The 144179-nt window shown below is 41.0% G+C and overlaps 1 protein-coding gene across 1 annotated transcript; it reads left to right on the top strand.

Moving 5' to 3' along the window:
• Nucleotides 1-35433: 35433 nt before the first annotated feature.
• LOC124619769 (5'-3' exonuclease PLD3-like) lies at nt 35434-131818 on the top strand. The gene is made up of 12 exons (XM_047146351.1): nt 35434-35557; nt 56423-56577; nt 73940-74101; nt 75856-76036; nt 76866-77000; nt 90315-90437; nt 102334-102402; nt 113807-113938; nt 114180-114319; nt 126546-126711; nt 129292-129391; nt 131271-131818. Exons 1-12 carry the CDS (start codon nt 35489-35491, stop codon nt 131450-131452), a joined length of 1614 nt encoding a protein of 537 aa, XP_047002307.1. The 5' UTR covers nt 35434-35488; the 3' UTR covers nt 131453-131818.
• The last annotated feature ends 12361 nt before the right edge of the window (nt 131819-144179 follow it).

Genomic DNA, 144179 nt, shown 5'->3' with positions numbered 1-144179 from the left:
ACCTCAACAGCATAATACACATCGTTGTCGTAAAAATAACATCAAAACACCTCAGTCAAATCTCAAAAACGTCGTAGCTTTCTGCAATAATGCCAAAACCTAAAAAAAAAATACTCTGCTCATTTCAATAGTGTCATCTACCTCAAACGTACTTTCAAATCATGCTCCCTTACCAAAGACATCATTCAAAGCTTTCATAGTATCACAATGGTTCCGAAAAACTATGAACAGTTCACAAAGTACAGACAAAATACAAGTTCATAAGTGTGAAGTTCCCCAACTGTCTAATTGCGTAAACATGTGTCACTGATGTAGTAAAAAAAATGTTTATCTCTCATATAGCTGTGTAATTTGTGTGTTAGAGAAATATGGTACCGATGTGTAAAGTTGTATAAGCAAATACCATATTAGCTAGGGCTCCTTGTGCTTGCCAAACACATGGTACACAAAGTAAGCGTGTACTCCCTGAGGATTAATGTAATTATACCGTCAGGTGTTACAGATTACAGCAATGTAATGAAATGTATCATGGAAAACCTTTGTATCATTGTACTTCAAATATCTTTAAAAATAAATGTTTTAAGTACAAAATTAAGCACTCAAATACATGTCCTGTAGCGCTAAATGTGCGTCTTGCTGTAAGATAAAATCTGTGGAAGTGTCGTAGTTATTGTCCTCCGAAAGCTAAGTTCTGCAGAAGCCAATGTACTTACCTCATGATAAACAAAAGTGAAATGCTTTGCGTATAGATATCTTAGTTATTACACTTATTGCTGTGATGAAAAAACTACTGTGCTGTAACGTATTGTTGTGCTACGGAAAAGGCGACGTTTCAGGCGTCTCTCACAGCTGCATCCTACCCTTCGTTAAAGCATAGTTTCCACCTCTGACTTACACTGGCGCCAACTTATCACCACCACCTTACATTTCCATCTACAATTACCACAGACTGCGGTCGAAATTCCAGTCATGGAACTTCAATGTTGCATGAAATGAAACTCTTTTCCGACATCCTGATAGTTTCCTTATTGGGTTTGCATCCATGAGAATGATGAGGCAAACTGTTTTTGTTTTATATTGGGCTCCGTGGTCTCATTGTGAATAAACATCAAATTAGACGTCAGTGAAACGGGATGAAACACTTGGTGATGTCATTGCCAAATATTGTTGTGTTCACAGTAATGGAACGTCACACAAGGTCACTTTACTTAGCCCAGTACTGACAACACAAAAGTGAGGTTATGAGACACAATCTACAATGAAAAAACTCGGAATGTAGTATTAGTTCATTAATGACCAAAGCAAAATTCATAATGTATGTTCTTGGAAAAGTTTCTATGATAAACTGCCAGTCTCTTAATGGAAGATGGGCACTGGGGTCAGCTTTTTACATAATGTAAGCGATACTTCGGTTGTTTAGCCTGAAAGAATAGAGAATTTAAACAGTATTTTACAATTTTTGACTACAGTCCATCAAAATATTCATTTCGCTGTGGAGGTGTGTGTATGTCACGAGGAAGATTGATGTATGTTGGGATATACTGTTTACAGGAAGCCAACCTACACTTTTTGTATATTAAGGCAGATATTTGTCACTGTCTCGCTAAGCGAAAATGGGCGCCCTGTACCTTGGTTTATAGGACCCAGATCATCTCAAATTCTGACAGTTTGTTAAGTGAGTTGATCCACCTCAGAGTGACCTTCGTCCAGTGTCGTAGTGAAAGACAGATCAGACACACGTTGTGTAATCAACCAAACACGAATAGAGTGGAGAACGAAAATATCAAGGTGGCACACATGTTTGGCCTTTTTGCCGTACTAGGTAGTGTTTCCAACAGGACAGATCGCATTCTGTGGCAGCACGGTGTGAAGTGTGTCTTCCACCCGCCACATAAGATTAAGCCCGTTTTGTAGTTTGTAATCAATGATCTTGTTTTGCTTTAGGGAGGTGACTACTGTATCCCTTTGGGTTGTGACATTTCGAACATTGGTCATGCCATCAGGACTGTGGAGGACCGTCGCACAGAGGATAAGCGCCACACACGCTTACAGCAGCTGAACAAATCTGCTATCGCAGAATATTCCCTCGGCACCAGTCATCCAATGGAATACAACAATACGGAGATTCTGGCGAGCGCTTACAGCTATTGGAATGGTTTTGATGTTAAGAAGAATACCGCTGACAGCTGTAAAATTATTGTTTTATTGATACACACCTGGTTTTTCGGGCGAAAGCTGTATCATCACATGCAACGTACATGGTAAAGAGTAATATACTGTGTCTCAACTTTGTGGATTATTAAAGTTAATAAAGGTAATATCTAAAATATAATCAAAATGTTCAATCCTCAAAGATGTATCCATCCATTGCTCTTAGTCAACGCCAGCCGCTGTGGCCGAGTGGTTCTAGGCGCTTCAGTCCAGGTACCAAGCGCCTGCTACTGTCGCAGGTTCGAATCCTGCCTCGGGCATGGATGTGTGTGATGTCCTTAGATTAGTTAGCTTTAAGTAGTTCTAAGTCTAGGGGACTGATGACCTCAGATGTTAAGTCCCATAGTGCTTAGAGCCATTTGAACCATATTGGTCAACATATGTTATTCGGCAAATATTATCTAGATTATGTTGGTGAACAAAGGGTGACAAAGACATGATCCACTAGTTTTGTTAAAGCTGCTGGTGGGTGGTTCATTTAGTTATAGACTCTTGTTTAAGGATTTGCCTGCATCTAAAAGAAGAAAACATATTTAATATTGATATTATTCTAAAGAAATCTTTTTAGAAAGAAAATGCTCAGTTCACATTGAACAACTAATTACAATTAAAGCACCATTCTTGCTAATTTTGATTGTTTGTACAGTTATGTATGAGTATATAGTAAAATTCAATATTAAACTGGCTTGTATCACCATGGCATTCCAGCTAATTTTGATTGTTTATACAATTAAGTATCAGCACATAATAAAATTCAGTATTAATCTGGCGACCCTGCACTCCTAGTCTTGAGTGCATGTCACCACACCGTCCTCAAGCGAGGCCCATGAGAAAGAGAGGCTGTGGTGCATACGTCACAGCACTTGACATTACAAGTGTTACCGAGAGCCAGTGGGGAGCGAGTAATTATTTCAGACATGGTTATTAATTCTTAACTGCTAGACCAAATACATGCAAGCACTCGATAGCACACGACAAAGTCAAGGCTTCTAGGGAGTACCTACATCCACACTTGCATGGTTACTCTTCAGTTCACACTTAAGTGCCTGGCAGAGGGTTCACCGAACCATTTTCATACTACAGCTCTACCATTCCACTCTTGAATGGCGCGTGAGAAAAAAGACCACCTAAATCTTTCTGTTCGAGCTCTGATTTCTCTTATTTTATTATGATGATCATTTCTCCCTATGTAGGTGGGTGTCAACAAAGTATTTTCGCACTCGGAAGAGAAAGTTGGTGATTGAAATTTCGTAAATAGATCTCGCCGCAAGGAAAACCGCCTTTGTTTCAGTGACTGCCACCCCAGCTCGCATATCATATCAGTGACACTCTCACACCTATTGCGCGTTAACACGAAACGAGCTGCCCTTCTTTGCACTTTTTCGATGTCCTCCGTCAATCCTACCTGGTAAGGATCCCACACCGCACAGCAATATTCCTGCAGAGGACTAACAAGTGTAATGTAGGCTGTATCTTTTGTGGGTTTGTCGTATCTTCTAAGTGTTCTGCCAACAAAGCGTAGTCTTTGTTTCGCCTTTCTCACAAAATTATCTATGTGGTCTTTCCAATTTAAGTTGCTCGTAATTGTAATTCCTAGGTATTTAATCGAATTGACAGCCCTCCGATTTGTGCCGTTTATCATATAGCCAAAATTTATCGGATTTCTTTTAGTACCCAAGTGGATGACCTCGTACTTTTCTTTGTTTACTGCCAATTGCCACTTTTCGCACCATACAGAAATTCTCTCTAGGTCATTTTGTAATTGGAATTGATCGTCTGATGATTTTACTAGACTGTAAATTACAGCGTCGTCTGAAAACAATGTAAGGCGGCTGCTCAGATTATCACCTAGATCATTTATGTAAATCAGGAACAGCAGATGGCCTATGACACTACCTTGCAGAACGCCAGATATCACTTCTGTTCAACTCGATGATTTACCGTCTATCACTACGAACTGTGACCTCTCTGATAGGAAAACACGAATCCAATCACACAACTGAGACGTTACTCCATATGCACGCAATTTGATTAATAGTCGCTTGTGAGAAACGCTATCAAAAGCCTTCGGGAAATCTAGGAATGTGGAATTGATCTGAGATCCCTTGTCGACAGCACTCATTACTTCATGGGAATAAAGAGCTACCTGTGTTTCACAGAACAATATATTCTGAATCTGTGTTGGTTATGTATCAATAAGTCATTTTCTTCAAGGTGATTCATAACGTTCGAGTACAGTATAAGCTCTAAAATCCTACTGCAAACTGAGGTCAGTGATATGGGTCTGTAATTCAATGGGTTACTCCTATTTCCTTTCTTGAATATTGGTGCGACCTGTGCTACTTTCCAGTCTTTAGGAACAGACCTTTCGTCAAGTGAGTGGTTGCATATGATTTCTAAGAAAGGCGCTATTGTGTCTGCATACTCTGAAAGGAATGTGACTCGTATACCATCTGGACCGGAAGACTTGCCTTTCTAAAGTGATTTGAGTTGTTTCGCAACACCTAAGATATCTACTTTTATGTCACTCATGCTAACAGCTGTTCTGGTTTCAAATTCTGGAATATTTACTTCGTCTTCTTTCATGAAAAAATTACGGAAAACTGTATTTAGTAACTCCGCTTGAGTGGCACATCATCGGTAACATTTCCATCGCTATCGCGCAGTGACGGTATTAACGGTTTTTTTGCCACTAGTGTACTTTACATACGACCAGAATCTCTTTGGGTTTTCTACCATATTTCGAGACAGTGTTTCATTATGGAAACTGTTAAAAGCATCTCGCATTGACGTCCGCACAAAATTTTGAGCTTCCGTGAAACTTAGTCAGTCTTGGGGCTTTTGCGTTCTTCTGAATCTGGCATACTTTTTTCGTTGCTTCTGCAACAGTGTTCTGACGTGTTTTGTGTACGATGGTGGATCAGTCCCGCTGATTTCATATGGGCCCTGCATGAAACACAGCGTTCGCGAAGTTTGGCGGGCAAACCGACTAGTGTGATGTCACAAGTTAATTGCGAGGACCTTATTTCTCGTGGACTCCGATCCACAAGATAGTTCCCGATCCGCCATCCTGTTAGTCCGTCTTAGTCACTTGTACAGGCCTCTTCTACTCTTTCCAACGTAGAATTGCCCTGCCGTCACACGTGTAAGAAAGTGCCACCTTGTACCTTCCCACACAGTAATTTGCTTTGTGCCGCTACTAATCACGTTACTGGTGACTATTTTACAGCCAAATCGGTTTAAAAAAATTGTTTGGTATCCTCTCAATATAAAATATTTTTTCTTCCTTTAGATGGAGGCAAATCTTAAAAACAAGGGTCTGTAATTACATGATGCATTCACCAGTAATTTTAGCGAAATTCCCTCGTCGTTCGCCATTGTAATGTAGATAATCTTCACTGAATAATATGTCTTGACTAGGAGTGACTGGTCCACCTATGACGTTTCCACACTGTGAGTATATTTTATATATTGTCTTTATTAATTTTACTTTGCATTGGATAGCTTTATTAAGGAAGCAGCATAGATTAAATTTCAAGTGTACTTATAAACAGAGACGAAGGTCTTTCCTCAAATTCTACTTCGAATCCTGCCCCCTTCATGATCAAACAACAGAGGGACAGAGTTAATGCTATTTGCTCACCTGTTGTTGGTAATATTATCACTATCAATAACTGCTTATGTTTGTCATCTTTGGTTGCAAGATGGCTCTTTAAATTTCCTTGCACATCGCATTTGTGTCTTGAAAAAGACGGGTTGTTCAGTCCGCATCTCGTGGTCGTGCGGTAGCGTTCTCGCTTCCCACGCCCGGGTTCCCGGGTTCGATTCCCGGCGGGGTCAGGGATTTTCTCTGCCTCGTGATGACTGGGTGATGTGTGCTGTCCTTAGGTTAGTTAGGTTTATGTAGTTCTAAGTTCTAGGGACTGATGACCATAGATGTTAAGTCCCTTAGTGCTCAGAGCCATTTGAACCATTTGAACGGGTTGTTCACCCGTCAAAATAGCGACGGTTGTCAAAGACGTCAAACGGCTGCATTCCCATAAGTTGCTTGGACGTGGTCTTCTTCCGACCAAGCATGAGAACAAAATTATGACCGATTAGTTGTTTGAAATTAACCAACAGTTCAGGACAATTATATCACAAAAGACACTCCCACAACGATTGATTAAAATTAGAGTCAAAATGGAAAATTTATGTTGCTGTCCTGTTAGAGGTTCTATTGAAGTTATAAGTATTTGCCGTTGGTTCGCTCCCATATGTAATCAAGTGTCAGATGCGTTTACTGACATGTGAATGATAGTGATGAGTGTCTGTACATGGTTATATTTTTATGAAAAGAGGGGAGAGGGCGAGACCCCTTGCCTGTACATAAACTACTCCCTTTGGTACATAAACTACTTCCCTTGAATAGAACCAAAGGAGTTTCCAAGTTTAATGTACCATACTAATGGACGGATCGCCATCAACGGCCTGACATGCCCTCACTCCACAAGACATCTTACTCTCATCTGTTCCAGGAATGCCCCGGATTCTTAAACGTCCCTTCAGGTAATGATCTCTAATCTGTCTCTCATCAAGTTTGGGGCTATCCGCTGACCATGGACCCCATGTAAAACTAAGGAGGTAAGCCTGTCACTTCAGGGAAAAGAAAATGCCCTGACTATGTAAAATATACCATGACAATTGTCCGCCTGCTTATTTGAGTGGTAACATCCTTGCCTACCATGCAGCGGGACCGGGTTCGATTCCTGGTCGGGTTGGAGATTTTCTCCGCTCGTGGACTGGGTATTGTGTTGCCCTCATAATCATTTCATCTTCATCACCGGCACGCAAATCGCCCAATGTGGCGTCCACTGAAATAAGACTTGCACTCGGCGGCCGAACTTTCCCGGATGAGGCCTCCCTGCCAACAATGCCACGCGCTCAATTCATTTCATTTACCGTGACAACTTCCCAAATACAACTGATGTCGATGTCAACGAAAAGTCACGACCACCGATTTTGAATCAATATTTACATGCCGATACAGTAGAAGCAGATAAATAAGGAAATTATTTATATTTTTGAAGGGGCTGTTAATATTGGAATAAATTTCTGTTAGAAAAAAATAATATTGTGTAACTAGGAATGAAGTGTTATAGACCACATGAGGTCGAATATAAGATATGTTATACTTGTCAGGTATAATTAGGTAATGTCTCATATTTGCAACGACAGGCATTTGAGAAATTGAACAGTTACAACACTTCATTTCGTCAAGGATTTTTAGTTCACATTTTGACTATACATTGATAGGATTTAGATGACGAAAACTGAAAAATAAGTGGCGGCATACAGTTTAAATAATTATGTATATTACAATACAGCATCAACAGTGAAATGCTCGGAAACAGTTAATTCTCTTGTTTAGACGCAGAGGAACGTTACACTTACCACACATGAATACTGTCTGTCTTCTATAATCTGATGTTTTATATCATTGCCTTGTGTCTGTAACATGAGGCCAGACAGCTACTGCATCAGCTCGGGTAGATTTATCTGGAACCGATTTTGCTCGATCCTGATGTTTCTAGCATAGTAGTTCTGCATCTACACTGGCTAAAGGGCTACCTCGCTTTTTATTTTTCAACCCTTTTCCTTGCTTACAGAGTACCTCTGCTGTTATGGATCTGATTTCTACCAGATGATTTTGTTTATTCCGGGTAATTCCGAAACTGTCAGAGACCCCGTCCACAGATGCTACAGGAGCTTTCAGGAAGCATAAAACCTTGGCGATCTGTTGCTAATAAAGTAGAAGCTTCGAAATATTAACAGTTCATTAGAATTTCCACATCGCAATGAAAGTGAAATGTAATCAGTCAAAACACTGGTCGGATGTTCAAATGAACTACTAGAAACTTGTAGTAAATTAAAGTACAGGGTGATTAAAAAAGAATACCACAACTTTAGGAATTTAAAACTCTGCAACGACAAAAGGCAGAGCTAAGCACTATCTGTCGGCGAATTAAGGGAGCTATAAAGTTTCATTTAGTTGTACATTTGTTCGCTTGAGGCGCTGTTGACTAGGCGTCAGCGTCAGTTGATGCTAAGATGGCGACCGCTCAACAGAAAGCTTTTTGTGTTATTGAGTACGGCAGAAGTGAATCGACGACAGTTGTTCAGCGTGCATTTCGAACGAAGTATGGTGTTAAACCTCCTGATAGGTGGTGTATTAAACGTTGGTATAAACAGTTTACAGAGAATGGGTGTTTCTGCAAAGGGAAAAGTTCTGGACGGCCGAGAACGAGTGATGAAAATGTAGCACGCATCCAGCAAGCATTTGTTTGCAGCCCAGGAAAATCGACTCGCAGAGATAGCAGAGAGCTGCAAATTCCACAATCACAAAAATTCATATTTCAGCAGGATGGAGCGCCACCACATTGGCACTTATCTGTCCGTAACTACCTGAACGTCAACTACCTGAGGCGATGGATCGGCCGCCAGGCAGCCTGTGACAGAGCACTCCATCACTGGCCTCCAAGAAGCCCTGATCTTACCCCCTGCGATTTTTTCTTATTGGGGGTATGTTAAGGATATGGTGTTTCGGCCACGTCTCCCAGCCACCATTGATGATTTGAAACGAGAAATAACAGCAGCTATCCAAACTGTTACGCCTGATATGCCACAGAGAGTTTGGAACGAGTTGGAGTATCGGGTTGATATTGCTCGAGTGTCTGGAGGGGGCCATATTGAACATCTCTGAACTTGTTTTTGAGGGAAAAAAAACCTTTTTAAATACTCTTTGTGATGATGTATAACAGAAGGTTATATTATGTTTCTTTCATTAAATACACATTTTTAAAGTTGTGGTATTCTTTTTGAATCACCCTGTATATTTACGTAAATAATGAGCAGAGTTAGTCACCGAAGTATTTGGGCGCTACACATCAACGGAAATATTTGCTTCCACTTCACTTGATTTCATCTTTTGCATGCAGACACAAAGGTACACAAACGCATAATTATAGGCATTTTACACAAACGGTATTTTCGAATTCAGTTGCACGTGCAACTAGTTTGTTATATGTCAATGAAGTTTATGCCATGCCGCAGATACTACACTACTGGCCATTAAAATTGCTACACCAAGAAGAAATGGAGATGATAAACGGGTATTCATTGGACAAATACAATATACTAGAACTGACATATGATTACATTTTCACACAATTTGGGTGCATAGATCCTGAGAAATCAGAACCCAGAACAACCACCTCTGGCCGTAATAACGGCCTTGATACGCTTGGGCATTGAGTCAAACAGAGCTTGGATGGCGTGTACAGGTACAGCTGCCCATGCAGCTTCAACACGATACCACAGTTCATCGAGAATAGTGGGTGGTGTATTGTGAAGAGCCAGTTGCTCGGCCACCATTGACCAGACGTTTTCAATTGGTGAGAGATCTGGAGAATGTGCTGGCCAGGGCAGCAGTCGAACATTTTCGGTATCCAGAAAGGCCCGTACAGGACCTGCAACATGCGGTCGTGCATTATCCTGCTGAAATGTAGAGTTTTGCAGGGATCGAATGAAGGGTAGAGCCACGGGTCGTAACACATCTGAAATGTAACGTCCACTGTTCAAAGTGCCGTCAACGCGAACAAGAGGTGACCGAGACGTGTAACCAATGGCACCCCATACCATCACGCCGGGTGATACGCCAGTATGGCGATAACGAATGGACGCTTCCAATGTGCGTTCACCGCGATGTCGCCAAACACGGATGCGAACATCATGATGCTGTAAACAGAACCTGGATTCATCCGAAAAAACGACGTTTTGCCATTCGTGCACCAGGTTCGTCGTTGAGTACACGATCGCAGGCGCTCCTGTCTGTGATGCAGGAAAGGGTAACCGCAGCCATGGTCTCCGAGCTGATAGTCCATGCTGCTGCAAAGGTTGTCGAACTGTTCGTGCAGATGGTTGTTGTCTTGCAAACGTCCCCATCTGTTGACTCAGGGATCGAGACGTGGCTGCACGATCCGTTACATCCATGCGGATAAGGTGCCTGTCATCTCGACTGCTAGTGATACGAGGCCGTTGGGATCCAGCACGGCGTTCCTAGCAATGTCGCGATACGATAAATCGCAGTCGCGATAGGCTACAATCCGACCTTTATCAAAGTCGGAAAAGTGATGGTACGCGTTTCTCCTCCTTACACGAGGCATCACAACAACGTTTCACCAGGCAATGCCAGTCAACTGCTGTTTGTGTATGAGAAATCGGTTGGGAACTTTCCTCATGTCAGCACGTTGTAGGTGTCGCCACCGGCGCCAACCTTGTGTGAATGCTCTGGAAAGCTAATCATTTGCATATCACAGCATCTTCTTCCTGTCGGTTAAATTTTGCGTCTGTAGCACGTCATCTTCGTGGTGTAGCAATTTTAATGGCCAGTAGTGTATATAACAAGCAAATAATTTTCAGTGTTGTACTTAACTCTTGTTTCTAGCTTCTCTTGTGTATGTGTGTGTGTAGTTAAGAAAGGCCCGAAACGTAAATCGGCCTAGAAGTATCCTAAACACGCAGTACACGAAAGCGTATGTAAGAGGCATTCGTAGCTTCATGTAGAATCAGGACCTGTCGTCACTGGTGCTCAGAAACAGTTCACTACCGTCGCTTTGGTATGATGTATTCAGGGGTTATGAGCTATCGGTGTCTGAGAAAATATCAACACTTGTTGACGCAATGAAAGAAGTGACAAGGATAAACTAAATGATAAAACGGTCTGCCGTATGTGCGTGCCAGAGAGCTAATCGCTAGGAAGCGGGAAGTGGCAGAACTGGTTCAGACAGACGCGTGAACATCTCGGGAAGGGGAAATGATAAACAGCGCTAATGTGATACGCTTCTAGATTAAACGATTCATTGCTTCTACAAGCGAGTCGCAACTGCGGATGTAACTCGAGAGTCTTTTTCAAACACGGTGGACACAGCGAATATACAGGGTGATTCAAAAAGAATACCACAACTTTAGGAATTTAAAACTCTGCAACGACAAAAGGCAGAGCTAAGCACTATCTGTCGGTGAATTAAGGGAGCTATAAAGTTTCATTTAGTTGTACATTTGTTCGCTTGAGGCGCTGTTGACTAGGCGTGAGCGTCAGTTGATGCTAAGATGGCGACCGCTCAACAGAAAGCTTTTTGTGTTATTGAGCACGGCAGAAGTGAATCGACGACAGTTGTTCAGCGTGCATTTCGAACGAAGTATGGTATTAAACCTCCTGATAGGTGGTGTATTAAACGTTAGTATAAACAGTTTACAGAGAATGGGTGTTTGTGCAAAGGGAGAAGTTCTGGACGGCCGAGAACGAGTGATGAAAATGTAGTACGCGTTAGCAAGCATTTGTTCGCAGCCCAGGAAAATCGACTCGCAGATGCTAGCAGAGAGCTGCAAATTCCACAATCAACTGTATGGAGAGTCCTACGAAAAAGGTTAGTTATGAAACCTGAACGTCAGCTACCCGAGGCGATGGATCGGCCGCCAGGCAGCCCGTGACAGAGCACTTCATCACTGGCCTCCAAGAAGCCCTGATCTTACCCCCTGCGATTTTTTCTTATGGGGGTATGTTAAGGATATGGTGTTTCGGCCACCTCTCCCAGCCACCATTGATGATTTGAAACGAGAAATAACAGCAGCTATCCAAACTGTTACGCCTGATATGCTACAGAGAGTGTGGAATGAGTTGGAGTATCGGGTTGATATTGCTCGAGTGTCTGGAGGGGGCCATATTGAACGTCTCTAAACTTGTTTTTGAGGGAAAATAAAAACCTTTTTAAATACTCTGTGTGATGATGTATAACAGAAGGTTATATTATGTTTCTTTCATTAAATACACATTTTTAAAGTTGTGGTATTCTTTTCGAATCACCCTGTATTGTGAGAATACACTTACGTCATCTACATCTTCACAGGTACTCTGCAAACCACCACGAAGAGTGTGGTAGAGTGTAATTAGCATGGTACCAAATGTCAGAGTTACTTCCCATTCCCATCGCGTATGGAGCAGAAAAGGAATGATTGCATAAACGCCTCTATGCACGCTGAAATTAGACTAATTTTGTCTTCACGGTCCATACGGGAGAGGTATGTATGAGGTGGAATCCAAAATTTTCGGGAATGGTGCTGCCATCTGGAAAATAGGAGTAGTAGATCTTTGCACCGCTAGGTGGTGAGAGCTGCATATCTGATGAGTCAGTGTGCGGAGTGGCATTCAGCTGGGAGGACGTGTTGCCTGTCCACAGTGATTTCCGTAATACTCTGTGTTTGGTGTGTGGCGATTTTACGGTGGATCCGCGAACAGAACAACACGTGTGTATCAAATTCTGTGCGAATCTCGGGAAAAGTGCTACGGAGACCCTTTTAATGATTCAACAAGTGTTTGGGGGACAGAGCGAGAGCCGTACGCGTGTGTTTGAGTGGAAGAGACCATCAGTCCAAAGGTAAGGTTTTCAACAGATGGCAGCACCAATCCCAAAAATTTTGGATACCACCTCGTAGGAACTGAGGACTCTCTCTAGATTCTCCACTTAATACTCGTTCTTGGAATTTTGTAAACAGGCTTTTGGAGGGTAATTTGCTTCCATTTTCAAGGGTCTGTCAATTCAGATTTTTCAACATTTCAGTGACGCTCTCTCGCGAGTCAAACAAAATCTGCTCTTCTCTGTACGTTCAGTGTCACCTGTCAGTCCTATCCGGTTTAGGTCCCACACACTTGAGCAGTATTCTAACATGGAACGCACTAGTTATTTGTAAACAGTCTCATTTGTAGACTGACTGCATTTTCCCAGTATACTACCAGTGAAACGAAGTCTGCCACCTACCTTATGTAGGACTGAGTCTGTGTGATCATTCCAGGTCACATCTCTACAGATTGTTACACACAGATATTTGTATGAGTTGCCTGTTCTAAATGTGGATAACAATAGGTATTGGCGTCGTAAGATACTACGTTTTCTTCATTTTGTAAAATATGATATACAGTTTTACATTTCTGTACATATAATGAAAGTTTCCAGGTTTTACATCATTTTGAAATCTTATCAAGATCTGATTAAACATTTTTACAACTTTTTTTAGGCAGCCCTTCATTACAAATAAATGCGTCATCTGCAAAAAGTTTGAGATTGCTATTACATGGTCCAGTTACATTAACGTGGCCACCTGTGTTTGACGTGAACGTGCACTAATCACTCACAGATGACAGGGGACAGGACTAGCACGGAATATAAAGCGTGTCAGGGGGACGCAGAGAGCCGGCCGAAGTGGCCGTGCGGTTAAAGGCGCTGCAGTCTGGAACCGCAGGACCGCTACGGTCGCAGGTTCGAATCCTGCCTCGGGCATGGATGTTTGTGATGTCCTTAGGTTAGTTAGGTTTAACTAGTTCTAAGTTCTAGGGGACTGATGACCACAGCAGTTGAGTCCCATAGTGCTCAGAGCCATTTGAACCATTTTTTGGACGCAGAAAGCACCCTCATCATCTTAGTTACTTTCATGTATTAATAACATCACATCATGGCATCTTTCACATTTGTCATTGACAATATACAGAATGCGTTCCATAAGTAATGCGACCAATTTTTTTTCTGACGCAACGGTACACCACAGCGTGTTGTAACCAGCTGGGCTAAGTGGAGGGGAGTGTTAGCTTCAAAACGCTCTTTTTCTCATTCAACTGCGAGCTGCCGGAGAGTCAGAACGTGCGTTTCCACCAACCCCGTTTTGAGTTTATGTAACCCGACACAATGGATCATTCTGTAGAGCAACGGTACGCTATCAAATTTTGCGTTAAACTTGGGAAGTCCGCTACCGAAACGTTTCCATTACTTCGGCATGCCTTTGGGAATGATTGCTTGTCCAAATCACAAGTTTTCCGATATCACAAGTCGTTCATGGAGGGCCGAGAGGAGATCACCGACGAACCTCGCAGTGGACGGCCATCAACCGCACGAGTCGACGAAAATGTGACGCATGTGTGCGATTGTTTGAACTCTGACAGACGGCTGAGCCTTCAACTGATAGCACAAACTCTAAACATGTCAAAAACAACCGTTTTCCGCATTGTGACCGAAGATTTGAACACGAGAAAGGTGTGTGCCAAACTCGTCCCAAAAGTGTTGACCGACGAACACAAGCACATCCGAGTGCTTCGGTGCCGAGAAATGTTGGAAATGTGTGAAAATGATCATCATTTTTTAAACTCAGTTATCACTGGTGATGAGTCGTCGATTTTTGAGTACGACCCTGAGACAAAAAGGCAGAGTTCAGAGTGGCACACCCCATCGTCGCCCTGCCCCAAGAAGGCACGCATGAGCAAGTCCAGGATCAAAACCGTGCTCATTGTCTTCCTTGACGTCAGAGGCATTGTCCATCATGAATTCGTACCTACCAGGACTACAGTGAACTCAGGTTTCTCCTTGGAAGTGCTCAAAAGACTGAGAAGGAGGGTTTGCACTACCGAAGCGACATGAAGGACATGTGGAAAGTTCACCACGACAACGCGCCGAGTCACAGCGCCTTCATTTGTCAACAACTTCGTGGCCAGGAACAAGACCCCATTGGTTCCCCAGCCTCCCTACAGTCCTGACCTGGTTCCTGCTGACTTTTTTTGTTTCCTCAGGTAAAAGGAGTCATGAAAAGAAAACATTGGGACACGATTGCCTTCCAGGCATGGAAACACTGCCTCCAAAAGTGTATAGATGCGTATATCCCAGAACCTCTCTGTGACACTTTCCCACAGATTAAACAAACCTATGACCATTCGTGCTGCTCTTCCCTGTTCAATATCCCCTGGTAGTCCTATTTGATGTGGGTCCCACACACTTGGGCTATATCCTAGGAGTGGTCGAATGACTGATTTGTAAGCAATCTCTTTTGTAGACTGATTGGACTTCCCCAGTATCCTAACAATAAACTGAAGTCTACCACCTGCTCTGCCCACGACTGGACCTATGTGACCATTCCATTTAATATCCCTACAAAGTGTTGCACCCAGGTATTTGTATAAATTGGCTGATTCCAACAGTGACTCATTGATGTTATAGTCATAGGATACGACGTTTTTTCGTTTTGTGAAGTGCACGATTTTACATATCTGAACATTTAGAGCAAGTTGTCAATCTCTGCACCATGTTGAAATCTTATCAAAATTTGACTGAATATTTATACAGCTTCTCTCAAATAGTATTTCATTGTAGATAACTGCATCATTTGCAGAAGTCTTATTTTATTATTAATATTGTCTACAAAGTCATTAATACACAACATGAACAGCAAAGGTACCAACACACTTCCCTAGGGTACACCAAAAGTTACTTCTACATCTGACCAAGATTCTCCATCCCAGATAAAATGCTGTGTCCTCCCTGCAAAAAAGTCCTCAACCCAGTCACAAATTTCACTTGATATGCCATATAATTGTACTTTTGACGATAAGCGTAGGTGCGGTACTGAGCCAAATGCTTTTCGGAAATCAAGAACTACTGCATCTACCTGACTGCCTTGATCCAAAGGTTCCATATGCCATGTGAGAAAAGTGCCAACAGCTACGACAACACAAATTTCAGTTGGAAGTAACACGGAATCGGTACATATTTGTAGCTAGTTATATGAAACTAAATTAAGGCTTTTGTAATACAAAGCAACGAGTAGAATAACAAAAGCATTCAAAACATTCGGTAAATATTTGTGATTGTGTTACATGTCGATAGAGCATTTAAATATAGGCACAATAACTGTTATTAATCAATTAATCATCTGTTAATACAACACAGCAACACTCCATTAGGCAATTGCAGTGTCACAGTTTTGGGACCCTGAAGGTGGGAGCAATCTGAAGCAGAGAAAAGTCGACACAGACTCTTCTGAATGGTACCGACTTTTAACAATCAGGACTTGGGAGGTCGATAGCCTACTTATCGCGCCATTACTGTAGCTAGTCTATTGGGAGCTCTCAACGTATTAATTTATGTAAGTCACCAATCAATTAGCAATAAGATCGGCACTTACGCAGCCCGATATGTCACCCCAGAATGTCAGTTTTGGCTCTTGAACGAAAAGGTATGACAACCACTGCAATAGAGATAACGTCAACTACAGGTTACTTTATCTTCGCAGATCCAATGAAAATATGACAGCCACGGTGTGTGGAATGCTGCAACAGTAGCTTCATTCACCACTGGTATTTCCACTGATTGTGGCAAAAAATTGAAAATGCATTATTAAGCAGTGAGCAATTATAATTTTACTTTAATGAAAAAACTGAGCTACTACAGAGGCACTTCTTAAAGTATAGTTAGTAACACAAGGCAGAACCTAGAGGAACTCGGTACTGACAGATGAATTTTTGGAGGTTAATTCCTAGCGAATCATTCCGCTCTGTCATAAAGCTAACGATCTTCGCCTTAATCATAGACTTTTGGGATGTGGGAAGCTGGTTAACATCTCCACCTGATTCTCACTTGAACGCTAGATTGAGCTGGTCGTTCAGGTCTCATCTCCCTGTGCTGATGGTCTGCGTCTCTCTCACAAGTGTCAGTGAAATCTACACCAGTTAATCAATTGGTGATTCACAAACTAGGAGTAGATCCCCTACTTTCGTCAGTCATTGTGAGTAGTGGCGTTCGCTCACTTCACCGCACTAATTCGCAGTTACTGCAACAGCATTCCCAGACAAAGTCGTCGACTTTGTGTGACCATCTGTCTCAACTGTTCGGTGTTGACTACAATGTGAAGCCGAATTCCACCGACCACATTTTTGAACTTATATAGGGATGTTTTCTGAGTATCGTGGTATAAGGGACCTTTGGACTGCGAAGGCAATTGCCGTTCGTTATATTTCTTGCTCTCCGTTTACCTCTGTATGGGTAGTGCAATGAAAATATTCTCACAGTAAGAACAGAAAAGATCGAATCGCGGTCGGAGCAGTGCTATTCTCAGTGCACCTTTAACCTCGGCTGCACCTCTCAACGATGTGAAGATTCGCCAGGAGGGATATGTGGTTCGGATTCCACGTTAAGCTGTAAGTCACGTTTCCTAGGTAGAATTACTCGGGTAGGTTAGGGACACGCAAATCGTCGATATGGTCTCCAATTGAAAGACCTTCACCAGGCTATTGAGCGATTCGAAATTACACTCTAAGACAAAATAATGTACAGACAAGCAGATGACTACAATTTAAGAAAAACTGGATGATCTATTCTAGACAAAGAGCTTCAAACATTGGGCGTTGGTCCATTTCTGACTCTTATGCAAGCAGTTATTTGGCTTGACATTCATTTATAGAGCTTTTGGATGCCCTCCTGAGGGATATCGAGTCAAGTTCGTCCAATTGTCTCGTTAGATCGTCAAAATCCCGAGCTAGTTGGAGGGCGGTGCCCATAATGCTTCAGACGTTCTCGATTGAGTAGAGGTATGGTGACCCTGCTGGCCAAGGTAAGGCTTGAAAAACACAAAAAGAAGCAGTAGGAGCTCTCGCCCTATGCTGGCGGTCATTAGCTTGCTGAAATGTAAGCCCAGGATGGCTTGCCATGAAAGGCAACAAAATGGGGCGTAGAAAATCGTCGGCGTACCTCTGTACTGTAAGAGTGCCACGAATGATAACCGAAGTGGTCCTCCTATGAAAAGAAATGGTACGCCAGACCATCACTATAGGTTTTCGGCCCGAATGGCGGGGGACCATCTGGTTGGTACACTACTACTGTCCAGGGCGTCTCCAGACACGTCTTCAGCATAGACTCTCATTCACTGGAATAGAGCAGTCTTCAGTGATGAGTACCACTTCGAACTGAGCCCCGATGGCCAGTGAAGATGTGTCTGGGGACGCCCCAGACGGTGGTGGGTTACCACCCAGACTGCCGCCCAGCATACAGCCCAAAAAGAAGGAGTGATCGTATGGCGTGTCATTTCTTTTCATAGCAGGATCTATTAGGTTGTCATCCACGATACCCGAACAGCACAGCGGTACCTCGAAGTTATTCTACGCCCCGTTTGTTACCCTCCATGGCGAGCCATCTTGGGATTACATTTGAGCAAGATAATGACCGCCCGCACACGGCGAGAGATTCTACCTCTTGTGTTCGTGTTTGGCAAACCTTACCTTGGCCAGCAAGGTCGCCGGATCTCTCCCCAGTGTAGAAGTTTGGAGGATTATAGGCTGCCCTTCCAACCAGCTCGGGATTTTGACGATCTAACGCGCCAAATGGACGGAATTTGACACGATTTCCCTTAGGAGGACATCCAACTACTCTACCAATCAATTCCAAGCTGAATAACTTCTTTCATAAAGACCAGAGGTGGCCCACAGGTTACATACTTGCTCAATGCGTGAAGCTCTTTCTATTGAATAAATCGTCCAATTTCTCTGAAATTTTAGTCATTTCTTTGTCTGTTCATGTACAGTCGTGCTCAAAAGTATCCGAACGACCTGAATTGCATTTCGCCTAATTCTAATGCAACCCACATAGCGCAGCTGTCTAGCAGGTCCTCTAATTGCCCCTCGGTACAGTCGCTTGACTATTGAAAATGGTTCCAACAAGTCACCACTAGAAAACACTGATCTGTATCGCAATAACTCAAGATGTAAAGTAATACCAAGGTACTACAAATATCAGAGAACATCTTATCACAGTTAAGACGGTTCTTAAGGCTTGTAAGCTCACATTTATTACAAAAAAAGACATACATGAAATGTTACCACTCTCATTATTACGTCAGATGAGTAATTCACGTAGTAAGTTCGTCGTATTCATGATTTCCTCTTCAAAATAACATACCGTACTTATTATTAAACACAAAATGACATTAAAAATTTAAGTTACTCACGAACAGATAGTTGAGAATATGTATGAACTTCAAATGACACGACGAACCATCTCCTTCTGCATATGAATTCAAACCCAGGTCATGCAGACTAAGCAAAGACTTCGTGACTGACGGAAACTAACAGTCATTCCTGACTAGGCATACAGAGAGTGATATACCTCGATTTTAGGCAGTATCAGTTATCAAATATCAACTTTAAATTACATAACGTAAACATTTTTAACGGATGCGAATTTCTACCCAGCATCTATTGTCCTTGTTAACGAACTACGAGAGATGTTAAATATTGCTTCTTCACAAGCAATTTACTTGAAATGCCGTGAGGTAAAGCTTTGTGTTGGACAGGGATTCGAACCCAGAACCTAACTGGATTGTCATCGAAGGACAATCAACTGTGACATATCGGATTTTCTCGGCAGTAGTTAGATGTTTTAATTGAAATGACAAGACGAAACATTAATTTTTTCTTTCCCAGGACTCCAACCTGGCACCGATCGCTGTTATATTCTAGAGAAAACGAACGTCAAAAATGGGCTTGTTACACCAGCAGCGACACGTGAGCATGTTTGAACTAGAAATAATATGACGAAGATTTCAGTGCTGACTGGGAATCGAACCCCACACATATCGTTGTTGACTGCACACAAAGAGACGTCAGCTACCGAATTTTTCTCCGCCAGCAGCTCGGAATAACATCCTTTAATTTACAATGATTTCGCAAACAGTTCTGTGTCTCACTGGGACTCAAAAACGTCAGATATCGTTAGTATTGACAACGAATGAAAACACATTAAAGATCAAAATTATTACCCACCAGCAGATAGGTGTTCTCATGCTAGAGCTTGATAATACATAATGAAAGCTTTAGTGCCGGGCTAGGATTCGAACCCTTTCATGCGCAATATGTGGAGATGTTGAGGAATCTGCAGTTTTGAACAAACAACAAATTGCAGTCGAGCTGTATTGTCACGAAGGGATCAAATTCCGCGTTAAGGGCGGTCTGAGTTGCATTCCCAGTTCAGAACCAATTTTATCGACGTACAGAAGCTCAAATAAAAGATGGAATAAGTGTCCTGTGACCCTACATAGCGTTTGTTTCGTCACTAGAAATTAATAACTAGTATAAGAAAGGTTACTGTTGATGAGTTTCTACGTGTCACGACTCCTGATTTATTGTGGTTCAACCTAACATCTACTTGGTAGAGAAGGAATATCGTGTTTAACATGAATGTCAGACCACAATGCCATTATACCTTCTTCACTTGGCGTAGCGAGAAGAGAACAGAATCTGTCTCTCCTTATCAAAAATCATCAGCAGAAGTTGGAATCGAACCCAGACCATAAGTATATGAACCTAGCATCAATCCAAGAGACCACCAAGTTCTCTATCACACATTTTTCTATCATAACAATGTTGCGCCACACTGGATGAGAATTCTGACGCAGAGGCCCCCCTGTAGTGGTTTGCAGCATGTTCAGTACATTCATTTACTTGGTTGACCGAATCGCCATGGACTATCTGCCTCGGCTACCCAGTGCATACATTCGACTCGATTTTGTAATCACCAAAATAAAATCACGTAACTGACACCTACACAGAACTGCCAACAGTGTAGGATGCAGAAATTTAAATAGGAAGTGTTTCTTTCGACTTGAGCTACTCTATTGCGCTATCTGTTTGTTAAAAACGCCGTGCAGTGCAAAAGAAAAGCTGTAACTGTCTGTCTCTCAGAAGTCTAGATACGGCCATATGCATTATCTCATATTACTGTGCAATGCGGAAGTTATGGAGGAATTGTTACTGAGTTCTGGAGGTGTTGTGGCTATGTGTCAGCTACTAGCGTAACTGTAAGTGTCACGCACTGTTGATAAAACGTTGTGAGTTTGGGTACATTTTTTAAAACGCCTTACTGCTGTCTGCTGAAGTTATCTATCTAATGGATCTTTGAACATAATTCCCTTCACTTCTCAACCCCAAATAGTTGCATGTGGAAAAAGGGCTAACTTCTGCGACATTTTGTTCTTTTCAGGTTTAATAGATGGCCAGGCTGCAGATGCATCTCGAAACTTTTGTATTATGTATGGGGAGAGTGCATCGTGCCAAAATACGTCAGAAAAGTGTTTTCTACATTAGCTGTCGTGTGGCAGTGGCATTTTATTCTTCATCAAATCTTGTTTGACAGCTTTAACTCAGAACAAGTTTTCTACATGCATGTAATCAATAAACTGCATGTGCATTGTCAGACTGTTATAGATAACATCAGAGAATTCGCATATATCGTTGATGATTAATTTCTCTCTCATGTTAACTAATGTTTTAACAACACTAAAAGAAACCGTACGAAAATTGTGCACTGTATTATAAGAAATGAAATAAAACTACCCACGATAACCTTACGACGAAAGTCTGTTTCAATAAAACTGAGTATCTGTACACAAGCGTGCCTCTATCGGTACGAATTAGTAAAATACTAATGACTTAGATTTCGATTGGGTCTGTGTTTGATTCGTATGCTGTGTCATACTCAAGTGGCATGCAAGTGTGGCATTTCATAAATTAACTTATGTATTCCTAGAAACCCAAAATTTGATTGTCAGCAGTGGAAAGAGGCGTTACCTGTCGTGCAGCATTGTAAGTTTTTCACCATTGCACTATGAGCCGAAAACATTTTCTTGGGATTTCCTTATTGATGTGTGATCTGACTGCTTGTAGCTCTTTCACACAAGAGCTGTTTCTAAAATTTTATGTACATTTCTCCAGGAGGGGATCTGCGTGGGGTCACGTATGGACAGTAGCATAGAAGGAGAATAGTTGAATTCGATTGATTGGGAGACTTTTGAGTAAGTGTGTTTCATCTGCAAAGGTAACTGCTTATAGGACACTAGTGTGACCCATTTTTGAGTACTGCTCGAGTATTTGGGATTCCCACCAGGTCGTATTAAAGGTAGACATCGAAGCAGTTCAGAGGCGGTTGCTTGGTTTGTTACTGGTAGTTTCGATCAATATGCGAATATTACGGAGATGCTACGAGAACTCAAACGGGAATTACTGGAGGAAGGACGACGTTCTTTTCGTGGAACACTTTTCAGAAAATTTAGAGAACTGAAGCTGACTGCAGAACGATTTTACTGCCGCCGACGTACATTTCGGATAACAATCACGAAGACAAGATAAAACAAATTTGGGCTCATACGGACGAAAGCCGTTTTTTATTCTCTCTGTGTGCGTCTGGAACAAGAAAGGAAATGTCTAGCAATGGTACAGGGTACCCTCCGCCACGCACCACACGGAGTATGTATGTAGATGTAGATAAGCACAGGTCCATATCAGATGCCACTGATTATAGACTGTATACCCTTATACCGATCTGGCATTTATTTTTAAATGCATCTCCTGCTGTAAAGCGAGATCTCTTGTGAGGCGTACGGCGTCTTTCTTCAAGCGGCTACCAGTTAAGATTTTTCGGTATTTCTGTTAGCCTATCTCTTCACTAAAACAAAGCGCCGTCCAGGCACATCACTGTGCCTAGAATAAGCACACTGTTTCTCCCTGCTGGGTCGTACTAGCGCCATCCAGACGGCCACTTCTAAGCCACTGACTACGAAAACAGTTGTCTGCTGACGCAATGGCTTGGGCTGACCCGGTTTGAATGATCCTACTTTTCCTAGCTATTATCAAACTTCATGATTCAGAAACACAGAGAGGGAAGCTCGTGAATGTTTATCACCTGGTTCTTGGATCACAGATTTATTTCAAATGTCTTACACCTTCAATAGGCCAATAAAACAACAGAATGTACAATTAGTTAGGTACACTACTCTGGCAATTCCGAGAAAATCGCAAGAGAAGTTGTACGTATCTTTACGTAACTGATGCATCTGTGTGAAGGAGTATTTCGTTAGAAACCGTTGTGGTCAAGCGGTGAGTGTTCGCGCTTTGCAGGAAGTTCGTGAACTGGGCGACCGTGCAATTCCGTTAATACTTATTGTTTAATCTCTATTTATTTCATCACTGGTCACATTATTTATTTTATATGACATTTGAGAGGTGATATACCGAAAAAAGCCATGTGTATTTGAATGAAGTATTTGGATGAAGTTTCAATTTATGTTTTCCATGTGTGTATGACAAATACCGTCCTGCAACGTGTGATGCCGAGAGCACATCTGACGAGTTATTGTACATTACTCTTGTGGTCTGGGACATTGTGACTTACTATGTCACTGATTGCGAGTAACGTCATTTGCATCACTATTGAGGTTTGACTTGGGGTTTTCAATCCTGTCCCTCGTCCAGTAAGTAGTCAAATAACGTATGAAATTCACTACAATTTCGTGAAAATGCACGTGGTTTTTTCATTATATTATCTCTCAAATGTCATGTAAATTACATAATGTGACCAGTGATAAAAAAATATAGATTAAAACATTAAGTGTCAGAGGGACCCGAACCGTCGCCCCGTCCACGATTTTCTTGCAACGTACGAACGCTAACCGTTTGATCACAAAAACTTCATCCAGACGGCCCCTTCGAGACGCGTAAAACTTCTCTTGCGATGCTCTTGGAAGTGCCAGAACGGTGCGCCTTGCCGCTTGCACATTCTGTTGTTTTAACGGCCTACTAAAGCTGTATAAAGTTTGAAGTAAGTCGGTGTCTCAGTGTCGTGGCCTTCCCTTGTTACCGAGCATAGATATTACAGTATGAAGAATACCTCACTACATTTGTAGATGATTTGGCGGTATACAGGTTGCGAGATAAGTAGACAGAGTTGCCACGTCTGGCAGCATCAGTTGGAGATGGGGATTCGAGAGGAGAGAGTGGGGGGGGGGGGGGGGGGGGGGGAAATCGAGTATGACTGAGCTTGGATTAGAGATACGGGAACGAAATTCTGTACTTCTGCAACTCTACACCAGAGTTGATCGGTCCTAGTGGCTGGACAGGGCGTGGCGTGGCAGTCTATAGTCAGTGAGAGTCATAGATGTGCTGATCAGACTGACAACCTCTGTATCAAGGTGGCTCAGGACGGCATAGGCTAAATGTGGTCCTGCACTATCTTGTTGAAAGATAAGTTACAGAGGCCTGGAAGATAGGCGACAGCCTCATTGTATTAACACCTCAAGACTGTACCGGTTATGCGAATCAAGGGTGACTGTGTTGTGTTCCCAGTAGCACTTCATCCATCAAGCAAGATGCTGCTCCCTTATAACGATGCCAAATGTAATGTGGCAAAGTTTGTTCCTCTCAGCACTTCTTCGCACAGATATTCCCACTGTGACGCTTTACTCAGAACCGAGACTCAAGACGACATGGTGTTAATTTGTGTACAGTGTTGTTGTCGTTCTTGTTGTTCCTGTTGGGTGTACTAGTGTTTGAGCACTCAACTCTGCTGCCACTTCAAGGGAAGTCACAACCGTGGTAGCCATGTTGAGAGTCAGTGGTACTCCAGGCGTTATCATGTTGTCCGTCTCATGACTGACTGCTTGCTCCAATCGTAGGGTATCATTCTAGTCTATGGGCTCACAGACTGGCTCAGGTGAGCCCTACTAGGGTTGTGAGGAGGGTACAACGCAACATCCTAATAAGAAGTATTGGTGCTTTTAGAACATCATCCACTGATGCTCTCTTGGTAACCATGGGACTTTGTCCTCAAGATTTAATAATCCGACAAAATGAGCTCTATACTTCCACAAATAAACAAGAAGTAAGTAAAGCCGAAGAGATCTTCAGTTTACCTCCTGCAACAGTTAAACAAACAAGAGATTGGGTAACAGATACGTGGCGAGATGAATGGTATGGGTCTGAAACATGGAGGAGTGTACATGCCCTTCTCCCAAATATACTAGCAATTAAATTCTTTATTCCATCACAAGGCATGACTCTCTTCCTCACATGACATGGGACTTATCCAGTTCTCCTCCACCAGACAGGTAAAAGATACGAAGGAATTACAGACATTGACTGCGAGTGGGCATTTATTTACATCAATGGGGAAAGTTGAAAATTTGTACCAGAGTGAAATTCGAACCCGAGTCTTCTGCTTACTAGGCAGACGCACTGACCACAACCTGGAGAGAGTGGTCATGCAAGGACTACCCTGGTACGCCTCTTGTCAGACCTAAATTCTCAACTTATCCACACACTACTAACATAGTGCCCCCTGACCGTTATCTTCATTACTGGTAACATTTCAAGTATTCCCATAAGAGTTCGAGCGTGGGATGCATCGGCACTGAAGAGATCATTGCCCATCCTTACCTGAATTATATATATGTGGTGTCTGTTGTATCAGACATGTGCCCAGTTGGCGCAGAGGTCAGCGTCTCTGCTTAGTAAGCAGAAGACCAGGCTCGAAACATGATCTGGCACTAATTTTCAACTTTCACCAGTGGTTTAAATCAATACCCACTCGAAACCAATGTCTGTAATTCCTTTGTGTCTTAATTCATAGCGACTGCTGGATCAAAAACGTCTCTTCTTTCGGATATGCCCAAAAGAACAGTCACCATATATGTAAGATAGGTAGAAGGCCATCGGGAAAATGTGGCTGTGATGAGACACACAAACATGTCATGTCTGAATTCCCAACATTTGCACGCATTATATCTGGTGAGAGACGAGCATTAGCGACAAATCATAACAGACAGATACTGAAAACGAGCAACAGTTTCAAATCTTTTTCAAGATAGTCAGTAAAACATTGAAGCAGGCTCAGCTGGATTACCTCCAGCTAATGCAACCCAGGCAGAACATAGGACATTAATAAGGGGCCATCGACTCAGAACCTGAACCAGCATCGGCCAAGCTGAGTAACAGTTACAGACTGTGGTGGGAGGTGAGTCCATCTCCACTACTTGAGAGACTTATGGTCTGGTCTGCTGTGGGGAACAGGTTGCCTCCATTTCAGAACAGTGAAGGAGGCATGAAGAAGACCTGGGCTGCCTCCCCTGGCTAGATTAGCTAAGGGGAAGTCAGGTTCCATAGCCACTGATGTTTACCTCCCACCCATCCACCCACTGGCTTATGACAAAAGTAAACACTAACACAGTAGCACTATTTAAAAACACTAATGTGGTAAATAACACAATTCAAACAAACACTGTATGGGATGGTGGGAGTTAGAAGTAGCTGGCAACGGTACCTGGTAGTAGCGATCCCCTTCCTCTTGCCAGGGGCAATCAGCTCTCTGGGATTAGCCCTGAGAGGCTAAGTGGAAAAACAGGAACCAACAATTGTATCTCAATTAACTTTGTAATAATATGTAGACCAGCTGTGTAGAAGTGGATGTAGAAAACTAGTATTGTCTAGTCAGTATTGAGCTCACTCGTAATAGTCAGGCAGTGAGCTATCATTGACACACGAAAAAGGTCCCATGTAGATGCTTGTCTTACTGTAAACAACCCATTTCCAGACTAGGAAGTATGATCCTGCAAGGCCAAGCAAACAACAAGTGTGTCCCTCAGGGGCTAGTTATGTGGGGGTGTTGGATACTGGCTTCCTAAACTCTTCAGCTCCACGGTCACGTGACAGTTGCGGAATCCCGACCAGTACAAGCAGCAGTTATCATGGAATGACAAATCACAGTCTCAATACGCCTTGTTTCTGCCATTGTACAAGTCTGACATGCGGTGGTAGATGTATCTCTTTCTTATCCGAGGCGTAGCCATATCTCCTCCGAAACAAACAATATTCAAATGCAATTTCTGAATGAGAAACACGCTGTGTAATCTTCCCTTATACACAAATATGTAGGCACTATTGCTCCTACCTGCTTTTATATTTCGTGGCAATTTGACATTTTTGTTGCATCCCGTTTCAAAAATGGTTCAAATGGCTCTGAGCACTATGGGACTTAACTTCTGAGGTCATCAGTGGCCTAGAACTTTAAACTACTTAAGCCTAACTAACCTAAGGACATCACACACATCCATGCCCGAGGCAGGATTCGAACCTGCGACCGTAGCTGTCGCGCGGTTCCAGACTGTAGCGCCAAGAACCGCTCGGCCACCACGCCGTTTCCACGCTTATGCAGTTTTAATGGCGAGCAGTGTATTTGCCGAATTTTGTTACACCGTACACCGTCAACAGAAGTCTGAAAGGAATTATATGACCCCCAATATCACAAGCACAGTAAAAAACAAACAAAACAAAAAGAATACCGGCCGGCCGGAGTGGCCGAGCAGTTCTAGGCGCTACAGTCTGGAACCGCGATCGCTACGGTCGCAGGTTCGAATCCTGCCTCGGGCATGGATGTGTGTGTTGTCCTATGGATGTGTGTGTTGTTCTTAGGTTAGTTAGGTTTAAGTAGTTCTAGGTTCTAGGGGACTGATGACCTCAGAAGTTAAGTCCCATAGTGCTCAGAGCCATTTGAACCTACCAAAAAGAATACCGCTGCAAGGAAAATCGTTTATACGCTGATATCTTCAGCAGCTGACTGCCTGCATTGTACTCCTTATCCATAATGGAGCATACTAAACACGGGCGTCTTCAGAATTTTTTCCAGTGGGGGGCAAGATTCGAGACTTACCAGATTATGTATAACGAAGTTCACAAAATATATTGTTTATCAACAGTCTGAACGTTATCTACCGAATATTTTTAAAGTACATTACTTTCCTACCTACGTATTTCAATAGTACATGCAGAATACATCTTCTTGTCGTTGGTAGGCCCTATGAATATGGACTCTACCTGTTTTGTTCAACGCTCTGAAATTACAGCCTCATATGATCATATCCAGAATATCAAACCTAGAAAATACTCAGAAAATAACTTTTTCATGCTTCCATAATGTTAGGTTGAAAATTAAAAATCTGAACAAGGAATAAAATGACAGTGATTGAGAAAATCGTGCTCGATATCAACAAAAATGTTACATTAATACTCCTCGACGTGGAGAAAACAGGAAGAACTATAAAAAAAGCTTATTCAACTCTGATACTATCTATAACATATAACACTTCACCTCTGTTCATGGAAAAGGATTTTTCGCATTAGTTTCATGATTTTTATTTTTGGTATCGACAGAAGCAACTGAAGTTGAACAAAAGTGTTCTGAAAGCTGTCTTTTTTTAGTTTGGTTGGGTAAAATGAAGCCCAATGCCAGTATATAACTAAATGAACATGGAAAATCTTCCAAAGCATTATCAAATTGGCTCCTAGAATCAACATTAGCAACCTGGGAATTCACCAAGGCAAACCTCGCTACTCCACTTTGCCACATTATTGTTAAGCACGCCAACTGGAATGCGGAATTCGTAACTTTGTGAATGTATGTGGTGCTGTGTTGCATCCACAGACTTTGAAAAGGTCCCAATACTGAAGGGCTCATTTTTACGCGCTCTAAATTCAACAGTTTTCTCTCTCTTCTAGCGCAGAAAATAGTATTTTGTTTTTTCGATTGATGTGTTTTGTGTTAATTATAGATCTACACACCCACTATACAGTATGTTTGTGTTCTTCCGAGTGTACTACAACAGCTCTGTCCTGTACAGCTGAATGCAGAATTAGTGACCCAATATGGATTTTCTTTTTCCACGGATATACAGTAAATTATTGTTGTGATTCTGTTGTGCACCAAGGGGAAGGGGAACCCTTAAGGGGGGTAGGGCGTCAAAAGGGCCGACTTGGAGCAGGAGAGGCATCACAGGACATTTTAATTTACACTGTCTGTACTTTTACAAATAAATTCATAAAACTCTGTCAGCATCACCAGGAAGGATTCAGGATTCACACTCATTGCAGTGGAAGTTCGAAAACATAACAAAATAATTTTTTTACGTGTGAAATTTCATCATTTTTTCACTTACTAATGGCTGCATTTGTTGCTATAGGTACACTTTTCTTCATAAGTTACAGAGATTCTTTGATGAATTTTGCAAAGTATACATACCATACTTACAGGTGTATGAAACTATAGAATTTATTTAATTTATGAAAAAACGAATGATCTGTTGTATTTTAAACTTCATGTTTAGAAAAAACACAAATTTTGTAGTTAATTACCTCAATTTTTACCACAGTTTTTACTAGATTTGGAAAATTCTAGAGTTTTATACACCTTTAAGTATGGTTTGTATGCTGTGCAAAATTCATCGAACCATCTCTCTTACTTATGAAGAAATGCTGCCATCAGTAAGTGAAAAAAATGATGAAATTTTACATGTAAAAAAAATTACTTCTCTTTGTTTTCGAACTTCCACTGCTATGAGTGTGAATTCTGAATCCTTCCTGGTCATGCTGACAAAGTTTTATGAATTTATTTGTAAAAGTATAGACAGTGGAAATTAAAATGTCCTCTGGTGCCTCTCCTGCTCCAAGTCGGCCTGTTTGACGTCCTACTCCCCTTAAGAGGCTCTGGTGACTGGAGCGAATACAGCTGCAGTATTTATTGTGCTGAAAATCGACGACGGAATCCGTGCCGCGGGGTGTTAGAGGGGCTCCTTTCTGTACAGAGAGCTGAATGAGGAAGCGACAGAGAAAAGGTTGGTTGGTTGGTTGGTTTGTGGGAGGGGACCAAACAGGGAGGTCATCGGTCCCATCGGATTAGGGATGGATGGGGAAGGAAGCTGGCCGTGGCCTTTGAAAGGAAAAACCTAAATCGGGATGGTCGGCGCGAATTTCATCCGTCATCCTCCCGAATGCGAGTCGAGGGTGCTAACCACTGCGTCACCTCGCTCGGTACAGAGTAAAGATTGAACACATTATTTCGGCACAGTGCTGCAGATCAGCGCCGAAATCGCAGCCCCGCCGAAGAATCGACGTAATTTCCTTGAACAGAGTGACAACTAAGAAAATGCACATAATGATTGCTAAAATTCCAGCATCTCTCGCCATTCTCAGTAGTTCAGTGGAGCCGCAGAAAATGATTGCTAATTCTGTAATGAGTAAAGAGGCTGTACCCAGATACCAGGAGGGGGAAATTGCCCCCTCCCCTACCCCTTGAGGAGGCTTATGGCACTAAGTTAAATAAACCGACAAAACAAAACTATCTATAAAAGTATTTTCGAAGTTTTGTAACAACATAATGGAAAGAGCAAAGAGGTCGTTTCGAAAACTATCCAAAACGACTACAAACATCAGAGAAGAATTTTCGAGTGGGAGATAACCTGTAGTTAGACTAAAACGCGACACTGGCTAGGGGTGCAAGTCAGAATTAAACGCTCGTTATGTCAGAACATGGTCAAATAGGACCTGCATATTTATTCTTACAATTTTCTGTTGCGCATGAGTTAAGCCTCATGGACCAGCCTGCACATGCTTGTGGACCAGCCTGCACATGTTGAGTTGTATCAGTAGCTTATAAATGAAATGTTATACTGTAGCTCATTTTTCATCCTCAGTTTTTCATTTCTTTAGATGAGATCTCGGTCAGTCTCTCTAGATATGTAGACTCACAGAACAAGCACCATAATGCATCAGGAAAATGTCATCAATATGCTGAAAAGCTGAAGCAAAATATTAAGTTTGGTATTTGGTGTGCAATATTTGTTCGAGCTTTATTTTGGCCACATTGAATAAGACAAAATCAATGCCGATGAAATTCCTGACCTGATGTTGGCGACACACATTTCTATGACCTCTGGGTATGATGTTGGGGAAGGCCCCTGGTAACACTAGGCTAGAAGTAGGATTGCGATAGGACTGAACATGTTACATGAAATAGGGTGTGCGATATACAGGGTGGTCCATTGATAGTGACCGGGCCAAATATCTCACGAAATTAGCATCAAACGAAAAAACTAAAAAGAACGAAACTCGTCTAGCTTGAAGGGGGAAACCAGATGGCGCTATGGTTGGCCCGCTAGATAGCGCTGCCATAGGTCAAACGGATATCAACTGCGTTTTTTTAAAATAGGAACCCCCATTTTTTTATTACATATTCGTGTAGTACGTAAAGAAATATGAATGTTTTAGTTGGACCACTTTTTTCGCTTTGTGATAGATGGCGCTGTAATAGTCACAAACGTACGTGGTATCACGTAACATTCCGCCACTGCGGACCGTATTTGTTTCGTGATACATTACGCGTGTTAAAATGGACCGTTTACCATTTGCGGAAAAGGTCGATATCGTGTTCATGTATGGCTATTGTGATCAAAATGCCCAACGGGCGTGTGCTGTGTACGCTGCTCGGTATCCTGGACGACAACATCCAAGTGTCCGGACCGTTATTTAAGGAAACAGGAAGTGTTCATCCACATGTGAAACGTCCTCCACGACCTGCAACAAATGATGATGCCCAAGTAAGTGTTTTAACTGCTGTCGTGGCTAAATCCGCACATCACTAGCAGACAAATTGCGCGAGAATCGGCAATCTCAAAAACGTCGGTGTTGAGAATGCTACATCAACATCGATTGCACCCGTACCATATTTCTATGCACCAGGAATTGCATGGCGACGACTTCCAACGTCGTGTACAGTTCTGCCACTGGGCACAACAGAAATTACAGGACGATGACAGATTTTTTGCACGCGTTCTATTTAGCGACAAAGCGTCATTTACCAACAGCGGTAACGTAATCCGGCATAATATGCACTACTGGGCAACGGAAAATCCACGATGGCTGCGACAAGTGGAACTACGGCGACCTATGCGGGTTAATGTATGGTGCGGCATTATGGGAGGAAGGATAATTGGCCCCCATTTTATCGATGGCAATCTAAATGGTGCAATGTATGCTGATTTCCTACCTAATGTTCTACCGATGTTACTACAAGATGTTTCACTGCATGACAGAATGGCGATGTACTTCCAACATGATGGATCTCCGGCACATAGCTCACGTGCGGTTGAAGCGGTATTGAATAGCATATTTCATGACAGGTGGATTGGTCGTTGAACCACCATACCATGGCCCGCATGAGATAAGGATATGGTAGCTCAGACATAGGTGAACGAAACTGGGAGTCTGCATTTGGGATGAGGCATGAACTATAGGTTACATTTGATGAGTTGAGTAAATGCCAGGAGATCACTCACAGCATGAAAAATAAATGTGATTAAAATTACCATGGGAAAGATTTTGACGAGATGGAGGGCAGAGTGCGGTGATATATGTCCAGCAGCTGGTTACAGTGCCCTATGACTGAGGGATTAAAATTTTGAGTTACGTGGGGCGTAGCACTAGGATAAGTGTACTAGGCGTTTTGGATGCTGGATATGGAGTCAAGTGGTATGTTTGTGGCTAAGGGATTTGGGAGCAAGGAAAAACATTGAGATTAGGAGAGTTGTTTGCCACATTTGCTGAAATGGGGATAGGGCAGACGTAGATCTTGTATAATATTCGTGTCCTGAGTATCGCATGTGGTGTAGCCCTCCACCAATGTTCAGATTCTTCCTAATCACGTATCAGGGACGTTCTACATTAATCTCGAAATAGCTTTCTTTTAGCCAACCTTACACAATCAGGTTCCTTGTAAAGATGCTCTGTGTCCATTCCGTGAGGGACTCTCCATTTCCATGAGTAAGGAATCATCTCACTTCCTATGGAGTGTGCCTGAATTCTGGTATTAATATTGTTTCGCTTGATGTTACTCATGTTAGAATAGCTTCCATATTCTTGAAACTCTGATCTGTTTATGCTTTTACTCATCCAGTTCTAGATATAGTACACTCTGTTATTATCTATCACCTGTCAATCTCTTTCTCAAGTGCTCAAAATTATGCTGAAGAAGGCTAAACTTATAAGCTGTTATTTTATGAATAAAAATAAATTTAATAAATAAAATATGCATCTGTTCACTCCAGCACATGGGACACAAAAAAGGGTGGATTTAGCTTGAATAAAGGAGCTGAAGAAGTTATAGATTTTCTGAGAGTGCTTGTTCACAGTTTTCTTGTATGTGACGGCACTGACCTCTGTTTCATCTTATCAAAAGTAAAAATAGTTCTTTTAATCTAATTTGGTAATTTCCTTACTCACACACTCGTTGGCCACTCTTTGTTCTGGCCACGAACTATGGTAATTTTCCGAGAGATAGTCCGGTAGCGTTATATCATTGTAACATGCATCAGCGCAGGCGGTCGATCGATATTTCAGCAGACGAGAAGGTCTGTTTGGCTGCGTTGTTATACATAATTCCAGCGGACTCGTTCTTCTATCAGATGTCGCGCCGTGCCGCGTTGGAACGGATGTCATGACAGTGAGAGGCGGAAAGTAGACAACACCGGTAGTATTCTGGCCGTAAACAAAAAACAAACACAGTCCTTAATGCACTTGAGTTTCGATCTGTCAACAGCGGGTCTTTCGAGCGCTCGTTAGAACGCGGCGAGGTTTGTTGACAACCAAGTGAAAAAAAATCAGCAATCTGTGCATCTGTACGTGCGCTTTGCTGCTCGCGTCATGCCCAGGAAAGAAGGTATGTAGCTGCTTCGCTTATGAATGCTCTAACTTTGCGGCTGTCTACTATCATTAATCATAACATTTTGCATTTGAGTGTGTTAACGCACGATAATCTATCAATGCCGAAATGCGCCTCGGGTGTGAACTCAAGAGAGTAAATCGTTGTGTAACCTACCATGCCCAGGGTGAAATGCATATACGGAGAACAAAATAGGTGTTGTATGAGATCGGAAACAAAGAAAGTCTCTTTAAATCAGAAAATTCATGTATGTTTGAATTAGTACTAGCGAAAAATGTATCGCTTGGCGGATAACAAAGTCTGGCACTAGATTCTGTAACAATGTTGAAATTAAATCTGTTGTTGGTACGATTAATCTGCTTCAGGTTCCAGAAACACGGCAAAAAGTTGTTTTTATTTATGTTAATATTATTCCTACACTATGCAACAGACCCAGAAACGTATCCCCCACTAAGAGCTTTATTAATTGGAGAGTGCGGACGTCTTAGATATTCCCGGGCAAGAATTCCGTTAAAGAACCAAAGATTAATTCATCTCGAACGTGGCTTAAGAATAATTTAAGACTGGTGTTTCTGAGATCAGAAGTTAAAAAGAAATTCGTGAAACTGTCTCCAAATGAGAAAATTGGCACAACTGGATGAGAATGGCATCTAATTTCGAATTTAGGCTATCAAAATGTCTATCACTTGGCAGATAACCATGTCAGGTACTATACTGCGTAACACCGTTGAAATTAAATCTGCTGTTGGAGTAGACAATGCGTTTTAAAGTTTCCTCAGTTTAATAATTCGTATTCCAGATATATGACAAAAAAGTAGTTCTTAATTGAATTGATGTGTAAAGATTGATCCATCTCGAACAGAGATCATAAATAAATGGAAACCAGTGACCTATGAGATCACAGATTAAAACGCATTTCATGAAACGAAAGAAGAGTTTGTAAACCATATGAAGAAAAGACTTCGCAGCTGTATATGAATTGTATCTAGTTTGTAATTGTGAAGAGATATCTGAAAATGAGAGTAATAGATTTAGAAAACTTAATTCAAAGCGTTAAGAACGTGTTTGAGAATTTAAGTTTAACACTTTATCAATCTAAGTACTAAAACTGAAGTTACTCTGTTTTTGTCTTAAAATTCTCCGTAGAAATGGCAAATATAGCGACATGGATGAAGCTATACATAAGGTGAATTCAAACAACTGCGTATCATTTATGTAGGTCCTATAAGTATGCTAAACTTAAAAGCTCTATAGTCATATTTTCTGTTGTCGCTGTGGCTGTTATTCAGATTCATCGCTTTGTGTTTCATACTTAAGAAATAAATGAAATTATGTCTATCAGACCAGATTATCTGGGAATCACTGAGATTTTTACGAAGCGGAACATACAGAAAAAACTAACGAAAACGATCAATTTTTTCATCAATATTGATAAGACTGTAGCTACTAATCACAAAGATGTATCCTGTGGTACAAGTGCATAGTTGTACAAAAGGTAATTTCTGGAGTCAACAAAAATCACAATCAATCACTAGAGCAAACGACTCAGTAGTTTGCAATAAGGCAGTGTTTAATCACACGAAATTTTCGGTCTTTCGTCGTACAAAACTGATTCGTATTCAGGGCCAATGTATGAACAGAACGAAAACGGGTTCATAATGCAGTAAGATAAAAAGAACGTGACGTTATGTACTGTGAAATAAGGTCGGATCGAACTGCATTGCGTATAAGAAGAAAACAAAGTAAAAAACAAATCCAGCCCATGCTGTCAGTACAAAATGTACCTACTTTTTACGGAAATCTTTGTGTATACGAGACCGTTCATTCAACCTTCTTGATATTACATTCTACTTTCCGCGAGGACAATAGAAAATATGCACATTCATATACATCCGTAATGCGCTGTTTCCTGTCGCCAGTTATCGATTACAGTGTCTTTGGTGCGTGGTGGGGGTCGTGTCTCGTTGCTTTAGTTGTTCAAGGCCTGTAGAGATAAGGAACCAGCTGAGAGTTGACATTTGTTTGTTTATCAGTGCTGAAGTGTCAGTTTACCTGTAAACATGGTGCGTCCGGGAACGTATTCACCGCTGAAAGATAAAAATAACATTGCTCTCACGAAGAAAATGAAGGTAAGCGCAGTGTAGAACCGCGATTCTTTTGATTTTGTTGCATTTGCATGTTAACGTAAATCAGAAAATTATTTTCACAGATGTATCTTTATGTACTAAGTTAGCATCATATTTGTGTGTGAATTCTACCTGAAATAGTTACCTAACAGTACAGGTTTTGACTGTGTGCTTTTCGTTGCTAATTGAAAATGTTAAATTGTTTCGTATTTAAATAAAACTTGATTCACGCTGTATGGTCGTGTGGTTTTCAGTTTTTACATTTCTTGGCACCTATTGAATATGTTCAGATTTCATGTTGGAACCACAAATAAATCCTTTATTGTGTAAGAACAAGTGTGCATCTGATTTATGAACTTTCGCAGAGGAAGTAACTCATGGCTAATTATTGCAGTGCAATGCATTAGAGGAACGGTGGCGTTTGGTGTTTGTGCGACAAATGCACAAGTTTTTCATTTATAACAAAACGTATTGGACTAGGAAAATGCTGGCGAACATGACAATTTCAGTTCCTCTCTTAATGTTTTATCTGTTTTCTCCTGAATTTTGCATCGTAGCCCACACCAGTGTGTACAAACAGTTTTTAGCTATTTTGTCTATAAAGATATGAGGGTGAACACACATACGTCTTAGTCCCACAGCCAATAATTTTAAGAATTGTGTGCCGGTTTCCAACTCTTTCTTGATTACGAAGAATGAAGAGAAATGTAGAAAAAATTAGATCTCAACAAATTTTCAACATTTAAATGTTATAAACAATGTGCAAGCCATGTACTCCACTTCCTTAGAAGGAAAACATGAAGAAAAGGAAAACTGCAACAAGAAAGAGTGGGATCTTGGCTGGTTGGTGAGATTACTGTGAAAATCTTAACAGATTAAGTTAACCTTCATGCCTGGAGGGATTCACACTCTTTAGATGGTGTTTTTCCCTCCAGGTAAAGTTTCCCACTTTCATGTTGAGAATAGGATGAATGTCATTAATATTACTTGCAAAATACAGTTAAAGGTAAGTAAGGGTTTCTATGAGTTAACTATATGAAACAAAAATTGGAAGTTCCATTGTGAAAATTGTAACCATGAAAATGTTAAAAATATTGGGAAAGATGCCAGACCCCTACCTGTGTTATGGGGTTGCAGGCTATATATTAAGAGATTGTCACGGTGATGAGAGATGTACGTTGAGGGTGGGATTTTTTTCTAGTCTGTGACACCTACTACTCCCTACTCATTCCACTTGCCACACTTCTTCAGTTGACTGATTTGCAATTGAAATCAGTGTATTCATATACACTATATCTATAACTTCTTGTGTGCTGCTGAGGCCTACTAAATATTCTCCTTGGGCAATTGATGCATGTCACATCTCTCTTAAAATTTTTCTACGTGTAATATACTGCTACTAGCCCCAAGAATGGAGCTAAATAACTCATTATTCTAGCACATAACTTGGTTCATGATCAGAGGAACAATGGCAGACTGCAGCTCTGTGAAGTGTGCACATTTGATTATTTGTCATTTGTTGTTCAACTAGTGTCCAGTGCAAATTTAGCAGTCTTCTACTCCAGTCATTCATTTAGATTCCTTTACCAGATAGAGAAACTCCCAAAATGCATTGTTGAAGTGTAATCTATCCGTGGTTGACTGGCTGTGATACATCTGATCAGTGATGAACAAATAGATGTACGTAACAAAAAATACAAGGGTTGTGTAATCAACAGGACTCAGCTAACTGCAGGCATTTATTTCAAAGTCCTAAGATCAGTGAAGGGGATTGGGTGTTTCTTTGTGAAACAGAATTCTGCCCCACAACTAGAGGCAGTTCAGGAGCCAGACTTTCTTGTAGTGATGTGGCCACAAATGTAAATGTATGAAGGAATATGTGATCTCTGAGGTTGTGATGGTGAAACGTGTAGATAGTATCAGTGACACCAAATGAAATTCCTAGTGGTGTATCTGAACTTTATACATGGAATTACCAATGTCCTTTCAGCTAGAAAATTTTGCTGAACTCTTTTAAATTATAATTTCTTTATTAAAGCTGTTCATTAGTGTGCTACATTCTTCTGATTCCCATGGTAAGTTTTTGTCTGATGATAACATTGTTGGGAAGAAAAGTGTTTAGTAAGCCACCTTAGATAAATAAATTGCTATGGAACATTACCTTTTGCATTTTCATTTATACTATAGGCATAATCTGTATCACTTCAGGCTGGGGGGTTACCTTCATAGTCTTGGATGTTATTGAATTTAGCATATGTTAAAATTCAGGACTAAGTAAGAAACATGCCTTTTTTTTTTGTTTTCTCCAAAAACAATTCCTGTCCCCGAGATACAGGACTCCAAAGATGACACTGCGAACACCATTTTGAAGATGTGAATTTCGGAAAACTTTTAAAACTATAACAGTTCTAGATATTTTGTTAGAGGTTTTTATTTTATTTGAAAGATAATTGCTTTATGATTGCAATGTTATCCTTCATTTGGACATATCTGTCAGTTTTTTTACTGTCACATTTTGAATTTTTTTATAATTTGCAGAAAATTTTTTTTTCAAAAATGCCAATCCAGAAAAGTTAGATTTCTTTTCTTGTTGATTAGTACAATGTAGTACTGCATTCTCTGTAGAGGAGTGCTTCCATTTTTAAGTTTCATAGGTTATATTTTTAAAAATGTTTTTTTAACTTTCAAGGCTAATGTATCTTCGCTGAAGTTGTTTCGTGTTAATTTCTTTATTACAATACTTATTGTCTTTGTTGCAGTTATTTCTTGTCACTTTCTTTTTTGCAGTTATTTGTTGTCACTTTCTTTTTTGCAGTTATTTCTTGTCACTTTCTTTTTTGCAGTTATTTCTTGTCACTTTCTTTTTTGCAGTTATTTCTTGTCACTTTCTTTTTTGCAGTTATTTCTTGTCACTTTCCTTGTTGCATATAATTCGTACTTTGTCGTTGTTTCTTTGTCATGATTGTTCATTGCAGGTTTCTGTATTGTAGTTGTTCAGTGCTAATTTGTTTACTGAAGAGGCTTCTAAGAAACCTAAGACCATCTGGTGAGTTCTGTATTTTCGTGAGGAACTTGCCAGTTGACACGTTCACCATGTGTTTTGTGAAAAGGACTGTTTGAAATGTCTTCTGACTGGGGCCACATGAGAGTGAAGTGTGCTGACTATTTGCATGTCCATAAAAGAGTGATATATAAGACAAACCAAAAGAAAACAGTCTTTGTTCAGGTTGGGAAAAAGTGTTCTCATTTAAAGACTCTGTTTCAAAGTGAAGATGTTTCGAGTGACAACTTTTTGTGTTCTAAATGTTTTGACAGAATAACAACAATGATAATATGTGGACAAGGTGAGCCTCCCATGGTGCAGATGATGCAGATTTTGCTTCAATAGAGGAAGAATTACCTTGAATCAGTCAACTACAGAGGTAGGTGTTAGCCCTGTCATGAAACCATAGTCAGTGAAGTCGAGTCATAAACTCTACGCATCAAGAAAGCCCAGAGAAATTACTAAAGCTATGGATGAATACGCTACAGCAAAACTAACCACACTGTTCAACGTAGAAATTCTCTCTTCAGAAGAAAATGAACTAAAGCACTCCTGCACCTGTTGCCAGGATTTTTTCACAAATATCAATTCAGCTGTTGATTATTGTGCAGCCTATAGTGAAAAGGTGCAAGTTTCAACAGATGTTGCAGAGACATTTTCAAAGAATACAATTTTGAACCACATTCCATCAGTATCAAAGTACATGGTAGACAAATCAAGAAATGTGAGGTCTGTAAAAGGAGACCAGATCCCTATTATGGTCGTCTTGTAGAAGCAGCTCAAGTTCAAATAGTGCAGTCATTTTATGTGGAAGATAAATGGGGCTGTTCTCGCCAGAGTGCCAAACAGTTAAAGGTAAAAAAGTTGTGAAAGTGAAGACGTGCGTAACTCGCAGTATTAAAGAAGTTTTGTCAGTTTATGAGAGCGACTATACAACTCCACATATTGGAAGATCAAAATTTTATACACCCACCTAGAGATGTCTGTTTGTGTGTAGTGCGCGAATTGTGAACTTTGTGTGGTAACTTTGAAGAAATTACTGGAGCATGTGACATATGACACCTTGGTAGGGCATGTGAAGTCATTAGTAGTCTGTGACGTAAGGCGAGACGCTTGTTTGTTTCAAGAATGTGGTGACTACCCTGGAAAGGGAAGACTGTCTTTACAGACACTTGGCCTGGAAGACGTAGCAGATAACTCTGCAGAAATAACATGTGACCTTGGAGGAAGTTAAACTAATTAAGAAAACTATTGCCTTTGACAATTTCTTTGATGAATGTGGTAAATGGTCATTAAAAGCAGTAACACACAAGCCTCTGAAGAAATTGCAACAACATGTTGTAGAACTGAAAGGGTGTGTACAAGCTGAAGAACTATGTTTAGTGCTTCACTGTGATTTTGCTGAGAACTGGTCTGGAATTCACCTACAAGAAGTACAAGGGTATCATTGGAGTAATGACCAGGTTTCAAATTTTACAGGAGTGACATATTTTCAAAACAAGACCACTAGTGTTGCAGTTAAAAATTGATGACACAGGACATGATTCAGCACATGCTTTGCTAGTAGTGCGCAAAATTCTTCAACTGCAGACAGGGGCAGAGAAGATCATCATTACTTCTGATGGTGCGCCTAGTCATTTTAAAAATCTGACTGGGTATACAGTGCTACTGGTCATGGAAAGGGGCCTTGTGAAGGTGTAGGAGGCCTGCTGGACCACTATGCTACAAAACATAATCTTTCCAGCCCAAATACAGCTAAGATTCAGAATGCTGAGGATTTTAAGAGAGTCATGAAATCTTACACATCCACAGCCCTCATTCTTTTGTCCAAAGAGGAACTCTAAGAATTCCATGAGCAGAAAAAAGAAGAGTGGTCCAAACAAACTGCTCCTGTCAAAGGAATTCAGAAGACACATTTTTGGACTCAAAGTGAAGGGCAAACTCATATTGCATGCGTTCTAAAGAGCAAGAAAGAAGAAATTTTGTTCGTTTGGCCAACACCTCAGAAACAGGAGGATAATATTCAGATTCACAACCTGAGAAGGGGGATGTATGTGGCGTGTGTGTATGACTGTGACTGGTGTATTGCAGAGATTATATGTGTCAGTTATGAGTTAAACAAAATTGTAGTGAACTTTATGCTACCACGTGGACCAGCCGCTGGATATAGGTTTCCAGCTGAAGGACAGCAACAATGCCATCAGTGCTCACTTCCTGTTCACAATGTTTTGAAGATTGTAAGTGCTCCAGTTCCTATTGTTTCAACAGGGACGCATCACTCTACATCAAAGGAAGATACTGAAGCAGTGGAGCACATTTTTAGCTCATTGTCTGGTTAATTTCAGTACAAAACAGAGTGCACAGAAGTTGTATACATTGAAACCTTTAAGTCTTTGGACCTTTCACATACATTTTGCAACCATTTAAAATGCTTGAAAAAATGAGTCTCTTACTCATCTTTCAAAATTAAAATTATGTTAAATAAGGCTAGGTTTTGATTTTTTTTTTTTTTGAGCCTGTTATGTGATAATGTGGTAATAAAACAGGTTTTATGCATGGCAAAAAATTTCAGTTGTTTATAAAACCTGTTCAACTTAAAAGTGGAAGCTCTCCTTTTCATGGAATGTAGAACTATATGGTACTAATCAACAGATAAATATCAAAATTTTATGGATTGACATTTTTGAAAGAAAATTTTTTCCCATAAAGTATGAACATGTTCAGAATGCTATAGTAAAAGGACTTTGACAGATAGGTCCAAATTGAAGATTTCTTTCTAAGCATAAAGCAATTATATTTCAAATAAAAATACCAACAAAATAATTAGAACTGTTCCAGAGATACAGCATTTTAAAAAATATTTCCAAAATTTGCATCTTCAAAATGGTATGCACAGTGTCATCTTTGAATGACTGTATCTCAGAACAGAAATTCTTTTGGAAGAAACAAAAAAATGTGTTCCTTACTTAGTTCTTCATTTTAACACACGCTAAATTCAATAACAGTCGAGACTATGAAGGTAAGATTTTTCCTAGTTGTCTGAATTGATACGGACTACGCCTATATGCAACTGTTCTACCATGGAACGACAGGAGAATAAATTAATTTGTAGGCCCTACGTCATGATGGTAATGGTAAGGGGATGGGCAGGGGAGGTTTTGTGAGGTGCTGGATGCAGTAAACAGCAATGGAGATGTTGTTAAGTCAATAGCAGGCTGGTTAGAAACATACACAAGTCACAGATTTTTTTTTTTTTTTCCTTGTGAACTAGAGAGAAGCGGAATCTGCAAATTTCCCTATTAGGCGAAACTTCCTGGCAGATTAAAACTATGTGCCAGGCCAGGACTCGAACTTGGGACCTTTGCACAGGCAAGTGCTCTACCTACAGAACTACCAAAGCACAACACATGGCCCATCCTCACGGCTTTACTTTTGCCAGTACCTCAGGTCTTAGTTTTTTTCCCTGTGGTGTGTGAGCTAAATTATTATTCATTAACATTTATGTGTTGTATTATTGTCATCTTCTCAGTAGTGTTGTATTAGGAATATAAACTCAGGCCCTTTACATGCTCATTTGAACTTATGACGGAGTCCCACTAATTGTGCATATGCAGTTCATTTCATATACATTTGATTTATTAATGAGAAATATTTACAGAGAATAGGATCATGAATAATAAGTTTAATAATGACTATCCCTCTGTCACCCCTCCCCCTCCCAAGAATATTTACTTAATGGAACAACAATAAATTGAATTTATTTTATCACTGTTTGATGTTACACATTAGTTATGGAAGAAAAGGAAAGGAGACATAATAAAGTAGTAGATGAATTTCGCTATTTGGCCAGGAAAAAACTGATGACAATTGAAGTAGAGTGGATATAAACTTATACTGACAAGAAAAGTATTTCTGAAAAAGAGAACTATTTTGACTTCTTTCATGACTCTACAGTTAATTGCGATCCTATACCTCTTCAGTGGTTTTCTGCCAGATGCCCTATTCTGTTTTAGTGTTTTTAATTCCTGTATTCCATTCTCCATACCACTTCTTCGACACTGCCCACCCACATTGTTTGTCATTGGCTGCACCCTCTTTGCCATCTGGGATTTCTTGTTAGTACCTTTTTGGCACGTCTTTATCTCACACCTGTGCCACATGCCTGGCTCACCTCACTCTTGTTGACTGCTATTTCAAATAGTGGAAAGTTCAGGATGGAATAACAATAATTTGAAAAGGATAGGTCTAGATTGCTACTCACCACAAAGAGGAGATATTGTGTCACATAGAGGAATAATTAAAAATACTGCTAAACATTTAAGCTTTTGGATAAAAAAAATCCTTCAGAAATAGAAAACTACACTCATGCACACAAGAGCAACTCACACACACGGGTCTCCTGTCTCCAGGTGCTGGTGTCCGACTGTGTACATGTGGGTGCGCGAGCAAGCATGTTCACAAGCCTTTTATTTATTCTTAAACTCATTGATTGTTAGTCCCATGCGCTAAGCAATCTATTCTGTGGTGTAATCTAATATTTGCACCAACTTGAGGAAGATTGTACCGCTCACTAACAGGCTGCATCTCTTCACACATGTTTCAGTGCTACATTAAAAAGAAGACATGCCAGTGTGTGTCAATGGTGTACACCTTTGTGAATATCTGGTTGCTCCAAACAGTACTTTTCATACCATGACTACTTGTCACATGCCTCATTATCATCCCAACCAATCTATCCATCTTCCCAGGCATTCCCCTTTCTCTTAGGGCAGTATATAATTTCTCCCTATTCTCTCATTCAAATGTAACTTTAAAGGCAGCAAATTGGGGGTTCATGCCAATTCCAAATTCAATAATTATTTTTTCTCATTGTGGAAGTTGGATCTGCTGTTGCTTCCTGGGAGAAATCCATATTGGGATGGCCATATTTTATCATGAAATTCAAATTTAGGTAGTATTAGGTCATTTCTGAAAGCAGTTCATTGGAGTATACCCTTGTACAGAAGTGAAACGTAGACATGAAGTTGTATAGACAAGAATGTAGTAAAAGTATCTGAAATGGGGTGCTACAAAAGAGGGGTTTGTGTGTGTGTGTGAGATGGTACTCGCACCAATGTCAGTACTGCTCATGGCACCTTTTCAGATGGGCTTCATGATGATCTTCATGACAATGACCATTTTCCAGTGATTGTGTCACCTACTTGTCACTCCCTGATGGACTAACTACCATGCTGGGTTCTTTGAAGAACCACTGACAGTTGTATGTATCTGCTGTCACCTTCACCCCTTCTGTCAGACTGCATCAACAAGGCTGTGGAAGATATCTCCAATGTGATCATACACATTGCTGAAACTGCTATTCCCATTTTTAAAGGCCCCCCTGTGTCAACAGCCAAGGAGACCAAAGACCTCCCAACAGGTATTCAGGATTGCTGAAGAGCTCTGCAACATCATAAGCAACAGCCTTCACAGACCACCCTCTTCACATTTAAGGGACTTCACACTAAGGGTCACAATCTAATTAAACACAGTAAAAGGGAATGGTCGGAGCACTGATTTCCGCCCTCTGGACCACCAAAGATAAACAACTGGCCCAGGTTTCTTCTTTCAATGTGATCTTTGTACCGATGCGTTGGTTCTTGAAGAAGACCCATTTCACCACAGCGTCAACATCATCATCATCGTACCATGCTACCTTTGAAGTGCATAATTGACAGATTGAAGACCTCTTCTTACTATTCACCCTTCACCACGACAAATTATATAACGAACCTTTCTCTAACTGAGAATTGCTTCAGACTCGTGCCTCATTGCACGATACGGTTCCATGCTTCAATTAGATTCATAATTGCTTGACCCAGCATCGCCTCAGGTTCTTCAAAGTCTTTGGTCTACCCTTCACAATGACGAGGCAGTATTGTCATTGCAGTCCTCAAGCCATGCAAACACCCACCATTCATCAATAGCGGTTGAACAGTTGCTACACCAATATGCTCTGCAAACTGCTTGAAAGGATGGACACCTGCCAATTACAGTATGTTGGGTTCTTGAATCTTGGGGTCTTTTGTTCTATTATCAGTGTTGTTACTGGAAGGGACAATCCATGACCGACCCTCTGCTTAGGTTGAAAAAAGCAGTTGATCATCTTTTTCGACCAACATAAGGCATACGGCGCTGCTAGGTGCCATCAAATTTTACTGACTCTCCATGACAGGAGCTTCTGAGACACTTTACTATTTTTTTGTGAATTTTTGTAAAATTAGGTTAGATCCAGTTTTCATTCCATAGACCCAAAAAATGAGATTCTCATGGGTGTGGAACATGTCAGAAAGTATAATATAAAAACATAAAACACATGAATATAATACTTACTACCCTGATCATTTGTCAGTAGATTGTCAGATTAGGTGATTACAATGCGGTAAACTGGAACAGCTAATATTTACAGAATTAATTTGCTGTCAGAATGAAATATCGTTATGCACTATTAATAAATTTGTCATACAGAAAACACCTAATCTTGACTTTTGTGACCAAGTGCTGTCAAATCTGAAATCTAACAGAAATTTTTACTTAAGCTGGTTTAACAGTCTATGTTAAGGTACTCATCTATAGAGTAGAAAGAGTCACCTATCAAAAAGCCTTTCAAACTTTGTTTAAACCATGCTTTATCTGAAACCAAGTTTTTAATGGTTGCTGACAATTTATTAAAAATGTGTGTTCCTGAATATTGGACCCCTTTTTGGATCAAGGTAAGTGATTTTAGGTCTTTATGTAGATTGTTCTTATTCCTAGTATTGATGCTATGTATTGGGCTGTTGATTGTAAATAGAGATACATTACTTGCAACAAATTTCATTAACGAATAAATATACTGAGAAGCAGTGGTTATAATACAAAGTTCCTTGAACAGATTTCTACATGATCGTGAATTTACATCACAAATGATTCTTATCACATGCTTTCACACCCTAAAAACTTTTGCTCAGTTTGATGAGTTACCACAGAATATGATCCTGTGTGACATAATAGAATGAAAGATAACAAAGTATGCAAGTTTTTTATATTTATATCTCCTACATCTGACACCATTCTCATTGCAAATACAGACTTGTTAGGCGCTTAAGAAATTCTGTGGTTATGCCTTTCCCAACTGAATATATTATCGAGTTGTAATCCCAGAATTTTGACACTGTCAACCTCTTTGATATGCATGTCTTCGTATGTTATACACATGCTGGAAATAAATTTCTTACACATTGTGAACTGCATATAGTGGGTCTTTTCAAAGTTTAATGACAGTGAATTAGCTTTAAACCTTTTATTAATGTAAGTGAAAATTTGTTTAGCAACCATTTCTAAATCTGTACAAGTTTAGTATTCATTGCAATGTTTTTATCATCTGCAAACAAAACAAACTTAACATTGGCACTATAATAGACAAGAGGTTATTAATGTACACAAGAAAAAGGAACAGACCCAAAATGGAACCTAGAGGAACACCACATCTAATTATTTCCCAATCAGATGAAGACTGATTGCTTACTATACAGGTATTTTGCAGTGACACCCTTTGTTTCCTGTTAATTAGGTAAGATGCAAACCATTTTGGAGCACTGCTGGCGAAACCATAATATTATAATTTACTTAAGATAACGTTGTGATTAATGCAGTCAAAGGCTTTTGATAGGTCACAGAAAGTGCCGGTAGCCTCTAATTTGCTATCGGATGAATTAAATACATTCTCACTGTACTTGTAAATACCTTTCTCTATATTAGAACCCTTAAGGAAACCAAACTGTGACTTGGACTATATATTATTTGCAGTCAGATGCTTAAGAAGATACTTGAACATAACCTTTCAAATATTCTTGAAAAAGCCATCAAAAGTGAAATTGGTTGACAGGTTGATGGTATCTCTTTATCCCCTTCTTGTAAACAGGTTTAACTTCAGTATATTTTAACCAGTCCGGAAATGTTCCACTGATAAGAGATTATTACATGAACAACTTAAGATAAAACTCAATCACATGAGCTCTCTTTGATTAACTTTGTTGATAAGTTATCGTAACCACTAGAGTACCTTGATTTTTATGGATTTTATGAAGGATGCTACTGCTAAGGAAGACCTGAGTGTCATTTCCATTTTACTAAGTTACTTTTGTGAAGACTGTCCTCTGGTATTATGTTACACTGTTTACTGAACCTGATAACCCCAAGCTGCCAGTAACAGAAACAAAGAACTTGTTTAAGGGGTTTGCAACAGTGCATGTACTAGTTGTCAATTCCTCACTTATTTTTAGAACTATCTGTTCCTCTTCCTTTTGGGCCCACCTGTCTCTGTCATCACTATATCCCATATAGTTTTTATTTTGTTGCCTAATGTAATTATCTTTTTCTCATAATAAAGCTCCTTAGATTTCTGGATTACTTGCTCCAATATTTTGCATTCTTCTTTGTAAGGTATTACAATGCTAACATCAGAGCTGTTCCTAGAAAGCAGATACAGTCTCTTTTTTGTCCCATGCGATATCTTTATTCCTTGTGTAATCCATGGTTTATTTTTAGACAGCTGTTTGATTTGAGTTACCTTTACAGAAAACAATTTTCAAAAAGCTTTGTGTTTTTCATTTGAATCAGAAGTATTGTAAACTTCTAACCAATTCATGTCTTTAATCAGTCTCCTAAGAGTCTCAATTTTTGACTGATTTATTACCCTCCTGTGCTTGGACTTGATAGATTTTTTTATCCTGACAAGTTTCAACATTTAACACAAAAAGCTGCATGTCCTGATCAGATAGCCCATTTACTATTAGTTTTGTGATGTGACTTTTCCCTAGATTTCTTTGCAAAGAAATAATCAATAGCAGTCTCGGAGCATTTACATGCCCTAGTTACAAATTTCACTGTAGGAATTAAATTGAATGACTGTTGCTGATTGCAATAATTGTTCACTGACAGATCTTTTCAATTGATCACCAGCAACCAGCATTCCTGTGTGTGTGTGTGTGTGTGTGTGTGTGTGTGTGTGTGTGTGTGTGTGTTTCCATGAAATCAGACAACAGTGCTCCCAGATTTTTATGAAGAGGTAACAGTTTCCTGAAGGTGCTCTGTATATGCTTACTACTATAAAGAACTTATTATGAAATACTACTTCCATAGCACAAGCTTCTAAGTGCTATTCTGAGCAAAATTCGTTAATATCAATATTCTTGAAATTAAAACAGTTTCTGAGAATTGTAACAACTCCTCCTTTCTCCAAATTTTCTCTACAGAAGAACAAAACTAACCTGAATCCTGTAACATTTAACATATGTATACCAGTGATCACATGATGTTCAAAAGGGAGATTATATCAACTGGTTTGCTCAAATATAATGATTCAGTACAAATAAGCAACTCGTTAAGCTTACCCCTTAGTCCATATTCTGATGCACTAGGGATAACTGATTTTTTGCACTGTCTGAATTACAATTAGGTGAATCTAATTTTTCTCTCCTTTTTTTTTAATATCTTCAGTTTCAATCAATAGTTGTTTGCATGAATTGAATGTATTGTAATTTGCTTTCTGGCTGGCTGTTTTATCAGTGTGAATGTCATATGCGAATTTAGCCTTTCTCAGCGAATCTCGATGGTAGTTTTCTCAGGTTATCAGCCGAGTTAAGATGTCTTTCTGTGGCAACATTTCTAGAAGTTTCCTACTTGGCATCTTCAGGCGAAGTATTGGCTTCATGTCTTGTCTGGTTTTTTATAGCCATTCGACTGCAGGCTCTTCTGCCTCACCTGCATTGCCAGCGCCAGTCATCCCCCTCCGGAAGGGCTGTCGCGGCCGGTGGTCGTGTGGGCTCCCAACGTGCTGACGGGTACAGGTGTCCTGTCTTGCTGCGGTCTGTCCATTCCATCAGCTGCCTTCACTGGTTTCACATCAGAGCATCCTTGTCGTATTTTTGTTATCACTGCATCTTTTATGATGCCAAGTTGGAAACCGCTATCTTGGTTGTCAAGGTTATCATGGACTAGTATCGTCACTGCCTCTTTAAAGATTGAATCCCAGAACCCATTTGCCCTGCACAGTAGCTTTGTTTGTTCGAAATTGAACATATGATTTTCCTTGCGTTTCAGAATAACCAATCTCATGAAAGGTTTTTCTCAAGTGTTGCAGTTTGGCAGGTAGACCCTCCTTTGTGCATGTATCTCATGCTCTGCTCACCAAGATGGTGAGCACGAATTTGCGTTGACCAAATGTGCCATCAGTCTCCTTCTTTATTATGATGTCCAGGAAGGGCAGACATCCGCTTTCTTGCACCTCCATGATGAATTTAATATTGTCATGTATGCCGTTGAGGTGGTTAAGAAATTCTTGTAGATTTTCTTCGCCATGTGGCCAAATCATGAATATGTCATCCACGTAGCAGCAGAACATCTTCGGTTTCAGGCGTGCCATTTCAAGAGCCGTTTCTTTGGAGTGTTCCATGTATAGGTTTGTGATACATGGTGCAAGGGGGGGAAGCCCATGGCCACTCCATCTATCTGTAGGTAGAATTTACCGTCACATTGGAAGTATGTGGTAGTGAATGTGTGTGTGTGGCAGAACAATTCCATTGTGTTTTTGTTGAAGTGGCCCCTTAGTAATGTCACAGTCCTCGAGAGGTATCTGTATGAAGAGGGACGTGACATCCAAGCAAACCACAATGTCGCCTTTGTCCATGTGTGTTCTTTGAAGTTCCTTCACAAACTCTGTCAAGTTTTTGACATGGTGAGGATAATGACCCATGAGAGGCATCAATAACTGCACCAAGTGTTTGGCTATTGGATAAGTTGGTGAATTTATTGTGTCCAATATTGGATGTAGTGGAACTACCTTCTTGTGTATCTTTGGAAGTATGTGCAGTTGTGGTGGTATTGGTGCTCTGGGGTACAGCCTTGTAACCATATACTTATCCATTTCTGAGTCTTCCTAGTCACTACAGAGATAGGATCCTTGTTCACTTGTTTGTAAGCAAGATCTTTTAAAGGGATCTCAGTCTTATGCCAGTAGTTAACTAATTGTTGCTGTACCATCGCACTGCCTTTGTCTGCTGCTAGGATGATAGTATCTTAGTCATCTTGTAGGTCGCATATCACTCTGTGTTCAGCCGTGGAGATGTTGGTTTTTGGGTCTTTGCTTTTCCCAAGACCCTGCAAGTCTCGTTTCTGACCTCTTAGGCTGTGTCAAAGGAAAACACTCTGATGCTTGCTCGACACTGCTGGTGATCTGAAGTCCAAATTTGCATATATAGCACCTCTGTGGGGAGCTTCAAGGTGCTGCAGAAACTTCGTAACAAGAAGGCAAACCTGCTCAGCAGACTAACTTTCCTGCAATGATGTTGCGACAAGGAAGTATTGCTGCATTTCGCTCACCTGTGACACCCATCAATATGACAAGCACAAAAGACATTTTACAGCATGCTAGCTCAGTCTTGGTATGTGAGCACATACACATCACAAGGGTCAAACTTGACAAAACTGGTCACACTCTACTTGCATGCCACATGGAACTGGCATCCAAACTCCCACCTTGCTTGTGAGAGTGGTTTGACAGTAACACATTCACAACCAGTGAATTCTGCAATCGCAAAGCTACTGTGAAACAACAAGAAAAGTTCCTCTGCGACAAGGAAGTATTGCTGCATTTCGCTCACCTGTGACACCCATCAATATGACAAGCACAAAAGACATTTTACAGCATGCTAGCTCAGTCTTGGTATGTGAGCACATACACATCACAAGGGTCAAACTTGACAAAACTGGTCACACTCTACTTGCATGCCACATGGAACTGGCATCCAAACTCCCACCTTGCTTGTGAGAGTGGTTTGACAGTAACACATTCACAACCAGTGAATTCTGCAATCGCAAAGCTACTGTGAAACAACAAGAAAAGTTCCTCTGACTGCTGGAAGCTCAAGTGCAGAACATTGATACAATTATTTTGAGGACCATTCTCAGTGTAACTGGAAAGAGCTGGGCATGGCAACAACATCTGTGCTGTTGAAAGGATTAAATTTTGCAGTGGTTCCAGTCACAGTACCTGAAAGTGAGATCATCAGCAGACAGACAGAGCGCCCATGGGCTTCCCCATGGTACAATGTATCCCAAATCTATACATGGAACACTTTGAAGACATGGGTCTCAAAATGGCATGCCTGAAACCAAAGGTGTTGTACCACTACATGGACGACATGTTCTTGATTTGGTTGCATGGCAAAGAAAATAAACAAGAATTTCTTAACCACCTCTATCACCTGCATCCTCTATCACGTGACCCAGAGTTGCACTATGTTTAAGAAAACTTGTGACCTGGTAACCTGACGTTAGTTCATCCTGCAACTGTTGGCCAACACTCCTATCATGTGAACTACCTAACAACAAAACTTTCTTCTTCTTATTATTCTTCACAACTTTTCTTGACTACTTACTTCTCAAACACTTTTTGAAAGTTTGTTGTGTCCTGTCTCTACATTGACAAAGAAAATGTCTGAGAAAGTGCTATTCCTTTCTTTTTTCTTTTTTAACCTGTTGTCACTTCCTGCCTCTCATTTCCCTTCTCCTCCTTAACCTTTGCTTTGCAGATCTCGTTTTGCCCAGTGTAGTTCCACCTGAAGGGCAACCAATCTTCTCTTCCTGTTCCACTATCTTCTTACCTCTTCAGCAAATCTTGCACAACCCATGAGCTTTGTTTATTTCCTCAATTCCCAAACTGCTGCAGTCACCCACATGAAAGAGACTGCAACAACCTGCACACCACATCCTGGAACTAACAGTCCTATGGCAAGTCATACACTTCTGACTTGGGGCAAATGAATTTTTTCTTTAGTCTAAATTGAACAAGAATAACTTCCTATATTACTGAATTAATATATTAAATTTCTTGGTTAGTTTAGGCCTAAAGTTTGAATACTAATTAAAAACTCCTGGGGAGATAGAAACAATTAAATCTGTATTTTTTACTAGACCAAACAGAAGTAAACAAAAAACTGAGCCTGCACTATATGAACTTCTCAATTATTTCCTGACTTTTTACTTTGTCTACTTGCTAGAGAATCAGATGGATAGCATGAAAGAATACACTAACAACACAAACTGTACTTTATTGAAATAATCACATAAACAAAACTTGGCCAAAATTCGCACCTGTGAAATCTTTCCTTTTTTTGAAAGATACTCATGTGGAAGCTTAATGCTCGTGCTCACATCTCTTGGTGGTACAGATCGTGCTACTCTTATCCATATTTCCCAAGGCCTGATCTCATCTTGACTGGACTGTGGTTGCCAGGTTAGTGGCTTGGTGGAACCTTCAGCTTTGAAATTGTTGGAGCCAGTCCATCATCGTGGAGAAAGGCTGGCGACTGGTGCCTTTGAATTAATGCCTTAGTCTTCTTGCTAAGTGGGCATCTTAACTCTTCAGTCCCAATGATACCAACTCTTGCTCACTTATCCAATCATCATGTGATAGTTTTTTAATCATCCCATTTATCACATTCTTTTTACATAAAAGGGATATTGACCCGCAGACACCCATCCTTGGGTGTGATTACCAGTTGGATTGTGGCACAAGGCCTTCTGCTGGGACCTTCAGCTAGTGTCCTTAGGATATGCTCCCTGCGCTTTCCCACACATTCACCCCTTTTTAGTACCTACACCATAAATTAAGATTGGTCTGGTGCTGAATTTTGTCTCCCCGTGGCCTTTCAGCATCTGTTTCTATTAGTTCTTCAGGAGTATCAGGGTGCTACCTTTGTTTACACTGACAGTTCTAAAACCTTGAATAGGAGGGGATATGCTTTTACTTCTCCTGCTGGTCGGAAACATTTGTTCTCAGGAATGTTTAGTGTCATTATGGGGAGTTGATAGCCAGTAACAGAATCATACTTTTTATTAAATTGACCTCCCTCGGCAGTGTTTCAATTTGTAGTGACTCAGTGAGCAGTCTCCAGGCTGTTGATCAAATGTTACTCTTGTTACCTTGTGGTATCCATGACCTCACTGTCCTTAGTCATATTGCCTCCTCAATTGTCTTTTTGTGGGTCCAAGTCATGTGAGTATCCCAGGGAATGAACTGGCTGACTGTTTGGCTAAAGAAGCAATTACTCACTAACCATTCACTTCAACAATCCCAGGTGTGGATTTGCGGGTGGTAATGACATCTCCTCACTCAGAGATGAAATGACATATGATGGGTTACTGCTTCCCCTAATAAACTCTGCACTATGTAGGAGACAACTGCTGCATGTCACTTCTCCTCCTGTTCCTCCTAGAAGGAATCCACCCTCTTTATGTTGCCTCCACATCGGTCATATCTAACTAATCCATAGTTTTACTTTATGCAACAAGCCAATTTCTCATTGTGGCTGTGGAGCCTTACAGACAGTAGCTCAGATGCTGGTGGAATGCCTCCTTCCAGTTCTCTGTGCTAAGTATTGGCAGTTGAACTGGTTCTCCATTTTCTCTGTGAAAGTGCATTTTATTCCTAAATGTAACATTTGAAACTGCGTTCAGGATGAGGGAAGCTGGTTGGGGTTGCAGTGCCTTGTGCTGGGCCTTGGGGTTCCTTGACACAATGTTCCTTGGGGGCTACCTCTGTCATCCTTCTTTTACACATTTAAATTGCATTTATTTTAGATGTGGTTTGCTCATTTTCTGCCTCATCATATGTCCCATTTTAGGAATAGCACTCGGTTGAAGAGTAGGTGCTGTTCCCCTCTTTCAACTTTGTCTGGAGTGGAATGGGGAAGGAAAGGCTATGGGACGGATGGCTCCTGTTGCATGCAGAGCCGCAGGGATCACCCAACTCCTACCTTGATTATTTCTCTCACCTTCTTTGATTATTGATGAGCCAATTGATGTCCATTACATTTTTATTCTTGTCACTTTTACTGTTATGAATCTCCCAGCTAGGAAGCATTCTTTACCATGTAACTGTCTCCGCCCTTAATTGGGTTGACAAGAGATTGGAAGAGTGTGGCAATTCTGTTACCATAGATGAGCCCTAGGAGCCCACTGGTCTGTTCTGACCTATGTACCAGCATGAACCATATGGTTTTACCTCTCCATAAATTATTTCTCAGCTCTGGGATCATTATTGCCTTCAGTGCCTCAATTTTATCACGGCTATGTACTTTCATCAGATTACATTTCTGGAGGGTGTCACAAACTGCTGATAAACTACTTCTTGGCTGACGGTCTGATGGCCTTGCTTTTTAGTTCTTTAATCCCAAACCAGCCAACCAAAATTGCTGTGCTGGTATGCAACACCAAATTATAATAGAAAAGGTTCAGGACTCTTGCCCGATCACCAAAATTAAGCAACATTGTGTCCAGTTAGAACTTGGGTATGTGACCATTTGGGAAAAACTGGGTGCTGTTGGTTTTAAGGACATGCAAATTGCTGGGGTTGCATTCCATTCAAAGACTTACATTAGGCCATGGTCCCACACATTTTTACAGCAAGGCTATTGTGCACAATCTGTGCAAGCACCTTATATTGATGGCTAATGGGTTGTGTAATTAAATAAGTTGCCAAACACTTCATGAAGAAACTTTGACGCTACCATTAGTGATCTTCATTGTCACATGGGGCCAAAATTATGAAATTGCAGACACTGGCTCTTAATCTGGATCAGAAGTTATGATGAACACTGTGAAATGCCATACTCCCCCCCTCCCTCCTTCCCTCCCTCTCCCCCTCCCTCCCTCCTTCCCTCCCTCTGCCCCTCCCTCCCTCCTCTCTTCCCCTCCCTCCCTCCTCTCTTCCCCTCCCTCCCTCCTTCCCTCCCTCTCCCCCTCCCCCTCCCCCACCTCTCCCCCCTCCTGGTTTCACTCTTGTTTACAGGATTTACATTTGTGAAGCGAAGAAGACAGAAGCATAAAAACACACGAATTGTTTTGTAGGCTGCTGCCTGTGTGGACAATGCACAATGTAATTTATTGGCTTCACTCATTCTTTTTAGAGAGGTCGGTCGTGCACCAGCGCTTTAAAGCCTATACATTTAATACAAAATTATAATAAATAAACAAGTGAGCAAAAAATATTTATAAGCGAATTAACTGGGTAAATCCCGTAGGATTAATGATGTTGACAAAACCAGACAGTTATATTTTAAACCAAATAAATATTTATTAAATAATGGTCATGAATTTGTGAATAGTGGCCTCAAATCAGTTGCGGATCTCAAAGAAAAAATAGTTGAACGGTAATTAATATATGTAAGTAGTGTGAGCAGGACATCAAATAAAGAAATGCATGCAATCAGATTTTATGCAACTGCACAGTAATTCATGAAAGTGAATGGCAAACATTCAGAATCTGAAAGTGCAGTTGGCCACTGTCAGTCACAACATAAAATAAAGTTTATTATCCTAAATAACCATTGCAAGAAACATGTAACAAGTTTCACACTGAAATATAGTAATCAAGTGCAGCAAACAATTAGTTCACAGCTACCTCAAACTGTGTAAGCAGATTTAATGTTTGTATAGTAGCAGAAATTCAGTCATCAAAAACACAAATAACATAAGTGAAAAGTTAGCCTGTAATTTGTACTCAAAAAATGATTCAAAGTCCAGTGAGTGGTTAGAGTATGTAACTCGTGCAGCTGCTTGGCTACACAGTCACACGTCAGACTTAAAAGAAACAAAGACAAAAGACACAATGAAGACAGATGTCCTTGCACACCCTACAACTTGGCCTTCAATATTTTTAATGGTGTCACTCACTACTGAAGCCAAGTTGGACACTTAATTACCTCTATTAAGATTTAAAGCTGATAGCACATACATATAAGATACTGGAAAACAGAAAATTAGAGGATCATTTTGCCACCTGTTATTAAAAAGCAATGCAGCATTGAACAAATTATGAACAAAGCTCTGAAAGCATGCCTTTGTTAAATTTTGCAGTGTGACAAAAATTACATAAAATTAAAAATTTAGATACATATTGAATGGTTGATGAAGGTTTCTCGGGTCTCCAGCCGGGTGGTAGCGTTGATATCTCGCGACGTTTCGGGAAGTGTCATACTACCCATCTTCTGGCGACTTCGCTAGAAGATGGGTAGTATGACACTTCCTGAAACGTCGCGAGATATCAACGCTACCACCCGGCTGGAGACCTGAGAAACCTTCATCAATAGTTTACGCCGGGAAAGCCTACAGTCACATATTGAATGGTACCCATATATGGAGTATTCTCCAATTATGACGATTAGGTAAAGATCTAGGAAATTAATGTTGCTTCGTATTATGTGTAGTTATGGGGAAGTTGTAGTACTGCTGCACATGCATATAATTTTTTTTTTAAATCACCTCCTTTTGTAATTCCATATACATCTGGAAGATCTGAATTTGTTGCGGTGTTCACTAATACAATCGGCTTTCATTTTATACTTCATATGATTAGCTTGCTGTGGTGGTTCAGTTGTTATTAATTTTATAATCTATCATAAGTAAAACAATAGCAATTTTCATATTATTTATCCCACAATTATGTGTGAAATCACAATTGGCACATCTTGTCACCATGATTTTTCTGGTGTACGTAATTTTTCTGTACCATGTTTGTTGTGTCTGTAATGCTGTTCAATTGAAAATATAGTATTCATGTCTGCTCCACTTTCAGTGATAAACCATGCATTCGGCACACAGCCAACATCATTCCTCACATACCTTGCTTGGGCAGCTAGCTGCTGCAAGCTGTTGAAACACTCACTGCTGCCTGTCACCCCATAAGTAAACCTCTTGTCATTTCACAAGCAAAATACACTTTCTTTTTCTCTTTCTCTTATCAGCCAGTGATAGAAGATGCTTCGAGTGTGGATGCCAATGGCCTGGATGGAGGTTGCGACGATGCTGTCGCAGAGGAGGGGGACCTTGAGCTGTGGGACTCCCGGTACATGCTCCGCGGGGACCAGCACAGTGCGGACGGAGCCTTTGGTAACTCCAGGTAATGCAATTAGGACTGACAGTGCTGCATTGGGAATGGAACTGCAAAGAGTAGCTCACTTGACACAAGCAAAGTTTTCAGTAACAAAGTCAATTTTCAACTGTTTTCCATCTGGTAAGGGCACATATTGTTAATCAAAGAGACAATAGAAATGTTAAGTAAATATTCTCCAGGTAGCTTCAGAAATGGACAAAAATGTGGAAACACTGTGAGAAGTGCATGCTTGAACATAACTGCAGATGGTAGCCAAACCTGCTGACTGCAATGTTCTGTTTGACCACAAATGACACTTGTGCAGTGTCCATAATGCATTCATTGTGTCTGTCATTGTCAGAACAGTGTTCTGTGCAGTTGAGTGCATTATGTTGGACCTAAATTAAGTCAAACACGGGCAAATGGTGGTGCTCATATGGTAGATGCCTCTGTAACCAAGGTAACCAAAGTGTTTTGTGTTCCAAGAGGCATGGTGTCAAAGATATATATACCACTTGCAAGGAAAGCAGGAAGATATATACACTTAGTCAAAATGTAGATAAATATGTTTTTTGTGTGATTGTGACAGTCATCATACACGATTGTGACTTAACAACGTCATACTTGCAAACCCTGTCGGCACCAAAACAGTGTGAAGGGAGCTCATAAAAGCAGGAAACTGCTGGGCGAGCTGGGATTCCAAAACCACTCAGCAGTGATGCTAATGCCTGTAGTGCAAGAACATGGTGCCAAATCCACAAAACCTGGAGCAATGGAAGAATGTCATTTTCCCCCAGTGGCTCACATCTCTTTTAGAAGTATGTGCTTGGCCACCATGGGGCCCCATCCCTTGCAGCAATACTTTCCTTGTCATGCTGCAAGTTGCTCCATCTACTATTCTTTTTTCCTCTCTGGCTTTTCATTGGATGGACTTCTTAGTGCTGATTGCGCATGGTTCTGGTTTGTGATTTGGACACTTATTTTCTTCCCTTCTACAGGAAAATAATAAGACTTTTCATTCTTAACTATGTGGACCCCTTGTTGGATTTGACTTGTTATTCCTTTTCTAAGTTGTCCAGTGTGGCGTACATTCCACCTTTTGTGCCTCTCTCTCTTTTCACCCTTCCTTCCCTTTTTATTTCCTCTTCCGTTGCTTTCATTGCTCTCCAAGAAAAGTCCTTCAGTGATGGGCATTCCCAATACCCATGTCGTCATGCATTCTGTCAAGACTGTGCTGGTACTGAGAGGGCATCTGGAGGAGTCTGTACTTTGGTTCATAGGGATGTCATCAGTGAATGAATGGATCTCTTTGTACCTCACTGGAGGCGATAGTGGTGCAGGTGCAAATGACATCAGTATTTACTATCTCTGACTGTAAGAATGCAATCTTGCAGCATGTGACAGGATATCTTCCTCTGACATTACTTTTCCTCAAGAGTAGTTGTTGATATCGGTATTTTTTAAATTCTGGACAGGTCAATATTATCTCAGTTGCTATTCTGAAAACTTTGATATAATTTAATACACAGTATGTTATCTTTCAGGCTAAAATTTATGAAAAGGAATTACTGTATAAAATATTTTAGCTTCAATGTTATAATCGAAAAGTACTAGTTCTGAATATACAGTTAAAATTTTTATTATTATTATTATTTTTTTTTTTTTTAGAAACATTGGAAATTGCGAATTATTTGCACATTTCAAATTTCTATTATTAATTGGACAATCTTGTTCTGTTTACTATGTTTATTTCTGGAGTCATTTACAATGTAATAATTAAAATTAATAATGTAACAAAAACTAGTTGGAATTCATTTGTTAAGAAAAATTATAAACCCTTTGGAATATTATTTCCACAGAGTTTGTGTGTCATAAGCTTGCTTCTGATGTGATCAGACATATTTTTGTATAATAAGTGCAAACAATTTAATTTAGGCTTCATTATTGTGAAAAATCAAAATATTGTATGATAGACTAAAATGTGAGAAAATCAGTGGAAAATATATTTATCTCAGTCTTCCAATTCATTTAGTTCAAACTAACCATTAGGGCCTAATGTTAGATTTTCAGCTTCAAAAATCACACCCATAGATAAGAACAACTTTAGCCATGTCAACTTCACAGGCTGAGTAAACTTGAAAGTTTAATGTAATCTTCGCTCCCCTCAAATCTTCATAACACTTTGTTTATTAATTACTAGAACTGGGCATTGTTTAGTATGGGTAGTAGATGGAAGAATGAAGGAGGGGGAAGATTAGAAGTGGTAACATTGAATAAAAAGTTATCAGGTTTCCAGCCACGTCAAGTGATAAGTTACATAATCTTTTGGCCAAGCATTCCTTGGCGATTGACAAGTGGTATGATCACCAGTGGGCTGCTGGTACACCCTTATATACACCAGCTGCTGGCTGCATGTCACTGGTGCTCACTGCATCACCATATGTGGGCATACATTGACTCGGTGTTTGATATGCCTGCTTCATCTGCGCCATCACTGGATCCCACGCTGTGCTGAGCTCAGGCCACCTATTCTGTTTAGGATGTTAGTGGTAATTTTCGTTTCAAAGGGTTCTTTAATTACACAGTCCCAGAAACCACTAGTGCAAGCCATGACAAAATTTCCTCAAATTGTATCTGATGGCCATTTTCAAGAGCATTTTCAGCTAAAGCTGATTTCTCTGGGTAGTATAGACAAAAAAAGTATCTCGTGCTTCTTCCTGCATTGTTCCATAGTGTGAACAGTTTGTCCGGTGTAAGACTTGCCACACTTGCAAGGTATCTTGTTGACCCCAGTTGTTCTGAGATATGCTGTCTCTGTAGCTGGTCTCAGGAGTTGGGGGATTTATGTCAGATGCCTGAAGATTGATTTGATCTTGTGTCTTTTTCAGCAGCCAGCTTATCTTGCCTGACCCAGAGTCACAGAAAGGCCAAAAAGCAAGTTTCTTTTCCTGCTCATTGTCAGTTGTCTTATTGTATTTCTTGCTTAAAATCATTTCATTTATTCGCTGAATATTGTAGCAGTTGTTCCTGAAGACCTTGCGTATGAGGCTTAGCTTGTGGGACAGATTATCAGTGTCTGATATCATTCTTGAACAATGCATCAATGTTTGTAACACAGTGCACTTCTGTGCTCAGAGATGGTGGCTGTTGTCATATAAGTACGGATTGATGTGGTAAGGTTTTCTATAGATGCTACGGCCAAGGCATCAGTGTCATTTGCGATGGGAAAGACACAAGATCAAACTGATCTTTGGGCCTCCGACAAAAGTCCTTCAATTGCTTAGACCCGTTAAACGTGCAGCAAGTCTCGAATACCTGGGGTGTACAAGGTACCTTGAGAGTTTGGCCAGTCTTACATTAGACAAACTATACAGGAAGGAGCATGAGAGATTTTGTTGCCCATGCTACGTCGAGAAATAGACTTCAGCTGAGCGTGCTTCAGAAAATGGTATCCATGACTGTGTAATTAAAGAAGCCTTTGAACTAAAAATCACCAGTACCCTAAATAGAGACAGTGGCCTGCAGCTTAGCATGGCTGGGATCCAGTGATTGTATAGTTGAAGTGGGCATGTCGAATGCCAAGTCAACATATGCTCCCACATTGGTGGTGCAGTTGCTAGACCGATTGCTGCTGCTACAATGGCAGCCTATTAAGATCTAAGGGAGTTTGAACATGGTGTTATTGTCGGTGCATGAGCAATGGGACACAGCATCTCAGAGATAGCGATGAAGTGGGGATTTTCTCATACGACCATTTCACTAGTGTATTGTGAATATTAGTAGTCCGGTAAAACATCAAATCTCCAACATCGCTGTGGCCGGAAACAGATTTGCAAGAATGGGACCAACAGTGACTGAAGAGAATTGTTCAGTGTGGCAGAAGTGCAACTCTTCTGCAAATTGCTGCAGATTTCAATGCTGAGCCATTAACAAATGCCAGTGTGCAAATCATTCAATGAAACATCATCGATATGGGCTTTTGGAGCCGATGAGCCACTCATGTACCCTTGATGAATGCATGACACAAAGCCTTATGCCTTGCCTGGGCCTGTCAACACCGACATTGGAATGTTGATGACTGGAAACATGTTGCTGGTCGGACGAGTTTTGTTTCAAATTGTATCAAGTGGATAGATGTGGAAGAGTATGGAAACAACCTCATGAATCCATGGAACCTGCATGTCAGCAGGGGACTGTTCAAGCTGGTGGAGGCTCTGTAATGGTGAGGGGCATTCACAATTGGAGTGATATGGGTCCCTTGATACATTAGATATGACTCGGGTGACAGGTGACACGTATGTAAGCATCCTGTCTGATCACCTGCATCCATTCATGTCCTTTGTGTATCCGACGGACTTGGGCTATTCCAACTGGACAATATGACATCCCACACATCCAGAAATGCTACAGAGTGGTGCCAGGAATACTCTTCTGTGTCTGAACACTTCCGCTGGCCACCAAACTCCCCAGACATGAACATTATTGAACAAATCTGGGATGCCTTGCAACATGTTGTTCAGAAGAGACCTCCATCCCCCCATACTCTAACGAATTTTAGGCAGCCCTGCAGGATTCGTGGTGTCGGTTCTCTCCAGCACTACTTCAGACATTAGTTGAGTCCATGTGTGCTTGCAGGAGCCTACACGATATTGGGCAAGTGTTCCAGTTTTTTTGGCTCTTCAGTGTATAATAGTGTACCAGCAGCTTAATGACAGTTATACCACTTGACAATGGCCAGTGTGTGCTTAGTCAAAAGGTCATGTAATTTTAATAACGTGATGCAGTTGGAAACCCGAGAACGTTTTATTCGCAATTTACAATGTTTACCTATCTCCATCCAGGCTACTTACAGAAGTTAAACTGACTGTATTAATCTAGCAGATCCCCTTCCTCCCCCCCTTTTTTTTCCTGCTTAGCGACTTCAGTGCACACCACCCTCTGTAAGGGAGTATCACTTCCTCTGGTAAAGGCCTTATGATTGACCAGCTTCACGGACCATGACCTGTGCCTCCTCAGTGGTTCTCCTACACATGTCAGTGCCGCCCATGGCAACTATTCAGCTGTCAATCTAATATGATCTCTTCCCCTGACCTTGTGGCTTAACTAAATTGGTCACTACTCGAGGACTTGGGTTACAGTGACCACTTTCCTGTGATGCTGTCAGTTCCTTGCCATCGCCAGACATAACTACTACCACATTGAAATGATTAATGGAAAATCTCATATAAGATGTGAAACAAATACTAACAAAGAGATAGAGGGGCTGGCCAGTACTTACCTCAGCTCAGTACAGCCGATAGATACACATAAAACAGAATGAAAATTTACATTCCTAGCTTTCGGAACTTTGTTCCTTCATCAGGGAGGAGAGAGGGGAAAAAGGGAAGAAGGGAAAGTGGATTCAGTTACTCACAACCCAGGTTATGAAGCAACAGGGAAAGGTAAACAGGGAGGGTAGCAAGGATGGAGGCATGGTTGTCAGAGGGAAGCCAAAGATATTCTACTGTAAGTACTGTGCCAGCTTCAAACCAAAGAGGATGCATACAGAAGTAAAGAGGTATATAGTATAAAGATAAACACAACTATGTAGGATGAAAAGATGCGTGAATGGCTAAAGAGGAAAGGGAAAGACGAGAAGACTGAAGAGTGAATGGGAGTGAGGTGGTTTAACGTAGGTTCAGTCCAGGGGGATGGCGGGATGAAAGGATGTGTTGGAGTGCAAGTTTCCATCTCCGCAGTTCAGAGGGACTGGTGTTGGGTGGGAGAAACCAAATGGCACATACGGTGTAGCAGGTTCCTAGGTCCCTAGAATTATGCTGGAGGGCATGCTCCGCTACTGGGTATTGGGCATCTCCTAGGCAGACAGTTCGTCTGTGTCCGTTCATGCGCTCAGCCAGTTTGGTTGTTGTCATGCCGATGTAAAAGGCTGTGCAGTGCAGGCATGTCAGTTGATAAATGACATGTGTGGTTTCACACGTAGCCCTGCCTTGAATTGTGTATGTTTTACCAGTAGCGGGGCTGGAGTAGGTGGTTGTGGGGGGATGCATGGGGCAGGTTTTGCAGCGGGGTCGGTTACAGGGGTAGGAACCGCTGGGTAGAGAAGGTAGTCTGGGAATATTGTAGGGTTTAACAAGGATGTTACGGAGGTTAGGGGGGCGACGAAAGGCAACTCTGGGTGGTGTGGGGAGAATTTTGTCAAGGGATGATCTCATTTCAGGGGTTGACTTGAGAAAGTCATATCCCTGGCGGAGTAATTTGTTGATGTTTTCGAGGCCAGGATAATATTGGGTGACAAGGGGGATGCTTCTGTGTGGTCTGGGGGTAGGAACATTGTTGTTGGACAGGGAGGAATGTATTGCTCGGGATATCTGTTTGTGGACAAGGTCTGCAGGATAGTTGCGGGAGAGGAAAGCACTGGTCAGGTTATTGATGTAGTTGTTGAGAGATTCGTCACTGGAGCAGATACGTTTGCCACGAATACCTAGGCTGTAGGGAAGGGAGCGTTTGATGTGGAAAGGATGGCAGCTATCAAAGTGAAGGTACTGTTGTTTGTTTGTGGGTTTGATATGGACAGAGGTGTGGATGTGAGCTTCAACAAGATGAAGGTCAACATCCAGGAAGGTGGCTTGGGTTTTGGAGAAGGACCAGGTGAAATTCAGATTCGAAAAGGAGTTGAGGTTATGGAGGAAATTAAGGAGTGTTTCTTCACCATGAGTCCAGACCACAAAGATGTCATCTATAAACCTATACCAGGCCAGGGGAAGCAGCTGTTGGGTCTTCAGGAAAGCCTCCTTCATGCGGCCCATGAAGAGGTTGGCATAGGAGGGAGCCATCCTGGTTCCCATGGCCGTTCCCCTGATTTGTTTGTAGGTCTGGCCTTCAAAAGTGAAGTAATTATGGGTGAGGATGAAGTTGGTAAGTGTGATAAGGAACGAGGTTTTTGGAAGATCTTCGGGTGGTCGTTGGGAGAGGTAGTGCTCAAGGGCAGAGAGACCATGGGTATGTGGGATGTTTGTGTAAAGGGATGTAGCATCTATGGTGACAAGAAAGGTTTCAGGTGGGAGAGGAGTGGGAATGGATTTGAGGCGTTCTAGGAAGTGGTTTGTGTCTTTGATGTAGGATGGGAGTCTGCGGGTGATAGGTTGTAGGTGCTGATCTACCAGAGCTGAGATACGTTCAGTTGGGGATTTGAAGCCTGCTACAATGGGACGGCCAGGATGGTTCTCTTTGTGGATTTTGGGTAATAGGTAGAAGGTAGGGGTACGTGGCTCAGGTGGAGTGAGTAAGTCTATGGAAGCCGTTGTGAGGCCTTGTGAGGGACCTTGGATTTTTAGGATTTTTTGCAGCTCAGTCTGGATGGAGGGAATGGGATCCTGGGTGACAGCTTTGTAGGTTGAGGTGTCAGAGAGTTGACGCAGTCCTTCTGCCACATACTCCACACGGTCAAGTACGACAGTTGTGGAGCCTTTATCCGCCGGGAGGATGACAATAGAGCGGTCTATTTTCAGCTCCTTAATGGCACGGGATTCAGCTGGGGTGATGTTGGGGGTTGTCGGGATGTTCTTCAAGAAGGACTGGGAGGCAACACTGGATGTGAGGAATTCCTAACACTGGATGTGAGGAATTCCTGAAATGTCTGCAAGGGATGGTTTTGGGGGAGGGGAGGAGGATCCCTTTGAGAAGGCAGTCGGAACTGTTCTAGACAGGGTTCAACACTGGGTCTAGTACTTGGGGGCTGTGTTTGGGTAGTGAAGTGATATTTCCAGTTGAGGTTCCGGGTGAATGAGAGGAGATCTTTAACCAGGGCAGTGTGGTTGAATTTAGGTGTGGGGCTAAAGGTTAAGCCTTTTGAGAGAACAGATGTCTCTGGAGGAGAGAGGGATCTGGATGAGAGGTTTAGGACTGAATTGGGACTGGTGATATGTGGCATTTGACTGTGGTTATAGTTGAGATTTGGTCTGTGTGGGGTATGTGCTGGTATGGGGAGATTGAGTAGGGTGGCTAGGCTAGGTTTGTTGGCTATGAGGGGGGTTTGTTGAAGGTTCTGTTGTGGTTGGTGTTTTTGAGGGATAGGGAGAGGGACCCCACTTCTTAGGTGTTGCACTAGCACTGTGGATAGTTTTTTCAGGTGGTGTGTGGCATGGAACTCAAGTTTGCAGCTGGCTTCTAGGATGATGTTCCTCAGTGTGTTCTCCAAGCAAGGGTTTGAGAGGTGGAGGACTTTGAAGAGAGATAGGAGCTGTTGGGAGTGGTGGTTACATGAAGTAGTGTAGAGATTCAGGACAAGTTGGGTAAGGGCTAAGGATTGAAGGTTCTGGAAGTCCAGGAGAGACTGGTGGAAGGAGGAATTGCACCCAGAGATGGGAACTTTTAAGGTAAGCCCTTTAGGGGTAATTCCAAAGGTTAAACAGGACTGGAGTACCACATTGAGCACTTCAGAGCCACCTTGCCTTCATATGCCTCTCTGTCAGATTGTATTGATGAGTTTATGCAAGATGTCTGACACAATCATTCACATCACTGGAACTGGTATTTCCCATTCTACAGGTCCCCCCCCCCCCCCTCACTATCAGCTAGTGCCCTGGTTGACCAAAGACATTGCAATACCTATTCAGGATCATCAACTAGCCCTGCAATGATTCAAATGACATACTACACAGATCAACATTATCACTTTTAAGTGACTTCATGCTAAGACTCACTATCTAATCAAACACAGTAAGAACTTCGCAGTGGGTCCACAACTCTTTTGTGGATATGCGCGTGGCGAACACGGGACCCTGCGTTAATGCGGCTCTCTTTCCTTTCCGCACTGCATACCTTCCTTTTCCACATCCCTCCCCGCCCCCCATCCTTCCTCGCTCCCTTCCCCCACCTCTTCCCTTCCCCTTCTCCCTCTCTTTGGGAGTATGTTTTGTGCCTACATCCGGAGATGGACACTTGTAACTTTAATACATAGTTCCTCTTCTTTGCCCTCTCGGCTGGAAAGTCTGTGTCCTCTTTTTGTTCTGTTTTCCTTTCTTCTTCTCTTTACTCTCTTCTTCTCCGCTGCGGTGTTTGAGACCTCTCTTCTTTCCTTTTCTTTGTTCCTCCTTTTCTCTTTCTTTCCTTCCTGTGCGCATCTGAAGGCCGACCCATGCATTGCCTCATGTAGCTGGTGACGGGGTAACGCGTAATTCCCCACCCCAGGTAGACAAGTACTATATATACGTATCCCCTGGTAAAGGCCAAGCCCAGGGATGGGTGATTATCCGAGTTGATACCTTCCAAATGTATCGATTGGTTCCTCTGTCCATTTCTCGGGAGGTGTAACCTAAGGTGTGGACCACCACCTAAGGCGGGAAGGCGGGAGGAAGGAGCATGCCCTTGGAGACGCCGGTAATCATGGGGGGGGGGGGGGGGGGGGGGGGTACTTTCGCAATGGTTTCCTCTATGTCTACAACTTCTGCCCACAAGAGAAAGCTAGATGAGTCTCAGCCATTGACAATTCTTCCATCAATGCCAAAGTTGCTAATTGTTTCTCAGTCTGATGAAGGTCAAGTCTTCTCCACAATCATCCCTTTCATTATTCAGAATGGCGTCAATGCAATTGCAGGTCCTGTAAAATCTTGGTTCCGATTACGAAATGGCACCTTGTTGTTAGAAACAGTCAGTGACCTCCAGGCACAAAAACTGCTGCACACTACACTGCTACACACCTTCCCTGTCCGAGTGGAGGCGCACCGTACATGAAATTCAACATGCGGGGTGGTTTATACATGCTCACTTGACAGATTATCCAATGAGGACATTCAACACTACTTGTCTGACCAGGGCATAATGGCCATACATCGAGTCATGAAAAGGGTTGACAAGGGCTTGGTACCAACCTGTACTCTCTTCTTGACGTTTGGCAGAGTTCATCTTCCATTGAACATTAAAGTGGGATATGAGATCATTTTAGTTCACCCTTACATCCCCAACCCTACATGTTACTATAAGTGGCAGCGGTTTAATCATACCAGCCAGTTGTGTTCCAGTCTGGCCAAATGCATTACATGTGGCAGGGATACCCATGAGGGTGACCGTCCACCTCCATCCCCTCATTGCATCAACTGTATGGGCGACCACGCTGCTTCTTCTAGAGATTGCCCTATTTTCAAAGATCAATGAATTATTCAGGAAATCTGAGTGAAGGAGAAGGTGTCCACATATGCTGCTTGTAAGTTATTCACCAGTAGAAAGCCCACTGTGCTCCCAGCAGGTAAGTATAGCACTATCCTTGCATCTCCTCGGCCTACTAAGGAGGTAGCTACACATACTTGTGATCTCACCTTTAGTGCTACGCTCGTCAGATTGGCCAGCCCATAGATCGCCCGTTCATCCTTGCCAGTATTGCCTGCTCACTCTCATGCTCACCCTTCATTGGCTCTTGCTAAATCACGGTCCCCAATATCGGACACCCAGACTTCCAAAAAAGAGCCTGCTCATGAAGATTTTTTACGTACCCTGACCTCCCAACCGTCATTTCCTCCCTCCTCTCACCGCCCTGCTTCCAAGAAGGCTCAAAAGAAACAAAGTTCCTCTCCTTCTCTGCCACAGCATGTCTCATGTCCAGCACCACCCAGTGGTAGCTGCCCTCGGCCATCTTCCGTGTCACTGAGACGCACCGCTGGTGGCCGATCCACCAGCCGATCACTGGCAGCAGGAGCTGCCCCTGAGCAACATATGGATCAGGATCTTCTGCCTTTGGCTGAAAGCCATTCCACACCATCGGCTGCCGGCTCTCAGCGGTCATTGAGTTAATGACAACTGTGGTGAGATTTTTCCCTTTTCTGTTCGCCCTGTAGTTTGTAGTTGAATTCGACGGTTATCTGGCATGTCTAGTTTCTCTCCGATCTCTGAGCTCACTGTCGCGCATGATACCTTCTTAGTGGACCCAGTCACAATTTCTAAGTAATTGTGTCAACGCTTTGCTGAGATTTCGAGCTCTTCAAATTACCCTCCCAATGAAACGAGCAGTGGAAGTGCGACCTCTTGCTTTCTCCTCTCAAAATCGCGAAAGCTGTAATACTGTTTTCTCTTTGCGGGAACTCCAACTTGCACTCTCTTTCTCTTGCTCTTTCGCCTCGGGACTAGATGGCATCCACATCCAAATGTCTGTGTTATCTCCTTTGCTTTTATAATCGAATTTGGACCAACAGTACCTTTCCCAGAAGATGGCGGGAAGCTGTCATCATTCCTATTCTGAAACCTGGAAAGGACAAACATCTCCCCTGTAGCTATCACCCCATATCTCTCACGAGTAGTGTATGTAAGGTTTTGGAGTGGGAACTGCCGTTTAGGCTGGTGGCAGGAGTCCTGAAACCTGTCCAATGTGGTTTCCAAAAGCATTGTTCTGCAGTTGACCATCTTGTTCCTCTCTCCACTTACATCATGAACAATTTTCTCAGGAACAGCAAATGGTAGCAATATTTTTTGATCTGGAGAGAGCATATGATACCTGTTGGGGGACAGGCATCCACCGCACACAGTTCTCTTGGGGCTTTTGAGGTCGGCTACCCCTTTTTATTCGTGAATTTATGACAGAGCGCACCTTTCAGGTGCGGGTGCACACCACACTCTTCCCATACTTTCACCCAAGAAAATTGGGTTCCCCAGGGCTCTGTGCTGAGTGTTGTACTGTTTGCCATCGCCATAAATCCAGTTATGGATTATCTTCTTCTCGATGTCTCTGGCTCCCTCTTTGTCAACGATTTTCTAATCTATTACAGCTCTCAATGGACCAGCCGTCTTGAATGACGTCTTCAAGGATGTCTCGATCGTCTCCACTCATGGAGCATCAAAACCAGCTTCCGCTTTTCTCCCAGTAAGACCATCTGCGTAAATTTTTGGCATCATGCAGAGTTTCCTCCTCCTTCCCTACACCTAGGCCCTGTCGACCTTCCATTCGCCGATGTCACCAAATTCTTGGGACTTATGTTTGATAGAAAACTGTGCTGGTCTTCCCACATTTCGTATCTCTCAGCTCGCTGTATGCAATCACTCAACACCCTCTGTGTTCTGAGTGGTGCCTCCTGGGGAGCAGACCAAGTGGTCCTCCTTCACCTATATCGTGCCTTAGTGCACTCAAAATAGGACTATGGAAGCCCACTTTACTCCTCTGCACAGCCGTCTATTCTCTGGCGTCCATCACCGTGGATTGCTCTTAGCATCTGGAGCTTTTTATACCAGCCCTGTGGAGAGCCTTTACGCTGAGACTGCTGAACCTCTGCTGTCCAATCGGTGAGCTGTCCTACTGACTCGTTATGCTTGTCATCTGTCTTCCATGCCCACCCATCTGACCTATGTCCTTTTTTTGACGCCTCCCTGGATTTAGGGTATGCAGGCCACCCCTCCTCCCTACTACCACCGGGAGTCAACTTCCGTCAACTATTGCGTTCCCTTTCCTTTCACTTTCCTAAAACTTTTTTTGACAAATTGGAGTACAGCGCCACCTTAACTTCGTCCCCAGACCTGCCTTCTCCATGCCCTTTGTCAGCTTCCCAAGGATGATATCCTCCCTATAGTTTGTCGGCCATTTGGTACTTTATGCGCACAAATGGAGGATGCCGCATTTATTTACACTGATGGCTCAAAGACCACATTTGGTGTTTGGGGAGCCTATATTGTTGGCAACACCACTAATAGATTTCGGCTTCCCGACCAGTGTTCAGTTTTTACTGCAGAGCTTTATGCTGTTCTCCAGGCTGTCCAATATGTCCGTCGCCACAAGTGGCTACAGTATATTATATGCCCAGATTCGCTCAGCTCTCTTCTCAACCTCCAAGCTCTTTATCCTGTCCACCCTGTGGTCCATCAGATTCAAGATAGCCTCCTCTTGGGGGTGTCTCTGTGGTATTCCTCTGGATCCCAGGGCACATTGGTATCTGCAGAAACGAGGCAGCTGATAAAGCAGCCAAGGCTGCAGTCTTTCTTCTTCAGCCCACTGTTCACATGGTCCCCTTTGCAGATCTACAGGGCATTTTTTGTCATCGTGTTACTCTTTTATGGCACACACATTGGTCTACACTTCCCAATAATAAGTTACGGGATGTAAAAAATCTTCCCTATGCTTGGACCTCTTCCTCCGAGCCTGTTTGTCGAGAGGGGGTAATTTCAACTAGACTCCAGGTAGGGTACTGTCTTTTTAGCCATTGACATCTTTTAAGTGGTGATTCTCCCCCGCTTTGTTCTCACTGCTCTCAACCATGGACAGTGAGACACCTTTTACTTCAGTGCCCCTATTTTAGTCCACTACCCACCCATTTGCAGTTGTTGCCTGATATATCTTCCCTTTTAGCAGATGACATGCATTCAGCCGATTGCGTCCTTGAGGTTATCAGTGTCAATGACATGACATCGGTCATTTGAAGCTCCTTTTTGGGGAATACAACCCCCTCCCCCCCTCGTTCATTAGTAGTTTTCTAAGATTTCCTTCCGTTTTTAGTTTTCCTCCTCCTTGAGTTTTGCTCCCATTGCTGCTGATTTCGCATTTGGTTTTTTACCCTTCCCTAAGCCACAGAATAGGCACTTATGACCAAAGCAGTTTTGTGCCCTAAAACCATAAAAAAAACACAGTAAGAAGAAATGTTGGGAGTGCTATGTCTCCTCCCTGGTGACTTGCGCATTGTTCTTGGGTGTGGGCCAAGGTTCGTGGTCTTGTAGGTCACCTCCCCACCCCAGTCCTTAAGCCAGGCAAGAACCCAGTGTCTCTTGACAGTTACTGGCCAATTAGCCTGACCAACATATTCTATAAGCTACTTGAAAGGGTTATTGCCCACAGATTTTACTTGCTGGGTTCATGAAAATTGGGACCTTTTGCCCCCCCTGCCCCCCCCCCCCTTCCGCCTCCCCAATCAGTGTTGTTTCGTTTCTGGGAGTTCGATCCCAAACTGATCATCCGCTTAGGTTGGAAATGGCAATCTGACAGGCTGTTTCTAAACGACTGCACCTTGTGGCATACAACATCACTTGGTGTCATCAAATTTTATTCAGCCTCCACGACTGGGTGTTACGAACCCCACCCTACTGATAATTATTAGTCAGTTTTTATCCCAACTGTTGTTGGCATTTCTGTCAGTACTTTTTCAGCTTGTTATGGCTCCAAGAGAACAGTGGTGCACAGAACTCCGTATTGAGTGTAACTCTTCAGCACCATCAAGGGTTAGTGACCCTGTTGGACTGCTGGTCACTACTGCATTGTACGACAATGGTTTTTGCATTTGGTACGACTTTCACTTGGTAGTCTCTGCTGAAGACTGGCTACTAGGTGCCATCCAGTGGGCCTTTGCATTTTCTTTTTACCATGGTTTCCAGTTCTCTTCTACGACGACATGAGTCACGTATTTCTGCAGCCGTATCATCGTCCATCCTGACCTGGAACTCTACTTAGGTACCCAGAACTTGTACATTGTAGCAGAGTCCCATTTCTTGTGTCTCATGTTTGATCAAAAGCTGATTCGGTTTCCCGATATTTGTCTCCTAAAGACTAGCTGCATTCAGAAGCTTAATGCTATCTGCTTCCTTCCCAGCACATCCTGGGGTGTGGATCATACTACTCTTATTTGTATTTACAGGACACTGGTTTCATCCTGACTCAGCTATGGTTGCCAGTTTTATGGCTTGACAGCTCCTTCAGCTCTGAAACTGTTATACCAAGTCCACCATCATGGGTTCTCTCCGGCCACTTGTCCTTTAGGCAATGTCCTTGCTGAATCATCTGTCTTCCCTCTTGAGATTCAATGGTATCAGTTCTTGGTCTTCCATCCAATCACCAATTGACAATTCCCTGATCATCCCATGTAACCCATTCTCTTTAGATACAAGGCATGTCATCATCCTGATTCCCGCCCTTGAGTAAGATTTAAAGTTGGAATGCGTCTTGTTTCCCTCTGCTGAGATCTCCATCTCCTCTTCCTGGACTGTGCTCCCCATTTTCCCACTCACTCCCCCTTGGATGGTAATCATGCCATGGGTTAGAACCCTTATAAGGTTCTAAGGCCTCGGCCGCTTACATGACCTTTCATCATCTGTATGTCCTGTTCTTCAAGAGTTCCATGGTGCTAGTATCTTCCATGCCAACAGCTCAAAAACTGTGGGTCTGATGGAATATGCTTTTACATCTCCTGCCGGTATGGAACACCATTTGGTGCTGGGAACATCTAGTGTATTTATGGCAGAGCTGAAAGGCGTTAGTAGAGATCTCCATTTTATTAAATGGGCTTCCATTGACTATGTTTTAATAAGTACTGAGTTGATGAGCAGTCACCAGGCTATTGACAGGTACTATTCTTGCCAACCTGTGGTCTTCGCTACTGATTACCTTCTCACTGACCTTTGTTGTGCTGCCTGTTCATTTGTCTTTCATGGGATGCCAAGTCGTGTGGGTATCCCAGGGAATAAACTGGCTGACAATTTAGTTAGGGGAGCACTTAATCACTCCACATTCACTTGGCTGACCCCAGCTGCAAATTTGTGGGTGCACATACAATATCTGCTTGCTAGGAAACAGAGCAATATCTCCTCGGGTACTACCTCATCTAATAAACTCCTGCACCACAAACAACCGAGACAATATTGCAGTATATCCCCTATCTTGGTAAATTTATCCATGGAATTGGCTCCCTGAAGACCAAAGATCAGCTGCAGGGAATGATGATGTATGGTTGTTTTCATTAAATTTGCAGATGATTATGTTGTAGCACAAAATGAAGATGACATAGAGTTTGATACAACATTTATATCAGGAACTTGAAAAATGGGAACTACAAATAAGTCTAGCAAAAATATCGTATCTGGTAAAGAATAATGACACTCAACTAGAAATACATGTCAGTGATTAGGCACTTATGAAACAAGTAGCAAAAGTTTAATACTTAGTGGCATATATATGTAAAAAAATAGGCTGGGAAGTACAGTAATAAAATGGAGAACGCAATGAAGGGGAAGAAAAATTGGCCATCTGAATTCCTTTTCGAGGAATAACCATCATCATAAATACCACCACTACCACCTCCACTACTTTGCACAGTATGCCACCATTGGCAGAGTCTTTTTGGAACACATGCCTCTTTGTCTTCTCCAGTCTTTGAATCACCTCACACTCGCTACCCAGGTCCAGCCCTGTCCTGTCTTCCAGATGCTTTTTTCCTCCCCTACTAGCCACATCCACTCCACCATTTGGTTGGGTACAGATCAACATGGCATCAGCTTGTGCAAGTGCCAATGATATGACCAGAATTTTAATTATGTCGATGTAAATATATCTCAACATACATTGTTTCCATTATTATATTATGTGATAATACAACCAACAATTCAAAATTTCTACTGTCCGTGATAATTGCAGGTATACAATGCTACTCTCTCACTGTAGAATTATCATTACAGATCAAGTGGAATTTCTGTTTTCATTTCCCACTCTCTCAAATTGTTTTCCCAAGGGATTCTTATACAGTCATTTCAAGTTTTTATTCATCTTGTACAGAAGTGAAATATGGACTCTAAAAAGCTAGGACATGTATTTTCTGCCTATTCCAAAACATCCTTCTTACAGGCTACCACACTGCTTTGCATTACTGTTACAGCTCTTGATCACTGTTTGCAGTCTGCCAAGTAATTTCCTTATTGTCCTGTGTTACTCATTGCCAAGGGAATACTACCTTCAAGTTTGTGTGTTTATGATGATTCACAGATGTATTACTCTGCAGTTTGAGTCTAGTTTTCTTTACACTTCTGCTAGTGAGTGGTGGTGTAATGTACAAAAAAGGGACAGCTGTTCAGTTGGAGTGGTGTGAGATGATGTCCATGAAAGGTGTAAAACATGAGGTGAAAACCTTTACTCACTTGCCATTCAAAGAAGTATCACATCACATGTTAGAAGGATCCTGAATTAACACGCGCTGTAATAACACAAGCTTCAAACTAGTTGAAGTGCAGCTGGGAAACTTGATTACAGAATCTTGAATTTGGAGACAAGACTTGTGACATGCAAGTGAAGTTTTCATAATGCATTCAAGGATCCATTCAAGAGAGTTGAGGACATAAGTTTTAAAAATTATGAATACAAGAACTTCTTGCAGCATTTCATTTTCTAAGGTATTTTATTGTGAGAGAGATTTCTCAGATGCAAGTGGATAGAAAGACAAGACATAAATAGTCTGTCATATCTGAAGTAATGTGTAATAAATTTTTTTCAAAGGGATTGTTTTTAAGAACCCAACGAATGGTTATTAGGTCTACACTAGTGTTTAGTTAGAAGTAAAGTAATTTTAATTTTGTTTTCCATATTGCTCCTTTCGCTATATGATTGAACTCTTTCTTTCGTCTTCAAAATTGAAAGTAATAGCGTGATATGTGTGTGTTCCAGGTGGGGTCCCCGCGGTTGGTGCAGACCTTCCTGCATTCCTATCACCATCATCCTTATCCTCATAGTACTGGTTGTGCTGCTGCCTCTTCTAGACCACCAGAATAGTCACCACGGAAAAGGTGGCAGCTCATCTAACTCGTCTGTCTGTGAAGACTCCTGTAGGTAAGCAAAGTAGTTATTTATGTGGTTAAGTGATGCAAATGGTGAAAGTTTACTCCTTGTATAGTGCCAGCCAAATGGATGAAAGTTGTAATGGTTATTTGAAGCTGAAGCAGCGTGCACAGGTTGGAGTAACATGGAGAGCTGCATCAAACTAGTCTGTGGACAGAAGAAGAAGAAGGCAATTTTTTTTAAGCCGTATATTGCAACTGTGTTTCTGTGACTCATTGCATTGAATGAAAGGGGGGGGGGGGGCTTGGTTATGTTTCTTGGAAATTGCTTGTCGTTCAGTTGGATTTGTGCATATTGAGGAGTCAGTTGCTCATAGTCCCAATGTGATACATGTTTTAAGTACCATTCTCTGACGGTTGGGCTTCAGCACCAGCTAATGTACAGTGTCATGTCAAAAGTATCGGGACACCCCCTTAGAGCTATCCAATCATGACTCGCAACCAACTCTTGCAGCTGTACTTTTACCAGTATCTCTCTCTGACATTGTAAAATCATGTGTTCAGGTGAAGGGGTTGCAGACTCAGTTCTTCAGGTGATATGAGTGGAGAACATGAAGAAAACAAGCATCAGTCATAGTTGAATCTTTATGGGCTGAAGCCAGCTTTCCAAATGGACTGAAATTAGTGCATGGGATGTGCAGTACATTAATTGATATTGCACATTAGAGGCCAATTGAATGAAATTTTTAAGACATCGACCTCATGTTCGCGAAGATGGAGTTTGCCCTGCCCAGCTATCCTGATTTACGTTTGCCATGGTTTTCCTAAATCATTTCAGCCATATGGCAGGATGCTTCCTTAAAGGCCACAACCACCCAACTGTGCAATCCTCATAAAAACATACTTGTCTATTGTGTGCATGTCTACATTTTTGGGTTATTTTTCAATGTATTGTGATGACAAGTCCTATATCATTGTAGTATGATCCCTGGATTAATAAATAAATAAATAAATAAAGAAGCAGTGATTATTGCTGTACACCATTTTATTGTCCTGTACTATGTGGTGATATGCTGATTACTTATATAGCTGTAGATTCACACTTCCAGAATTGGTTGGTTCCCAGATTGGCATATTTCATTTACTTTTAATTTTGGTTTAATTGACATACCATTTATAGTGGATATGATAAATGGAAAATGGAACTAATGAACCAGTGAACTTTATTTTGTCCATAATAGATTGCATTGTGATGGCAGAGGCTAAATATTAAGCCTTAAATGAAAGTATTTTCTGTTTAGTTACTTTCATGTTCCATGGATCATTTTGCATGATAAATCGACATAATGTGGAACAAGTCATTTTACACTCGTATTGCAAATTAATCTGTACATCTATTTGCACTCTAAATATCACCATATAATTATAATTCCCCCCACCCCCCAAATGAAAACAAGATATACAGATCGAGTTAGCAATTTTTGTGTTTGACACACCATCATAATCAGGCAGAGAGTTATGTAAATAATATTTTAGACTTGTCAGAACCAATATAAAGTATGTAATTTTTTATAATTGAAATACAGTATTTAGCAGAGTAACTAGTGCAGAAAGCTGTTTCATTTATAGTTTATCATTGTATTTTGTTGAAAGTGTAATCGCCACAAATAAAATACAACTGATCTATCACATATATCATTTATTTCAGATAGACAGACTTTATTTGTTTTTCTTGTGTAATTTGGTTTATCTCCTTTTTGAATGGTATTGCAGCTGATCTGATTATTACATTTTGTGTCACTTTAGGTTCACTCTAGTGGAAAGTATACCAGAAGGACTAACTTACCCTCCTGGTTCAACACCTCACCCTTCTACATATCAGACTTGGATGACAATGATAGAGAATGCTGAAAATTCAATAGAAATTGCCTCATTTTACTGGACGTTACGAGGATCGGACATCTATAAACACCCTTCGGCGTGGCAGGTAAAGTAATAACTATGCTATGTGATCTGATGGATACATGGTAGCATATAGTTGCTCCTCACAGCATCCTGTTGCTGCAGTTAGTTGTCTGCTGTACTGTAACATGTTCTTAATTTTACGCTGTTTATTGCATAAAAAGAAGAGGAAAAACTGTTAAAACAATGGGCAGAAAAATTGGTACTTGCTTTTCCTCAGAAGATGATTGGAACATTGGTCAAATGTCACATCTGGTGCATGCATAGGGAACAGTAAGAGTGCAGCATTGACATGAATTTGATAGACATTGTTATATGAAGTGCTGCATGACAAGTTTTCCTGTTCATTGTGCATATGAGATGGAAACATGTAAAGGATGATTTCCTATTAAGGAGAACTGGATATGCATTGACATATTTCACATTGAGTTGTTTGTTGAAAACAGCACAATATCTGAAACTGCAATTGTAAGTAAATAAATACATTTAATACCTATCTAATTTTAATTACCTGGGATCTAGCTTGGTGATGGAATGTGTTAGAAGAGATAATCCTAGAATGGGAAAAGGAAGTAACCACAGAAAGATTACTGTACAGAGTTTGCATTAGAGGTTCAAAGAGTCAGCTGCCTTGCATTCACCCAAGCCTTAGCAATCTTGCCAAGAAACATGGGGATAGCTGTGAAACAGGTAAATACATTGATGGAACAAGCAGAAAAATGTGGCCTCCAAATTTCTTTTGAGAAAGCAAAGTACTTAATGAATGTCTGAATAGTACCTTATCAGCTAAGAACTGACTACATTAAAACAGAAAAATTATATGTAAGTAATGAATGTGGTATCTGTGATTTCAGGGAGAAGATGTGTTCAAAGCTCTAATGGAAGCAGGTGCTAATAGAAGTATTACTCTGAGGATTGCACAAAATTTTCCAAATCCAAAACAGCCAAACTTGGACACTGAAGATCTCATAAGGCATGGAGCTGCTGAGGTATTTCCATAATTTCTGCTTAGTGTGAAACTAAATTGTATGGGGAAAATTGCCATTACGATGGTAGAATGTTTGGTTCCATCAGAGAAAATACCTTAACATTTTACAGTGTGTCAGAAGATACCACATCTGTCATCATTTGTGATGGTATCATTCATTTTAAGAACTTGTTTTCTGCTAAATTGACAGGCTCCACTGGATTACGCCTTTTTCCACCCCTCTTGCCACTGCCCCCCCCCCCCCCCCCCCCCCACACACACACACCTACCTACCTACCTACCTACCTACCTACATACATTTGACTTTCATCTTCCTAACACCATAGTAGTAGCATCAGCAGCGGTAGTAGTAATAGTTTTATTCATCTGTGGATCACTTATTCAGGGTACTGGGTGTGTCCTGCTGTTGTAGTTTAATGCATATATACACAGGCATCTACCCAGTTACAGGTCTAGTTGGACAGGTATGAGACAGGAAATTGACTGATACCTAATAGTTCAAGCCATCCTGGCATTTGCCTCAGGTAATTTAGGGAAACATGCTAGAGTTCAATGGCTGCATCATGACCTGGGCCATCTGGATCCTTGCTCCCATAACCCTCCTAGTCTTAATGTCCACTAAACCCATTGCCCCTTCCCCCTCGACCCAACAGTTCCCCATCCTTTTGTCCTGTCACCCCTATTCCTCTGTCTGGTCACTCCTTCCCAGTCCTCATCTCCACATCACCTTCTTCAGGCACCACTGGCTCACACTGACATATCACATCCCTATCCCATGCATCTGCTACCCCTCCCTCCCGTTGTGGCTGTTGTGCCTGCTTTTATCTTTGTTGATCCTTGTTTTAACTGTCTTCGGTGTCTTCGTACTGTGTTGCTGCACTGGCTGAAAAATCGGTTGCTGATTCAGACACTGACTAAATGATGTAGACGATAGATGCACAGTTATGTTTTACAGTACTTAAATTTTCACTTTGCGCAACCCCCTAATAATACACAGTTATATGTGTATGGCCAGTGCAATATTGTTTAAACTTTCCGTAAGCCTCATTAATAGTTCGCAGGTAAAACTCCACATACTACTGCAGTAATTTCTTGTTGAACGTCTACAAACAGTAAAACCTAACCACATAGTTCACAGTTCTTGAAGAATGATCGTCTATGTATGGAGCAGACACTGTCACTGTTTTTACACATGGCCTAATTGTATAACACTTATTCCACAGTTAATTTGAAGCATTGTTGTTGTTATAACCAGCACAGGTTACTCGTCTGAAAGTCGGCCATGGACTGACTGTCTCGTGACCAAAAATCGGGCCCTTATATATCATCACAATAATAGGTGCTGAAACTACACATTGCTTAAAGTTAAATTTACAGAAATTACAATTAAAACTTAAATAACTCAATTAGCTGAATACATTGAAAAATTGCGTCTTTTTAACAGTTTCTCCTACTACAAGGTTTAGGCCGAATTATTTGTTTAAATCATGAAATTAACAAATGTAGTTACACAAATAGTACTTTTGACAAAACTGTTAATTACTTCGGAATTAATGAAGGGCTGGTTTTGCTAACATGTTTTTGAATAGAGCTAAATAGATACTTTAATATTACTAGCATTTCATCTTCTAAACATTTATAATTAGTGCAGAATTTATATTTGTTTGTTTGTCAACAATAGAATATAAGATCCAGAACAATCACTGATTTCATCCTATAACAAGATACTAACTAGGCATAGTCAAAATAAATTAGAAAATCAATTACATATGCAAAACTAAGCACAAAACTAGATCCGGGGTTATATTCTTTAAAACAGGCCAATCTTTCTGTCATATGAAAATTCAGATTATATTCACATATGTTAATGATGGTTAGTTAAAAGTAACAATACAAATTTAAGGAGGCAGATGGTAAAAACAAGAGGGGAATTAAAATAATCCTAGCTTGCATAGTCACATACTCTCTAATTGGATTGAGCAGATAGGTATTGCAAATAGCTAACTGGACAATTCAATTACCACACATGACCCCAGAAATTGGGTTTAAATACACAAAAAATATTACATAAGAAATCCTATCAAGACTACAGTACATATGTTTTTCAAATTTATACTTATATGCACTGGCCATACGAAAATACCCATACAAAATATTTACATACAGATCACAAAGTATCTAAAAGTTATACTTTCAACAAAATTTAAGCATATTCATCACCAATTATGTCCTTCTTGGGTTAAACAAGGATTACATTTTAAAACACATACCACTTTGTACAAGCCCTGTCTTGCTTGACAAAATAAATCCTCATGGGTTGAACAAAAAAAGTTTAAATTACACTGCGCATTGCAGTTCATGTTCAGGCAAAAATTTCACTTGCTCAGTGTTTAGTATGTTTTGCAATCACTTTCACTTTTTCAATGAGCTTTAACACACTTTCGTACCAAGCTGCCCATGCCTTCACCAGGTCCGCAGCTCGTGGTCGTGCGGAAGCATTCTCGCTTCCCACGCCCGGGTTCCCGGGTTCGATTCCCAGCGGGGTCAGGGATTTTCTCTGCCTCGTGATGACTGGGTGTTGTGTGATGTCCTTAGGTTAGTTACGTTTAAGTAGTTTGCACACTGGACTCGCATTCGGGAGGACGACGGTTCAATCCCGTCTCCAGCCATCCTGATTTAGGTTTTCCGTGATTTCCCTAAATCGTTTCAGGCAAATGCCGGGATGGTTCCTTTGAAAGGGCACGGCCGATTTCCTTCCCAATCCTTCCCTAACCCGAGCTTGCGCTCCGTCTCTAATGATCTCGTTGTCGACGGGACGTTAAACACTAACCACCACCACCGCCTTCACCAGGTCCAAGTGGCAGTTAGCAAGGAAATGCACCACAATTAGTTCCCTTGGAGGTGGTTCTCCTGCGCTGCAGCACATGAAAAAATAAGACAAAATGCCCTACTTTAGTAAACTTGTACTTCTAATTTAAGTCTAAGAATAAATATGTTTTACACTAATAACAAATGATATTCATTACATGATAAATAAATACATGGTATGCATAACATTACAATAATTAGCACTAAATTTGGCTGTAGTATGAAAGGTGTGGACTAAAAAAAAATTTTAAAATCAATTGCACATTACACTACAAAATACCGGGTGATCAAAAAGTCAGTATAAATTTGAAAACTGAATAAATCACAGAATAATGTTGATAGAGAGGTACAAATTGACACATGCTTGGAATGACATGGGGTTTTATTAGAACCAAAAAAATACAAACCTTCAAAAATGTCAGACAGATGGTGCTTCATCTGTTCAGAATATATAGCAATAATTAGCATAACAAAGTAAGACAAAGCAAAGATGATGTTCTTTACGGGAAATGCTCAATATGTCCACCATCATTCCTCAACAATAGCTGTAGTCGAGGAATAATGTTGTGAACAGCACTGTAAAGCATATCCAGAGTTATGGTGAGGCATTGGTGTCGGATGTTGTCTTTCAGCATCCCTAGAGATGTCGGTCGATCACGATACGCTTGCGACTTCAGGTAACCCCAAAGCCAATAATCGTGTGGACTGAGGTCTGGGGACCTGGGAGGCCAAGCATGACGAAAGTGACGGCTAAGCACACAATCATCACCAAACGACGCGCGCAAGAGATATTTCATGCGTCTAGCAATACTTCGTATTTTTTTAAATTTTTTTTAATTTTTTTATTTTTTATTTATTTTTAATAAAACCCCATGTCATTCCAAGCATGTGTGTCAATTTTTACCTCTCTATCTACATTATTCCGTGGTTTATTAAGTTTTAAAATTTATGCTGACTTTTTGATCACCCGGTATTACTCCTAAGTCATAACTGTCTGAAACTGGTTAAACTTGAAATGTTTTTGTTTCTTTTCCATTTGCAAAACAGCAAAAACTTCAGATGTGCATTACCTCTAGTAAATACTCAAGATGTGCAGTAGCATAGATTTACTAATCATTATGTTATGAAAAAGGAATAGTCTCCGTCACATAGCATAATTACTATTCAAATCAAAATTAAGGGGATGGAAGTTGTACCAAATCATTCCTCTATTTCTCCACTCAACTCTGAGCACTACTCTTATTCAACTAGAAAATGAAATCCTCACAAAATGTTACTAAATAGTTTACCTGTCAGAATATCCACATCAGGCTAGCACCACAGTTATCAGTGAATCAGCAAAATTATTGCTCTTTGTTCCAGTATTATGACTTTAAGCTCATAATAGAAGTTTTCAGATAACATGTAGGTCCAATAATGCAGCATTATATAACTTTTACCTCACTAAAATATTTCTCTTTCTGTTAAGCTCTCATTCCCAGCTGCAGTGTCATGAATTGCACAATATACACAGTACCCAATGTTGCCTAGTTCAAAATTAGATCATCAATGCAGTTACAACACATATGTTTGTAGACAGTTATCTTTTGCATTAATCATGTTTTTCAGCACCATTATTTCACTTACATTTCTTCTCTTGTTAACTAGTGCAGCACATTCTCAAAAACTGTCCCTACTGTAGAGACAGGCTCTCTAACCATTAAGACCCTAACATTATTCATTATTTTCATATTTCATTATTGTTTCATTAGCTAATAAATAATGACCTGCTCTGCTTAACTAATGCAAAATTGACTACTGAAAAACACTCCACTGTAACAGATCCTTATGTTACCTCTAAGTTAACTCTCATTACTGATCAGACAAAATTATCACTTAGACAAACTATTATTTCACTGTATTCTAGCGTGAAGGGCAATATACATACAAGTCTTGCTAGTACATTCTACACACATTACTCCAGGCAACTATGTTTAACGTTGGAATTCCTTAATGTTAGAAAAGGCTGTATCGTGACACAGATATTGATAGATAGTTATCTCCGCTGATGGCATTGAACATAAACGCTTCTATGATACCACAGTTAATATTAAGATCTAGTATTCAAGATGGTTTATACTGCACATTGTCTCTGCTGCTACGCCAAATTACCTAATTTCTCACATAAGCTGATTACTTCAAATGTTAATTATTGTTGACATTTACTGACACCTTTCATCTTCAGTTTACCTTACCTTTTTGAGTTACAGAAATTCCTTAACCATGGTACCACTTTACTTCCTTGCATCCTCTTATGATTCTATTACTTAAAACTTGCACAACATAATCTGTATACACACATAGATAACCCTACAGCAACCTTTTCTACAATATTTCTATACTAAAGCATGCTACTGTACAAAGTTACATGAAATTTGAAGCATTCTTCTGATTCACTTATAAACTGCAGATAGGATAGGAGAAGAGTTCGACTGCCTAATTAAACATAAAAAAGAGACAAACAGCTGGGGTAAGCATTATCGCCACATAATGAATTCAACACACATCGTTGAAGCCCCCTATTTGCTGCTAGGTCTTACTTCTGGTTCAATGCACACTCCATTCTCCACGTCATCAGTAACCTGCTCAGTGGTTAAAACTCTTAATGGCAAATGTAATTCATCTAGCACACACTTGTCCATACCTTCCAGAAATGATACTTTGTACCTACTTCCATTGCACTTAAAAATAAATTTACCACTAGCAAAATCAATATTTACACATCATTTGCACAAGAAATTAGTCCCAAATATTACATCAATGCTAAGATTGTGAATTACCAAGAATTTGCACTCCCAACAGCTGTCCTGCTAATTCCACAGTTAATTGTACCTCTTGTTTCACACTTTTTGAGAGCTTACCAGTAGCACCAATAATTTGTATTCCAGAAACAGACATTACTACTGTACCCTCTGTGTTCTTAATAGATTCAAAAAATGCCTGTGAATTACCATTCCAATCACTACCACTGTCAAGTAAACACGTAACATGTATACCTTGTACACTTGCTGTTATTAAGGGGTGCCACACTTCCTTTTTACTTACAGTGTGATCTTCTTCATACAACAAATCCTCATTAATCCTTTCCCTGGAAAAATTATCATGCTCCTTACCAAACTGATTATCAGACAGAGTCAAATGACAGATAGCATGGTTCTCTTCCTCATTACCCCTATCAAACTCTAACCCTTCATTAGGCCTAATATTATCCTCCTTTATTCACTCTTTACTTACCTCCTGGCCATCATTATCAATTATAAATTCAAATACCTCATCCTCATCACTACTGGATCTGTCACTGCTATCATCATTACAACTGCTGTCAGAATCAGACCCACTGTCACTTTCACTATCCTCAAATATTTGGCTAATTAGTTGATAAGATGTGCATTGTGCGCAGACAAGAGGAGGGAGAAGAAACCTGAAGAAGAAAAAGCAAAACGTGTGGTATTTCTACCGTTTTCTGGACTGCCGACTGCCAAAATCACAAGAATATTACAGCAGCACGAAATAACTACTATCTTTTGCACACCGCAAAAAGTTAAAGATATACTTGGCTCAACCAAAGACCAGCTGGGGTTGCAGACACTGGGCGTTTACAGTATTGAGTGCGAATGTGAGATGGAATATATCACGCAGACACAATGATGTATCTCCCAGCACTGTACTGAACATATCAGGAACATACGACTAGGACAGACAAGCAAGTCCGTGGTAGCAGAACATAGCTTTATTGAGGGACGCACTTTCAAAATCGAAAAAACAAAGAAGTTGTGCAGTGCCAATGGTTTCTGGGACTGGAGCTTCAACGAGACAGTGAAGATACGTCTGCACAACAATTTAGTTAACAGGGATAGCAATTTTCAGCTCAGTGCAGTATGGAATCCTGCAATTGACAAAATACGTCAGGGACTCTCCGATCTGAAGTTTGTGACGTCAGCAGACAGATTGGATAGCCACTGGATCTCAATGCCAGGCTGTGCGGCGGCCCCCCACCATCACTGATGCGGTACCCCCTTCTGGAGGAACGTGATTGGCTGGCCTACAGAAGCAGATGACGGCCAAGCAGCTATATAGATATGCAGAACACAGCATCCTGTCACTTAGCCAGAAGATGATGGGTATGAAACTCATCGAAACGTTGCGACAAGACAACGCCACCACTCATCTGATAACCCAAGAAGAATTCATCAGTGGAAAATGCAGAGAAAGACTGCAGTCACATATAGTTAATTCTTGTTTCCAGTATCAGACCACAAAGCAAACCACCTGACTTCATTATGTTCTCTTAAAAATTTAACATCCATTTCGACACTTTGGACATTCTTAGCAACATCAACGCTCTGTTTCATCACTTAATTTTATTTTAATAAGTTCCTCCTCACCTTTTATGGGATAAACATTGCTACCCAAACCATCATTCAACATCTCACTAGAATTAGAAATTAGAAAACAAAGATGATGTGACTTACCAAATGAAAGTGCTGGCAGGTCGACAGACACACAAACAAACACAAACATACACACAAAATTCAAGCTTTCGCAACAAACTGTTGCCTCATCAGGAAAGAGGGAAGGAGAGGGAAAGGGAGAGGGAAAGACGAAAGGAAGTGGGTTTTTTTTTCCTGATGAGGCAACAGTTTGTTGCGAAAGCTTGAATTTTGTGTGTATGTTTGTGTTTGTTTGTGTGTCTGTCGACCTGCCAGCACTTTCATTTGGTAAGTCACATCATCTTTGTTTTTAGATATATATTTCCTACGTGGAATGTTTCCCTCTATTATAACCATAGAATTAGAAATTAGATTTGTCTTACCACTATCAATTTCTTTACCCTTACCTGTGATTACAGCAAATTTACATACAAGTGGCTCATCATCACTACCTGCACTAGTGAGAGCCAAAACTGACCGTTATCCAGTTTAAATGGTTTGATCCAGAATTAAAAATCATCTCCTCCATTTATTTTACTTGAATTTCTCCTACCATACCTGAAATTCTCTCCCTGATTGATTATTATCATCAAAATCCCTCCTACAATCTTCCACTGAGGGCTTCACTCTCTCCACTTTATCAACATTATTTAAGAAATATTGTCCAAATATCTCAGTTTGTTTATCCAAAGATGACAGAAACCTTTCACCATACCCTTCATAGAGTCAAATCTCTCTCCACCCAAAAATTCACTCAAAATTCTCTGCTGCTTCTCTTTGGACCAATATTCATCCAAAAGTAATTTCTCAAAGCTTTGCCACGAAGTACAACCATCAGCTACTTGAGCTGCCCATCCATAAGCATCCCTCTTCAAAAAACTTCTCACAAATGACATTTTCTCTTTGTCATTCGATGTTTCAGGCAAATCATTAGATTCCCTAATGAAATCCAGTGGATGCACTTCCCCATGTGGTTCAAAATTATTAAATTTCTTACAACTGACAAATGAGGGACTGTTTTGTACTTCTTCCATCTTTTTCTCTATTTCAGCCATTTTAAATCAACAGTTTTATTTACTTTTACCAGTTTTTCTTCTATCACTACTGCACACTTGGTTTACACCTGTATTTCAAAATAATTTTGATCTGATCTATTTGGTTCTCAAGTTTAACCGTGTTTTCAGCACAAAATTTCCTGGCAGCTTTGGCTTCCTTCTTACACTGTTTTTCAGAAGCCTCCACCTTCCTTCTATAGTCATGACAAAGCTTTTTTCTCTCTTCTGCACATATACTACTCACCAATGTTAATTTCTCATTAGTGTTATGAACTACTGTCTTTACCTTTTCATCACAATCTTTAGCTACTCCCTCAACCTTCCTAATTAATTCTGAAAGGCTAAAGCTAACTACCTTAATTTCCTTTTTAATTTCTTTCTTCAGTTCATCTTTTAAGTTAGTCATGTCAGTTTTAATACTACTACTGTCTTCTTTCATACACATATCACTCAGAATACTCATAATTTGCATTAACATTGCACATCACAATAATAGGTGCTGAAACTACACATTGTTTAAAGTTAAATTTACAGAAATTACAATTAAAACTTGACTCCCTCAATTAACTGAATACATTGAAAAATTGTGTCTTTTTAACAGTTTCTTCTACTGCGAGGTGTAGGCCAAATTATTTGTTTAAATCATGAAATTAACAAATATAGTTATGCAAACAATACTTTTGACAAAACTGTTAATTACTTTGGAATTAATGAAGGGCTGGTTTTGCTAACATGTTTTTGAATAGAGCTAGATAGATACTTTAATATTCCTAGCATTTCATCTTCCAAATGTTTATAATTAGTGCAGAATTTATATTTGTTTATATGTCAACAATAGGATATTAAGATATGGAAAATCAGTGATTTCACTCTATAGCAAAAGATACTAACTAGGCATAGTCAAAATAAATTTAAAAAATCAATTATGTACATAAAACTAAGCACCAAATTAGATATGGTCTTATATTCTTTAAAATTGAGGGCCAATCTCTCTTTTATGAAAATGCAGATTATATTCACGTATGTTAATGATGATTAGTTAAAAGCAACAACACGAATTTAAGGAGGCAGATGGCAAAAACAAGAGGGGAATTAAAATTATACCAGCTTGCTTTGTCACACTGTATTCCTACAACAGCAGACTAGCTGCCTCCATCCTAGCCACTAGCTACCCACTCGCAACCCTTTGTGCAGAATCCTGCCTCTACCTAGCAGCATGTGATCTAGCTCATCAAAGGATTTATTCCGAGAGCTTGCAAGTTTCCTCTGTCTTTTGTATGTGGCTGTAAGTAACTACGTGCTTCTGTTTTTTTGGTGAATGGTCTCCTTTACTCCTGAAATATTTATGTTATGCTAGAACCTTTTTTATTGTTAAAGAGTTAGTAATTCTCCCCTACACTAATTTGTGAAGTTGAGAGGGTTACTGTATTTGTAAATGACGTAATTCTGTTCGATTCTCTCTTTTTTACAGTTCTGATGTTAAAAGTCAAGAGTTATGGCATGTTCTTTTTTGTTTGTTGTTGTTGTTGTGGTCTTCAGTCCTGAGACTGGTTTGATGCAGCTCTCCATGCTACTCTATCCTGTGCAAGCTTCTTCATCTCCCAGTACCTACTGCAACCTACATCCTTCTGAATCTGCTTAGTGTATTCATCTCTTGGTCTCCCCCTATGATTTTTACCCTCCACGCTGCCCTCCAATACTAAATTGGTGATCCCTTGATGCCTCAGAACATGTCCTACCAACCGATCCCTTCTTCTGGTCAAGTTGTGCCACAAACTTCTCTTCTCCCCAATCCTATTCAATACTTCCTCATTAGTTATGTGATCTACCCATCTAATCTTCAGCATTCTTCTGTAGCACCACATTTCGAAAGCTTCTATTCTCTTCTTGTCCAAACTATTTACCGTCCATGTTTCACTTCCATACATGGCTACACTCCATACAAATACTTTCAGAAATAACTTCCTGACACTTAAATCTATACTCGATGTTAACAAATTTCTCTTCTTCAGAAACGATTTCCTTGCCATTGCCAGTCTACATTTTATATCCTCTCTACTTTGTCCATCATCAGTTATTTTGCTCCCCAAATAGCAAAACTCCTTTACTACTTTAAGTGTCTCATTTCCTAATCTAATACCCTCAGCATCACCCGACTTAACTCGACTACATTCCATTATCCTCGTTTTGCTTTTGTTGATGTTCATCTTATATCCTCCCTTCAAGACACCATCCATTCCGTTCAACTGCTCTTCCAAGTCCTTTGCTGTCTCTGACAGAATTACAATGTCATCGGCGAACCTCAAAGTTTTTATTTCTTCTCCATGGATTTTAATACCTACTCCAAATTTTTCTTTTGTTTCCTTTACTGCTTGCTCAATATAGAGATTGAATAACATCGGGGAGAGGCTACAACCCTGTCTTACTCCCTTCCCAACCACTGCTTCCCTTTCATGTCCCTCAACTCTTATAACTGCCATCTGGTTTCTGTACAAGTTGTAAATAGCCTTTCGCTCTCTGTATTTTACCCCTGCCACCTTTAGAATTTGAAAGAGAGTATTCCAGTCAACATTGTCAAAAGCTTTCTCTAAGTCTACAAATGCTAGAAATGTAGGTTTGCCTTTCCTTTATCTTTCTTCTAAGATAAGTCGTAAGGTCAGTATTGCCTCACGTGTTCCAGTATTTCTACGGAATCCAAACTGATCTTCCCCGAGGTCGGCTTCTACTAGTTTTTCCATTCGTCTGTAAAGAATTCGTGTTAGTACTTTGCAGCTGTGGCTTATTAAACTGATTGTTCGGTAATTTTCACATCTGTCAACACCTGCTTTCTTTGGGATTGAAATTATTATATTCTTCTTGAAGTCTGTGGGTATTTCGCCTGTCTCATACATCTTGCTCACCAGATGGTAGTTTTGTCAGGACTGGCTCTCCCAAGGCCGTCAGTAGTTCCAATGGAATGTTGTCTACTCTGGGGGCCTTGTTTCGACTCAGGTCCTTCAGTGCTCTGTCAAACTCTTCACGCAGTATTGTATCTCCCATTTCATCTTCATCTACATCCTCTTCCATTTCCATAATATTGTCCTCAAGTGCATCGCCCTTGTATAGACTCTCTATATACTCCTTCCACCTTTCTGCTTTCCCTTCTTTGCTTAGAACTGGGTTTCCATCTGAGCTCTTGATGTTCATACATGTGGTTCTCTTATCTCCAAAGGTCTCTTTAATTTTCCTGTAGGCAGTATCTATCTTACCCCTAGTGAGATAAGCCTCTACATCCTTACATTTGTCCTCTAGCCATCCCTGCTTAGCCATTTTGCACTTCCTGTCGATCTCATTTTTGAGACGTTTGTATTCCTTTTTGCCTGCTTCATTTACTGCATTTTTATATTTTCTCCTTTCATCAATTAAATTCAATATTTCTTCTCTTACCCAAGGATTTCTACTAGCCCTCGTCTTTTTACCTACTTGATCGTCTGCTGCCCTCACTACTTCATCCCTCAGAGCTACCCATTCTTCTTCTACTGTATTTCTTTCCCCCATTCCTTTCAATTGTTCCCTTATGCTCTCCCTGAAACTCTGTACAACCTTTGGTTCTTTCAGTTTATCCAGGTCCCATCTCCTTAAATTCCCACCTTTTTGCAGTTTCTTCAGTTTTAATCTACAGGTCATAACCAATAGATTGTGGTCAGAGTCCTCATCTGCCCCTGGAAATGTCTTAAAATTTAAAACCTGGTTCCTAAATCTCTGTCTTACCATTATATAATCTATCTGATACCTTTTAGTATCTCCAGGGTTCTTCCTTGTATACAACCTTCTATCATGATTCTTAAACCAAGTGTTAGCTATGATTAAGTTGTGCTCTGTGCAAAATTCTATCAGGCGGCTTCCTCTTTCATTTCTTAGCCCCAATCCATATTCACTTACTACGTTTCCTTCTCTCCCTTTTCCTACACTCGAATTCCAGTCACCCATGACTATTAAATTTTCGTCGCCCTTCACTATCTGAATAATTTCTTTTATTTCATCATACATTTCTTCAATTTCTTCGTCATGTGCAGAGCTAGTTGGCATATAAACTTGTACTACTGTAGTAGGTGTGGGCTTCATATCTATCTTGGCCACAATAATTCGTTCACTATGCTGTTTGTAGTAGCTTACCCGCATTCCTATTTTCCTATTTATTATTAAACCTACTCCTGCATTACCCCTATTTGATTTTGTGTTTATAACCCTGTAGTCACCTGACCAAAAGTCTTGTTCCTCCTCCCACCGAACTTCACTAATTCCTACAATATCTAACTTTAACCTATCCATTTCCCTTTTTAAATTTTCTAACCTACCTGCCCGATTAAGGGATATGACATTCCACGCTCCGATCCGTAGAACGCCAGTTTTCTTTCTCCTGATAACAACATCCTCTTGAGTAGTCCCCGCCCGGAGATCCGAATGGGGGACTATTTTACCTCCGAAATATTTTACCCAAGAGGACGCCATCATCATTTAATCATACAGTAAAGCTGCATGCCCTCGGGAAAAATTACGGCCGTAGTTTCCCCTTGCTTTCAGCCGTTCGCAGTACCAGCACAGCAAGGCCGTTTTGGTTATTGTTACAAGGCCAGATCAGTCAATCATTCAGACTGTTGCCCTTGCAACTACTGAAAAGGCTGCTGCCCCTCTTCAGGAACCACACGTTTGTCTGGCCTCTCAACAGATACCCCTCCGTTGTGGTTGTACCTACGGTAGGGCTATCTGTATCGCTGAGGCACGCAAGCCTCCCCACCAACGGCAAGGTCCATGGTTCATGGGGGGGCTTTTTTGTTTAGTGTTTAACAATTCTTCTAAAATATCTTAAAGTATTCATCATAAAATAAATTTGTTGATAAGTTGTATTTCTTTCAGTCAAGTTATTACATATTTCTCATTCAGGTGCGAAGTGTTAACTTCCCTCGTCTTGTGGGCGGTGGTGTGCTGCACACTAAACTTTGGATTGTGGACCGGAAACATGTGTACATAGGTAGTGCAAACATGGACTGGAGATCACTTACACAGGTATGTTGTTGTAATTTTATTTTTTGATAAAATCTATTCACTATTAAACAGCACTATTAAAGACAGGAAATTCATTTATTTGCAGTAACCATCAGCAGACATTGGTAAGTCCAAAGAGTTACTAGTGGAAAAACTGCATTTTATTTTTGATCCATGTCATTTGTTGTTATTTCATTTGTCAATCAATCAAACTGTGTTGTTGGTCTCTCCATAGACAAACTATTCACATGCCTCACATTTACCTGTGGCAGATTAACACAGAAAAGATTTTAACAGTGAACTTTGCAATGTTGAGAAACTAGTTGTTAGCTGATATGACTATCCAAACTTAACCCAGTGTGCACCTGATAACATTCTTGACAGGTCTGCAACCAGATCGTGCAATCACCTTTGCATGATATTTCATTAGTCAATTTAGGCACCATCTTCAGGTGAGGACACTGTTTGCTAAAACTCTCTGGAAATAATTAATGATTCCTACCATATGTTGTTAGCCTATCTTGCAAGACAGAAAGAATTATAAAAAGATATAGTATAAAAAGTGTTGTACCAGACAAAATAACACTCGTCGGTACGATGGAGGGTTCTTAGCTTTCTTTACTCCTGGAGAGGGCCGATAGGTTACAGCAACACACAAAATATCAGATCACTTTGTTACGACTAAAACAAGATGAAATATTTAACTCTGTCACTCAACATGTATGTATCACTTTATACAGGAAAAGATACTAGTCTCTTCTCACAGAGTACAGTTGATGATAAACATTTATTAATAGTTTTGTCTAATACAGTTGTCAGACTGCTGGCTTGGTAGGGAGGCAATGCTGTCATCTTTGTTGATAATTGCTGAGTGGACTGAGGAGCACTGCACTCAGATGTAAGTAAATGAGCTGATGCGGTGGCATATGGAATCTCTTCTTGGCGTGTCTACGCCACCATCTCTCATCTGTCGTTGCTTCTGGCAGTGGCTATATTTACACGTGGTTCTGTCATGAGGTACCAACCTCGCGTTGGGACCTATCTCTTTGGATAACACCACAAGAAATGTGTGTTAGCCACCAGGCAAGATGAAAGCTTTCTTTAGCTTTATTGAAGATGATATAACCCTGAGAAAATCCAATGATTACAGAAAACCTTGGCCTTGTGGAAAAACATATATTCACCAGATGATTTGCACCATCCATTATGCGTGTGCTGAGCACCATCCTCACGCACGATTACCATTACCTGAAAAATCTACAGTGGTGGAGCACTGTTAAAGTGAGGGACACAGAATGGTGATGTATGATGATAGGTACTGGAAAAATTTGTGTTTTGCAATCAATGCAAAATAGATGTGAATTCTACTTCAAAATGTGAAAACTCTAAATTATTTAATAGACACTATTTCATAGCATATTGTATCCAGATGAATTATTTTATCAGAGATGGTTTGAAATAGCTTTATTTTCTGCAAATAAAAAATGAAAATGTAGCAAATTTTCACTTATTGCTACTGTACATCATCAGGCAGAACATAAGGAAAGATAATGTGCCTAAAAACTTGTTTGCAAAATAAAAAGCTTACAAACTCAGTGATTTATCAATGCACTCAATGATCTGGTGCCGTGCCAGTTTTGGGCGATTGAATGGTCTGTTTAAGATACATGTTGCCTAATGCAGCATAGTACTCGGCTGTGGGACGTAGCATTTTATAGTGAAGAAGCGTGTATGTCAGTTTGTTAGGTAAAGTTCAAAATATGGTGTAATGCAACACTTTCAACCCTTTGCCTTACAATTTAAGTTCTATTAGTGTGAGCCATAAGTGGCTAAAAGGTACGGATGCGCCTTAAGATTGCCTGTGCCTACACACACTAAGGCTGCGGTGCACTACGCCTGGGCGTCCAAAGTCGTGCAGACGCCCTCATGATTTGTAAGTACGTGTGAGAGATACCAGTAATGTGACATTTCTACAGGTATCATAAATAATGACGATTAGTTGCCCATTGGAAACGAAACATTCATTGTCTCAAAAGCAATGATATATTCACAAATGTTTTATTTCCCTTTATAAGCAAACATACATTGATGAAATACATCTAAATAATATTATTCACAACAATGCAATGATCTAAGACTATAATATTTTGTTCAAAACATTCTGAGACCTGTTACATTAGTACGTTGGCAAACATATTTTCAAATGCAATGTCTTCACAATGACAGGTACATAAATTTAATAGTCTTCGATTTTATCATATCATTCAAAACAATCTGGCACATGTAATGCAACGTTGCACTTTTTGCAGTCTCATGTTGTTTCATTGTGTCGTTTATGCTTTCTGCACATGACACAAGCTCTTGCAGGATTTACTTTTGATGGTGTTAGATCAATATGTTTGGGAAAATGTGCCCAATGTTGTGCGTGCAGTTGTTGTGGTATATTGCCGGATGCTAATCGTCCCTTTCGATCATATTCCGGTAAAGGTGTAGTAGTCAACAATGATTCTGCAATGTGAATCCTATATTCTGCGTAACTATGTCGTTTGCCGCAGTGCTTTTTGTAATACAAAATGTACACGTTAAATAAAGCAACATCAAATAGGTAAAAGAATATCTTGCGGTATCCTTTCACGCATTTTATTACCACAGGGAAGCATGCGAGGATCTGATCTTGGCAATCAATTCCAATCATGCCTCTGTTGTATTCGACAACACATTTTGGTATCCACGACGCATTGTGGAGAGGTGTGTCTGTGGCAATCATTTCTGCTGTTGATTGTTTTGTGGAAAGCATGCAAACGTCTCGTTTATCTTTCCATTTTAGTGCTAATATTCCATTACAACTCCTCACTGTATATTCTCCCATCTTTAATTTTGCCTTCAGAAAGTCTGTGGGCATATTTTTTCTGTTTGAGCGTATTGTTCCAATCACATTAGTTTTATTGGTGAGGAGAGTTTTGGTGAAGAAAACCAGTTATCTAAGTATAGAGTATGCCCTTTGTGTAATACTTACTGTGATAATTCTAGAACTACACTTTCAGAGGCACTACCACTAGCATCACATTTGTCACTACCCGTGTATATCCTAAATTCATAGCAGTATCCTGAACTTGGACTCACACAATTTATAAATTTTAATACCTCACTCTTTTTGATGGGTTAAATTGTTTGTAGGATAAGTGCCCCTTAAATTTCATTAATGATTCATCAGTGGCAATATTCTCTTGCATAGTGTACACTTCCTTAAATATTGATTGAACATAGCAATGTACAGCTTATCTGTGTTGTTGACTAAACTGTTATTCGCTAGATGCAGAAATCTGCTTATGTGCAGAAATTTCCTGAATTGCATCGTCTTCCTCAATATTGGCATTTCTATAATGGGCCTCCTAGATCAATACATCTGAATCGACAGTTTCCTTTCTTCAGCCATAATTATACATAGTCCAATGTATATTTTTATTTCATTACAGCCGATAGGAGACGACTTTTGGTCTATTTTTCATCTCTTCTGTTCATTGTTGAGTATGTCTTGTTCATATCTATTCATCTCAGTTACAATGTTTTCCCAAAATGTACTGTTAAATATTACATAGAAAATGTCTAATTCTCTTATGCTTGTAGTCACGTGCTGTAAAGCTGCTTCCTTTATTCCAGGAATTTCCGTATACATCCAGATTGTTGGTTCATTGTCTTGCTTTTGCCACATCCATGACTCTGATTGTTGGTGGTAGGTTTGCTCTTCTTCGCCAGTATCATCTTCAATCATCAGCCGCTTACACCGTTTTCGTACACGAGGTAAAACACTGCTACCACTTTCACTGCTGCTGTCAAAATATCCTGCAAAATCATTGTTGGCTTTGCCATATTTTTGTAATGTCAGCAGATCCAAATGCGGCAAAAAACATGTTGTGTATGCTGCGTGTACTTGATCAGCTCCACAATGTGTCAAAGATTTTCTGTTTACGTTTGGTGTGGCTGACCGATGACGTCTCTCTCATGACATGTGCTTGTTCGGCGCGGTAAAGTACCACGTCTCTGATACGTCTAGTTGATGTTTGGATAGGTTGGCACGCTACGTCTCTCACACGACTTGCGCTTGTTAGCGCGGTAAACATACCACATCTCTGATATGTCTAGGTGATGTTTGGCCAGGCTGGCATGCTTTGTGTCTCACACGACATTGTAAGCTAAGGGGTTAATATGACAGATTTGGGTGGTGGATGTTTTGAACTTTACTTGCCTGTTATACCACTAGAGGTGGGGCCTGAACTACATCACTAACAATAGTCTGGTAACCTCAACAAGCAATTACATTGTAGCCATTCCCAAATGGTTTGTGTTGTGAATTTCTCACTGTTTTCTTTTCTTATTTTGAAATAAGTGAAACGACTAATCCTGGTTCATCACAAATTTTGATTACAATTGTCACAACACCAGAAGATATCAGCAATCCCTGTGACAATGTATAAGTTCTGCTGTACGCTGCTGGCCTGCGAAAGGGAGGTGACGCTTGGTTCCCAGCACTGTTTCTCTCCCCTTTGGTTGCCAAAATTCTAGTTTCTTTACACTTGCAGCCATCTGTAACTGTATCCTATAGTGTCCACACTCTGGACTATAGTGAGTGGGAAACAAAACCTGTAATATTTTTTGACAGCACCAAAATTATTTTGTGTAACGTTAAAACAGAGTTAAAATTACATTCAGTTCTATTTCTACACGAAGTGCCCTGTGAGTTCTATCTGTAGTGTCAAGTGTGGGCCACATGGCTATGAATGCTCATGAAAGGTCAAAATTAATAGTCTGCAGATTTTATAATTGTCGAATTGGGCGATAAAAGCCAAATAATGCGCAGAAACACCTTAACCCAGAATCACATTGGGCTCACTGGCAGGAAAATGCTGCTGCTTTTCAAGAGAACAAACATTTTTGAAAGCTTGAATACAGCCAAATGACGAAAACAAAGCTCATTTTGGAAGAAACTGATTTTGAAATTTTTGAAAAAGCAAACGTTCCTTTCAAATAGTTCCCCATCAGCACTTCTTTCTTTAATGGCCATTTTCAAAAAACTAAGGTTTAATTGTCTTCCCTCACGTAACCTTACCACCTTTCAAATTTGTACATCTAATTATTTACAAATAAAAAAGAATTGAATTTTGACAGAAATAAACAAATCGAACAATGAAAATCCAGGATGAAATGTAACAATAGTATGAAAAGGAAAGTTGTACTCACTGAAGCCACACTTCGAGCAGCAGCACAAGTGCATGATGAGATTGGTGACTGGGTGGAGGTAAACTGGAAGCTGGGGCAGAGGGGGGAAGGGATAGTAGGGGAGGGGGTGGAGGGCAGTGAAGTGCTGCTGGGGGGCATGCAGGGACGAAGTGGAGAGAGGGTGGGGAGCTATGTGCAGGTGGGAGGTTAGACAGAGGGCAGGGGAGAGGTGCAGAGGGGTGAGAGTAGTGGAAAAGGAGAAAAGTAAAATGGTTGGGTGTGATGGTGGAATGAGGGCTGTGTAGAGTTGGAATGGGGACAAGGAAGGGGCTGGGTGGGTGAGGACAATGATTAACGAAGGTTGAGGCCAGGAGGGTTATGGGAACGTAGGATGTATTGCAGGGAATGTTCCCACTTGTACAATTCAGAAAAGCTGGTTTTGATGGGACGGATCCATGTGGCACAGGCCATGAAGCAGTCATTGAAATGAAGGATGCGTTTGGCAGAGTGCTCAGCAACAGGGTGGTCTACTTGTTTCTTGGCCACAGTTTGTCGGTGGCCATTCATGTGGACAGACAACTTGTTGGTTGTCATGCCCACACTGAAAGAAGCACAGCAGTTGCAGCTTAGCATGTAGATATCACGTGACTGGTTTCACAGGTAGCCCTGCCTTTGATAGGATGGGTGACGGGACTGCAGTAGGATTCTTCTAGGTGGCGCATGAATAGGTTGATATAGGATGGTGCCATGTGGGTGCCGATAGCCATACCCCGGATTTGTTTGTTGGTAATGCCCCTACCACTCCCCGCTCTCCTATCTTCTACATACTTCCTAAAGTCCATAGACCCAGGACGCCCAGTTGTGGTGGGTTACTGATCCCCCAAATAGAGATTCTTGGCTCTTGTAGACCAATGCCTACAACCTATTACTCAGAATCTACGCTCCTGTATAAAAGATACCAACCATTTCCTCCAACGACTCTCCACAGTTCCTGTCCTGTTTACCATACCGTGCCCTGCTCGTAACTATTGATGCCACCTCCCTTCACACAAACATCTCTAATACCCACGGCCTTACCTCTATTGAACACTACCTTTCCCAATGCCCAACGAATTCCAGATCGACAACCTCTTTCCTAGTCACCATGACCAACTAAATCCTCACCCGCAATTACTTCTCCTTTGAAGGCACTACCTACAAACAGATCCAGGGCACAGCTGTGGGCATCCGCATGGCACCATCCTATGCCAACCTATTCATGTGTCATCTAGAGGAATCCTTCCTAAACACCCAGAATCCTAAACCCGCCTCACCTGGTTCAGATTCATCGATGACATCTATGCGATCTGGATTGTGGGTGAGGACACATTCTCCCAGAATCTCAAAAACTTCTCCCCATTTGATTTACCTGGTCCTATTCAACCTAACAAGTCACCTTTCTAGATGTTGACCTCCACCTCAGAGATGGCTGCATCAATACATCCATCTCTATCAAACCTACACAGCACAGCTGCCACCCATTCCGTGCCAAGAAGTTCCTTCCATACAGCCTAGCCACCCGTGGTCGACGCATCTGCAATGATGAGCTATCACCCTCAAAATATACCAAGGGTTTCACTGCAGGCTTCACAGACCATAATTATCCCCCAACCTAGTACAAAAACTAATTTCCCGTGCCTTAACTTTCCAGTCTCCCATCAGCTTCCAAAGTCCCACCATCTGCCCACAGAGAAGCATTCCTCTCATAACTCGGTACCACCCAGGACTGGAGCAACTGAATCACATTATCTGCCAGGGTTTTGACTACATCTTGTTGGGCCCTGAAATGAGAAATGTCCTACCCAGTATCCTTCCCACCCCTCCCACAGTGGTATTCTGTTGTCCACCAAACGTACAGAATATACTCGTCCATCCATTCGCAACCCCTGCTCCCAACCCTTTTACCTCATGACTCATACCCCTGTAATAAACCTAGATGCAAGACCTGTCCCATACATCCTCCCACCACCACCTACTCCAGTCCGGTCACAAACATCACCTATCCCATCAAAGGCAGGGCTCCCTGTGAAACCATTAAAGTGATCTACAAGCTAAGCTGCAACTGCTGTGCTGCATTCAGTGTGGGCATGACAACCAACAAACTGTTTGTCTGCATGAATGGCCAGTGACAAAGTGTGGCCAAGAAACAAGTGGACCATCCTGTTGCTGAGCAAGCTGCCAAACATGACATCTTTCATTTCAATGAGTGCTTCACAGCCTGTGCCATATGGATCTGTCCCACCAACACCAGCCTTTCTGAATTGCACAGGTGGGAACTTTCCCTGCAATATATCCTACATTCCCATAACTCTCCTGGCCTAAATCTTCATCAGTCATTGTCCTCACCAATCCAGAACCTTCGCTGTTCCCATTCCAGCACTACACAGCCCTCATTCCACCATCACGCCCAATCTTTTTACTTCTCTCCTTTTCCACTATCTCCACCTCTCCCCTGCCCTCCATCTAACCTCCCGACTGCACATTGCTCCCCACCTACTCTCCACCTCATCCCTGTGCGCTCCCCTTTGCACTTCGTTGTCTGCCACACCTACCCTACTATTCCTCCCCCTCTCTGTCCTAGCCTCCTCCTTACCACAATGCAGTCACCACTCCCATTATGCACTGGTGCTGCTGATCGCAGTGTGGCTTCAGTTTGTGTGTGTGTGTGTGTGTGTGTGTGTGTGTGTGTGTGTATTTTTGATGAAGGCCTTACTGGTCAAAAGCTTTATTTGTGACAGTATTTTTGTTGTGCCTATCTGCGACTCAGCATCTCCGCTGTATGGTGGATAGAAATAAATGGAAATTTTGTAAAAAAAAGTGAATTTTGTCAAAGAGATGCTAAGATTTCTGCTCCCTAATGAAACACACACAGATAGTTGGTCCTACATGTTTCTATTGATAGATAAGTACTATTCTGTAAGAAAAATGCAGAATTTTAAAAAGCAGTGCTCTTTGACTCTGCTGGCTGTAGACCCTGTAGCAGTTTGTGTCTACTGGCTTTCACCACTGGGGTGCTGTACCTTCACTTCGTGATAGGGCCAACAGTAATGATTTCATGCAAAGGTGCTGTTGGTTCTCCATGCTTTATAAAAGAGCCTCCGTTCACAATAGCAATCAGTGCCAGCAAGAGTTAGCAAACAGTGTTCTCTTCTGAAGATGGCAGCTAAATGTATTGCTGAAATATTGTCAAGAAGGTTGTATGATCCTGCTGCAGACCTGACAAAATATTATCATTACTGTTGTTAATTTTGGTAATTTGAATACGGCTTGGCTGCAACTATGGTCACTTTTGAGGAGACTGTGAATGAATTTCAAATTAAATGACTATTGGTAGGTAGGAACCTGAACAATCCCATTTCATTCAGAGTGAACACTCCTGAAACCTGTTCTGTCTAGTGGTGTAAAGTGCTTGTGTATTTATGAATGTGGGCAAATGGCCAGGATAAATGCCTGGGGAAATGCCCAAAATGCGTAAAAGTCTGGGCATGTATGCATTTTAAATATTAATTGGTAAGCAGCACTTATGTAAAAAGAATTAAGCTGATATTTTGTATGGGAAAAGGTACTTTGCAACACTGCTTCCTTTGTGGTTGGATAACCAAGGTGAAAAAGCTGCATGATATTTACAGTAGAGCTATTAGAGGAACTTAATTGGACTGTAAATACAACTTTTTACATCTTTAATCAGGTCAGTTCTTCATGTAGTACATAATGAAAAAAACATTACTCAAGTTTAAAAGTATTTTTTTTTTAAATAAAGTATAGATTATAGTAAGTAGCAAGCATGTGTAGTATTTTTACTTACACTTTACTACTGCAAAAAAAAATTTCCTCAATCAGTTTCTTGAGCTTCATAAGTTGATGAGGAACCATTAAGTTCTGGCTCTGCCTCAGATTCTCCTGAATGTGACTACTTATTGGCTACTGGGTTCTTTTCTATTTTGTCTTTGCTTGGACTGTTGAGTGTGGGTTTTTCATTGGGATCAACAGGCATATTGTAGTGTTCCTGCTCCAGCTCTCTCTGATGCAAGCCTATCCTTTTATTTATTTATTTATTTATTTTGCCTCCTCCCCCCCCCCCCCCCCCCCAAAAAAAAAAAAAAAACTACTGAAGGAACACACTGTAGCAGCAGATGCAGTTGGTTCGCCCAGAATTTTTATGATAGCTTCTCTGCCAAATGACAAGTTCCTCTTAAACCATGCCATCACAGTAAAGGATTTACGTGATGATTTTTGTGAGAGTGAGGATGTACTTCTTCCCATATAAATGGTCTGGACCAGATTCCTTGTTTGTCTCTCTAATCAGCGAAGTTCTCTTTAACTTGAATAACATTTAGTTCAATGTTCTTTGTGAGCCACAAACAAATCTTATTGCATCAAGTGTCTCAGTAGGCTTTAGATTACTATCTTGTACTGCTGGAACAAGATGATTAGCTGTAAGTTGGATAGAAGACACACCAAATTCCTTCCTAGCTTGGAATTTAGATGCAACTGACTTTCCTTCTGCAGATTACAGTGGAGAGGGTGGTAGTTTCTTGATAACTTTTTTTCAACTTACCGAACTTTGTGGCTATTTTGTGACCTTTAGGCTCACTTAACTCCAAAGCTGTAATCAAATGAATGATTGGGTTCATGAGCTACATCATTTTCTCAGCCTTCACGAAGAAAATGTCACCATCCAGAACTGTCTTCTTTATTTCAGGCTGCAAATGTGACTGCACCTTCTCATTTACGACTGAGGTTTGTAAGAAAACATTGTTTGACTGCAAATTTTAAAGACAAAAAAAGATGGCTTCCCATATTTTGCCTCTCCTGGAAACTTCAGTGAAACCCCATTCTTTGAATATTTTTCAGCTGATATTTCATGGGGCTTTTCCTCTGAACAGGTTTTTCAATCACTGTACCTAACTGATGCACTTTTTTCAAAGCACTTGAAACACTTTTTGATATGCTTTTCCATTTTATTGAAATGTGACTGTTTGTATTCTTCAAAACAATGTTTACAGGATATTCCTTTCCCTTTTAAATTTAAAAAGTTCCAAAAAGATTTTTTTCTTAACCGTTTTGGAGTTACTCAATAGTGTATTGTCTATAACAATTTGTGTTATTTAAAGATGAGGTTATGTTACCACTCACTCAACCACATATACTTTAATGGCTGTCAGATGGACAGGCCAGTGTTGCCAGTTCCAATTAAATAAATAACTCATAGAATTGCATGAATTACATGTCATTACCAACCACCCACTCCAAATTTATCTACTATTTGCAATAACAGCAATAGCTCTAATATTTACTTAGAATAACTGGAATTAGAGTAAAAAGTCTATCAATATTGATTTTAACTAGGGATGTGTCATGTGCCGATTCTGATTTCGTGATTCCAGGAATTACCGATTCTCCGGGAATCGATTAGTATTGGAATCGAAGGATTCCAGCATCTTGGGTAGCGATTCTTTGTCATTTTATATTTGCAGCAGTGTAGCTATATGAAAGTAGATAAGGAAAGTAACAGAATAAAAAACTGTAGTCTGTCTCAAATGATTTTACATCTGACAAAACACCCCTCCCCCTCCCCTCAACTCACTCCTTCCCCTCCCCTCCCCCCCCCCCCCCCCCACACACACACACTGAAAAAACTGTAACATTCAAGAATTTAAGGATACATTTAGCATCAAGAAACACATGCCAGCTGTTTAATAACTTCAGTAATAATTTTCTTATCAGTAATCATCCTTCAATAATATTCAGAGATTTGATACGAATTATAAATTGTGTTACATCGCAGTGGCTTAAGGACAGTGTTTTTTTATACCTGCTTATCACTACACAGTTGAACGCGTGTGTGTGAGCTGTCGTCAGCAATATGCACCTTTCCATGGTGCAGCAAGTTGGAATGCTAATAAAAAAAAAAAAAAAAAAAAAATCTTTTCATTCTTAGTAATAAAGACATGAATGATATGCATAGGCTTAAGTGTAAACATGTACTAACTTTTAATATTTGGGGTTTCGTCTCATCCCTTATTTTAATTGTTAAATTATACATTGTAATAGTAGAACCTTTAAAAAGTATTGTTCAAAGATGATGAAACTTACCAAACAAAAGCGCTGGCATGTTGATAGATGCACAAACAAACACAAACATACACACAAAATTCAAGCTTTCACAACCAACGGTTGCTTCATCAGGAAAGAGGGAAGGAGAGGGAAAGATAAAAGGATGTGGGTTTTAGGGGAGAGGGTAAGGAGTCATTCCTATCCCGGGAGCAGAAAACTTACCTTAGGGGGAAAAAAGGACAGGTATACACACACACACACACACACACACACACACACACACACACACACACACATCCATCCGCACGTACACAGACACAAGCAGACATTTGTAAAGGCAGAATATCTAAACATAGAAGCTCTTATGTTTAAACTATGAAATGGCTCTTTTGAATTTCATTGTTCATCTGGAAATGATTATTGAATATTTTGACAGGGTTAGCTGTTAAACAATTTTTTTATTCCATTCATTTCTTTGTCAGTATTGTGAGTGTAGAGTGCTCAAACACTGAGTTGTGACTTGATAGATAATGAGAGTCCATTAAAAATGGACATTCAGAGATAGTTTATAACTGTTATGCATGTTTTAATTATTTTCCCCCAGGTGAAAGAGCTTGGTGCGGCAATCTACAACTGCAGTTGCTTAGCTGCCGACTTTGGGAAGATCTTTGATGTAAGTGTTCTCTTTAAACAATAGTCCTTATGTGGCAAAAGGAGAAGTACATAGTGCCAAATGCAGATGCATCAGTAAAAAGACGTCTTTCATAATTTTAAAAAATTTATGAAGGTTGCCCAGAAAGTAATTCACCACATTTTTTTCTTGACCAATTCTTTATTGAACATAATGAGAATTACACACGCAAAATAATGGTGTTTTATCTACACACCCTATTTTTCCACATAATCCCCATCCCATCCCATTCTATGGCCTTCCTCCAGTGTGAAACATGGGCGTGTATGTCCTGTTGGTACCAATACTTGTCACAGTGACGAAGCCAGCACTTCACTGTGTGAACTTCCTTTGCTGCTTGACAGATGCAGTGCCAATTGCTGATTCGTAATGTGTGTGTCCTCACGAATGACATCATCAGCTCGCTGCAACATGTCAGGTGTGACAGCCATAGATGGTCTCGCTGATGGCTGAAAATCATGCAGCTCCACCAAACCACCTTCTGATGACCTCATCCTCCGTGCCCAGCACCTAGCTATACTTCTGTTGACAGCAGATGCTCCATAGACTTTCCACAAACATTTGTGAATATTCCCAACAGTTTCTTTTTCTGCGTTGAGAAATTCAATGACTGCACATTGCTTGTAACGTACATCACCTACAGACGTCATTTTGAAACTGTCCTGCAGATACAGTAGCTGTCAGAAGTGACAGAAACTTGGCACACTCACTCAGGAGACTTCAAATAATGCATGCGTAATGTTTCATGTTTGTAGCATTGTTTTTGGCTGAGAAAAAAAATCTGGTGCATTACTTTCTCTTGACTTCTAAACTATGTATGGAGGCATTAGTCTTAAAATTATGTTCTGACTTATGTATTTAAAATATGAAAGTCCATAGTATAACATAACTGGAGGGATAAAAAAATCTGCTCACCAGGTGGCAGCAGACCACACACACACACACACACACACACACACACACACACACACACACACACACACACATGAATAAATATTAAGGAAATTTGCAAGCTTTTGTAGCAAGTAGCTTTGAAGAAGTAGTAGATGGAACTCAGCATATCATTCTCAATGGAGAGAAGTCTTCTGATGTTAAAATAACTTCAAGCATGCCCCATGAAAGTGCTATGGGACAATTAAGTTGAACATTACATGTAAATATCCTAGTAGATAACTTCAGAAGTTCCATTACATTTTTTGCAAATGATGATGTATACAGAGAAGTCACAATGCTAGAAAATTGTAGCAAAATGCAGGGAGTCCTGTAGAGAAACAACACTTTGTGTATAGTGTGGTAACTGACCCACAACATAAACAAATTTACCACATTGCGAATGTATAAACAGAGAGACTATTCTGTTGGTAGATGATTGCAGAACAATCACTGGAAGTGGTTTCTTCTATAAAATATCTCTCAGCGTGTGTACATTGTGATCTGACGTGGAACAACTACATTAAATTAATCCTGAGTGAGGCAGTTGCCAGGCAGACTCATTGCAAGAATCCTCAGGAAATTTAGTCCATCAACAAAAGTAGCAGCTTAAAAAACACTCATTTGAGCAGTACTAAGTATTATTTGTCTACGATCCATACCACATAGGACTGATAGGGGAAAAAGAGAAGATCCAAAGAAGAGCACCACATTTTGTTACAGGTTCATTTACTAAGCATGGTAGCATCATGTATGTGCTTAATTAACTCCAGTGGCAGATGCTGCTAGGGAGGCTTTCTACATCCCGATGTTATCTGCTGTTCAAGTTTATAGAGTGTACATTTCTATTGCTTCCTTCTGAGTATATTGCATGAAAAGAGCAAGAAGATACAATTAGAGAGATCTGAGCCTACACAGAGGCTTACAGGAAACTGTTCTTCCTCCGAACTATGCGTGACTGGAACAGGACAAGGGGGAAGTGATAGTGGTATACAGAGTACCCTTTGCCACGCACTGTAAGGTGGCTTTCAAAGTATAGATACAGATATAGATGCATATGATGATTGTGTTTAAGAGATTTAACAAAGGGGTCATCAGTCCCTTCGGAGCATGAGAGAAACATGTCATAAGGTAAAAAGCAAAAGCAATGGGGACTAGGCTGGTCAAACTACATAAGCAAGTCGGAGAGTTTAAAAGGGCGCGACAAGAGTTGTACCATAGTAGGTAAAAGAAAACAGAGAAACTAGGCAGCATCTGGAGCATCATCCTGGTCGAGAAGGAACTGATAGGAGAATCTCGTGTGGCTATTGCATAGTTGGCACCACACAATGGCATCTTTCCGAGAGGCCTGGAAAGATGTATGCCATACCTTAGTGGACCATTTAATTGCTCTCAACTGCCATTCCAGTTTCCAGAACATCAAAATATTGTGTCAGTGTTGTAATCTTTAGTCAGGGCCCAGTATCCTAAAGTCAAGTTGATCTTCTGTAGTTGCATCTGTAGGCAGATAGTCGGCAAGTTCATTTCCTGGAATGCCTATGTGACTCGGTATCCAGATGAAGCTCACCATCTTTCCAGAGCTGTAGAGGTCAGCCAGTAGATCCTGGATGTTTGCAACCAAAAGATTTTTGGGGTAGCACAGGGTTATGGCTTTTGAGCAACTCATGGGATCAGTACAGAACAGAAAGTTCGTCGTGACCTGAGATTTGACATACCACAAAGCCTGAGCGAAGGCAATCAACTCTGCAGTGTATGGGAGATGGCAACCAACTCTGCAGTGGGCAGGCACTCGGCAGAGATTGCTTCTCGTGTCCCTTTGCATCTGCAAAAGTATTACCAACCCTGTCGTTGACTTTTGATCCATCTATGTAGATGCATACCAAATTAGAATAATCGTGGAGGATTGAAAGAAACAGGAATAGGGGAAGGGTAGGATCAGCTTCCTTCTTGGGGTCATAAAGGGGAACCATCCGTATAACAGGACGTGGTACTGCCCACAGGCGATGTCGAAAGGGAACTCTTAGGAACACAGATTAACAGAGGCTGTTGGAGGTCCTTCAGTAGATAATTGAGTCGGATCCCAGCTAATCTTCTCAGTTTTGGGTGATGCGCAAACAGTCTGAACTGCTGGTTGTGGAACAGCGTTGAGTGACATGGGTGGGTAGGTAGCTGACAGATTATAACTGCCTACCTTGCCAGAAGCTGCTGTCATCTAATCCACAGTGGTGGGACACTGGCTTCTGTGAGAAGGCTCTCAACAGGGCTCTTATGGAAGGACCCTGTTGCTAACAGCACAACAGTGTGGTGAATAGGGTCCAGCAGGCTCAGTATGGATGGTGCTGTCCTCCAGCTTCTAGGCACCAATGAAGATGGTGCTTAACCATTCGTTCAAATAGCTTATACAGCCCATCCGTCAGAGAGACTGGCCAGTAATTAATTAAAATACAAGGGTCTTTCTTGGTTTCAGGACAGGATTAATGATATCTTCCCACCATAAAGAGGGAAATACTCCCTGCCACCAAATGTGATTAAAAAGCCAGAAGATATGTTTCATGCTGTCAGCATGAAGGTGTTTGAGCATTTGGTTGTGGATTTTGTCGGGTCCAGGGGCTGTATTGTGACACACTGCCAAAGCGATGTGAAGCTCCCATTCACTAAAAGGGACACTGTAAGATAGTGAGCTGTCTGAATGGAAAGGTGGCGCTCAACAAGATGTTTCTGGGCCAGGAAATTAGGATAGTAATTACTGCAAGCAGACACTTCAGAGAAGTGTGCCGCAAAACATTCGCCAAGTACCATGGGATCAGTGCAGATGTTACCACTGACAAGGATACCAGGAACTGCCATGGGTGGTGGATGGCTGCAAATGTGGCAGAGTTTAGTCCATATTTGGGACAATCGGGTGTGGAATCACATGGCTGAGATATATTGCTCCCAACTCTCCTGCTTCCTTTTGTTTATTAAAAACTGCACTTTTGCCCGTAGTCTCTTCAATGCTCATAAATTATCCAGAGAGGAATGGCTCTTGTGCCTTTGAAGTGCCCTGCAGCATTCCCTGATAGCTGTGGCTATATCTTCAGACCACTGTGGCACTGGCAGTTACTTTGTCATTTGTGCAATACTTTTTGAGAACTACAAAGTGATCTTCCTCTGGGAAGCAAGTTTCGGAAAAGTGTGTGTGTGTGTGTGTGTGTGTGTGTGTGTGTGTGTGTGTGTGTGTATGTATTTTTACCTTTACTGTATCATCCTCTGTTTCAATGCCATTATGGTCAAAGAGCGTCTGGATAGATGGCTTCAATCCATTTACTGATTTGACATACCACCAGAACTTCTCAGGGTTTTCTGTCAAGTTAGTAGGTAGAATTTTACTTTCAGAATAATTCAGTGCTCCACACATAGATCTCCTTATGCTGATTTTGGCTTGATTTTTGATCATGTGTGAGCCTTTGACTACATTCATGCCTTCAGTGAAGCTGTCTTTGCTTTCGTAGCGGCTTTCTAACTTGGTGGCTCTCTTTTCTATCCTTCACAACTTAGCTCACCACATAACTATCTAAAGCCTATTGTATGATGTTCTTTAAATTTTTTGATTGATGCTTAGTGCTGGAGATGAAATTTTTGTGTTGACCTGCTAGGTAATCAAAAATCTTTTTGTCTCTTTCTTGCTAAACAGAGATGTCTTCCTACCTCTCTTTGTATTCTTATTGATAGCCATATTCAATGATGCTGTAGCAGCCTTAGGATCTCTGATTCCCTGTTCTATGCTAACTGATTCGTAAAGTATGGGTCCATTTGTCATCAGCAGATCTAAGATGATGTCTTTGTGAGTCAGTTCAAGGTAATTTTGGTTTCACTCAGATCTCTCCTACTACCCATCCTAGACACTTGGGCTCTGTATGTAGCTTGTATGATCCACCTACAGTTTTAGTATGACCAGGAAATTCATTCTAAATATTTTCTAAGTTTCTCCTCATATGTTCCACCACTACTGCTGCCGAGGCACAGGGTCTATATAAAAACATGCAGTGACCGTGTTCATCCATCTTTAACACTTATCTTCACCCAAATTATTTTGTATTCTGCATTTTTAGTAATCTCATTTTTCAATAAACATGCCTCCACCATGAGTGTTCAACCTATCTTTGTGATATACATTCCAGTGGGGGTTTAGAATTACATTGCTATTGACATTTGGTTTCAGCTAGCTTTCTGTCTCTAGCACTGTGTGGGCATTGTTGTCATTTACAAGCAAGACTAGTTTTGGGATTTTTTTCATCCCTAACTAATACTGTTTTAACATTTTCTTTCTCTGATCTGCTTTGATGAATACTACACTGTCTGGATTCAGAACACACCTTTTCAGGCCTATGAAGGGATTTCTCTATCCTAAAAACTCACAAATAAAATGACTGACAGACATGGGTGATATGTTCAAATGCAGGTTAAAATTGTAGCTCCTTGTCAGTTTCTTCCACACACAGAGGAATTTTTGAGTAAAAATAAGTAGTCAATTATAAACTGTAGTAAGTTAGCATAATTAGATTCTTGACAACTAAAAGCACTGTTACGAGCTTTCAACTGTGAAGCACGAATGGCTGCAGGTGGAAACAGTAGACTCCTATAGAGCTGTAACAACACTGAGGTGTTGCCATAGAGACCTTTACAAAATCACGTTACGTGATGAGTTGGGGCGGGTGCAGGAAGCTGCCCCATCTAGCTTACTGCAGCTGTCAGGGAGCTTCTTACACTTTCTCAACTACAGTAAATGCCTACCTTGTAGGCACATAAATGTATTTAAGGAATATGCACAGCAATACAGTAAAAAGACAGATGCTACTCGCCATATAGATGACACACTGACCTGCAGACAGGTACAATGAAAAGACAATTGCACATTAGCTATTGCCAAAGCCTTCTCCGGAAAAGGACACACACACACACACACACACACACACACACACACACATTCACACAAGCAAGCACATATCATGTGCACACAACTGCCATCTCCGGCAGCTTGGACCCCAGATAGCAGAGGTAGTGAAGCAACCATTGAAATCGAGCATGTTATGTTCAGTTGCATGTTGTGACACATGGTGGTCTACTTTGCTGTTGGCCACTGACTATGGTTGTTCATCCTGGTGAACAGCTGGTTGGTAGTCATACTAATATAAAAAGCTATGATTGCAGTAGACCTGGTATACGACATGACTGCTTTCACAGGTGGCCTGGCCTCTGATGGGATAAGACAAGCCTCTGACAGAACTGGAATAGGAAGTGCTGGCTGGGACGGTTGGGTAGGTCTTGCACTTCTTTTGTGATCCTGTGGCAAGGGGTTGGGATTGGGAGTGGCATTGGGATGGACTAGGATGCTGTGGAGGTTGGGTGGGTGATGAAACACCACTTTAGGAGGGGTGGAAAGGGTCTTGGTTAAGATGTCCTTCATTTCAGGGCATGATGACAGGTAATCAGAGCCCTGGCGAAGAATGTGGTTCAGTTGTTCAAGTTCAGGTTGGTACTGGGTGACAAAGGGGGCACTCGTTTGTAGCTGGTTTTTGGGTTTGGTAGGACGATTGGGGTTGTGTGGAAATATAGCATAGGAAATCTGTTTGCAGACTACATCTGAGGGATAGTGCCTGTCTGTGAAAGCCTTTGTGAGATGTTCAGCATACTGGGCGAGTGAGTTCTTGTCATAGAGATACTCCATTCCCAGGTGGCTAGACGCTGTGGGAGAGATTTTTTGGTGTGGAAGGGGTGACACCTGTCAAAATGCAGGTATGGTTGTTGTGTTTAATGACAGAGGTGTGGATGGAGCCATCAGAAAGGAGTTGGTCAATGTCCATGAAGATGGCACACTGGGTTGAGGAGGAACAGGTGAAGCAGATGGGAGAGCAGGAGTTGAGGTTGTGAAGGAATGAAGATAGGGGTGTCTTGGCCTTGAGTCCAGATCATAAAGATATCATCAATGAATCTGAATGAGACTAAGGTTTGGTGTTTTGGGAGGCTAAGAAGGTCTCCTCTAGACCTTAGACTGTAAACAGGTTGGCATAGGAGGGTGCCACAAGGGCACCCACAGCTGTGCTGCGATTGTTTGAGTAATGAGGTAGTGAGTTTGGAGTCTGAAGGATGTTTGGAGAGTTAGTGTTTAGTAGTGCCAAGACCATGGGCATAAGAGAGGTTGGTGTATAGGCAAGTGGTGTGAACATTGATGAATAGGGCTCCAGAGGGAGAGTCAGTGACGGAAGTGGTTCGTGTCTTTGGCGTGGGAGGCTACATATGGGAAGATGGGTTAATAAGGGCTGAAATTCTTTCAGTGGAGGCACAATAACCAGCTAAAATGGGATGTCCAGGTTTGTTGGATTTGTGAATTTGGGGTGTGTGTAGAAGGGGTGAAGAGGCTAATGGAGTGGATTCAGGAGAGAGGTTCTGAGAAGGGCCTAATACATTAAGCAGCAATTGGATCCCCACTCTTCTCCTTTACCGTTCCCTGTCTCCCCTCCCCCCCCCCCCCCAAAATCCCCTCCTCACTCCCCCTCACCTCCTTGCCCTACAATCCCCCAACACTGCACCTGTGGCACTTTAGTCTCTGCACACTCCACCAGACACCGCTCTTGTCTGCCTCCCCCCCCCCCCCCCCCCCACACACACACACACTCATACCCTGCTATCCCTTCCTCTTCCTCTTTCCCCTCCAGATTGCTGTTTCCATTTTACACGACAGTTGCATTCTGGTCTGAGCTGTTGGAAGTGGCGGACATGTGTGCATGAGGCGTGCATGCTTGTGTGTGCGTTGTGTGTGTGTTGTGTTGTGTTGTGTTTGTTTGTTTTTTTCCTTTTCTGAAGAAGGCTTTGGCCAAAAGTTAATGTGTAACTATCTTTTCGTTGTGCCAGTCTGCAACTCAACTTCTCATCTTTGCAGTGTGTATAAATCTTATCTTTCCCTATTTTCTTAATATTTGAACCTGAAGTTTCACTGTTTGCTTTAAGGAATATGTGCAACATTTTTTCAGATGCTGCGTCCTGCATCATAATATTTATATGGGAGCTCAGAAAACATGTAATGGACTAAGTAAGATAACTGTGCACACAGTATTTGTTGTCCTATAGTTTGAAGGCCTCCCAAGTGTGTCTTTGTTTGCATTTATATAATCAAATAATCTCCCTGTTGATAAGCTTATGGAGAAAAGTAGATGAAATACAAACTTTGAAATGAGAAGAGATGGGGAAAATTCCAATGGAGCTCTCTAGGAAGTAACAGTTGGGTATTACATTAATTTTCCCTGTTAGCGTTGTGAAAACTTTCCTCCACAAATACATCTAAACTTCGATTATACACTTTCCCCCTGTGCTCTCTCATGTATTCTCTTTACACACATAATGAACAACATCAAAATAAACAAATGGGCAGAAGATACTAGGAAATTGCTTTGTGCCCTCCTCCCTCCTCAAACCCTGCACTCCCTCATACACAAATCTTTCTGCACATTGATTCATTTGTGATCCACACTTCTGTTAATAGCTCAATATAAATGGAAGTCATTTTATAGCTTGGACTTTTGTTAAGAAGTTCCAGTTGAAACAAAGGTGCAACCTGAAATGGCTAACACTATTAACACTTGGAATTAGTATAATTGCAAAGGATCAGTAAGATGGTAGGACTTGCAATCACTGGGCACCGCAGTGATACTTCTGGTAGCTACTGGGCTGACCTAACAGCAGGTAGAGACATGTAAGACTTTATTGAAAACACAGAAATTTTTTTCACAAAAGAAAATTTCAGAGTAAATTTAGGAAGAACAAACATCCTTCACTTAAAGCAGTTGCTCCAAATAAACTAACAGTTACCAATCAGTGTATTCTTATAACAAGGAGACAGACTGATACTTCAGTACTTACATTCAGCAGATGAAACATCTATACTGCTGACAAAACACTTGAAAGTTCGTTCATTCTTAGGAGTGGAAACCTCTTTTCTCCATGATGAAGAAACATAAAAGTTCTGGTAACTTGTAAAGTTTTATGAAAATTTGTGATTTTACTGCCAGTACCTGAAATTTTGTTTCTTGAAAGTGCTAGCAACCATTCAGCCTCCTTACTTTTTAAAAGCTTCATTTTCTCTTCAACTGAATTCTCCCATTATGAATGCATTGTCTTTTTGCCAACTGCAGCTGAGATATTTACAGTATAAGCAGAAGATTAGCACTGACAGAGACTTTGACCTAAGGATTATTTGGCAAGTTGAATAATACGCTGTTGAATGCTCTAACAACATTGACTGCAGAAGCTTTTAAGAAGGACTTTAATCAGTGTCTTACCATGTAATGACTATACCTTGGAATTGAGAAGAATAGACAATACAGGCAAAAAGTTCTGCTAACCATTAATAAGTGAATGTTACCTTTTATACTGCAGTTTGACAGTATTATCGACTGAAATGTTATCTTTCCCTAATTTTACACAAAGTAAGTATAATTTAATATTGCCCAGGCATGTCAAATTACATGTTGCAATCAGTCCCTACATATCGCTCCCACAGGGAATATGAGAGTAAGATCAGACTAATTATAGAGTAAGAGGTGTGAGCAAAAAGTAATGGGAATTTTTTTAATATAACAGGCTTAATACAGAGTGTCCCACATAAAACCAGTATGCTGCATGCCCGAGATCATGTAAAAATGAACTAACCAAAAAATGTGGCCACAGACATTTCAAGACTGTGTTGCCATTTCATGAGCATTTTGACTAGAGATGATTAACTGGTGGGTGAGGCATATCAGCTTTATTTGGGACAATCCTGTGCATCTGATTTTCAAAAATTATCTTTATGGTACACATGTCCCTGATGTATGATTGCATTTTCAGCTGTTTTGAATATACAGTTTATTGTTGACAGTTGAAAAGGTTATACATGTTTTAGAGTGCTCGGTGAACTTTTACTTTCAAAAAAGATGTATCAAAGAATTTACATTCAATTTTGCTCGAAGAATGGAATAGTGGAGCGCCAAATTCAAAATGTTGACTGTGGCGTTTGGTGAATATGAGTAACACAAGAGGTTACAAGTGGTATAAATGTTTCAAAGAGAGTCGAAAAGAAATTGAAGATGATGACTGCCCTGGATATCCTAGCATATCAGTTGCTGACAATGTGGAAGAAGTAAAGATAATGGTTCTGGAAAATTGCTGAATCACCATCAGAGAGGGTGCTAATGATGTCAGCATATCCTTTGGTTTATGCCAAGAAATTTTTTCTGATGATGTGGGCGTGAAATGTGTACCAGCAAAGTTTATTCTGAAATTATTGAATTCTGACCAAAAGTGACATCACGTAGACATGCTCAGGAATTCCTAAATGAAATCCACAATGATTCAGAACTTATTTAGAAGGTATAACAGGCAACGAAACATGGGTATACAGGTTTGATGTTGAAGCAAAGACACAGTAGTTCCAAGGGAAACTACCTGAACAGCCAAGACCGAAAAAAGTTTGACAAGTCTGTTCACATGTTACAATAAGGTACTGCATCATAAGTTCCTGCTTTGAGGTTGTACAGTCAATAAAAAATGCTTTGTGGAAGTTAGGCTTTGTTTCTGTGTGAAGCAATCCAAAGACCACTAATGTGGCAAAATCACTCATGGAAATTGCATCATGATAATGGTCCTGCTCACCCCTCGGTGCATGTATTTTATTTTTTGGCAAAAATACAAAATTATTATGTTGTCAGCCACTGTATTCACCGGACAGGACCCACAGTGACTTTTCTCTGTTCCCGAGGCTGAAGAGGACCAGTTGTTGTTGTTTGGTTTGTGGGGCGCTCAACTGTGTGGTTGTCAGCACCCGTACAAATTCCCAACCTTTGCTCAGTCCAATCTCGCCACTTTCATGAATGATGATGAAATGATAGGGACAACACAAACACCCAGTCATCTCAAAGCAGGTGAAAATCCCTGACCCCGCCGGGAATCGAACCTGGGACTCCATGCTCAGGAAGCGAGAACACGACCGCGAGACCATGAGCTGCGGCAGGACCATGAAGAGACATCAGTTTTGCCACCATTGATGAGATAAAAACAGAATTGTTGAAGTAGCTGTATGCCATAACGAAAATAGAGTTCCAGAAGAGTTTCCAAGATTGAAAAAAGCATTAGCACTAATGTATTATATCTGAGGGGAAGATTACTTCAAATAGGACAAAGTTGCTGTTGATGAATAAATAAAGATTTTTAAGAAAAGCAAAAGTTCCCATTACTTTTTGATCACACCACGTATGTATTTGGCTGTAGATGATTTTAGAAAAGAGAAGAAAAAAAAAAAAAAAAAAAAAAAAAGAAGCTACATATTGGGAAGGCATGCCATGAAGGAGAAAGTATGAAACGTATGGAAATAAGGTAGATATTAAAAATCTGTAAAATAAAAGTACTTTATTGCAGTAATATTTTAATAATGTTTTTGTTCCAGATATACTGGTTCCTGGGTTTACCAGAGTCCGAAATCCCTGGTGAATGGCCTGACATTTTTGACACTGCATACAATATCTTTCATCCAATGAGTGTCCCATTTAATGGCACAGAGGCACTCACTTATGTTGGAGTAAGTGCTTTGTTAGTGTTGCCATAGCTTGTTATATAACAGCAACTCCATGTCCAAGAAGGTGGTTGCTTACATTTGGAGAAATTAATTATTTGCATTTTTTGTAGTAGTCATTGTCCAAGTAGCATATACTTTATAGTGGTTCTTATTTTCTATATGTATTACGTAGTAAGCAAAATTAACAGAACCTGTTATATTTAATTTTTTATTTCCAAGTAGTAGTAATGAACATTTTTTGCAGAGTTCACCACCCTCTTTCTGCCCAGATGGTCGGTCAACAGATTTGTTAACTATTCAGGAAGTCATCAGAACAGCTGAAAAATTTATTTATATTTCTGTTATGGATTATCTTCCACTCATCATCTATGAACCAAAAGTACAGTAAGTAATTAATAATGTTGTATGTGTATTAGATTACAACTATGCATGAAACATAGTCCTAATTATATTCAGGTTTGTAAAGTCACTTGGTGATGACTACCTTAATACTATACTGATTGTGTCCATTCTCAGGTACAGATATTTGCAGGATTACAATTTACAATGCTGTATTTTTTTCTTCTTCTTTTGTTACAGATCAATTAAGGACTCTGTTGAAACTGATGAGTTAGTATCATGTGTTCTCCATTATTCCTTCATCTTCTCACTTTCTTCTTTACTCTCTACTACAGTCCATTTTCATCTGTGCCTTCTTGGGACTGTTTGTCTTCAAAAGGTCTAACTTTTGTTTCTGTATTTTATTCAGTCTAAGTTTTCTTATTTATTCATGCCAATTTCATCTAGATCTTCATGCACTCTCCTAAAACAGATGTGTTTGCCTTTCAATTTTTTTTTTCATTAAGTTTCAATCTTCGTATATGTTGATATAATGCCAGTCTCCTTTTGCTGATTATCTGTAATTTTTTGTGTGTGTTTGTATACTTCCACGTTACTTCCCGATTTAGAAATTTCTACTCTTGTTCGATTTTCAAATATCTACTATAGTCCCTCTTGTCATGTAAGATCTCATGTAATCTGAACAAGCTTGCAAAGATTTGGGCTGTGCATGGACAAAAGGTATAGTACTGTATTGTCATCCAAGCAGAGATTTTCTCCTCCATGGGTAAAATTTCTGGCTATCACTACTGATGTTTCAAATTTGTGTGTGGGGTTAGATGTGGGTCTCAGTCGGTTTCTGAGTACTGCATGCTGCGATAGTGACAAACTTTATTTAGAAAAAAAAAAATATTTCACTATGAGAGAAGGAAATTTGCTACTCACCATATAGCGGAGATGCTGAGCCGCGACAGGCACAATAAAAATTTCGCACTATCATAGCTTTTGGCCATTAAGGCCTTTGTCAGCAGTAGACACACATACACACGCACACGAACGTATGTGTGTCTACTGCTGACAAAGGCCTTAATGACTGAAAGCTACGATTGTGTGAACTTTTTATTGTGCCTATCGCGGCTCAGCATCTCCGCTATATGGTGAGTAGCAACTTTACTTTTCTTGTATTGTTACATTCCATCTTGGATTTTCCATTGTATGAAGAAAAGTATTTCAGATTGATTACTTGACTTTTTATGTTGGTTGTTGACATGTGTAAGATCTCTGCCAGTCACATGCATTTTAAGTGTGGCCTTGTACTAATAATGAATTTTGATGTTGGTGAGCTTGTACTCTGCTTTCTTTATTTTAGTGTTTGAGCATTAACATTGCTCCAGTACTGACTACAACGCATGAATAAACTAACACAGGGATTTATGTCTTTACCACATTCCTTGAATTCAGGCTAGTCTTTATGATCTTCCAAACACACCATATGAATTCTATGGGCAACTCTTTTCTCATGTTAGTATGATCATTGTGTAATTTTGATGATAAGTGTAGGTTAATTGTATTGTGCAATGTACCAACTATGAACTGTAACTTTCAGTCTTAAGCACTTGTTAATGGAAACTGAAAGCACTTGGAGAAAATGAGTATATGAACCTGGCAAAATTAGTGCAGAGCCCATGGCATATTCTAAAGATTTGTATAGTACCGATAATCATTCAAGCTCAGGAATCATACTTTGCACAGTACACAAAGGTCAAAAAGCTGTAGAGGTTAAACACAGCATATTCTGAGCAGATTCATGTGTTCATATGACATGTTAAATAGTTAATTGCGAATAATGGATAGGGAATGGAGGAAGCAGGTAGCATAATGTTGGGAATCATCCCAGGACTGCTCAAAATTATTTGGTAAAACACAAATTGGAATGGCTAGGCCAGGTAATGCTCTTAATTGTTAAAAAAAACATTTTCTGTTTTCTATTTATTTAGTATTTTCAGTAACAACAGTCATAGTTCAGTATTCCCTTATGTAGGAGTGCTAGTGTACAAAGAAAACTTTTCTATGAACTGTTTGTCACTGAATACTTCATTTTTGGAGACATATGCGAAAAAGGTGAACTTTCTGCTCTCTCACTCTTCTGACTGATAAAGAAGTATACAACACTTATTTCATTCAGCTTCACAGTATTTATCAGTGCTGTGATTCTTTAGTTTCTCCCAGTGTACTTGTTGAGCTAATGGTAATTACACTTATGCTATCACAGAGGCTCTTGTCATCACCTCGGCAGTTGCCAACACATGCCCCCGGGTGTAGACCACATAGTGTGACTCGCAAGGGGGGGGGGGGGGGGATATATTTCAACCATACGCTCCCAGGTCTCAGCTTGTCAGCACACCTGACAATGGTGACATGTCTGATAACTGGAGCATTGGGCACGATTTTGGACATTATGAACACTCGTGGACTGTTTTACCAACAAATACGCTGGGGGAAACTGAAGAACCACATGTCATACCTTTAAGGAGAAGAGATGTATCACAGCATGAAGAAAAGCTGTGTCAACTGAAGATGCTGTTTGTGCAGTGCTTTTGCATTTCTGAAGAGGTGTTGTGCTGAATGTTGCTAAGGTCAAATATCACGTCAATTCAGCAGCAGCCAGGAGAATCAAGAAGCAGGTCAGCCTTACCTTGGTACATGAGAGGGTACACATTACCCACTGGAGTTTTAAGTACTACTCTCAGAAACTATTTAAACTGGATTTATGACTGGCCAATCATTTTAATTTCTGGACCAGGGACTAGAATGATGGTATTACCTACGTGGAACTCATTCTGCGCACTGGAAGGCCACATCATGTAAACATCAAAATTTTTACGTCACACTGACAAACTATCACTGGAGGCCCCCTGCAAGACTGCCATCAGTCTGACTAACATGCAGCTGAGTGGTGATGCTGTTTCAGTTCTGGAGAAGGGATTTAACTTTCCTCTCACTCCTAATTTTACACTGGTCATGGACATCTTCAGTGTAGTTGAAGGGGTGGTAGTGTGACTACTGTCTGAAGCAGCTGAAGAGGTGCGATTTGAAACTTGTTATCTGACAAGAACTAAGCCTATGAAGTCAACATTACCAGCATAAAGAGGGTAGCCATTTGTGATCTGAGACAGTGCTCTTAGATTTTTGTCTTACCTGCTGGCAAAGGCAACAAAACTGTTGTTCTCCCTCACAAATACTACACTGAGTAGATTCACAGCTTGCTAGATAGTGACTCCTACAGGAAGATCAGTGCTGACCCCCACAAAGAAGATGGAGAAGAGGACCAGGGTGCTTCTCAAGGACTCAGATTTACAGGAGGTTGGTCATCAAGAAATTGTTACCACCAAGATTGTATGAACTTGCTAAGGTGCACAAAGATGTGGTTCATTGCCCCGCCCCCTCCATTATTAGCAGCGTAGTCTCCCACCGATTTGCTCCAAAATACCTGATGGAGACACTAAGCCCTTATATGGGTAAATGCCTACATTATATTGGCAGTGTGAATCTTGTTAATTGGTTCAACAACTTCAGGCTGAGGGACTCAGATATCCTGGTGAGCTTTCACATTTTGTTATTCACCAGGGTACCTCCGTGAGTGTCACTTGATTTTGGTGGTCTGAAATTTGACAGAAAGATCACCACATTTTCAGGCATGTTCTGACCTCCACATACTTTCTGTTTAATAGAGAATAATGTGAACAAATGGAAGGAGTCACAATGGGCTGCCCACTCTCACCTTGCTTGCAAATTTGATTATGCACCACTTTGAGCAGGAAGCCTTGAAGTCATAAAAATGGATATCCACTTGCTTTTTGAGTTATTTGGATGACAAGTTTGTCATCTGGCACCATGTACAGGACAAACTCTTTGAATGCCTTGCACATCTAAAATCCATTCATCCCAACATCAAATTCACTACAAATACGGGAGAAAAAAAAAAAAGAAAAAGAAAAAAAGGGGGGGGGGGGGGGGGAGAGAGAGAGAGAGAGAGAGAGAGAGAGAGAGAGAGAGAGTACCATTCCTAAACATCATGGCCAAGAGAATGGCAGTGTGTATGGGAAGAAAATACACACTGACCTGTATTTACCTGCAGACAGCTGCCACCATTCTGCCTAGAGAAATGGGGTACTGAACACACTAGTGCACAGGGCAGTTTCCATCTCAGACACAGAGTGTTTGCTCTAGGAACTGGCAGATTAGGCATATCCCAACATGTCAGATGTCACAGAGCCCTGTTTGTCTGAGATTTGTGATGGAATACAAATGTACCAGGATTTTAGCACAGACTTCAAAATGCTTGGGCATTGTTGTTAGAGACGCCATCAAAATTTGCTCCCGGGTCTGCAGCTATAATCTTGCAAGGCTTAATAACCAACACTGGATTTAATTAAGGATGCACTCTGCAAGTACAACAGTCTGGTGCTCAGAGCAGACACAGTAACTACACCTGCATTGCCACAATTGCCGATGTCATCACCTCCACGGCACGGGCGCGCAACAGCATAGAGAACGACTCAGTCAGCTGCACACCCCAAGAAACTCAATTTGTCAGCCTGTTGATGGCAACATGTCTGGTTGCCAAACTATTGCACTTGTTGAACACGTTGAACCAACAGTACACCTGTGGACTGTCGGTCAGTGCTATACAGATGTCTCACTACCACAAGTAAGTATCAGTGTATTGTGCACAAGCACTTTGTAGGACAGCTGCACTGGCCACCTGAGAACAGGTTATGGAATTTCTGCAACATTCTGTCATTCCGTACCATTGGTCAGAGACAAGCAGCAGCCAGACTTAGGAATTACTGTCCCATGAGTAGGCTGCAATTAACAGCACAACACAAATGGCTGTGTTTGGAGTGGTGCCATGACCAGAAAGCATGGACTGGTGATGGATGACATCGATTGTGCAGAGAATTGGAAAACAGTATGCTGCTTGATATTTTATTTTAGTATATAAGCTTATTTTGACTTTAGTGCCTTCATCAGTACATGTCCTGAAGCAGATGTACATTACAACCAATTAGTACAGACAGCAGTAACGGTTTACTCAGAGCTGGAATATCTCCATCTACATCATCAGAACATGTGCTGATGAAGACAGTAAAGCTGAAATAAGCTTGTATGCTAGAATGAAATATCAAGCAGCGTACTGTTTTCCAGTACTCTGCATAATGTCCTCCTATTACATAATATATGCTGAAAGTCCCATAATAAAGAAACAACAGATAGTGTTCAGTGAAGAATTGTGGCTCTGTGCTACCTAGGATGATTGTTGGTAGTGAGTATGAAGGTGTCGTGGAGAAAGGTCCCGTTCTTCTAATGTTTTGGAAAGTCAAAGAATGTTCCACATGTTGTCATGGTGTGGGCAGCCATTGGGTATAGCTTCTGACCATTGCTCATAATGATTCAGGGAACTCTGACATTACAATGGTTCATCACAGACATCGTGTGTCCTCATGTGTTCTTTCTCATATGACAGTATCATGATGCCAGTTTTCAACAGGCCAATGCTTGTACACCCAGTACATCTAGCGTGATGTAGAAATAGATGTGTGGGACCAGCTTGGATGTCAACTCCCTACAACTGCCAGTTTATCAAGTTCAAATTACAAAATTGTTAAAGCTTTCGTGGCCACATGTTGACAAACTGCCTATTGGCTTCTGTCTCGGGTTCTTCAGCCGATGTTCATCTAATGATTTTTCTGACGTTTTGCCAGCACGAGTGGCTGGCATTGTCAAAGCTTCACCTTCCATTGCCGGTGGTGAACTGGAGACGAACGCGCAGCCGCAGACTATATGTACCTGGCGCGCCAACGTCCGAGGGCTTCTCCGCGGTCATTTCCGGTGTGGTTCTCCTCTTGCTACCTGCGACCGTCGTTCGCTGCAGTACGGGCAGCCAGGGTCCATTTACATTAAGGCTTTCCTCTTTCTTGTTGAAACTGTTCGCGTGTTTTTGGATTTCTACAGCTCCTCTGAACAAGCGCGTGTGATAGTGCTTCTCTACAGCCAGAATTTCCATGTCGGCGAATTGTATTACGTGGTCGGTCTCATTCAGTGCGTGCTCTGCCACGGCCGAATTACGTGGTCGGTCTCATTCAGTGCGTGCTCTGCCACGGCCGATTTCTCCACCTGCCCCAACCTGCAATGTCGCTTATGCTCTTTGATCCTGGTGTTAATTGATCGTCCAGTCATTCCGACATAAACTGTTCCGCATGTGCATGGTATACGGTATATTCCCGATATTGCAAGTGGGTCTCTTTTCTCCTTTACCGATCTAAGACACTCTTTGATCTTCCTTGTCGGTTTGAAAACCGTCTTTACGCCGTGTTTGCGCGATATACGGCCGATTCTGGCAGTCACTCTGGGAATGTATGGCAGAAAGGCCGTACCCGACATTTCTTTTTCTGGTTCCTTACTTCGTCGAGTGTTTGGCTCTGTTACATTTTTAATGTAATTTTTTTTGTGGAGTACCCATTGCTCCGCAGAACAGTTTCCAGGTGTTGCATTTCTCGTTTGAGGTGTTGAGGCTCACATATTTGTCCTGCTCTCGTTACGAGCGTACTAATCATGCCTCTTTTCTGGCTCGGGTGGTGGTTTGACAGATTGTGCAGGTATCGGTCTGTGTGTGTCGGTTTCCGATACACGCTGTGTCCCAGGTTTTCGCCGTCCCTTGAGACCAGCACATCTAGAAATGGCAGTTTCTTGTCCTTTTCTACTTCCATGGTAAATGTTATGTTGGCATGGAGGCTGTTCAAGTGTCTCAGGAATTCACCGAGCTGTTCTTCACCATGGCTCCACACCACGAAAGTATCATCGACGTACCTGTACCACACCTTAGGTTTGCAAGTCGCCGAGTCCAGTGCCTGTGCTTCGAATTGTTCCATGAAGAAGTTGGCCACCACTGGACTGAGAGGACTACCCATGGCGACACCTTCCAGCTGTTCGTAGAAATCGCCATTCCACGTGAAATAGCTCGTGGTGAGACATGCATGGAAGAGCTTTTTGATGTCTTGCGGGAACATGGAACCTATGTGCTCCAGAGCATCACTGAGTGGCACTTTCGTAAATAACGAAACAACATCAAAACTGACCAGGATGTCGTTTTGCGCAAGTTTCAGTTTCTTCAGCTTCTCAATGAAATGTCCTGAGTCCTTAATGTATGTGTCGGTCTTCCCCACGTGTGGCTGGAGCAGAGAGGCCAAGTGTTTAGCCAGTTTATATGTTGGTGAGCCAGGAGCGCTAACGATCGGTCTCAGTGGAACGTTGTTCTTATGGATCTTGGGTAATCCATACAGCCGAGGCGGTAGGGCTTCTGTGTTGCGCAGGTTTCTCTGTTTGTCCGCTGGCAGAGAAGACGCCTTGATTAATCGATTCGTATTCCGAGTGATACGCTGCATCGGATCTGCGCTTAGTTTTCGGTACATCGTCGGATCTAATAGGTCTCGGATCTTTTGCTCATAATCTTCGGTCTTCATTACGACGGTCGCATTCCCCTTATCGGCAGGCAGTACCAATATACTCTTGTCGGCGTTGAGATTCTCAATGGCTTATACCTCTTCTTTCTTCAGGTTGCAAGCTCATGGTTTTGCTCGGCGCATTATCCTGGCTGTTTCAGTGCGTATTTCCTCTGCCCTTTCACAAGGAAGGGTCCGAATGGCTGCTTCGGTGTTGGCAATGATGTCCTCCATAGGTATAGTTCTCGGGATGATAGTGCAGATCCGACGCAGCGTATCACTCAGAATACGAATTGATTAATCAAGGCGTCTTCTCTGCCGTCGGACATACAGAGAAACCTGCGCAACACAGAAGCCCTACCGCCTCGGCTGTATGGATTACCCGAGATCCATAAGAACAACGTTCCACTGAGACCGATCGTTAGCGCTCCTGGCTCACCAACGTATAAACTGGCGAAACACGTGGCCTCTCTGCTCCAGCCACACGTGGGGAAGACCGACACATACATTAAGGACTCAGGACATTTCATTGAGAAGCTGAAGAAACTGAAACTTGCGCAAAACGACATCCTGGTCAGTTTTGATGTTGTTTCGTTATTTACGAAAGTGCCACTCAGTGATGCTCTGAGCACATAGGTTCCATGTTCCCGCAAGGACATCAAAAAGCTCTTCCATGCATGTCTCTCCACGAGCTATTTCACGTGGAATGGCGATTTCTACGAACAGCTGGAAGGTGTCGCCATGGGTAGTCCTCTCAGTCCAGTGGTGGCCAACTTCTTCATGGAACAATTCGAAGCACAGGCACTGGACTCGGCGACTTTGCAAACTAAGGTGTGGTACAGGTACGTCCGATGATACTTTCGTGGTGTGGAGCCATGGTGAAGACAGCTCGGTGAATTCCTGAGACACTTGAACAGCCTCCATGCCAACATAACATTACCATGGAAGTAGAAAAGGACAAGAAACTGCCATTTCTAGATGTGCTGGTCTCAAGGGACAGCGAAAACCTGGGACACGGCGTGTATCGGTAATAGACACACACAGACCGATACCTGCACAATCTGTCAAACCACCACCCCGAGCCAGAAAAGAGGCATGATTAGTACGCTCGTAACGAGAGCAGGACAAATATGTGAGCCTCAACACCTCAAACGAGAAATGCAACACCTGGAAACTGTTCTGCGGAGCAATGGGTACTCCACAAAAAATTACATTAGAAGTGTAACAGAGCCAAACACTCGACCGAAGTAAGGAACCAGAAAAAGAAATGTCAGGTACGGCCTTTCTGCCATACATTCCCAGAGTTACGGACAGAATCGGCCGTATATTGCGCAAACACGGTGTAAAGACGATTTTCAAACCGACAAGGAAGATCAAAGAGTGTCTTAGATCGGTAAAGGAGAAAAGAGACCCACTTGCAATGTCGGGACTATTACCGTATACCATGCACATGCGGAACAGTTTGTCGGAATGACTGGACGATCAATTAACACCAGGATCACAGAGCATAAGCGACATTGCAGGTTGGGGCAGGTGGAGAAATCGGCCGTGGCAGAGCACGCACTGAATGAGGACCGACCACGTAATACAATTCGCCGACACGAAATTCTGGCTGTAGAGAAGCACTATCACACGCGCTTGTTCAGAGGAGCTGTAGAAATCCAAAAACACGCGAACAGTTTCAACAAGGAGGAGGAAAGCCTTAATGTAAACTGGACCCTGGCTGCCCGTACTGCAGCGAACGACCGTCGCAGGTAGCAAGAGGAGAACCACACCGGAAATGACCCGCGGAGGAGCCCTCGGACGTTGGCGTGCCAGTTACATATAGTCTGGCGGCCGCGAGCTCGCCACCAGTTCACCACCGGCAATGGAGGGTGAAGCTTTGACAATGCCAGCCACTCGTGCCGGCGAAACATCAGAAAAATCTTTAGATGAACGTCGGCCGAAGAACCCGAGACAGAAGCCAATAGACAGTTTGTCAAGTTCATATTACATCAGTAGTGGGTCAGCTTGTGTCAGCACATCGACACTGTACTCAGACAGATTGGACTCTACTTTGTAATCACTGGAATAATATCACATACCCTCTCAGTCTATGAAGTTTAGTTTTTCTTTCCCATTCTGCGTGCTTGAATTTTTTGTCAGGCAGGGTACATCCAAAATTCTCTCTCCCGCTCTCCCCCCTCTCCCCCCCCACACCCCCTCTCCCCCCCTCTCCCCCCTCTCCCCCCCTCTCCACCCTCCCCCCCTCCCCCCCTCTCTACCCCGCTCCCCCCCGCTCTCCCCCCCTCACCCCCCCCGCACCCCCTCTCCCTGACGCTCTCCCCCCCCTCTCCACCCTTTCTCCCTCCTCACCCCCCTTCCCCTCTCCCCACCATTCGCCCTCTCTCCCCGCTCTTCCCCCCTCTCCCCGCTACCCCCCTCTTCCCCCCCTCTTCCCCCCTCTCCCCCCGCTACCCCCCTCTTCCCCCTCTCCCCCCTCTCCCCCGCTCTCCCCCTCTCCCCCCGCTCTCCCCCCTCTCCCCCCGCTCTCCCCCCCCCTCTCCCCCCGCTCTCCCCCCTCTCCCCCTGCTCTCCCCCCTCTCCCCCCGCTCTCCCCCCTCTCCCCCCGCTCTCCCCCCTCTCCCCCCGCTCTCCCCCCCTCTCCCCCCGCTCTCCCCCCTCTCCCCCCGCTCTCCCCCCTCTCCCCCGCTCTCCCCCCTCTCCCCCCGCTCTCCCCCCTCTCCCCCGCTCTCCCCCCTCTCCCCCCGCTCTCCCCCCTCTCTCCCCGCTCTCCCCCCTCTCCCCCCTCTCTCCCCCGCTCTCCCCCCTCTCCCCCCCGCTCTCCCCCCTCTCCCCCCGCTCTCCCCCCTCTCCCCCGCTCTCCCCCCGCTCTCCCCCCTCTCCCCCGCTCTCCCCTCTTCCCCCGCTCTCCCCCCTCTTCCCCGACTCTCTCCCCCCTCTTCCCCCGCCTCTCCCCCCTCTTCCCCCGCTCTCCCCCCTCTTCCCCCGCTCTCCCCCCCCTCTTTCCCCGCTCTCCCCCCCTCTTCCCCCGCTCTCCCCCCCTCTTCCCCCGCTCTCCCCCCCTCTTCCCCGCTCTCCCCCTCTTCCCCCGCTCTCCCCCCTCTTCCCCCGCTCTCCCACCCCCTCTTCCCCCCCATCCTCCGCTCTCCCCCCCCTCTTCCCCGCTCCCCCCCCTCTTCCCCCGCTCTCCCCCATCTTCCCCCGCTCTCCCCCCTCTTCCCCCCGCTCTCCCCCCCTCTTCCCCTCTCCCCCCCTCTTCCCCCGCTCTCCCCCCCTCTCCCCCCTGTCCGCCCCGCCCTGTCTGCCCCCCCCCTCTCTCTCTCTCTCTCTCTCTCTCTCTCTCTCTCTCTCTCTCTCTGTCTGTTTCACGTATGCTCTGTGGCACTGCATTTTAAGTTTTCAGCAATGTTCTTACTTCTGGCATTTCTATAGGTAACAGACTAATCCAATCACATCGGATGTAGTCACAGAGGAAGTAGTGGTAAAAGTCCTGCGGCAGTGCAGATAATATGGTGTAGCCCTACTTTTAGAATACTATTTAGAGGTTGTATACCCCGTAATGAATGTAGCTGATACATATTAATTTGATTTCACAGCAACCAGTAAGGTATTTAAATACGGTTTCATTGAGATTATATGACTCAATCAGTATCAAATGCAAAATCTGTTACTCTTTCTGTGGTCACAGCAAAGGGTCCAGGAGTGATAATCGATGAAAATCTAAACTGAACTGAGTGTGTAACTGCAGTATGCAAGAAGGCATCAACATCTATCCATGCCCCTACAAAATATAAAACCTCTTCTTTTTTGACATGAAAAAGAAACTTGCGTAAACACTTACGCTACCAATTACTGGTTTATTGATTACAGTGATGATATCCTGCAAGATCTTTCTCAGGAAAGCTCACAGCACCTGGAACTGATTATGAATGCCTGTTTCGACATATGTGATGTTTGACTCTCACATTTCACAATCATATGCACAGTTCTTCTGGCTGCATGCAGACAAATGCAGAGATTTCCATACACTCTGCCTCCTCTACTGCCTTATCAATGAACATTGTCTCTCATATCTCTCCTCGATCTTAAGGCTCTTGTCTGAAAAACATGGCAGAAACACCCTGATTATATTCGAGGACTGAATAATGTCTCCAGTTTCAAAAGGCAGTTAATGATGTACCTACTGAAGCAACAGTAACAACAACCGTTGTCCCTGTACGCACCTCGTTAGTCCTTTACATTCTTGTTTCCAACCAGATTTTCCTTATTTCCCAGTGTTCTTAGATAGTGCTATCTCTCTAAATTTTCTTTCACCAGAGCTTGCTCTATCAGAAGATACTATTTTGAACACCTACAATTTTTTTTATATGTGCCACTGTTGTTATTGTTGTATCATCAACAACATCATCATCAATATTATTATTGTTAGTGGCAGGAGCAGCAGCAGCAGCAGCAGCAACAACAACAACAACAGAAGAAGTAGTACTGACAGTATTAACTTCTGTAGTTTTTAGTCAGTACTTGCTATTCATGTTCTCTATATGTACTGACTCTCAAATCATTTCATTACTATTTGTCATATTAAAATTATTGTTATTTTGTGGATGACTGTGATGTAAAAGAAATGCTACATGCATGAAACACTTGTCCCCTACGTGGTAAGCCCTAATGTTATCATCTTAAATAAATAAATGAAAGAGTAAGTAAAATAAATAAATTACGGATTTGCTGCTGTTTTGTGTTTTGTATCACAGATAAGTACAGTGGAGTACCTGTGTGTCTTACAGGCTGTGGCAAGTCATTGATGACGCTCTGAGAGAAGCTGCAGTCAACCGCCGTGTGGAGATAAGGTTGCTGATCAGTGAGTGGAACAGCACCAAGCCGTCAATGGATTACTTCCTACGATCTCTGGTTGCCATTAGCGGCTCTTACCGTGGTGTTACTGTTAGAGTGGTATGTAATTGTTTGTAATAGTTCAACAAAAGGCACAGGATAGTGATGGATACAGTTTCCTTTTCAGCATGTAAATATGAGGACTATTCAGAAACAAGGTTCTGTTTTCTTAATTAACGTATCAGTACATTAAAATGAATTTTATTATGTGTAACTTAAAGCTACAGATGTCAGCTATTTTTCTTTGTAACTCCCTCTCAATACTCTCATAGAATTCTAACACTTGTGAGCTAAGCTATGCTTGGAGATTTTCCTTTAACTTGTTGCTGTCGTCAAGCCCATCTTCAGAAACTAGTGAAAATCACTGACTGACTAGTCAAGGATGTATGGGGGATGATCAAACAGTGTACAATTCAAACTGTTAAGCATCATATGTGTTTGTGTAGCCTAATGTTGTTGTGCACAAAAATGATGCCAGCACTCAACATCATACATTTTTTGTTCTTAGTGGCTATCAAGGATTTGTTTAGGGTTTTGCAGTAAATTTGAGTTTTTTATTCTGCCCCTTTTCATAAAATTAACAACGTAACAATGAATACTCCCTTTCTGCCCTAAAACACAATTGTCAGTTTTTGTGAATAAAAACAAAAGTTTGGCAGCACTATAAAGGCTTAGGTGGCAAGCTGGTATAGCTCCAGTCCATTGATTTGTGTTTTGTTTCAACACTGATGAATGTAATACATGTTTAGTCTCCCGTAATCCATGTTTAGTCTCCTGTCACAGCATGATTGAGGAACTGGTCTCCATCTGCACCATACTGCAGTAGAAACAGTAATGCAATTCCCAACTTTTTCATTTTGTGGACATCAGTCAGAAGCATTGGGACCCACTGTTGACAGACTTTGTAGTAACCAAGCTTATCAGTCACAAGTTCATACAATACTGCCCATGCTATCTGAGGGAGATGACTGACAATTCTGTAATTGTGACTCAACAATTTTTGTCAAATCTACCATTAACATTTGCAACAAGTTTATATGTCGCAACAAATGGTTGTCAACAAGTGGCACCATTTTCTTACAGCACTATCATATTTAATGTTCTGTCTGCACATTGCACAAAGTTCACTATGAGTGCCTACGGCTTTCATGTTTTTTGCATGTAAAAGATACATTGCAGCTTGTAATTAACAGGTGAAATTTTGATGACAGTGGCCAGTTTCATATACAGTTATCGCACAAACGGTAGTTCAGTAATGTCAGCAATTACTGAATTGAATTACACAGGGGTGCTGAACGCCCTCCACTATCCCCACACCACCAGCTAACAGACATCATTGTAATTTAGTATAAGAACAAATCTCATAAAATGGTTCTCTTAACAAAATATACTGAAATTGGGATAGGGAAGTGGCATATAATTTTCTATAAGTTAATTATGAAGGAAGGAAATTGAGAGAGAGTGGGACACTGTCATGTACGTGACAGAATTCAAAATGATGGACTCAGTTTTATGCTTTGGCATTTCATGAACTGTACATCATATGCGAGTGCTATAACTTATATTTGATCATAGGGACATGGAAGTTTATAAATGTTCAGTATGCTCACTTCTTGATGCACTGGTAACAGCCAGATTGTAGCTGGATTCATCCCACGTGCAGTGGCTAGTATATAATAGTACTGAGTTAGCAGCAACTTTTAAACAGATTATTAGGTTTTCCAATGTTGTTGCTAGACATGAAAAATAAATAGCTCTCACATGTTCATTGTGAGGTGTGATAGCAGAAGAGGTAGGTGACCAGGATGTAAGTTCTAAGTCTGCTTCCTGTACGCAAACTAATATATTCCATGTTGAGGTAGAAATTTGTTCAGAATTTAACAAACATTTTGCTGTCAATGGGGCAAAGCCTGCCTGTGTTTTAAACCAAAGTGCATTGAATCCATATTGACTTGAATATTAAGCCTGTTTTACAGCACTGTTAGGTATGTTATGCCAATAACTGTGTTTTTAATAAAAACAAGGGCCATAAACATTTGTTAGTGGCATGACTCAAAACTTGTTCACTTTAGGTAAATACTGTTCATGTTAAGGTGTTTCATGGTAATCTTGCTGTCCACAAATGTTGTGTAAATTGCATTTATTGACTTCAGTGGACTCTTACTTCATCATTAAAAATTACACGTGGCAAAGTATTATCTCCTTCCACATTTTCGTGTAGCTTCGCAAAATTCTACGTGTGATACATTGTCCTTGTCAAGAGCCTTTATGAGTTTTCATTATTACTTCAACAGTAAGTGGAATCACAATATTTGAGCTTTAACTTACGCACATCACATTGATAGTATAAGAATTATGTTAAAAAATTCTTCCAATATAACAGGATTGAGAGAAAAATTTTCTCTTGTCTCTGCTGAATTTTGTACCTCATAGAGGTTTAGATAATTTATATACTTTTGTATGTTCGTAACAGCATAATTTATGTTCATCCAATATGTTTAAACTGTTCATTTTGGAAATTATGTTTGATCCATGACTGCACTGTTAGTACTTGTGTACATCACATTCCATTTGTGTGACATCTGCTATAGCTTTCTGCCATATGTTGATGATACACTTGGAATCTTTAATTTTTTTCAGAAACACTTCAAGGTTTCGAGCACTGCTGAGCAAGCCAAAATACCATTTGCAAGAGTGAATCATAATAAGTATATGGTGACTGACAACACAGCCTATATTGGTAAGAGCCAACGGTTAGTTTTCTCCCTCTACCCAGCTCCCTACCATCACTCTACCTTGTCTCCCCCCTCCATCCCCCCACCTCTCTTGCTCTCCCCCTTCATCCCCAGTTGTCTTGCTTTCCCATCTCCCCCACTCCTGATGGTAATGCCAATCCCTTTGCACCTCAGTTCTTTCGCTTTCCCATTCTTCTTGTCTGAAAAGGCTATACTTAACACTGAGGTGACAAGTCATGGGATAGTGATATGCACATACACAGATGGTGGTAGTATTGTGTACACAAGTTATAAAAGAGCAGGGCATTGGTAGAGCTGTCATTTTTATTCAGGTGATACATGTGCAAAGGGTTCACACGCTGTTATGGTTGCATGATGGTAATAACAGACTTTGAATGCGAAATGATAGTTGGAGCTGAAATCGTGGGACTTTAATTTCAGAAATCATTAGAGAATTAAATATCTGAGATCCATAGTGTCAAGAGTGTGCCGAGCATACCAAATTTCAGACATTACCCCTCACCGCAGTCAACAAAGTGGCCAACAGCCTTCACTTAACAACCAAGAGTAGCAGTGTTTGTGTAGAGTTATCATTACTAACAGACAAGCCAGCATGAAATTATTGCACCAATAAATGTCAGATATACAGCAGATGTATTCATTATGAGAGGACAGTGTGGTGAAATTTGCTCTTAATGGTTTATGGCAGTGGACGACTGATGCAAATGCCGTTGTTAACAGCACGACACCGCCTACAGTTCCTTTCCTGGGCTTGTGACCATATCAATTGGTCCCTGGACAACTGGGAAACTGTGGCCTGGTCAGATGAGTACCAGTTTCAGTTGGTGAGAGCTGATGGTAAAGGTTTGGGTGTGGCGCAGATCCCACAAAGCCATGAACCCAAATTGTTGCCAAGGCTCCATGCAAGCAGGTGGTGGCCCCAAAATGGTGTAGGCTGTGTTTACATGGAATGGAGTGGGTCCTCTGGTCTGAGTGAACTGATCATTGACTAGAAACAGTTATGTTTGGCTACTGAAACACCATTTGCAGCCAAACAACAGTGGAATTTGTACAAACGACAATGTGCCATGTCACTGGCCCACAATTGTTTGTGACTGGTTTGAAAAACGTTGTGGACAGTTTGAGCACAAACGACAATGTGCCATGTCACTGGCCCACAATTGTTTGTGACTGGTTTGAAAAACGTTGTGGACAGTTTGAGCGAATGATTTGGCCACCTTGTCGCCCAGATGGCCAACTTGTCACTTTTGCGTGCATGTTAGCATGTCACTTCTGGGAACCTGGGACGTGCGTGTATGCGTGTTAGCATGACACTTCTGGTAACCTGGGACATGCCAGCCCCAGATTGCATCTGCATAGTGAATTACCAATGAGGGCTGGTGTCCCAACCAGCCTGGATGTGGTTTTTAACTGCTTTCGACACCTGCCTAGGTGAGTACTGGGCTGCTATCCACATCCTATCTCAGTTACCGGACTCAAAAATGTTCACACACTTTGTAATACTAATTAGCAGAGATCAATCTCTTACACAGGATTCTTGGTTCTTTTGTGGTCACTTGTTGACATGTTGCCTGTTGGTTTTTGTCTCTGGACCATCACAAATGTCTGCTGAAGGTCCCAAGACAAAAGCCAGCAGGCCACTATATGAAATGATTTCTGTTTAAGGTTTGTTATTTGCCAATTCTAATAATATTAGTACTGTGACCACACTACTGAGCAACCTAAATAAAATGAGCAACAACATATATATATTGTGGAGTATAAATATAAGTAATTTGTCAGTGTAAATAAAGGAAATGTAATAATGCTGATATTGTATAGTACTGCCTTTTTTTTAATTTTGAAACTTTTTTATGCTTGCAGGTACATCAAACTGGTCTGGGGATTACTTCACAAAAACTGGTGGTGTCGGGCTTGTTGTGAGAGACAATGCCACAGAAGCCTCTTCACCTGAATCAAAGAGCAGCATCCGTGGGCAGCTCCAGGCAATATTTGAAAGAGACTGGAGTTCTCGTTATTCAACTCCAATTAATTTGTCTGATTAAAAGGCCTTTAATAAGGTCAAACTGATTCTTTCAGTAATGGAGAAAAATACGCTGCCAGCTTCCTTCCAGTGCTTCAGAATGTGATGAGAGCTGCATCTTGCATAAAAGCTTATTTATATTTATCATCAGTGTTGCCAGAGTGCAAATTTGGGTGATCGTCTTTCATTTTTACTGTAAACCAACAGACCTCAACAAATTATTACAGGCAAAAGCTCTTATTACTTCATACCACTTATTAGGATATCTGAACAATATAAGCATTCTAGTTGTTAGCAGTTTTGGCCATCTCATGTGGGTCACAGTACCTGCATCTCAGTTGCAACGAAACCAAAATGCAAGCTATAAATGGCACTCCCCTTTGATTAATGTAGAAATGTTAAGTGTTGATTTGATAACAATGAAGCATTTGTGATTTTTTTATATATATATATATATATATATATATATATATATATATATATATATATATATATATATATATATATATATATATATGATGTGACTTACCAAACGAAAGCGCTGGCAGGTTGATAGACACACAAACATACACACAAAATTCAAGCTTTCGCAACCAACGGTTGCTTCATCAGGAAAGAGGGAAGGAGAGTGAAAGACAAAAGGATGTGGGTTTTAAGGGAGAGGGTAAGGAGTCATTCCAATCCCAAGAGCGGAAAGACTTACCTTAGGGGGAAAAAAGGACAGGTATACAGGCGCGCGCGCGCCCACACACACACACACACACACACACACACACACACACACACACACACACACACACACACAAGCAGACATTTGTAAAGGCAGTGTCAAACTTATGCCATTGCTAAACAACTTGAATTATCATGTATAACCATTTTTCTTCCCCGGATTCTTTGGCGAATATTTAGTGTATGTGCGGATGGATATGTGTGTGTGTGTGCGCAAGTGTATACCTGTCCTTTTTTTTCCCCCTAAGGTAAGTCTTTCCGCTCCCGTGATTGGAATGACTCCTTACCCTCTCCCTTAAAACCCACATCCTTTCGTCTTTTCCTCTCCTTCCCTCTCTCCTGATGAAGCAACCATTTGTTGCGAAAGCTTGAATTTTGTGTGTGTGTTTGTGTGTCTATCGACCTGCCAGTGCTTTTGTTTGGTAAGTCTCATCATCTTTGTTTTTAGATATACAGGTTAATCTTCCTGCTTTCCTCCAAAAATTGCCAGAGATCAATATGTGTGACTTTTGTTCGGTGGATGGGTGGGTGGGTGGGTTGGTTGGGGGGGGGGGGGGGGGGGGAGGTGGAGTTGGAGTTGGAGTTGGCTACCCTACCATTCTTGCCTCTCATTTTATGTGTTGTTGAGTAGTATTTTTTAATGCCAGCCATAGCTGTGATACCTTTACATTATAATATTTTGTATGTTCAGTGCCACTGTTTATTGCAGTGGTGGTAGTGTTCTTTTTATCAAACAGCTTACAATTAACTGGTTTATATTGTAAGTACTATGTTGTACAGTCATAGCGGGAATGATGTACATTACATGTGTTTATATTTGCAATTTTTGTTTAATTTTTTTTCACATTGTGTTGCTGCTGTGCAGCAATTCACTTTGCACTTGAGTCATAAGCATAGTTATAATTATTTCTGACTCTTTTACTATGACCAGAATTAGTAATTATTTATACTTACTTTTTTATATTTTTAACACTATTTCATAAAATAAGAATATGTAGACAAAATTTTGTTTAAATTCATAGATAATTTACATTGTGAAGGTAAATATACTGCCACTCTGCTTGCTTATTATGAGCAACTTTTACAGCCTGATTCAAAATGGTGTTCAATAAATTATAGTGTGCTAATGTGTGATTAGTTGTCAATGTGATAAGTATGTGTCTGAAATTATGCTCCACAAACCATGATGAGCTTTTCTTTATTTTTATATTAACTTTATGGGTACTTTCTGGCAATATTGTGGGAAGTTCGTATCTGTTGACTAAATTTATGGTGTCATGGTGCTTTGTTGAAATCAATTTAAAGTCTTATGTTTTAAATATGAACTTTCCTCTAATTATTGCTATTTATTAAACTAGGACTAAAGTGTAATCCATATAACCCATACATGTGGTAACCTTCGTTAACACTTTAAACAACAGAATAGGTTTTTTTCACATAATTATGAAATACATAATTTCTGGGGGTAACAATGTATAACCCTTCTCAATTTATTATGTATTTTTAAATCTACCAATAGATATGGGTTCTAAATATTTGCCAAAGAATCCGGGGAAGAAGAATGGTTATACATGAAAATTCAAGTTGTTTAGCAATGGCATAAGTTTGACACTGAAAAATAAATTTTATTGCCTAGACTGTCTTAGCAGATTGCAAGCACCCTGTAAGTTCATTAGTGATTAAGAGGAATTGACTTGTCTTACAACCGTGTAGTAAATAATAAGGAGCAAAAGCTTACTGTCAACTGAATGGAACTATGGAGGTGATTGTGTAAGGTTGTCACAAGAAAGGAACATTTGATTCATATGACAGAAGTTTTGAAAAGGTATTTGTGACAGCTCTCAAAATGGAGATCCTGTTTATGATTGGTTGATTTAATGGGAATAGTCATGAACAAGATGGAGGTCAACATTCAGGAACTGAGGAAAACCCAGTAGAAGAAATGTAAGAGGTGACAGTGAGATTCTGAAGAAAAGGGTGTAAGGACCTTGCTTGCATTAAACAGTTTAGTAATAATGTACTTCATTGTTAATACAGTATGAACTACTGGTTCCAAATCCTGAATCAAGCAAGAGGGTGCAATGGTGAAGACACTGTCAGCATTTGGTAGCAACAAAAGTTTTCCATCTGTTTACTAAATCATTTGAGGTAAATGACGGATGGTTCCTTTGAAAAGAATGTGGCTGATTTCTTTCCCCAGCTTGCACTCTGTCTTCACTGAACTTTCATTGTTGAGATGTTACTTTAACCCACTTTTTGCCTTTTGTTTTTATTTATTTATTTTTTTAATCAAGAGCTATCATTAGTGAATTTAGACGAAGTGCACTGTTCAGGATTATGGACTACTTTAGAAGACTCCTCTAGATCACCTGCAAACAGGTTGGCATAGAAGTCACATATGAGTGCTCCTGACAGCATCAAAATTTGTATGCAGTACTGTCGTGAAACCCAGATGTCATGGAAAAAGATATCCTCAGTTATTGTTATCAGAAAGGTGGTTGTGAATTGAGAGAACACCAGTTGTGTATCACAGAAGGTTGGGCTTCAGTATTTTGGACAGCGTGGGGATGGGCCTTGGGGTATGGGAAGACATCATAGTCAGTCACTTTCTCAGCTCAGTTCTCACACCAAATGCTCTGCTTCCCATGTCAATGCCAACTCTTCAAGACACCCAGATCCCCATTGTTAATGGTTGTTTTGTCATTGAATAGGGTTTCTGTTGATACCTAATTTGCTCCAAACTTCAATATCATCTAGGTGACAATGACTGAATGCACGCGCGCATGCCCACCACACACACACACACACACACACACACACACACACACACAAAATTTATTTTCTTCTTCTTCTGTAACTTTGTGTGATTTTCCATCATGCTCAATGTCGGACCTCTGTTTATTCAAAAGTCACTCCCAAATTGTGGCCAAGAAGAAAATTGACCACCCAGTGGCATAACAAGCTGCTGAGCACAACTTGCGGGAGTTCAGTGGCTGCTTCACAATCCCAGCATATGTGCAGGGGCACAGATGTGTGCATGTGTCTTTAAATAGCTCTACACAACTGCTATTTTGTGCGTGGGGCTCCTTTACCTCTAAATTATTTCATTCTGCTAAAAATTTCCATATGCCTATCTCACCCTTCGGTTCCCATAACCCCCCTTGCACCTCTAACCCCCTGCTTCAGGGGTCACTAGTCCCTGTTTTGACCTTCCTTTGCCTTTCCCTGCTCCCATTCCAGCACTACACATGCTTTCTGTCCCACCAACACAGTATTTGTCTTTTCACTTTTTGTACTTCTATCCTCTCCCCTCCCCCTCCCCCCTTCCCCATAAGAGCCTCTTGACATTGCACTTAGCATCCTTATCCTGTCCCTACCATGTCCCTGTATGTTCTCACAAACATCGTAGCATCTCCCCTGACGCCTGCCTCTTACTCTGCCATCTCTCCCCTTCCCCACCTCAGGCCTCCTCCATATCACCATCATCTTAAGTCTGACATAGTCACAATCAGACCCCAGTAGCCAGAGACAGTGGTCATGTGTGTGTGCGTGCGTGTGTGTGTGTGTGTGTGTGTGTCTATATATAAAAACAAAGATTCTGTAACTTACCAAACGAGAAAGCGTTGATATGTTGATAGACACAATAAAAAACACACAAACACACACACAAATTTCAAGCTTTTGCAACCCAAGGTTGCTTCATCAGGAAAGAGGGAAGAGAGGGAAAGACGAGAGGATGTGGGTTTTAAGGGAGAGGGTAAGGAGTCATTCCAATCCCAGGAGCGGAAATACACACACACACACACACACACACACACACACACACACACACACACACACCTCAGAACAACAACATTGTCTGAAAGCGTAAATATGCAGTCTTTTTTGTTGTGCATTTTGGTGACCCAATGCCTTTTCTGTGTGGTGAGTAGCATTCTATCCCTTCAATAACCTTGTTATTCCATCCTAGACTTTCTGCAGTTTTCATAATCAGTGTTAAGAACTGAATTGTACAGCATACTCTTTCTCCTACACCCAAGGCATTATCTGAACTGTTAGCATTCATTGTTAAGACTAGCGCATAGCCTATTATTTTTAAAAGTTATGCCTGTTCAAAGTTTACAGTTCAGATTTTCACTCCTTTCCAATGCCGTCTGTAGCAAAACAAGGCCTGCTATGCTGGAATTCTGTGCACTTCTTCTGATTGCAATGAAGTCAAAGTCCAACACACATGTTGCCAATTGTAAGGCTTCTGCTTGCAATAACTTACTCCATTGATAGTTGCAGTACTTCTTGTTATGAAGAGTTGGGTGGAGTTCATTAAGCACGATGGATTGAGATACCCACTATTGATTTATTATGTTTTCTCGAAAGGTGTTACTGAATCGCAGTAGTAAAATTGTGCTGTGACATTCAAATGAAACTTCAGTCTTTGATGACAGTCCCTACACTTGAATTACTTTGCAGCTACACATTATCATACAATCCAAGACATTACTTTTCTTTTCTGATTGGGAGTTGATGATCTACCACATATGAAGGCTTCACTATAATGGCTGACGTGTGATAAAAAAGAAGCAGCAGTAAAATTCATTATTGGGCCCTGAGATGCTTGATTGCGTGTTGTCGTGCCTCACAGACATCGTGTTTGTTCTTGTATCGAACGAGATTGAGCAGTGGTGTCCTCATGGGTGCCAAGGTACCTTTGCTTCTTACTAGATCAAAGACAGAGATGGAGAAGTGGTCACCTTATACTATGTTACACTCATTCTTTAATGAGATTGTGATAGATTTTCTAAATTATTATGCAGTTTTTCTCCGGCAAGCTTAACTGCCTTGATCTCGGTTTGTTACTGATAGAAATTTCAGGGGCCAAAGATACTTTGTTCTTTAAATGTCATGTTAATGAATGAAATTCTGCGTGATTAGACCATGTTCAAATTCACATTTTTCAGTATTTGCAGAATACATTAGACTACCAAGACATTTGACATTTTATTATGCTAGGTGATTGAAGACAACCACCATAGTTATTGCTTTTTAGCACTGTTCTCAAATACTCAGACAATGGAAACTCCATGTTGGAATGTCAACAATATAAGGAAAAGGATTAGATTGCCACTCGCTGTAAAGGTGATACCTTGAACTGTGGACAGGCACACCGAAAAGACTGTTACACTTTCAGATTTCGGCAAAAGCCTTCTTCACACATACATTCATTCACACAAACAATCACACCTCATGCACACCTGACTGCCAACTCTGGCAGCTCAGACTGGAATGTCCTCGGATACTTCTTATTTAATTCTGTTCTGCCTAACAATCAAACCAAAAAATTGCTTATAGGGCATCAATCAAGTCAAAACTACAGAACGTTTGATACACACTTAAGATTTTGTGAACATGGAATTAACCGCACATCCTCTATTACAGTGCTGTGATTTAGTGTTCTCACATTCACTTGACTTCTGCTGACATCTATGACCCTTTTTTCTTCATTTTATTTGTTTATTTATTTATTTTGTTTCCAAAACTATTTTCACACACTAAATAGTAGTTGTGTTAGGAAACTGTGGTGATTACATGGTTGGTGCAACCACTGGCAAAGCATTCTTGGTCCATCAGGGAAGTAAACTGATGTAGATTCATACAGATTTGACTACTGGGCTGCAAGCCAGTCAAAGCCAGTAGTCCGAGAATATTGTGTGTCTCCCACTACCTGAACATACTGTCAACAAGTAACTGTGTAGATTGCCACATACTATCTGTGGTGCTTGTTCTGTTTTGCAGGTACATACAAAGCCTTGTCAACCTTTAATCCTTCTATTATTTGTCAGATTTTATTAAGCCATGTAGGTGAAAAAAATCAGGTGCATTGATAAGGTAAGGAATGAGGTGGTTCCCCTCAGAAGGGACAGGATGATAGGACATGAGTTTAGACATCTGGTAGCTGTAGAGGGTAAAAGCAGTAAGAGAGAGACAGAGATTGGAATACGTACAACAAATAATTGAGGACATAGGTTGTGAGTGCTGCCCTGAGATGAAAAGGTCAGCACAGGAGAGGAATTCGTGGCGAGTCGCATCAAACCAGTCAGAAGACTGATGACTCAAAAAGGAAGTGAAACCTTATGCACGGTACTGTTAGGTGTGTTAACACCATTGCTCTGTTAGAAAAGGGCTATGAAATTGCTCATAAATCATTGTTAGAGATATCTCGTAACTGACACTACCTATAGCTCTTTAAGCTTAACTGGCAGTTTAGATTTCGTGTAAATTTCAAGTGATTCAGAAACTTTTCACACACCAATTACCTGAAACAAATAAGAAAGTTGCCATGTGTATATGAGATAACTGTGATATTATCTGTTGAAGTGATTCTTTTTAATGTGAGTGAAAAGAGAGATTTTTTGAGTGAATAAAAGTGTACTTTTTTCCTAATAAGTAGTAAAGTGATATACGGGTGTGAAGACTTTGTCTTTAAATTTTAAGCTCCCATTAATGTATGCTCCCATTAATGTATGCTAATTGTCTTTAATATCAGCAACTTTATTACCATTTAAATGCTTGATATTAGGTTAACTTTTAAAAAAAATTTTGAATGTGGTTTCGCAGTGATAACGAATTGTTCGTAAGAAGTCATTGTGTGCTTCTCTCTGTAAAATTTTTGTTGCAGTGTGCTACTGGTCAGAAGCAGACAGTGACTATTTTTATCTTTGATAATAAGAGTTTTCCTTTTTCAGTAATTTTTAACCATTGTCTGTGTGGTATCTTTATACTGGTATTTTAAAAACTGTGTATTATGTGAGATGAGTAAAGTGTTTCATGTTTTGCAACTTGTAATATTGTCATTATATTTTTGTATCATGATTATCACATCTATGATAAAATTTCTCATGAAGAAGAAAAAGTGAATGTACAGTATGTGTGGAATGTAAGAAAAATAAATGTGTGAAAGTTATGCCTACTCAATTTGCGTTATTCCTGACATCCAGTGCTACTCAGTTTGTTCTTGAAGTCCAAATTACTGTACGTATAACCTGACAGTCTCTTCAGTGCAACAGAATCACATGATCATACAGAGGGGTTTCATTTTCCTGTGAAGCTGATAATATCCAAAATTACCTCATTAACTATTCTTACTTGACATTTCCTGCCACCCTTGGTATGCTTCAAATTTGTGGTTCAGTTGGATCTCCTATAATCATAGAACTGTTTCTCTGTTTTAGGCAGGTGGAATAGATCTCAGAACATTTTATTATTTACAAAATCTGTATCTGATTTCATTATCTGAAACCTTAGGTACTAGGAAATACTCAAAAAAGAAAATAGCAACTAAAAAAAAATGATGGTTGGTTAAAGGTCATCATGTTCTGTAACTGTCGTCGTGGGAATGTTTCTTCAGAGACAATGAGTGAGTCAAATGGAATGATCAGATTACACAAGTAGCAGGCAAGGCGAACTTCAGATTGCGGTTTATTCGTAGAATCCTGAAGCAATGCAGTCCTTCAACAAAGGAAATAGCTTACAATATGTTAGTTTTCCAGTCTTAGAGTATTGTTGGTCTGTTTGAGACCCTTGCCAGTTGGGTCTAATTCAAGAGATTGAGAAGGTCCAAAGAAGAGCAGCAAGATTTGTGACTGGTACATTTAGTCATTGCGAGAGTGTTACAAAACTCATAGAAAGTTTGAAGTGGGAAACAACACTTGCAGATAAACGGAGTGTGAAACGGAAGGGGCTGCACACTAAATTCTGAAATCCGATCTTCGCCGAGGATGTAGAGCATATATTATTACCACCAACTTCCAGATCGCGCAATGATCACCATTCAAAGATAACTGAAATTAAAGCTTTTACTGAGGCGTTCAGACAGTAGTTTTTCCCTCGTGCGATCCACGAGTAGAACAGAGTGGGGGCAATATGACTTTGGCGCAAATTGTGCCCTACGCTACACATCGCTTGGTGGCTACCAGAGTATAAATGTAGACAGAAAATCAATGGAGAGCAACAGCTGTATTGTATCTCTCTGCCTACATACTCTGCAAACCAGTGTTAAGTGTGTGGCAGAGTGTACTTAGTATTGAATAACAGTATTATTTCTTCCTGTTCCAATCATATTTGGAGCATGGGAAGAATGTCAGCTTAAGAGCCCCTCTGTACTCTGTAATTACTCTAATCTGGTCTTCACAGTCCGCACGGAATTTGATGCCACGCCTATACTTATTATCAAAAGTACAATCATATGGGGTATTAGACAAAATATGTGATGTGACTGGGTTGAGACGTTCTTGGTAGGGAGGACGCAGAATGCCATCTTGGATGGAGAGCCATTGCCATATGTAGAAGTAACTTTGGTGTACCCCAGGCAAGTGCATTGGGCCCCTTGCTGTACATGTAGTATATTAATGATCTTGCAGGCAGTATTAATAGTAGCCTCACACTCTTTGCAGATTATGCAATTATCTACAATTAAGTACAATGTGAATGAAATTGTACAAGTATTCAGTCAGACCTTGATAAGATTTCAGAGTGGTGCAATGACTGGCAACTTGCTTTAAATATTCAAAAATGTAAAATTTTGCACTTCACAAAACAAAAAAGCTTTGTGTCCTATGAATATAATATTAGTGAGTCACAGTTCGAGCCTGTAAATTCATACAAATACTTTGGTGTAACACTTCGTAGGGACATGAAGTGGAATGATCTCATAGGGTGTTATGGATAAAGCAGGTAGCAGGCTTTTGTTTATTGGTAGTATACTGGGGAAGTACGATCAGTCTACAAAGGTGACTGCATACAAATTACTTGAGTGACCCATCCCAGAATACTGCTTAAGTGTGTGGGACCCATACCAGGTAGTACTATAGTTCAATTCTTTTATCTTGGTGGCTCCCGCATGCCTGCCCATGCCCGCCCAGACATAGGAGATTGCTGCGTTGCCAGTTGCAAACGACGCACGTGCCAAGAGAAGCAGCGCCATAGTATAGTATAGTTCGCAAACTTACGTTAGGGGGAGACCACACAGTTTATGAAGTAAAGCCACCACGGCTGCATTAACCCTTTCGCTGCTACAGATACGTGCTCCCTGCGCAATTTTCTCATCACTGCACTGCTCGCCTGTGCAGACACATGGTGTTCCAACTGCTTTGACACACTTATCATTCGATTTCACAAAAACTATTTGGCCCAAAAATTTGATTTTTACACATCATCTTGACTGATACCTTCCCCCCATAAACGACTTAATTTTGTTTCGATGTTCGACGCAGTTATTGTGCAGCATTAAATGTAGTAAATCATTGCCAAAATTTTGCAGAGGTAAAACTCCATAGCGTATACTTTCCGTATGGTCGATTTTGGTTGCCACAATGTTGAGAATGAAATGTGCACAAGATACCTAAATTTCATATAAATTTTACTGTATAACAATATCTCATTTAATTTAAGTACCAGATAGGTGTCGTATGTAATATTGGCAAATATTCCATCTTTAACGACTGTAATAAAACTTTTATTTATACCAGAGTCATTTCGCTTTTTTCTAAAATGTTCTGATTAAAACAAAGTTGTCGAAGTACACAAAACTGAATTGTGGACGTAATAAAACATAGAAACTAAAACATATTGCCAGTGAGGCGCAGTGCGCAAACAATTTGTTTGTCACAACGGACGGCAAATACTTGCCAAAACATAGATCAGTCGACGAAAACATTGAATATGATGTTGCCAAAGCAGCGAAGCAAAGAATTGCGTCAGACAATCAAGTAGCTCGGCAACGTATGAGCCGAAATTCTGCTCTAAATTATACTTTTAATACTGTCGCAAAAGAATATAACTCAATATGAATAGTAAAACAGCGACTGCGGAAGAGAAGGTATACAAACAAAACAGATAACATGAATATTGTACGTGTGGCTTTTCACTGTTTCTAATTGCTGTGATAGGAAATATTGGAGGACAAAATTAGAAAAACCGAAAACTTATTATGATTATAATGAATAGACAAAACACTAGAAATGTCAAAAAATTACATTCAAACGAATAAGATTCATGAAATAAGACACGTCGATATTGTTTTTAAATAAAGAAAATATTTAAGTCTGAACAAGACTTGAACTCAGAACCTTTAGTTTGGTAGCCAAACACCTTAACCATTATACTAATGCAGCTCGTCATTTAAACTGGCTAACTGGAGAACTCTAAAATATGACACGAAATACCGACTAAAACTATTGGTATGACTATAAATTATTCACGTTTTGTCGAAGTATAATAGGAAATAAATGATTACCACTGTTCTTTATTGCGAAAAAGCGGTTCGTGAGATTGATACAAACACCGTTCCGTGCTATCGCCTGAATTAGGAGGCTTATTGCTTGTTTGGTTTAATTAATTGATAGAATACGAAGCAATTGGTATAAAGAATGCTTTTTCCAAACTTTGTATAAAAGAAAGTCTGCTATCAAGACGTTGCTTTTGTTCAATTACTTTATTTATGACTGAACATTTCTAACACTGAAGACACTCGTCCGTGCTCTGCGCTGCAGTGGAGCTCTGGCTACGTCGTTATCTGTTCACTGGCTGTGTTTTGTGACGTCAGGTGCGCAGAACAAACCTAAACTCGGCCGCCGTCATAAATGACACGCACTATAGCAGGTGATAGCAAACATATAGAGAGAAGGGCAGCATTAATGGTCACAGATTTGTTTGGTCTTTTGGTGTCACAAAGATGTTGAAGGAACTTAATGGGCAAACTCTGGACGATAGACATAAACTATCTCAAGAAACTGTTAAGTTTTTCATGGCAACTTGTTGACAAATTGACTGTTGGCTTCTGTCTCGTGTTTTTCGACCAATGTTGATTTGATAATTTTTCTGACTTTTTGCCAGAACAAGTGGCTGGCTTTGTCAGAGCTTCACCCTTCGTTGCTGGTGGTGTACCAGAGTCACACTCACAGCCGCAGATCACAAGTACCTGGCGTGTCCACGTCCTAGGTCTTTCCTGTTGTCATTTCTGCTGCAGTTCTCTCCTTGCTACCTGCAACAGTTGCTCTCTGCAGCACGGTAATCCAGAATCCATTCATCTTGAGGCTTTCTTGTTGAAACTATTGTAAACTGTTGTCTTGTTTGTGTATTTATATATCTTCTCTGAACAAGCAGGTGTAATAGCTCTTCTCTACATTAAAAAAAACTTGTGTGTTAGTGTATTTCACTGTTTAGTTGGTATTGCACGGCGCATGCTCCCCCACAGCTGATTTCAACCTGCCCCAACCTGGAGCGCCACTTATGTTCAGTGATCCTGGTGTCAATTGATTGTCCAGTCATTCCAACATATATTTTTTCATGTGTAACTGATATTCAGTACATTCCATTGCAAGTGGGTCCACTTTCTCCTTTGCCGATCTGACACACTCTTTGATCTTCTTTATCGATTTATAAATAGATTTTACATCATGTTTTTACAATATATGGCTGATTCTGTCTGTTACTCTGGGAATGTATGGCAAAAATGCCATATCAGTCATTTCTTTATTTCATTGTCACTTCATTGCACTTTGGTTCTGTGACACATCTTATGTAAGAAGTGTCACAGAATCACACACAGTGAAGTGACACATTGAAAAAAGAGATGTCAGATACAACCCCCTACTCACAACTCTCATAGGGTTTGTGATGGTAAGATTAGATTAACTACAGCACACAGAGGCATTTAAACAATCGTTTTTTGTGCGCTCCATACGTGAATGGAATGGGGGACCGTTGCTGTGCACTTCAGTAGTTTGCAGAGTGTAGATGTAGAAAAGATACATAGGAGGCTAATGTATATTTCTAGATTCTTTGCACAATACTAGTTATTGATGATTTATAAGTAGGTCCTCACAGGATAACTGTCATGTATCTTCAAGCAAGTGGCAGTTCAGGTCTTTCAGTGTTTCTGCAATGTTCCCTTTGGGTCAGACAAACCCATGACCATTTATGCTACCTTTCTTCGTAAATATTGAATAACTCCTGTTAATCCTGTT

Source organism: Schistocerca americana, chromosome 6, assembly GCF_021461395.2.
Source record: "Schistocerca americana isolate TAMUIC-IGC-003095 chromosome 6, iqSchAmer2.1, whole genome shotgun sequence".
Classification (NCBI taxonomy): Eukaryota; Metazoa; Arthropoda; class Insecta; order Orthoptera; family Acrididae; genus Schistocerca; species Schistocerca americana.
The sequence above is the reverse complement of the archived record's forward strand: the minus strand, read 5'-3'. Positions and strand labels throughout refer to the sequence as shown.

What these genes read in the sequence shown, in the direction of transcription:
- LOC124619769 (XM_047146351.1), top strand. Translation starts at nt 35,489, where the DNA reads ATGGTGCGTCCGGGAACGTATTCACCGCTGAAAGATAAAAATAACATT. An exon ending in ACTGGAGATCACTTACACAG is followed by an intron (nt 90,438 to 102,333) that starts GTATGTTGTTGT and finishes ATTTTCCCCCAG; the next exon opens with GTGAAAGAGCTTGGTGCGGC. An exon ending in ACTTTGGGAAGATCTTTGAT is followed by an intron (nt 102,403 to 113,806) that starts GTAAGTGTTCTC and finishes TTTTTGTTCCAG; the next exon opens with ATATACTGGTTCCTGGGTTT.